The sequence below is a fragment of the Perognathus longimembris genome, chromosome 26 (genome assembly GCF_023159225.1).
Source record: "Perognathus longimembris pacificus isolate PPM17 chromosome 26, ASM2315922v1, whole genome shotgun sequence".
In the NCBI taxonomy this organism is placed as follows: Eukaryota; Metazoa; Chordata; class Mammalia; order Rodentia; family Heteromyidae; genus Perognathus; species Perognathus longimembris.
The window spans coordinates 391,206-533,623 of NC_063186.1; the positions used below are offsets into that span (position 1 = coordinate 391,206).

General features: G+C 44.3%; 6 protein-coding genes and 1 long non-coding RNA gene across 11 annotated transcripts in view; 3 read left to right on the forward strand and 4 right to left on the reverse strand.

Moving 5' to 3' along the window:
- Positions 1-4,172: 4,172 nt before the first annotated feature.
- Positions 4,173-13,162, forward strand: Siah2 (siah E3 ubiquitin protein ligase 2). Its single transcript, XM_048334758.1, has 2 exons — positions 4,173-4,939; positions 12,073-13,162. Exons 1-2 carry the CDS (start codon positions 4,532-4,534, stop codon positions 12,628-12,630), a joined length of 966 nt encoding a protein of 321 aa, XP_048190715.1. The 5' UTR covers positions 4,173-4,531; the 3' UTR covers positions 12,631-13,162.
- A 5,986-nt stretch (positions 13,163-19,148) lies between these two features.
- Positions 19,149-31,105, forward strand: Erich6 (glutamate rich 6). Its single transcript, XM_048334438.1, has 13 exons — positions 19,149-19,590; positions 21,442-21,533; positions 22,459-22,474; positions 23,074-23,239; positions 23,330-23,446; positions 24,240-24,341; positions 25,851-26,008; positions 26,650-26,720; positions 27,741-27,886; positions 28,266-28,351; positions 28,749-28,904; positions 29,691-29,919; positions 30,833-31,105. The coding sequence occupies exons 1-13, from the start codon at positions 19,517-19,519 to the stop codon at positions 31,100-31,102; spliced, it is 1,683 nt and encodes a 560-aa protein (XP_048190395.1). The 5' UTR covers positions 19,149-19,516; the 3' UTR covers positions 31,103-31,105.
- Positions 31,106-39,124: 8,019 nt separating this feature from the next.
- On the reverse strand, positions 39,125-52,816 carry Selenot (selenoprotein T). Its single transcript, XM_048334892.1, has 6 exons — positions 52,629-52,816; positions 45,773-45,883; positions 45,071-45,197; positions 42,327-42,414; positions 40,133-40,286; positions 39,125-39,786 (listed from the first exon to the last, which is right to left on the reverse strand). The coding sequence occupies exons 1-5, from the start codon at positions 52,763-52,765 to the stop codon at positions 40,162-40,164; spliced, it is 588 nt and encodes a 195-aa protein (XP_048190849.1). The 5' UTR covers positions 52,766-52,816; the 3' UTR covers positions 39,125-39,786; positions 40,133-40,161.
- Positions 52,817-55,550: 2,734 nt separating this feature from the next.
- Positions 55,551-77,356, reverse strand: Eif2a (eukaryotic translation initiation factor 2A). Of its 2 annotated transcripts, XM_048334886.1 has the most exons (14): positions 77,226-77,356; positions 72,773-72,842; positions 71,508-71,582; positions 67,831-67,949; positions 65,300-65,399; positions 64,994-65,076; positions 63,353-63,426; positions 63,127-63,271; positions 62,374-62,490; positions 59,902-60,473; positions 58,647-58,760; positions 57,574-57,702; positions 57,073-57,138; positions 55,552-55,887 (listed from the first exon to the last, which is right to left on the reverse strand). In XM_048334886.1, the coding sequence occupies exons 1-14, from the start codon at positions 77,275-77,277 to the stop codon at positions 55,822-55,824; spliced, it is 1,782 nt and encodes a 593-aa protein (XP_048190843.1). In that variant the 5' UTR covers positions 77,278-77,356; the 3' UTR covers positions 55,552-55,821. The 2 variants fall into 2 exon arrangements, with proteins under 2 accessions (XP_048190844.1, XP_048190843.1); XM_048334887.1 differs by lacking the exons at positions 63,127-63,271; positions 63,353-63,426 and having other exon boundaries at positions 55,551-55,887; positions 77,226-77,302.
- Positions 77,357-77,487: 131 nt separating this feature from the next.
- Serp1 (stress associated endoplasmic reticulum protein 1) lies at positions 77,488-81,203 on the forward strand. Its single transcript, XM_048334893.1, has 3 exons — positions 77,488-77,812; positions 78,147-78,222; positions 79,331-81,203. The coding sequence occupies exons 1-3, from the start codon at positions 77,729-77,731 to the stop codon at positions 79,369-79,371; spliced, it is 201 nt and encodes a 66-aa protein (XP_048190850.1). The 5' UTR covers positions 77,488-77,728; the 3' UTR covers positions 79,372-81,203.
- A 9,059-nt stretch (positions 81,204-90,262) lies between these two features.
- On the reverse strand, positions 90,263-121,361 carry Tsc22d2 (TSC22 domain family member 2). 4 transcript variants are annotated; one of them, XM_048334888.1, is made up of 4 exons: positions 119,850-121,258; positions 111,553-111,624; positions 93,273-93,324; positions 90,263-92,793 (listed from the first exon to the last, which is right to left on the reverse strand). In XM_048334888.1, exons 1-4 carry the CDS (start codon positions 121,127-121,129, stop codon positions 92,533-92,535), a joined length of 1,665 nt encoding a protein of 554 aa, XP_048190845.1. In that variant the 5' UTR covers positions 121,130-121,258; the 3' UTR covers positions 90,263-92,532. The 4 variants fall into 4 exon arrangements, 3 of the variants coding, with proteins under 3 accessions (XP_048190845.1, XP_048190846.1, XP_048190848.1); XR_007209245.1 differs by lacking the exon at positions 90,263-92,793 and adding an exon at positions 104,885-105,043 and having other exon boundaries at positions 93,276-93,324; positions 119,850-121,361; XM_048334889.1 differs by lacking the exon at positions 111,553-111,624 and having other exon boundaries at positions 119,850-121,247.
- Positions 121,362-141,072: 19,711 nt separating this feature from the next.
- The window catches only part of LOC125342537, an 18,502-nt gene continuing 17,156 nt past the window's right edge, over positions 141,073-142,418 (reverse strand). The window contains exon 3 of the long non-coding RNA XR_007209241.1: positions 141,073-141,273. This is a non-coding gene — a long non-coding RNA (uncharacterized LOC125342537). The remainder of the gene's footprint in view (positions 141,274-142,418) is intronic.

Consider the following 142,418-nt stretch of genomic DNA (forward strand, 5'->3'; position numbering starts at 1 on the left):
AAGGCTGGCACTCTACCACTAGAGCCACAACTTCCACTATTTTTTTCTTCTGGTGGTTAATTGGAGATAAGAGTCTCCTGGATTTTCCTTCCTGGGATGACATTAAACCTCAATCCTTTGATCTCAGACTCCTGAGTAGCTAGGATGACAGGTGACAGCCACCAGCTGCTGGAACCTTCTAGTAGTTTAAAGCCAGGCCACTGGTGCTCAGCCAGTCTGAGGGATCCCACAGAACTGCAAGATGTGGGACCTGCCTGAAGTGTGGCTGGACACACTGCTGTATCCGTGCCTCCGCTGTGCCACCCACAGGCAGCCCACAGTGGCTGGGTCCATGTTTCCATCAGCAGCAAATGAACAAGGCCCCTCCACACCCTGCTGGGCGTGGTTTGTGTTCTTGAGGACAGTCGTTTGTTCTGACAGGAGTGAGATAGAATTTAAGCATCACTGAGATGAAATCTCAGTGTAATTTAGATTTACAGGGGAGTTGGGAATGTCTCCATGTTTTCATTGGCCTTTCGTATTTCTTCTATGGAGAAGTCTGTTCCACAGTGCAAGCACTATGGAAAACAGTATGGAGTCTCCTTAAGAAAACTAAAAATGGACTTACACTCCAATGCTGTCATACATCCCCTGGGCAGGTATAAGTCAAGACACAGTAGAGACACTGCACGCCTGTGTCTGGGGTCGTACTCGTCATAATGGCCGAGCCGTAGAAACAGTCTAGATGCCCCACGACTGGTACATGGGTTGAAAATTATGATACACACACACACACAAAAAAAAAATGGAGTACTAGTCAGTGATGAAGAGAAATGAGATTATATCATTTACAGGAAAATTGATAGGATTGGAAAGCATCATGTTATGCAAAGTTCACCAAATTCAGGACGAAGGTCACATTTTCTCAGGTGTAGATGCTGCTAGATATAAAAATATACACATATCATATATACATGCAGATATGGGTTGTGATACAGAGAGACAGAACAGGATTGTGATTGTGGGGGTGTTAGGTAACACAGGAGGGAGGAAGGGGAGGCAAAGACAATATTGGAAAGTGAATAATTCTGAAATACATTGGGTCCATGCGCAAAGATGGCATGAGGAAATGCATGGCAGCTGTTGAGTAGCAGGGTAGGAGAGACAGAGAAAGAGCAATAGAGGCTGTTAATCTGACTGAAGTGTAATATATGTAGTGTGAAATACCACAGTGGAACCCTTTGTACAAGTAATATGCACTAAAAATAAACCAGAAATACTTTTAAAAAAAAGATAGCCTGAAGGTTGAAAGAACTGCATAAAGAAGGTTGAAAGAAAATGCGTAAAGTGCTTGGAAAACTTATCTGTACAAGGTGAGGGAGTGTAGCCTAATAATGTGTGGGGGTGAAAATGAAAAACAAACCCTGGCTAGCACAAGCCAGGAGTCCAGCACTGAGGCAGAGACAAGGGGGATCAAGTTTCCTACCAGCCAATCACCAAAAACAAACAATAACAAACACACAGACCTACAAAGTACCAGTCTGTAGTGACTGCTCTAGAAATACCCAAATTGTACTGCTCATAATTATTTAGAACAAGTGGGAGCACATGGATGTACCACAGAAACAGAAGTGATTTTTAAAGCCCTCATAGCTACCAGGGCTAAGCCACCTCCAAAATGCCGTGAGCCCCTTAGCAGAAACTCCTGGCACCAATGTACACCTGAGTCATTATCAAACCTAAACATTTTTTTCCCTGTCCTGGGGATTGAACTCAGGGCCTGGGCACTGTCCCTGAGCCTTAAGCAGAGCCCCACAAACAAGCAAACCTGGGAACCACCCAGTTCAGCACCTGTGGTGAGTGCCTAGTGAGTGGCTGCTCTCCCGACAGAAGGGGCCCAGGCCCTGGGGAGGAGGTGGGGAGACTGGATGGTCCAGCCTGGCAGCCTGGAAGGTCAGCCATGTGACTCTCCTGCCCACTGTGAGCACCCAGAGGCCTATTATAATTTATAATTCAATGCAATTGGGAGTGCAGTGATGTGAGACATGGAACAAGAAAAATGTCGCTCCTGTGAGGGGAAGGCTTGGGGCAGGAGAAGCCTGTGGTGGGGTAAGCAGCGAGCAGAGGCGCTACTTAAAAAAAAAAATAAACTCTTTGCAGGGAGTTGCCCATCCTGTTGTTTCTATGCCACTCTGCCTGACCAAGGCCCAGCTGGCACCTGTGGACAGAGCAAGGCTGAGGACACTTCTTGTGCCTGGAAACAAGGGCAGAGGTATTTGCACTGGGAGGCTAGAGGTAGGGAAAGAAAACACACCACCCACAAATTCGGATGACACTGTGGGCACTCCCTTCTCTCCTGTACCACAAGGAGATGAAAACGGATTGGACCGGGTGTGAGAACTTTTTTCTCCAGACCAGCTAAAGAAGTAGCTTATGTGAAGTCTGCACACAGAATGCATTGCTGACTCTGCTCCTGTGGACCAAACCCAGGGCCCTGCCCTGAACAGGCAGAGCTCCATGCCAGGCCGAGCTCCATGACAGACAGAGCCCCATACCAGACAGAGCTCCACTGCAGGCCGAGCTCCACGAAGCCAGGCAGACCCCCACGTCTCCAGGCAGTGCCCCATGACCCTAGGCAGAGCTCCATGACAGACAGAGCTCCATGACAGACAGAGCTCCACCCCAGGCAGAGTGCCACAAAGCCAGGCAGAGCCCCATGACCCCAAGCAGAGCTCCATGGCAGGCAGAGCTCCACGACCCCAGGCAGAGCCCCATGACAGACAGAGCCCCACAACCCCAGGCAGAGCCCCATGACAGACAGAGCCCCACAACCCCAGGCAGAGCCCCATGACAGACAGAGCCCCACCCCAGTCCTCAGCTTCCTGTTTGAAACAAGGTCTCACCATGTAGCCCTGCTGTGCGGCTCAGGCTGGTCTAGAACTCACTGTCCCGCCTCCACCCCAGTGCTTGGTCACAGTGAGAGTTGCCAGTGGGCCAGTGGTGCTCTGGCAGCACAGGTTTGGGCACAGCTGCAACAGATACAGGTGAGATGAGCGCTGAACACAACTGAACCTGGCCACTAAGGCTAGAGTCCAGAGTAACTCAACCATGTCTCCATTTGCTCAACTGTCAAAGCAAGACCAGGGAACAGCAACCCCTCCTGTCAAAAGGTAGGTCAAGCAATAGTACCTCTCCCATAATGTGGATACAACTGCTCACTCTCTGTGACTGAAGAACAGGCCCTGCTCAAGTTCAGCCACATTACAGCTATTTAAAAACCTCCAATCTTCCCATCTGAGGCGGCCCCTGAACCACCCCTGTGCCTGCCCACCCCTGTGTCTGCCCACTCTGCGCAGGTCCACCCCAGCCAGCCCCCCCCCCCCATCCTCTCGCTCTGCTGCTGGGCATCGGGTGTGTACTAAATGCACAGGAAACGGGTGGATGATCAGGTGCCATCAATAAATACCTACTCGGTTCATCCATACCTACTCAGTTCTTCCCGGCTGGAGTCCACATTCCAGCGTGAACCCCTTCTAGAGCCTTTGGGGGTGAACTTGGGCCTGGCTCCGGCAGTCCAGGCCGCCCCTTCCGCCGTCCTGCAAGGTCCCACTAAACACTGGCCACAGTTGTATGAAACCCGGCTGCGGCGCTGGCCAATCCACCAACCCCACGCAGTCTGCCTAGGGGGCAGCATGGTCCCCTAGCCCCTGCGGGAGGGAAACTGAGGCACAAAGAACGACTCCCCTCCAAGTCCCCATCCTACTCACTGTTCCCACCTCGGTCTGGTCCCAGCGGGGTCACCCCCCTCCCCAACTCCTGTGCCAAATTCGGAGAAGTTTGGGGGCGGGAACTCCGGAAGAGGGCCTAGCTCCCGCGATCCCGCCACACCCACCCCGCGGCTGGCCTGGACTCCCCCAGCCCCTGCCCGCACCCGCCGCGGGGGAGCCCCCGCGTCCCCTCGCCGCATCCCGCCCCGGGGGATGCCCGCGTCCCTCCCCGGCCTTCACCCCGGGGGATCCCCGCGTCCCTCCCGCCCTCCGTCCCCGAGCGGCCGGGGCGGGGCCCGGCGCCGCGCGGCCCCGGAAGGCGGCGCGGGCGGAGCCGGGCGCCGGGTGGCTCCGCCGGTCCCCGCGCGCCGGCCGCCGCACACGTGTCCGGGCGTCACGTCCGCGCGCGCCCGCGGGGCCTGCGTCAGCCGCCGCCGGAGCCCGGGGCCGGGACCGGAGGAAGCCGCGCGGTGCGGGGCCGCCGGAGAGGATCGGGGTCCGCGGGGAGGGCGCGCGGCCCGGCCCGATCGCCCCGAGCCCGGCGCGGGAGCGGAGCGGGAGCGGAGCGGGATCTGGAGCCGGGCCGGCCGCCGCCCGATCGCCCGGAGCCCGAAGGAGAGCGAGCGGAGCCGGGCCGCCCGCCGCCCGATCGCCCGGAGCGCGGAGCGCGGAGCCCGGAGCCCGGCCGGCCGCCGTGGCGGCGCCCGGGACCCCGGCGCCCGCGGTGACCCGGGCGGGCCCGCGGCAGGCCGGCGCCCGCGGGCCCATGGTGGGCTCGGAGCGCGATGAGCCGCCCGTCCTCGGCCGGACCCAGCGCTAGCAAGCCCGGCCCCAAGCCGCCGCCGCCCCCGCTCGCCCCGGCCCCGGCCTCGGCCGCGCCCCCGGCCGCCGCCACCATCTCGGCCGCGGGCCCCGGCCCGGCCGCGCTGCCCGCCGCGGCGGCAGTGATCGCGGGCCCCGGCGGCGGCGGCCCCGCGTCCCCGCAGCACCACGAGCTGACGTCGCTCTTCGAGTGCCCGGTCTGCTTCGACTACGTCCTGCCGCCCATCCTGCAGTGCCAGGCGGGGCACCTGGTGTGCAACCCATGCCGCCAGAAGCTGAGCTGCTGCCCGACCTGCCGGGGCGCGCTGACGCCCAGCATCCGGAACCTGGCGATGGAGAAGGTGGCGTCGGCCGTGCGCTTTCCGTGCAAGGTAAGGAAAGGGCGCCGCGCCCCGAGTGATCCCGCGTCCCGCAGGCTTCCGTGGGGCGAAGGGGAAGACGCGGGCCGCGCGAACGGGCGCCGGGGGCCCCGGACCGCACCTCCGCCCGCGCACCCGCCCACGTGGAGGCGCTCGGGTGCGCGGCCCGCGCGGCGTCCCCCGTGCTCCCCGAGGCCTCCCTGGCCGCCGAGCCCGGGTCCCCGCGCTCTCCCTCCCGGCCTCGCACGCGGCCTCCCCGGAACGCGAGCGGGGCGGAGCCGCCGCGGTCACCAACCCCAGCACGGCGTTTAGTGTTAAAAAAGTTTCCAAAGACCAGACCAGTACCTTGAGCTGCCGGGACACCCGCGCCCGCGCCCGGGCACGGATTCCGACCCCACGGGCGCCGGGCCGTACGGAATGGCCGAGGGCCCGTCGTCCCGCACCTTCGGCAGGTGCTTCGCCCAGCTCCGTGCTGCAGACCCCGTGTGCTGGTAGGTTGGGGCGCCGAAGCAGTGGCGACGATCCCCGCATCACCCTTCCGCGCCTGAAACCTGCGGGGCAGCCGCCTCACGGCCTCCCCAGAGTCGTCCCGCTGGACCTAGAAAGGGAAATAATGTCAGCAGTATTTCTGAGGTGGTTCTTCATCTTGTTAAAATTTTTAATGAAAAAAAATACATTGTTCTGCATAGGTTGTGAGCATTCTCCCCTTGGTCAGTGTTGCCCATTTTATAGGGCAAGAGCTCATTTGTTAAATTAAGACTCATTCGCCAGAGAATTCAGGCTTGAGTCAAGTCAGTTAACATAAGTAACTTAGTTTGGCCTTGGGTTCTGCCACAAGTCAAGTTAAAATGGCATATTCAAATTAGGGTTTGAAATCCTACCAGCTGTGTGGGGAAATAGGATGGGAGGGACTGGGGTTTGAGGCCAGCCAGAACAAAAATGTGAAACCTGTAGCAAAAATAAGCAAAAAAGGGCTGCCGGCAGGACTCGGGTGGTAGAGCACCTGCCTGCCCAGTAGTCCTGAATTCAAACCCAGCACCACCAAACAAGAATAAAGGTTGAATTGGTGTTTGGACAAAGGAGCTTTAGGATAACCTGGCAAACTACAGCTGCTCTTCACAGAATGCCTCCCAAGCCACCTGCTCAGGTGTCATTCCTCATACTTTTCTTAGGACAGGAAAAGAGCAGTGGCCTTGAGACCAGAGAAAACCTGGTGACAGTTGACCTCCCGTGGGTGTTGGATGTGGGGCTACCACTCAGAACTTTGGAGAAGCCATATTCTAAACCTCCATTGGCTAATAGAAGAAATGACAGTTTGTGGTTCCCAGGAGAACACATGCTGTGGAGTCCATGTTTCAGCAGTGTCTTAGGAGAAAGGAAAGAGATGGTGATGTGAGAAGGTCCATTTCCAGGGCCTGTGGGGGCCCTGGGCAGCCTTCCCCTCTCTCCTAGTGCCCAGACAGGCTGGGAAGCTGTTTCTCGTGGAATCACAACAAGCAAGTCTCTGTAGGAACGCAGCTGGGCAAAGCTCACCCTTTACAAGCTGAAACAGAGAACCATCCATTCCTTTACAGACCAGAACAGGATGGATGCCAGTGTGTGTGTGTGTGTGTGTGTGTGTGTGCGCGCGCACTCGTGTGTGCGCACATGTGAGAATGCCTACATGTGCATGTGTGAGTTGTTCTGAGCCAGTGTGTGCTCCCCTCCCCTCTGCTGACCAGTCATCCACACCCCTGACGGGGCTGCTCAGTGTGTCATGTGCTTAGGCCCAGCTTCTAACCAGGGTGTGTTTCCTGGAGGGGATGAGAACCCTGGCAAACTGCAGCTATGAGCGGGTGTGCCCACAGGCAGTAGGCAGCAGGAGGCTCTGGGAGGTCCTATGGGACCCCTCATCATGTCCCCACCTGGTCTCCGGATTTCTATTAGGAGCCAGCTCCTGTGAATTCACCTGCACCAGAAACCAGGCCTCAAGAACTTGGCCCCAGTTTCCCCAGAGAGAACATCTGAGGGCTCTTGACTACCTTGGCTGTATATGGGGATCCAGCTGCTTGACACCAAGAACCCACGGCTCCCCAAGGCTCCTCATGGCTCCCTGCATCTTGTGAATAGAGGGGAAGCCATGTAGACTGTCTGACCACAAGGTGCCATCCGCTTCATGTGGGCAGCTTTTATTAGTTGAACTTTGTCTCAGATGAGGGAACTCAGGCCTGTGGAGTGGTCACCGCCACCACATTCGCAGCAGGCCCATCTGTGAAGGTGCATCCCATGGGTGCATAACTTACGCCATAGCAGTTTTGAACCCCAGCTCATACTTGGGCAGGTTCGTGGTGGGGGGCAGGGACTCTGAGCCAACACGTGGACTTGTCATGCCCCAGTTTGCCAAACGACGATGTAAGTGCTGCCAAAGAGCTACCTTGTGTGGGTGGGGACGGGTCTCCTTTAAGTTCACAGCTCTCTTCCACTTGGATATTTATAGTTCATCTTATGGCCAAGAACTCCCCACATCCAGCCCCGGTGGGGATGGGTAGGAAGGGACAGGAGCACGGTATACAGTGAGGGTGTTTCACCCCCTCCTATGTGTGTTGACATCAGAGAAGCCTGAGATTGGACATGTTTTCCCATTATGCATTAGAAGTCGCATACAGAGGAAGCAGTGTATATACACCTGAGGATATTAAACTCCATGCAGTGTCTTAAGGGCCAGACTTGTGCTTCTGACAGATTTATAGTCCAAGCACTCATGAGGCTTAAGCAGGAAGATTGTTAACTCAAGGCTAGCCAGGGCTATGTTGTGAGATGCTGTCTCAAAACTAACAACAAAGTACCAGTATAAACTAGTCCTGTGCATAAGAAGATAAGACAACCTGAGGCCAGTTCAAGCAAAAACACCCAAAAAGCAAACTAAAAGCTGGGGGTAGGGGTGGGGGCAGTGGCTCATGCCTGTAATCCTAGCTACTCTGGAGACTCAGGTCTGAGGATCCTGATTCAAAACCAGCCTGGGCAGGAAAATCCATGTGACTCTTATCTCCAATTAACCACCAGAAACCAGAAGTGGTGCTGTGGCTCAAAGTGGTAGAGTGCTAGCTTTGAGCAGAAGAGCTCAAGGACAAAACATAGGCCCTGAGTCCAAGCCCCACAACTGACAGAAAAAAAAAAAAAAACTAAAGCAAATAAAAGGGGGTGGGGCATGGCTCCAGTGCTAGAACTCCTGCCAATCAAGCACTGGGCCCCAAGTCAAACTAGAACCACCATCATCCAAAGAAAGGCCTAAGGACTGGCAGGGGGATGAGCACTTGTCTGAAAGCAGGGGGACCCTGGGGAGGAGGGCAGGTGGCCAGCTCTGAGCCTCCAGGTCTCCAGCTCTGCTTTGAAGTGCTTTTGTTTGCTTGCATATCCTCTAAAGAGACCTCACAAAACCAGTTCTCCCAGCCCTTGTGTGCTGGCCTGCCAGCTGACCATGCAGATTGTGGCTCAAATGGTCGAACGCCTCCCAGCAGGCTTGAGTCAACTTAATGTCAAGTCTGTAAGATAAAAGCCAACATCTGGCCCCCACTCTTCTTGAGATTTCCAAGCTGATAATGACCCCAAATCTCCTTAACAATACACCCTCAATGGGTGGCCCCTCTACTTCCTCCTAGGCAAAGAGGATGAATTTTTGAACCCAAGATTTTAGTTAGATTGCTCCCCCAGAAGAGAGTTCACAATGTTCACAGTATTTTCTGTCTCTCCTGGGTTTGAGCAAGTGTTTGACAGCTCCAGAACTGAGTAATGCTGTTTTCTCCTGTTGTCATCTGCCCTGTGCATGGATAATTAACTCTCTGCACCTCCTCCAGGGTGAGTGGGGAATCCACTAGGAAGTTTGGAGAGAGGGTTCTGGGGCGCTCAGAGCACTGGCTGGTGTGAGGCACCAGAAAAGACTACTACTCTGGTGTGCACAGTGCTTGCACTGTTCTTCACAGCCAAGAGAAGACAGGACACAGCTTTACCAACCATGCAGAGGTGACTGGCAGGCTCAAGGTCAGAGAGGGCAGATGACAGGAGCCTTGCTGACAGCTGCCCCATGGGGGGAGAGGAGCTGTAACACAGGTCTGGAAGAACACAGGGCATCAGACCAGCAGCACTCTGCCTAACATTTACAAACACCACCACCACTCCTGCTTCATTATGAGGTGCTTTTATCAAAAACGACAAAAGCAAACATACTGTCTGGAATCAGGAAAAAAAAAGAAACCACGTTGAATTGAAACTCCTTTGTACAACTACTTAAAGATAATAAAAAATAAAATGTTCTCTTACATGATTTCAAGGTCTACTGGATTTTTCTTAACTTCTAGAGTAAGGTTTCTGGTTAAAGTAAAAATTAACATGTGCAGAACATTAGAGCTGCAGATAAACCTAGTATTTACTGATAAGCAGATATTGGGTAGGTAAGAAGCAACAGAACCATATGGCGTCAGGTTTGAGGAACTCTATTCTATGACACGTCTGAGGCCCCTCGCAGTGGGCCTGAGTGGGATCAGCCTCTGGCAAGGGGTATCTGCTCCTGTCCCTGTTTCATAAGCAAGTTGCACAGGCTGTGTCAAGTGGGTAAACTGGAGGCATCCAGTGTTTGGACTGTTCTGATGCACCTCATTATGTGTGTTTGTGTGTGAAAGAGTCTCTGCTGTGCGGGAGCCGCACATCAGGAGGAGAGTGGGGCGGCTGGCTGCTTCCCTCAAGACAGAAATGGGGCCCTGGGCTGTGTGCATGAGACCTTTGAGCTAATGTGCTGGATCCTAAAGACAGTCAGAAATGTGATTTCAGCACTTCCTTCCCTACCCCTTAACACATTCTCCCTCAGCTTGGAGCCTGCCTCCCCCACCACTTTCCTTAAGGTGAATTCCCCAGCCAGGCGAGTGAGCTCATCTTCCCTCTAAGGAGCCCTTAGTTTAGCTGTGGACTGGGTCTCAGCCTCTTGTGGTGCTGCCGAGAACCAGCTTCCGGAAGGACAGGTCTCCCGGCCCGGGTGCAGAGATCTCGCCTTCACATTTAGTGGGGTAGCTCTAGCGAGAGTGTGGGCAAACTTCTGGGTGTTCTAGCCAGATGCTGGGGTATTGCACCTGAGGTGCCTGGTGCTGGGTACTGGTGGGCAGGGGCCTGGCGCCAAGGCACTAAGGCACAAAGTATCTGGTGCCTGGGTACTGATGCTGGGTGCTGGTGGTCAAGGGACCTGGTTGCCTGGGTACTGGTGGACAAGGTGCCTGGTTGCTGGAGTACTGGTGATGAGATTCTGCTGCCCTGTCCTCTAAGGAGTGGCGCTTCCAACGCTGTTCTCTCATAGACCCAAGTCAGACGTTAGCACTTGCCCCACACGCAGTGTGTTTGTGCACTCTGGTGTGGGGTGCACTGGGCTGGGGCAGGAGATGAAGACAGATGGAAATTATTTGCTTCTTTTTACCAAAAGACTGACTATGTGACTCCCACGCTGCTGTGTGCAGTAGTGGAATGGCAGAGTAGTGATGTGGTCCTGAGTGACCACGAGTGACCAGAGCAGGGACACGGGGTGTGGCTCCTCAATGGTCAGGCTTCAGGATCCTCTGGTTTCTAGTCTGGAACAGGCAGAACCGGTCCCTGGTCCACCCTCTGCACTGGCAGTCTGACTCTGACACTCCCATGTAGTCTTGGTAGTAGTGCCTGTTACATGGGCCGCTGCTGGTGTGCCCTCACTTACAATCGACCCCTGACCTGTACACCTTCACATCTAGTTTTTCATTGGCCAAGACAGATCTCACTCACTTCTTGCCTGGCCTGGCTTTGAACCATGATCCACTCAATCTCTACCTCCAGAGCAGATGGGATTATAGGCATGAGCTCCCACACCAGTTTATTTTTAAGGCTTTAAGTGCTTATTTTATTCGTTCTAAACAAACTGTAATGGTAATCTTTTACTTCTTTTCCCAGCATGGGTGAGTTTGTTTTCAGAACCCCTGGGGCTACTTCCATAACAACTAGATTTGAGATTATTTCTTTAAAAACAAAACAAGATCTTGCTGGGCCCTGGTGGTTCAAGCCTATAATCCTAGCTACTCACAAGGCTGAGATCCTGAGATCCAAGAATTGTAGTTCATCAGGCAACAACAAATGCTGGAGGGGGTGAGGGGAAAGAGGAACTCTTCTCCATTGTTGGTGGGAGTGCAAATTAGTACAACCACTTTGGAGAACAGTATGGAGGTTTCTCAAAAAGCTCAATATAGACCTACCCTATGACCCAGACATACCACTCCTAGGCATCTATCCTAAACAGCAAGTCCCAAAATATCAAAAAGACATTTGTACTTCCATGTTTATCGCGGCACAATTCACAATAGCCAAAATATGGAAACAACCCAGATGCCCCTCCACAGATGAATGGATCCAAAAAATATGGTACCTATACACAATGGAATACTACATAGCAATTAGGAATGGTGAAATACTGTTACTCGCAGGGAAATGATCAGAACTCGAACAAATAATGTTGAGCGAGACAAGCCTAGAACATAGAAAACAAAGGGGCATGATCTCCCTGATGTATGACTGTTAAGAAAGGGAGACAGAGAGACAGTAGAGACCAGGTCTGTGAAACCAAAAACTGCTTGTCAAATGGTATTTCCCACAGGATTGGGGCAGCAACCCAACAATATGTAACTAAAACCAAACAACTACTCAACATATAAAGGTCAAAAATCGACCTCTTAGTGGAATACAATAGCTCAAATCTATGTATGTACGTTCATATAAGTCTACTATCGACATATTGTCTAATATCGACATTACATTTAAAGCCCTAGGCGAATTTTCTTGGGTGTGGCCACGTGGCTACTGTATATGTTCTTGATAAATTGTATATTGTATATATGTCTACCTGACCTAGAGAAGAGATAGAAAAACAGGACGTAAGATATCACAAGAAATGTACATACTGCCCTACTATGTAACTGTACCCTTTTTGCACAACACCTTGTCAAAAAAAATTGTGTTCAATTAATAAATTAAATAAAAAAAAAGAATTGCAGTTCAAAGCCAGCCCAGGCAAGAAGGTCTGTGAAACTTATCTCCTATAATTACTTTTCTAAATGTTTCCACGCAGTACTGATGGTCATGTCTGTCTCTGTGTGTCCCCTCAGTATGCCACCACAGGCTGCTCGCTGACGCTGCACCACACGGAGAAGCCGGAGCATGAAGATGTGTGTGAACACCGGCCCTATGCCTGCCCCTGCCCTGGTGCCTCCTGCAAGTGGCAGGGTGCGCTGGAGTCTGTCATGTCACACCTCATGCTGGCCCACAAGAGCATCACCACGCTGCAGGGCGAGGACATCGTCTTCCTGGCCACGGACATCAACCTGCCGGGCGCCGTGGACTGGGTCATGATGCAGTCCTGCTTTGGCCACCACTTCATGCTGGTGCTGGAGAAGCAGGAGAAGTACGAGGGTCACCAGCAGTTCTTTGCCGTCGTCCTGCTCATTGGCACCCGCAAGCAGGCGGAGAACTTTGCCTACCGGCTGGAGCTGAATGGAAACCGGCGGCGGCTGACCTGGGAGGCCACACCACGCTCCATCCACGATGGAGTAGCTGCCGCCATCCTCAACAGCGACTGTCTGGTCTTCGACACAGCCATTGCACACCTGTTTGCGGACAATGGGAACCTGGGCATCAACGTGACCATTTCCACGTGCTGCCCCTGACACACCAGGCGTCCACCACGTACCAGAGGCACTCTCTGTTCAATAAAAGGTTTTATAGAGGTTTACTCGGTATGTCTACACAAGTCCTCGCCCATGCTGGGTGACTGGCATCATACGACGGTTCATAAATGGGGGGATTGGGGCGGCAGGGGAGTGACCCCAAATTCACCCTGTGATTAATTTGATCACTTCCAGAACAACAGACCACCCCACCTGCTCCGTGGACTGTGCTCAGAGCCAGGTGGCTTCCCCCAGCCTGTACCCATCAGGGAAGAGGCCCAGGGGCTGCAGATCTGTCCCGTCTCAGGAGTCGGGTGTCACAGTGCCTCCAAGCCATATCTCTAGACCAGGGGTGACCACACATGGAAACTTCTAGAGTGCTCAACTGAAAATGCAGATTTGGGCTGAGTACCAGTGGCTCACCCCTGTAATCCTAGCCACTCAGGAGGCTGAGATCTGAGGATCTCAATTTGAAGCCAGCCCAGGCAGCAAAGTCCATGAGACTTTTTAATATCCAAGTAACCACAAAAAAAGCCAGAAGTGGAGGTGGTAGCTCAAGGGGTAGAGCACCAGCCTTGAGTGACTAAACTCAGGGGTAGCACCCAGGCTCTGAGCTCAAGCCCCATGACTGTGGGGAGGGAAAAGGAGAGTTGGAGAGTTTGTGAATTTCAGCAAGGTCACCAAGTAAGTCTTTCACACAGCTCAGGGATGACTGGCTTGAATTGTGAGTCCAAACTCAAGGTGTCTTCACGCTGCTCAGTCCCTGCTCCAGTCTCACTGCCCTGCTCAACTCTGCCCACCCTCACCATCACGATGCTGAGTCCACACATGACCGCTCCCAAGACCTGGCTGCCCCTGGAGTCTGGGGTGCATCGTCCAGGAAGGCGGGTTGCACGGCCTGGACATTGTCTCACTATTAGTCCTTGCTTACCCATAGCCAGATGACCCATCTACACCCCTCCACCCCCACCCCCACCTTCCTTGATGGGCAGCTAGAGGCCAGTCTGTAGTGAGATGAGCTTTATCACAGTGTCACACCCTTGCTGTTCAAAGGTACATGTTGGTGGTGGGATTTTTATTTTTTTATTTTTGCCACATTCACTTTAGTTTTTTAATAAATATTTTCCAGAAATAAACAGTGTGCTTTGTTTTCTCTAGCTGAAGAATTGAGATTTTTCTGAGCATTTGCACAGTGCTTTTGGGGATTGGCACTGTGGCTGTGACCTCTGACCAAGGTCACAGCCCTGGTCTGTGTCAGCAGTGGAGTTCACACCTGCATCCCTGAACCCCAGTGGTGTTTGGGGGCTCAGCCTTGTCCCTGGGACTGTGCTCTTTACCCCACAGGAAGAGCTCGGCTTTGCTTCTCAGTGCCTAGAAGAGGCCTGCTGGGCACCAGTGCCTCAAGCCTATAATCCTGGCTACTCAGGAGGCTGAGATCTGAGGACTGTGGTTCAAAGCCAGCCTGGCAGGGGAGTGTGTGAAACAATCATGTTCACTTAACCATCAAAAAGCCAGAAGTAGAGTTGTGGCTCAAGTGGTAGAGCACTGACTAGCTTTGAGCATAAAAGCTCAAGAACAGCACCCAAGCCTTGAGTTTGAGCCCCAGGATCAGCAGGTGCACACACAAAACAGAATGAGAAATTTTTCTCTATTCTGTCCCAGCTCATTTGATGGGATTGTCCCTGTGCTAGCCTCTTTCTGATCTTTGGGACTTGCAAGAGCCAGCAACGTGACCCTGTGACCCTCAGTGTGCAGTCACAATCATGGGACTGGGAAGAGGATGGAGGCTCTGCTCCCCTCGCCACGCCCCACACAGCAGCTGTGTCTCCCAGGGCCACGGGGGCCACAGCCTTTCCTCTCACCTGTGAGGGCCTCCCCAATCCAGCAGCCCCTCCACGCATACTCAGCTCTTGTTCCCACAGCTGGGTGGCCCCCCACACTGCCCTCTTACAGGGTGACCATAACCGGCCCTCTTTGCCACAAGTGTTCTATCTGTCATCTCAGTCACCACACAACCTCAATAAGGGGCACAGGGTCAGCCTGACTGACAAGATGAGGAAACAGAGGCATGAGGTGATCAGTACATGCCAGAGTCCAGGCAGCCGGGTGGTGGGGCCAGAGATGCTGCCTATTTCTGTTCTCTTTACAGAAAACCAGTGGTGGGGGTCAGGACAGTGGTTCAGAGGCAGAGCTCCAGGTTACACTGCAGAATCCCTCAGGTGCAGATGCTCTGGGACTCTAGCCGTGAGAGCCTCTGCTTCATGTGACCTGCCCAGTGCATGACCAGAACAAGAAGCACCATCAGAAAACACAACCAGGGTCACGGCATCCCCTCAAGGCAGAGGCCTGAGATGAGGCTGGAGAGAAGAGCAGGGGAGGAGGGAGAGCCGGCCCGGAGCTGCGCAGGCTAGTGTGGGCCAGCGCCGGGCCGCAAGGCCAGCAAGGCCCACATGGGCCAGCACAGTGTGCACCAGGGCCCAGTTCTGCTCAGGGATTCAGAGTCCCCTGGAGGACTCAGAGCTGCCCACCAACTCATGAAACCTCACCCAATAACACAGTCTGCTCCTTACATGCCACCCAAGTACCAACCACATGCCCATCATGTGCCCCCACCTGACCCAAACGTGCCCTCCACATGCCCACCACATACTCTCCACATGCCCACCAAATGCCCTCCACATGCTCTCCACATGCCCACCACATACTCTCCACATGCCCTCCACATGCCCACCACATGCCCTCCACATGCTCTCCACATGCCCACCACATACTCTCCACATGCCCTCCACATGCCCACCACATACTCTCCACATGCCCACCACATACTCTCCACATACTCTCCACATGCCCTCCACATGCCCACCACATGCCCACCACATGCCCTCCACATGCCCGCCACATACTCTCCACATGCCCTCCACATGCCCACCACATACTCTCCACATGCCCACCACATACTCTCCACATACTCTCCACATGCCCTCCACATACCCACCACATGCCCACCACATACTCTCCACATGCCCTCCACATGCCCACCACATGCCCTCCACATATTCTCCACATGCCCACCACATACTCTCCACATACTCTCCACATGCCCTCCACATGCCCTCCACATACTCTCCACATGCCCTCCACATACCCACCACATACTCTCCATATGCCCTCCACATACTCTCCACATGCCCTCCACATGCCCATCAGTGCCCACCATATGCCCACCACATGCCCACCACATACTCTCCACATGCCCTCCACATACTCTCCACATGCCCTCCACATGCCCATCAGTGCCCACCACGTGTCCACCACATACTCTCTACATGCCCGCCACATGCCCGCCACGTGTCCCCCAAGTGCCTTCCTCGTGCCCCCATGTCCCTCATGTGCTTAGTGTATCTTCCTGAACCATGACTAGCGATTGCTAGATGAGATGAGAGATGACTTATTTTCCTGTGTGATTCATTGCGAGGATCACCAGACACAGAGCTCACCAATGTTTTGAGCGGTGATGACAGTACTGGGGCTCGATCACAGAGTTCTGAGGTGTTTAGCTGGTCCCTACCTCAGGGACTGGGGCCTCAGCAGGGCCTCAGCTTGGGGATTCTGGGGCGAGAACCCTCCCAGGACCCTAGTTGCCACTTGGTGAGGGAGGGTCCGCGGTGCCCCTCCCGCCTCTTCTCACATCCTCCAGAGGGCTGTGTGGAGCAGAGCCTGGGCTGCCTTGGTGCCTGTGGGAGGGGCAGGGACTGGAGCCCCCTCCTCACCCACCAGCCCGGCCCACACTGGGCCTTTTCCGTCTTTCGCATGCCATGTGCTGCCCCCTCGTGGCTCCCTGGGCTATTATACCCTGCGGGAAGAGCTGAGGGGGTGGACGTGGGCTGGCCACCCCACCTCAAGGGCCAAAGAATGAAGTGGGCACAGGACAGAAAATAATAAGCCAAAATAATAAGCCAGGCGCCCATGGCTCACATCTGTAATCCTAGCTGCTCTGGAGGTTGAGATCTGAGGATCACCATTTAAAGCCAGACTCAAATCTCCAGTTAACAGCAAAAAGCCAGCAGTGGAGGTGTGGCCTTACGTGGTAGAGCGCCAGCCTGGAGTGGAAAAAGCTAAGAGACAGTGCCTAGGCCCTGGATTCAGCCCTAGTATCTCCTACTCAGACAAAAACCACACCAATGCAGAACTTGCCTATCACAAGTTCTTGTTATTGTTCTGTCTCTAGCTGAGGACAGCTGCCTGACCCCTTCTGCTTACTGCCATGACACCACCGCTTTGAGAAAGACAGGCCGGCAGCTGTGGGCAGCCAGGTGCCCTGGGCATGGAGAGACTGGGGTGACCCGGGGCCGCAGGGCCACAGGCCCCGCAGAGGACAGCGGCTGTGGGCATCAGGGACACTGGTCACAGGGGGATGGACGGCCTAGGGCTGCATGGCCACAGGTCCCGCACAGGACTGCAGCTGTGGACAGCTGTGGACGGCTGTGGATGGGCATGGATGGCTGTGGGCATCTGTGGGCGGCTGTGGACAGCTCTGGGCAGCTGTGAGCAGCTGTGGACGGGTATGGATGGCTGTGGGCAGCTGTGGGCATCTGTGGACGGCTGTGGGCAGCTGTGAGCAGCTGTAGATGGCTGTAGACCGCTGTTGGATGGGTATGGATGGCTGTGGACATCTGTGGGCGGCTGTGGATGGCTCTGGGCAGCTGTGAGCAGCTGTGGACGGCTGTGGACCGCTGGGGGCAGCAGGGACCCTGGGTCACCAAGACACCAGGATCAAAGCAAGCAGAGTGAGGCCACCACAGAGTTTAAAGTCTGGGGCCATTGTCCAGCACTCCTAAACACGCTATACCCCAAACATCCAAAACACACCCTTAGATCCGCCCCAAGCTGAGGAGCAACTTGGCCCACACACAAAGGAGGGCTCATTGAATGGAAGGGGAAGGTGGGGTCCCTGAGGCTGGGTCCCAATGGAAGTTCCCATAGGCCTCAGACCGCACCCTCCGCAGTGACACCAACCAGCGCCGCTGCCCAGCGGCCCCCTTGGCCCCCTTGGCCCCAGCCACGCCACTTTTGAAGGAAATAAAAAGAATAGAAATAAAGCGTGGGGGGGGCACTCCAGAGAACCTTAGGGCGCGAAGCCTGCGGGGGGCCTCCAGGGGGCTCTCTGGGGGACGCTTGCCCCGCGCACGGCAGAGGGGACGCCCAAGGCGTCCTGCCCCTTTAAATCCGGGAGGCGGGGCGTTCCCCCGGAGACGGGGACGCCGCGGGGGCGGCGTCGCCGGGAGACGGAAGGACGCGGCTCCGCGGGGCGCCGCGCGCGAGTCCCGGAGCGGCAGCCATGGACGTCCTGCGCTCGGATCCGGATCCCAGCTCGGGAGAGTCGGAGGAGGAGCTGGAGGAGGAGGAGCTGGAGGAGCTGGAGGAGCAGGAGGAGTGGGAGGAGGATGAGGAGTTGGAGGAGGACCGAGTGGAGGAGATGGAGGAGGAGGTGGAAGAGGAGGAGGAGGAGGAGGAGGTGGAGGAGGAGGAGGAGCACCGCGCCGAGCACCGCGGGGACCCGGCCCCGGCCCCGGGGGCCGGCGCAGAGGGGGCGGCCTCCCCGTCCCCGTACGAGGAAGAGCTCCTCTCCACCCTGGACCTGGCCCGCGGGGACGACGTTGAGGACTGGGAGCAGTCCCAGCCGCGCCTGGTCAGCGTGGACAGCACCAGCGTCAGCTCCACGCTGCCCAGCCTGCCCAGGAGCTCCACGCCCAGCGCCTCGGCCAGCCCCAGCCTGGCCTCCTCGGCCTCCAGTACGGCTGGGCTGGGGGGCTGGGAGGCAGAGCTGGGGGGCTGAGGGGCCTGGGTGGCAGAGCTGGGGGGCTGAGGGGCAGAGCTGAGGGGCTGGGGGGCGCTGGGAGGCAGAGCTGGGGGGCTGAGGGGCAGAGCTGAGGGGCTGAGGGGCCTGGGAGGCAGAGCTGGGGGGCTGAGGGGCAGAGCTGAGGGGCCGGGGGGGCTGGGAGGCAGAGCTGGGGGGCCTGGGAGGCAGAGCTGGGGGGCTGAGGGGCAGAGCTGAGGGGCTGAGGGGCCTGGGAGGCAGAGCTGGGGGGCTGAGGGGCCTGGGAGGCAGAGCTGGGGGGCTGAGGGGCCTGGGAGGCAGAGCTGGGGGGCTGAGGGGCCTGGGAGGCAGAGCTGGGGGGCTGAGGGGCCTGGGAGGCAGAGCTAGGGAGCTGGGAGGCAGAGCTGGGGGGCTGAGGGGCCTGGGAGGCAGAGATGGGGGGCTGGGTGGGCCACGGGGGCCTGGGCTTAGGGGCTGGGAGGGCCACGGGGGGCTGGGCTGGGGGCCTAGGGTGAGAGGCTTGGGGGGGTCTAGGGTGGCCTGGGGGGCTGGAGGTCCCGGTTGGGGCCCGGGCACGGCCTGCCTTCCCCGAGTCTGGCACCCTGAGTCTGTCTCACTTAGGTTTTCATACGTCCTTTTAATAGACAGCACCCCTAGGCCCTGGGTGGCTCACACGTGTGATCCTAGCTCTGGTTATGCTTAAGAAGTTAGAAGTGGTTTCTCAAGCAGAGTTGGGAGCGGTGTGGAGCCTGGGCCAGCAGGAATCCTGAACCTCCGGATTTCAGTCACCCCCAAGAACTGGGATTATGGGTTGAAGCACCTCTGCTCCACCGTCCTTAAAGAGACAGGCGTGGCAGAGGTGTAGTGGGTGCAGAAGGGGTACTTGGTATTTGGACCCGGTTACTCCCTACCCCAGCACATGGCACAGGCATACATGCATGTGTAAGTGCATGCACATGCACACACACATATACAAACGTGCACATGCACACACACACACTGTGACAAAACGACAACGAATCTTAGACAGCAATGCTGATTTATTAGAGGGAATGTCTAAACTCTGAAATGCTTCACTCAACAGGTTTCCCTAAAATATTTCAAACATTTAGGAAAGACATGTCTGAAGTAGATTTAGACAGGTAAGAAAACATTTCTAACTTTCATATTAGTTTCTGGAAACTGATAATATTACCTCCTCGATAAACATGTTATGAAATGCAGTAAAAATAATCCAGGCATTTACAACTTATTTATACACACACACACACACAAATATTTTTTAAATTGCATTGGAGCTGGTGAGGCAGAAATTGGGGAAAATCGCTGTTTAAGGACAGCACAGACAAGTGAGCAAGACCCATTTCAACAGATAAGTCTGGTGTGATGGCTCCGTTCTGTATGTCATCCTGGCTATACAGGAGAGGCCTAACTAGGAGGAGAGTGGTCTGAAGTCTGCCTGGTAAAACAAGACCCAATCTGACAAACAAGCGAACTCAAAGGAGCCAGGGGCATGAGGCTCTGAGTGCAAACCCCAGTCCTGTTAAAAAAAACAGGAAGCTCTGGAATCCCCATGAGTCCCAGGTTCCTTGCTTGCAGGAAGGTGGTGGTGCTGCCAGCTCCACTTGACTTTTGCAAAGACAGGCAAGGTTCTGTGAGTGGTCACCACCAGGTATTAAGTATTAAGCACTAGATATTAAGTTCTCAGAAGTGTTAATTTTGTAACCATCCTCCATCTGTTCTCCATCTTCACATGGAATCCCAGAAACCATCTTGTGTGTTAGTTTAGAAGGACAAAGATGCGTTCCTTATCATTAACCATTTCATTGGGGTGGGGGAAGGAACCACACAAAATGCTGCCCATAGAATTTTCTAAAACACTGCTGCACTCAGCCCAGAGGTTGGATAAACAGGATGCACTCCTGCTGAGACTTGCTCAGGCATCCACAGAGCTGTCCCTTGCAACTACAGTCATAAACACCACTGGACTGATACAGTGTGCCAGGCAACACACAGCATGAACATGTGGACTGAAGATGGTGAAGAAGGGCCTCCTTGGATCCCAAGCCCCGCGTATGGCTCAGTCGTTTTAGGAAACCCTAAAAACTGCAATGCAGTGATGAAACAACAATCAGGAAAAGCAATATTGTGACAACAATTAACTAGTCAAATTCTCTAATTACTGCCTCCTCCTTATGTCAGGAATGCAACTGAATTATTAAATTAATTGAAGAAAGAATGCAAGTGGCTCAATTACAGTGCATTTAACATCAGCCTTTAAAACAGAGCTGGGGGTGGGGTGGCTGGGAATATGGCCTAGTGGCAGGAGTGCTTGCCTCATATACATGAAGCCCTGGGTTCGATTCCCCAGCACCACATATATAGAAAATGGCCAGAAGTGGCACTGTGGCTCAAGTGGCAGAGTGCTAGCCTTGAGCAAAAAGAAGCCAGGGACAGTGCTCAGGCCCTGAGTCCAAGGCCCAGGACTGACCCCCCCCCAAAAAAAACAAACAAAAAACAGAAAAACAAAGCTGGGGTCATTTTTAAGCATGAATAATTAATGCTAATTTAAATTCAAGGGTTTCCATGTACACCTCACTACCACCAACAGCCACCCCCATATCCACTGATTTAGTAGGGCCTCAAGGGGAAAATGTGGCATTGTTTAGAAAAGAAATTTTTTCCAAAACAAATGTCAGTTGTAGGCATGACTCAAGAACTTGCCTAGTGAGTATAAGGCACTGAATTTAAATCCAGTAACATACACACACACGCACGTGCACATGCACATACTAAGAAGTCATGTGCTCAAGAACAGATTTGCTCCTCACACTATGCCCAACCTAACAGATCGACATGAAGAAAATATTACACAGAAAACAGAACCAAGATCTCCCATGTGCGCTTGCTATGTGATTATTATACTGACTATATTTAGACTTGCTAGGGGCCAAATAAGTATACTTAAAACTAATGCTGTATCTAAATTCCAGGAATATCTACCAGAGTTTGTGTCCATGCATTTCAATGTCAACACAGACCGAGGAAAGTTGGCTTCAGGAAATTTATGGAAAACTGTTTGCAAGTAGGTAGCTTTTATGGGGAGAGGAGCCTGGGTGCTGGAATCCCGGGGTGGAGGAATGTGAGCTGGCATTGAGCTCCTGTGGAAGCAAAATTGCCACTGTGATGGAGGGCAAGGAACATGGCCTCACCAGTCGTGTGTGTGCATGTGCATGCATGTCCTCACAGAGTTGTGTGCATGTGTGCATGCATGACCTCACCAGTCCTGTGTGTGCATGCATGTGTGTGCCAGCCAGGTCACCGGGCAAGGTGAGGCCCCACCCTAGAGTCTGGAGGTCTAGAAGGGAGCATCCTCAGCCAAAGATTGGTGCTGAGCCCTGGCATCTAGAGTTATATACTCTGGTGGGCCTGTTAACCCTTGAGTCTTTCCCGTCCCTCCCCTCTGGAGTGGGGAGTCATTCCTGTCTCTCCTCTCTGGAATGGAGTGTCTTTCCTATCCCTAACCCTTCATTCATGACTTCACAGCTGGAGGACCACCTCACCCTCACCAGACTTAGGTATTATTTACCGGAGTCTGTGGAGTGCTGCAGGCTTTAAAGTGTGTACCAGAACAAGAGGCCTGGGGACTTTGGAAACTAGAGAAGGAAAGAGTGTTTTGTGGTTCTGGGAAGGGTACTGTACTCTGAATGCCCCCTGACCCTGAAACAAGGGTGTGAGGATGATGGTTGTGCAGGAGCACTACCTCGTCCCAGAATATTCACCAGAGCACCCTAGGATGGCAGGGGGGCATGGCCCATGGTGACACATGGGCGTTAAGTGCCTATGTACCTTATTGTTGACACACTGTGATTTGGGAAAAGGCAAAAATGCAAAGATAAAATAAACACGGCAAGGGTACTTATTTTTCCAAGAGACATGTCTTCTTGTATATTTAACTTATTTCTGCATTGGCAAGATTAATGATAAACACGCATGCTTATTTTTTGAAGAAGAAGAAGAGGAAGAGGAGGGGGAGGAGGAGAAAGAGAAGGAAGAGAAAGAAGAAGAGGAGGAGGAGGAGGAGGAGAAGGAGGAGGAGGAGGAAGAGGAAGAGGAGGAGGAGGAGGAAGAAGAAGAAAAAAAAGAAAAGGAAAAAGAAGAGGAAGAAGCAGATCTCATCTCCAGAGAAAGTGAATTTGAAACTCTAACCTCTAACCTGCCAGGTGAGGGGCCACTGGGCCTCAGCTTTGGTTAGCGATGCAAATGTGCCATGCACAGTGCCTGCCTCTTTGAGGAAAGGCTCTAAGAGTGTGTGTAAGAAGGCACTGGAAGGCTGGGAATATGGCCTAGTGGCAAGAGTGCTTGCCTCGTATACATGAAGCCCTGGGTTCGATTCTTCAGCACCACATATATAGAAAAAGGCCAGAAGTGGCGCTGTGGCTCAAGTGGCAGAGCGCTAGCCTTGAGCAAAAAGAAGCCAGGGACAGTGCTCAGGCCGTGAGCCAGGCCCAGGACTGGCAAAAACAACAACAACAACAAAAAAAAAAAATCAAGAAGGCACTGGAAATTAGGGGCTCTGGGGCTGAAATCCTGTGTGTGCATATGTGTGTTTCTGTGCATGTGAGTGTGAAGGACAAGGAGGACTGGGTAGGGAGGAATCTCCAAACTAGAACAACTAGGACACTTGGCATGAACTTTAAGCCTCCCTTCCCCCCCCCCCCCCGCCCGCCCTCAGGAAGATGGGTCGTCAATCCCGAAGAGCTGAGGCTGAGCATTCTGTGCGAGCTGGAGGTAGGCAGGCTCACGGTGGCACTGCCCACAGCTCCCTGAGAAGCCACGGCTCCAGCCCTCCACTGTTTCCTTTCTCTTTGTATAATTCAGTTTAAGGAAGACTTTATTACACTGTTTGAGTCTCCGCTAAGAACACTGCCCAGCATTGGGCTGCCGCCCGTTCTGTCATACAAACACGAGAAAGCCACACTGGACATTAACTACCAGGTGATTCTTTAAGATGTTTTGGGGTTTCGTTTGTTTGTTTGTTTTTTAGGTGTTTGGTTTTTTTTTTTTGTTTGTTTGTTTTTTGGCCAGTCCTGGGGCTTGGACTCAGGGCCTGAGCAGTGTCCCTGGCTTCTTTTTGCTCAAGGCTGCTATAGCACTCTGCCACTTGAGCCACAGCGCCACTTCTGGCCATTTTCTGTATATGTGGTGCTGGGGAATTGAACCCAGGGCCTCATGTATACGAGGCAAGCACTCTTGCCACTAGGCCATATCCCCAGCCCTGTTGTTTTTATTTCTATCCTGAGGATTGAGCCCAGGATGTCGCACTTTGCCACTGAGCTACATCCCAGCCTTTAAGTTGTATTCCTTATTGCTGTAAAAATGATACCAAAGGCCACATGAAGATTTGTAAAGAAGCTTGACAAGGATAAAGGCAAAGGGCTCGCTTGCCAGGTGCTCCCTGTGATGACTGCCCCTGCAGGATTCCAGGTGCTTGCCCACACCAAGTCCAGGGACAAGCACTCAGCCATGGGGCGTTGCCCCTCCAGGGGTCACCCCAGGCCCTGACGGCTTGCTTCTCCTCCCCTGTAAATTCTCCTTTCCTCACAGACGGGATTCAGAGGACCAGGCTGGGCTCCCAGACAACTGAGACTGCCACACTGCCCTCCTCACCTCTGGCAGCCCCGGCCTTCCCAGCCCAGGGCCTTGTCCCTAGTGCCACAGAGCCCCGGGAGTAACAGGAGCCACGGGCCTCACAGGGACAGCTCCTCATTGTCCTCCTCCCTCCCAGAAGGATGAAGAGGAGGAGGAGCACTCACTCAAGTGTGAATTCTGTGGAGCTGACCTTCAGGCATTTTTTAGCTATGCGGATCTTTGCTCCAAACCCACAGGACATGTAAGTTCTAAAAACCAGTGCACTTTATTTTTGTCGCTGTTTTTTTTTTTTTTTTCCCAGAGCTGAGGACCGAACTCAGGGCCTTACATCAAACTTGGGGCCTTACACTTGCCATGCAGGTGCTCTTCTACTGAGCTAAATCCCCAGCTCCTATTTCTTTACACGTAGTATTCTGTCCTTCCCCTTTCCTGACTATCTCAAAGAAACTATACCTGGGCTGTCAGGGAAATGCAAGTCACAGCTAAGAAGGAAAATCACTCCACACCAGGAGAGACACAGAAGGCTAGGTGCCAGTGCTCATGCCTGCAGTCCTAGCTATGCAGAAAGCTGAGTTCTGAGGGTTATGGTAGTTCAAGGTCAGGTAGATAGACCTGAGAGATTCTTATCTCCAATAACCAGCAAAAGCTGGACTTGGAGATGTGCACAAGTGGTAGAACACCAGACTTGAGCAGAAAAAGCTAATAAGCAAGAGCACAGGTAAATCAAGCCCTACTACTGGCACTAAATCAATAGAGATAATAGTAAGTGTTAGGGCCAGCTCAGGCAAAAATTTTGTGAGGGGGCTGGGAATATGGCCTAGTGGCAAGAGTGCTTGCCTCATATACATGAAGCCCTGGGTTTGATTCTTCAGCACCACATATATAGAAAATGGCCAGAAGTGGCTCTGTGGCTCAAGTGGCAGAGTGGTAGCTTTGAGCAAAAAGCAGCCTGGAACAGTGCTCAGGCCCTGAGTTCAAGGCCCAGGACTAGCAATAAATAAATAAATAAATAAATAAATAAATAAATAAATAAATAAATAAATAAAACAATTTTAAAGAAAGAAAAAGCACACAGGAAGAATACACTGAAGGATCCAAGTTCATGTGAGCCCAGGTATAAATGTGAGACCCTACTTGTAAAACAAAAGTAAAATGGCTGGTGGCCTGGCTTATGATGGAGAGCTTGCCCAGAAAGTTTAAGTGCAAGGCCCTAAGTTTAAACTCTAGAACCAAGAAGAAGGAGAAAGGCTGGGAATGTGGCTTAGTGGTAGTGTGCTTGCCTAGCATGCATGAAGCCCTAGGTTCGATTCCTCAGTACCACATACATAGAAAAAGCCAGAAGTGATGCTGTGCTCAAGTGGTAGAGAGCTAGTCATAAACAAAAGCAGCTCAGGAACAGTGCCCATGCCCTGAGTTCAAGCCCCAGGATGGGAAAAAAAAGAGGGATGGGTGGGAATAAGAACAACAGGTGGATCTGGAGAAACAAAGTTAATGAGTGGTTTCCAGAGTAAGAGGAAGTGCTGGTTAATGGGACAGGTTTCCCATCCTAAAATTGCTTATGATTATAGATGCACAAATCCAAACACTAGGAATGCATTGAATTGTCCACTGTAAGTGGCTGAGCTGTAGAGGGATATGAATCTTATCATTATTAATGAAGCTGTGAACATGAAAATGGCTGTGGACACCCCTGGGGTCCCGCTAGTCACCTCACCTCATTGAGGGGTGAGATGACCTCTCTGCCTTTCAGAGTTTCTGCTGTCATCGTTTTCAGAATCTGATTAACTACATCTATGAGGAAAGCCAAAAGATGAAAGGCCCTGCATTTGAGTTAATCAGTATCCAGCCTCATGCAGCCCATGGCAGTGAGCTGGATAGGATTAAGGCGAAAGAGAAAGCCTTGCGGAGGTAAGCTGGGTCTGGGTCCATTCAGGCAGGCCAGCTACTCTGGAGAGCTCTGCTTAGTGCCACCCTTGTTGTTGTTGTTGTTCCAAAATACGTCATCATGACTGTACATTCTCTATAGACAAGCACATCTCCTGAGTAGAGATAGAACTTGGCCATAGCAAGCCACTGGAGGGCTGGAGATGTGGCTCACAGGTGGAGCCAGGCCCAAACCCCAGCCAGGCCCTAGGTTCAGTCTCCAGCCAGGGCAGTGGAGGGGCAGTTCCAGAAACTCAGAAACTCAGATACTCACTGATTCAGAGTGGAACTTACCAACTGTAAATTGTCAAGGCAATTCAGAATTCCTATGTGGAGGAAGCTTGCCCAACGATCTAGAGACCCATTAAATAAACTGGTTAAAAACAGCAATGGAGCCATGTGCTTGCACATGTCATCCTACTCACTCAAGAGGCCGAGATCTGAGGATCATAATACGAAGCCGGTGCTGTGGCTCAAAGTGGGAGAGCCCTAGCCTAGTTCAAGCCCCATGACCCACAAAAAAAGAGAAATGCAATGGATAGCAAAACTAAGCAGGAATTTATAGTATACTGCTTGAAATTACGACCTCCGTTCAAACTTGTACATGGCATCTTTGATTTTTATAGGAAACAGGAGCGACAACTGGCCAGACATTTTGCGATGATAACAAGTGAGCCCAGCAACTTCTCTGAGGAAGGTGAGTGGGGGGAGCCCACATGCCGTGCTCACTGCACAGCCTTGGGGCTCAGCGTGCGACCAGGGAAGATGAAGATGAAGACCATGTCTAAGTAGCATAAAGACAGTTGTCAGATGGCTCAAAAACTGGGGGTCTCAGTCGTCTGACTTTGGGAAGTTTTCATCACATTGTCGTTGTTCACTGAAACGCCCTAGCAGCGCCCACTACAGCCACAGCCCTGGAGAGCTGAGGCCCCGACTCAGGGCGGGGAAGGGCACACTCCATCTTGTTTCCCAGCCTGGGTGGGGAGGATGCGTGACCAGAACACCTCAGGCTTGGGGGCAGCAGCCAAGCGGCCTTCCCATCCCAAGCCCAGTGCTTGCTGCTCTCCACAGAACCCCCCCCCCCCGGCCCTGCCGTCCCTGCCACCCAAGAGCTATTGAAAAGATGTCAAGAGAACACGTACTTTTGTTAACTTAGACTGTGTAACTAAATCCCTAATATTGCTTAAGGTCTCTTGATATTCAGTTGTTTCTTAACTGAAATTAGAACCTAGAAAATTCCACTTAATAAAACTTGTTTTTCTTTTTCGTACTTTTTTCTATTCTTTTTAAACCCAAAGAATGTTTTTAACAAAAGAAACCCCTCACTAATTTGATGAAGGGCCTCATTTTTCTCCCTTTAAAAAATTCTATCCAGGTGCCAATGGCTCACGCCTGTAATCCTAGCTACTCTACTCAGGAGGCTGAGATCTGAGGATCACAGGTTCCAAGCCAGCCTGGGCAGGAAAGTCCATGGGACTCTTTATCTCCAATTCACTGAAAAAAAGCCAGGAGTGGAGCTGTGGCTCCAGTGGTAAAGTACTAGCCTTGAGTAACAAAGCTTAGGGACAGTACCCAGGCCCTGAGTTCCAGCTTGGACCTGGCACAAGTTAAACAAAAATTATCTGACAAATCAATGCATTTATAATGAGTTTGATATTTAATTTTAGAAGGTCTTAGAAAGCTTAAAACATACACATACATGTGCTTTTCTTTCCTGTAGATTCAAAGCACTTAAAAACCATTTCTTACCAACTTTCCATGGATGTACAAGAAAAAAAGCCAACAGAAGACATGTATGACTTTTATATAAGAAACACCAAAATGTCCATCATTTGTTGTGATTCTAGGAAAGCATGTGGCAAGGTAAGTAACTTGGAAATTCTTTTTAATTGCCATTAAAAAAAATCAACTTGGCCACGTGACACATTTAACTATTTGTCAGCAAGAACAGTTTGAGAGCTGGATATGGGCTGTGAGCGGGGGTGTGTGGAACCCTGTAATCTCCAGCACTCGGAAAGCTGAGGCTTTCTGAAGATGGCAAATGGCCAGGTGATGTAGCAAAGATAGTGTTTCAAACAGATAGAAAGATGAAGGGTAGGGAGTTAGATGACAGATAGATAGATAGATTGCCAGACTGACTGACAGAATAGCCATGCCGAGGCCAGCCCGTGTTTGCTGCCATGTTCTAGGCTCTCTCCCCATGACACCTGTAGCTAAGCGTTCTGTTCTCTCCCGGGCACAGGTGGTGAGGAACGAGCTCCTGGAGAAGTATTACAAGCAGGGGAACAAGTTCCTGACTTCATTTCCAGATGGAACCACACAGATATTGTATCCTTTCTTTCTTCAAAAAGAGCAACAATGAAATACAGGGATATCCTACTGCCCAGAGAAAAGCTGGTAAAATTTACAAGATCTTTTTGAAGTTCCCTGCTTCTTCCATGTCCACAGAGCAGACTGGTTTTTATTTCTCATTATTCTGTTCATAGGGTATATGAATTAATTTTCAGGTGTGAAAGTGACCAATATGTATAATTCTTTTTACATGTTGCTAGATTCTCTTTCCTAGTGGTATTTGCATGAGACACTCTATGCCTTGTAGCTACATGTTGATCCACATACAAAGTAAAAAACCTTTTTTTGTTAACACTAACTCCCATTTTCAGAAGGGGGAATTTCAGTGAGCTCTCATAAATTGAACCACTCCCTGGGCCTTATCTGACCTCAGCTACCCATCGGGGAATCTGGCCCTCATCCGAGTGCCCAACAAAACCAGCGGCTTCACCAGCATCGTGCAGGAAGATGCACTCGTGGCTCCTGCCGTCCTGGCTGTGCTTGACTCCTCCGGCAGAGCCTCCTGCTACCACCCCAATGGGAATGTCTGGTAGGTGCCATCCAACTTCTTTCATTCCATCTCATTTTCTTTCTAGTCCTGTTAAAATTTTCCTTTTTAAAGAGTAAGGAGCCAGGCACCAGTGGCTTATGTGTGTCATCCTAGCTACCCAGGAGGCTGAGATCTGAGGATAACGGTTCAAAGCCAGCCCAGGCAGGAAAGTCCATGAGATTCTTATCTCCAGTTAACCACCAGAAAACCAGACGTGGCGCTGTGACTCAGGTGGTAGAGCGCTAGCCTTAAGCAAAACAGCTCCAGAACAGCTCCCAGTTCCTGAGTTCATGCCAAATGACTGACCAAAAAAAAAGTAAGGATGGTTTTAGGAAGATATGTTAAGTTAGTGGTCTTCAGGTGGCACTGTACAGCTCAGAAACATTTTTGGTGTATTCGATTCCACATGTTCTCAGAGGGGAAAAAAAATCTCAGAACATAGGAACGATACAATTGCAATATAGAAGGTCTGGGGTGACTGCAGGGATTTGGGATGTGAGGCTAGAAGTCTCCAGAGCCGTGCCATGATGCCACGCTGCTTCCTCCAGGGACACAGCTTGCCTGCATGTTCTTGCTGTGCTGTGCGGCATTGTGGGAGAGGCGTTCCCACCTGGTAAACCACCTGTGGCCAGCCATTCACACCTGCAGACTCCATAATGAAGTCAGTTCTCGCTCCTGAGACTCATCACTGGCTTCTGCCACTCCTGCAACAACTGGCTCGTAGCAGCATCCCGGCCCCTTGGTTAGCATCTGAGCTTGTAACTGGGGCTTTTCGTCTCCTTCCAGGGTTTACATCAACATCTTGGGAGGCCAATGCTCAGACCAAGCTGGCAACAGAATAAGAGCCTGGAATTGGTCACGGTCCACTGTTTCCTCATCCTTTGTTTCATTTAAGCCAGTCTTCCTTGCTTTGAACAATTATGTTGGAATCCGCATCTTGGGACAAGACAAGATTTCCATTACTTTCCTAGCAATGGGCCAACAAGCAAGAATCAGTGTTGGAACCAAAGTGAAGGTACATTAAAAAAAAAAAAGTAGTTTAAACAGTTCACAATAATAAGAGAAGCTCAGAGTCCAGAAGTGGAAGTAGGTAGGTAAGGGGATCACAGTCCTGACCAGTCTTGGAAAAAAATGGGGCCTTGTCTAAAAAGTTACGAGGGCTGGGAATATGGCCTAGTGGCAGAGTGCTTGCCTCGTATATATCCAGGGCTCAGCTTTTGTTTTCACTCTCAGGTGATCTCATTGAGTCTTGGTCCTTCTAGAACCTCTACCCAAATACCCAAGCCCTGGATTCAATTCCTCAGCACCATATATATAGAAAAAGCCAGAAGTGGTGCTGTGGCTCAAGTGGTAGAGTGCTAGCCTTGAGCAAAAAAAAAAACAAAAACAAAAACAAAAAGAAGCCAAGGACAGTGCTAAGGCCCAGGACTGGCAAAAAAAAAAAAAAAAAAGTAAAAAAAAAGTAAAAAAAAAAAGGTGAATTTTATCTATATGTTGTTTCTAACTGCCTCTCGTGTTTATTCAGAGGTGTTAGGCGCAATTCATTTATAGTAGGACAGGTGAGCCACCACGGGGTCACCCCACTGTGCATCCACCCCTACTCCAGTTGGGGCGGGGACCAGGTTTCCAGTCAGGGGAGACTGAGGCAGTGGGGAGGGCAGGGGCCCAGGGCAGGAGGCCACCCACAGACAGGGACCCCGCAGAGGAGGAAAGGCACCCCAAGGTGCCCCCCAGCAGACAGGCTGCTGGAGGCCTGGTCTCCCTGAGTTCACACAGACCCAGGCCAGCCGGCAGAAGTATCCAGGTTGGCTGTCGGCTCTTCCCTCCTACTACAGATAGCCTGGACACCAAGTGAGGGCCCAGAGTCAGCATCCACCCACCCAGTCCCACTGCTGACTTGTGCCTCCGCCTTGCTTTCTGCTGACCAGTTGCTCCAGCCCTGGCCGTTAGACATCCCCACGAGGCTGTACCTGGGCGAGGACGACCTGATGCTGCTCGCCACGCTGATCAAGATCCGGCGCCTGCTCCACAGGCTGGAAGGATTCACCAGCTTCCCCTCCAGCCAGGTGCGGGAAAAGCTGAAGCAGCCTTCCTACCTTTCTTCACTTTGCCTGAAACTAATTGCACTCTGCCGTAGTTTTGGTATGCCAGAAGATAAGATGGCAACCATTGCAGATATAATAAATGAAAAGCTGTGAGTGAGCACCTTCGTTGGCTGTGCTAAGGTTTTTGTTGTTTCTGGTGTAGATGGGGGCGGGGTGGGGGGGAGAACTTTAAAGAGTGCCTGTGGTTACTATGCCTGTCATCCCAACCACAACCACATAGCAGGCTGAGATCTGAGGATCATGGTTCGAAGGCAGCCCAGGCAGGAAAGTCCCTGAGACTCTTACCTCCAATTAAGCACCAGAAAGTGGAGTGGTGGCTCAAGTGGTAGAGCACCCTCCTCAAGTGAAAAAGCTCAGGGACAGCACTCAGGCCCTGAGTTCAAGCTCTGCGCACGCATGTGCATGCGCACACTCACACACACACACAGAGCATACCAAATGACTAGGAAATACCAAGAAATGTGCTACTTTACACATTAAAAACACACTTTGGGACTGGGAATGTGGCTTAGTGGTAGAGTGCTTCCATAGCATGCATGAAGCCCTGGGTTCGATTCCTCAGCACCACATAAACAGAAAAAGCCAGAAGTGGAGCTGTGGCTCAAGTGGCAGAGTGCTAGCCTTGAGCAAAGAGAAGCCAGGGACAGTGCTCAGGCCCTGAGTCCAGGACTGGCAAACAAAAACAAAAACAAAAACATACTTTTTACATTTAAAAGTAACTCAAGGGGGAACCAGAAAGAATAATAGAGGGGATGAATCTGATCAAATTATGTACATGTACTGAGAAAGCTTTTAATTGATATGTTTATTAAAATTGTTAAGATCTGGAATACCGGTTACATATTTGGAAATAATGATTTATTTTTATAATACTTTTCTGAACATAGAAGTGTACTGTATTTTTGAAAAGTATCTTTTACTTCAACTAATTTTATTCTGGTCATTATTTTATTTTTCTCCAAGACAGTCATGTATGTCCAGAAATGAAATAAGGAAAATATTCAACATATAAAAAGAATTTAAAAATAGGTGATTATAAAGAATTAAGAAAATAATACAAGGTGTAGAGTAAGGTAATTTTCAAAATACATTTCCCAAGGGCTAACATCATTGCTGATGTTGGGATGAGATAATCTCTAACAAAAGACAAATGGTTACAAACACCACAACTCGCACATTTTCCTAGTGCAAATATCACTGTCAGTTCTCACTTTGTAATACAAGGTGAAACCCAGGAATTTGAAATACCCTGGTTTGGCCTGCTGACAGAGAAATCTAGAAGGCAATTGCATTCACCATAGTCTCAAAATAAAACCAAAACAAAACCCAAAACACAATACTAAACAAATTGAAAGCAACCAAAGATGTTAAAACCAATCTGATTAAAACCATATATTTAAAAAAAGAAAAGAAATGGCAGCAATTAGAACCAGGAAAGTGAAAGGGAATACCAAAATTGAGAGACAAAGGATAAAAAGACAAACGACTACAAAAGCAATACTTGCAAAACTGTTTGGTATAAACCAACTGAACAACTCATGGGGGGAGAGGGAAAGGGGGAGGGGGAGGGGGAGTGAGGGGGGAGGTAACAAACAGTACAAGAAATGTACCCAGTGCCTAATATATGAAACTGTAACCTCTCTGTACATCACTTTGACAATAAATAAGAAAAAAAAAGTAAAAAAAAAAAAAAAAAAAGAAATGGCAGCAGATGGAAAGGCATTGCATATTCATGCATTGGCAAACTCAATACTGTTAAAATGACCAAACTGCCAAAAGCAATATGCAAACACAAGACAACCCTCATCAAAATTCCAATGACATTCTCACAGAAACAGACAAGGCAAGCCTGAAACCTGTATGAAAACAGAAGAATGTGAATGGCCAGCACCATCTCCCAGAGTAATGCTGGAGAAGTCACAACATCCACCTCACACTGTAACAAGCACTCCCAGAAACTGCAGAAAAATTCACAGAAACCAAACCTCCTGACAGAGGGCCCAGACCCACCCTCCCATGCCTCCTTCACCTGTGCTGCAGAACACAGGACCTGGACCTCTCTACTGTTTCCTCCTTTAGTACAAAGGTCAACTCAAAATGTACCAAAGTCCTTCCTGTGTTGCTTGAAACCTTCCTGTCAGACACAAATGTGGGGGAGACACTTCAAGATCTATCTGCACAGGGACAAACAGGCTAAAATTATTATTTCATTTTATGTGAATCTGATGCAATCCCACTTGAAGTGCTTGCTGTTTCCGCCCCCCCACCCCCAGTCCCATTCAGAATGTCATTGGCTGTATCTTCAAGTGTCTTCTTGTTGTTCATTTAATTCTAAAATGGATTGCTTGTTTTTGCTCACTATGGCCTGCCTACTGCTGAGCATGCAGTACTGACCTCACTAGGACTCACTGGGGAATGACTGGCTTTCATGGACAGCTGTGTCTTTTTTGAGTGGGGTGGACCATCATTTGCTGCATGTGTGCTCACAGTTGGTTCATCCTAAAACAATGTCCCTTCAATGATATGAAATAACCCTTTGCCTCTTCCCATTTCAGTCTCAAGTCCAGGTGTCTGCAGCCGAGGCCACCTGTGTATCTTATGGAGGTGTCCGCGTCACTGGGCGTCTGGGCTGGGGCTGTAAGCGTGACACCTTTTGCTTGTCTGTGCTTCAGTCCCAGCACCTTCCACAGTCCCCAGTCCCCCATGCTCTGTCTCCAGCATGGCCTCCCAGTTTCCCCAACTCTTCTCAATCAGTCACACTGAGAACGTTTCTATTCCACCTTGCTCCTCTTTTCCTACAGCTTTGACACGGGAAACGAAGATTATGGAGTGACACTCACCCCAGTTCTTCAGATGACACACAAATGTGCTATTTGCAAAACTGTGAGGAAATATTAGCAAAGCAAAAGTACACCTCGGAGTGAGGTGGACAATTCTGTCACCTGTGAATGTGTAACACCATCAACAGGGCAAGGGACAGGATGGAAGCAGTGACACAGCCCAAGATGCATTGTACTTAAAATCCGATTGTTGTACAACTATGTAAAGACAAAAATAAAGATTAAGGGTTTCAAAATGCTTGTAACTATTGGGCAAAGAGAGCCATCAGAAAAGAATCCCGTGACAAGATCAGCCTCCTGCTTTTCTGTTCACATGACAGAATTAGGTTCTCTGAGTGAATACACGAGAAGAAATTGCTACCAGAGACCTGCATGGCTGTGCACCCAAATCCTGGGGGTATTGTGGGCCTGCTCTGTCTAGTCCTTGAGGACAAACTAAAAGCATCCCCAAGCTGAGTGCCTACCTATCTGTTTATAGGAAACCTATTTTTTAATGGAATTGAGCAGTCAGAGAAGGATGGTTGGTGCTCTCCATGTAAACAGAGCATATTAATAAGCCAGATTTTTGGGCTGGGGATATAGCCTAGTGGCAAGAGTGCCTGCCTCGGATACACGAGGCCCTAGGTTCGATTCCCCAGCACCACATATACAGAAAATGGCCAGAAGCGGCGCTGTGACTCAAGTGGCAGAGTGCTAGCCTTGAGCGGGAAGAAGCCAGGGACAGTGCTCAGGCCCTGAGTCCAAGGCCCAGGACTGGCCAAAAAAAAAAAAAAAAAGCCAGATTTTTGTTCCAGGTCTAGAGTTCATGCCATTCATGTTTTTTTTTTCCCCCTTTGTTTTGTTTTTGTCAGTCATGGGACTTGAACTCAGGGCCTGGGCTCTGTCTCTGAGGTCTTTTGCTTAAGGCTAGCAGTCTACCACTTTGAGCTATACCACCTCCAGTTTTCTGGTGGTTAATCAGAGATTGGATCTCAGACATTCTTGCTTGGGCTGGCTTTGAGCCATGATCCTCAGATCTCAGCCTCCTGAGTAGCTAGGATTACAGGCTTGAGCCACCAGCACCCAGAGTGTTCATCTGTTTGATACACATTTATTCAATGCCTATTTTGTACCAATTACTATACTACAAAGATAGAAATCACAGTTCCTTGTCCTTAGGGACCATGACAAAACAACGAGGTAAGAGCTCTGCAACAGAAAGTACAGGAAGGACCAAAAGGGGAGCAATCTGTCCCAGCCCAGGAGCTGGGTGTTGTGGGGAGAGAGGACAGGGTGGAGGAGGCAAGCAAACCACACGACCAATCTCAGCATCAGTGTTGCTTCCCTGGATGGATCAGGCCTGAGTGTTGATGGGACTCAGGTGATCCGAATGGTGGCCACAAGCACAACGCCCAGGCTGTGACTTGTGGAATGCACACACAAGGCCAGACTTGCACAAACCCTCAGATCAGCTGGAAAGGGTTAGAGCCAGCTAGGAGTCACAGGCAGGCCTGGCATCTGTGGAGGGGGCAGCCTAGCTCTGAACCCCCACGAGGCTCAGCTGTGGATAGAAGCGATACATGAGGCACAGGGCGGGGGGTGGCGCTGGAAGAAACCAGCCCCGCTCAGCAGAGGCCCTCCTGGGTACTACCAAGGCCTTCTGCACTCCTCCTAGGCTAGAACTGGTGATTCACAAAATGGGGAGAGCTTCACAAAGTGAAGGAGTGACAGTCCACCTGCCTGTGCACTCATCCACTCCGTCACAAACTCAGCACAGGACAGGTGCGATAGGAGGCCTCCCGCATGAGGGACGGCAAAGCCAATTGTGACTGTGATAAATGCAAAGGAAAAAACAAAGCGAGCATCAGTTATACCTGTGGCTTATATGTATTACGCATTTTAGTACTTTACACATTCTTATCCCAAGATTTTATAGGAACCTGAAGTGATGAAATTAAGGCCAAGGTGTGGTGGCTGATGTCAGTAATGCCAGCGTTGTTGGAGTCAGAAGTGGAGGGACTCACAAAGGGCAGAAGCAAAATGCTACTTGAAAAACAACCTGACGTAAGAAAGGCTGGAGTTTGTCTCAAGCAGTAGAGTGCTTGCCCAGCGAAACAAGCAGAAAGCCAAGGTTCAAGCCCCAGTGTTAACAACACCACAACAAAAAAGCCAGGCACTGGTGGCTCTTACCTGTAATCCCTAGGTACTTGGAAATTGAGATCTAATGACTGAGGTTTGAGGCTGGCCAGAGCAAACACTCCTTAGACTCATCTGTTTAACCAGTAAGATGCCGGAAGTGGGGGTGTGGCTCAAATGTTCCTGAGCCGCACAGCTGAGCAGTGCGCCGTACTCTGAATTTAAGCCCTGTGGCAGCACTCTGCAGTGCTTCTAATACATCTAAGCATTGGGGTGGGACAACCAGCACCATTTCCTGCTCTCCACTTGCAGGTGGTCAACAAAGGACCTACAGTATTTACTTTCAGTAGGAGCTGAAGGAGCCCAGGGGAGGGCGGCAGGCACCCCTGCTTGGCGTCCAGCATCTGGACTTGAAGGGCACAGCTTGTGTCATGTCTGGGTAGCCCTGGCTACCCAGCTGGCTACCCCAGCCCTGTGCCACTCATACCAAGCACGACCATGGCACCAGGACTCCCACCAGTGCAGAGAGCATGGGCACAGATCCTCTTCATGAAGGCATTGGAGCTCCACAAATTCTTTTTCTCCTTGTTACGCATGGTCCTGACTACTAGACTCCCCCCTACCTTCCCCCCACGGGGCCAAAAGGTACCCAAGTATAAGACTGCAAGTGGAAAAGGAGGGGGCATAAATCAGGCATTAAAAGTTTTTCCATCTATATGAGTTTTTAATATAAATAAACTTGTTAAAATGTTCTGGACAATGCCAGTATTTTTTAATAACCAAATTTCTTATAGATGGCCAGTAAATGGTGTTTGTGGCAGTTTTATCATACAGTAGATTCAGTCCATTCTACTTGAGTTGTTAGAAAGCCTTTAAAGTAAAGTAAATGTTACTGGATGACACGCAATGCAAAATTTCCTAGTTACTATATAAGCACTATAAATATAAACATCCTCCACAAAGGGTTTCTTTTACATTAGCACAATTATCTAGTCTCATAATGCAACATAGGTATTTGTAGACTTGGTAATTCCTCATGTTTAAGGGCTTTGTAAAAAGCTTTAGAGTATCAAACCAGGATGACAAATTCTACCACTTGAGCCACAGCATCACGTCCAGTTATTTCTGTGATTGGAGAAAAGTCTCACAGACTTTCCAGTGCTAGGCTGGCTTTGAAGCTCGATCCTCAGATCTCCGCCTCCTGAGTAGGGGGATTATAGGTGTGAGCCACTGGTGCCTGGCTTTTTTCTTCTTTTTTTTAGGTGGGAGACCAGGACTTGAACTTGGTACCTTGATGCTTTGGCCCACTGGCTAGCTCTCTGCCAACAGAGAGACACCTCCAACCCCCGATATTTTAATATAGTAAAACGTCACTGGACAGCATGTTTTAATAGCTGTGGACTGGCCAGATAGCTGCTACCTTCGATACTGAGTGCTGTTCATCATAGAAAGCAGCATTATGTCCTCAGACCTACACACTGAGGTATAAACCATGTTTTACCAACGTCATTTTTTTATTACTTTAGCAACTTGTCTATAAGAGCAATGGTGGCAAACTCCAATCACATTAGCCAAGCTGCCCACACCCTATAGTCTTGTAAGTAAACATTTATAAACTCCACAGCCTCCCAATTTATAAGCAACTCATATACTTGGATATGTTAGACACACTAACTTACTTTCCCCTTTTATTTTATATTCATGTGTCCCATTTATGTTTTTACTAGAACATAAAATTCTAGATTTAAATATGGCTAAGCATAAAAAAACAGGTGAGTGACAAGAAAGTAGCTGAGTGTTATCTGTGTCTAAACCACTGGAGCTATTCTCTGAAGGACAAGTGACTCAATCTAAGGCAAATGTCACCAGTCTGATTTGAATCCTGGGTTCTTCACAGTTTAACTGTGAAGTCCTTGCAAACATGCACACAAGAGCTGTGTGTGCATGGAAGAGGGCCGCGTGCCACATAGGTAACAGTGTCACTTGTTAACCAGAATGTCCATGGGTTGAAGAATGACTTTAATATATTCCACTTCAGAGGGTGCAGGGTTTGGAGTGGGAAACACAATAACAAGCTGTTTATGCCCTAGCAAAAGTAAGTGGAACTGTGCCCCTAAGATACCCATCCACAAGGAACTTCAGATTAAACAGTATTATGTAATCTAGAACCTTCATGAACGTTTTGCAGATGACTTAGAAACCACTGTGTTCCATCTCCAGGCCGCCACAAGCCAGGCCCGGCAGGCATTCAGAAATGGCTCTGGGACACACAGGCACAAGGCCGGCTGCTGTGATATGGTTTCAGAGCGTATCAGTGTGGGCGACAGTGTGGGCAGGGCTGGGTCACCTGGGCTCCCACTGCAGAGCCGGGCTTCCTCCTTGCTGCCCCCTCCTGCTCACTGCCACTACCCAGCCACTTCTCCACATCTGGCCCCCAATTTATCTGCTCACAATTCCTAAGGTCTATCAGAGTGAAATTTTTTGTTGTTGTTGTTATGCCAGTCCTAGGGTTTGAACCCAGGGCCTGAGCACTGTCCCTGGATTCTTTTTGCTCAAGGCTAGTGCTCTACCACCTGAGCCACAGCACCACTTCTGGCCATTTTCTATATATGTGGTGCTGGGGAATCGAACCCAGGGCTTCATGTATACGAGGCAGGCACTCTTGCCACTAGGCCATATTCCCAGCCCCAGGGGTGAAGTTCTTAAAAATCTGATATAGGATGTTAGTTACCAGACAGATAAATGCTGTAGAGCTTCAACTGAACTTTAATGAGTGGTGGGCCTCAGCAATCCTAAAACTGACAAATTAACCTGCTGTGTGTGAATCTGAAGTATCCCTTATGAGAGTATCTATAAGTCAAAAACAGGCAGATAGGGCTGGGGATATAGCCTAGTGGCAAGAGTGCCTGCCTCGGATACACGAGGCCCTAGGTTCGATTCCCCAGCACCATATATACAGAAAACGGCCAGAAGCGGCGCTGTGGCTCAAGTGGCGGAGTGCTAGCCTTGAGCGGGAAGAAGCCAGGGACAGTGCTCAGGCCCGGAGTCCAAGGCCCAGGACTGGCCAAAAAAAAAAAAAAAAAAAAAAAAAGAGGCAGATAACTATTCAATGTAATGCTATAAGTGCACTGAGCAATACAATGAAACCTTTTCACTTTACTGACATCTACTTAGTTTTTTATTTAGTTAAATATAAAGGCCCAGTTAATTTATTAGTCAATGCAAGACACATGAACTACACAACAGGGTTTAAAAATCAGTTTGTTTTGTACTTCTCTGGTAAACACACACACACACACACACACACACACACACACACACTCTGATAGAGCATTCTGGATACTGAATTTCCCCCCATAATCTTGTATAATGCATGTTCACAATCTGGAGTATTTTGAAAACTATGAATTGGACATGACCAAATTAGAGCTATCTGATGAACTCTTACAAAGATTGACTTTAAACTCTGAAAAATGAAAATCATACAAAAGCACAACAAATTTAACACATCTTGAAGAAAATCAAATTGTAACTCAATTTCCTACCTTTTCAAATATGACTAAGAAAAAAATTACAGTAGTAGTGACTACATGTAAAAAACTATTAACTGGGTGAATTTGGGAGGAAAAGCTATACAGTAGTATTATTGCACTCTACGAATGTGCAGAATTCCAAATATGCCAGCACTGAGAAGCCCTCCTGCACCAAGGATTCCCAAGAGGTTCAGCGCGGCCGCAGGCGTCTGGTCTGCACCAACAGCAAGTGTCTTCAGTGCAGGCCTTCATGGTGCCAGCCACGCTGCTCTTGCAAACCCCTTCATGTCTGGGACACATGGAAAAGAAGCATGTGTTATTTCAACAGCACTCTTACAAAGTGGCAGATCACTAACCGTGAGCAAAGAGCTCAGGAACAGCGAACAGTGCCGAGGCTCTGAGTTCAAGCCCCATGACACCCCACCCCCCCACGATGTAATAGTCAAATCATTAAGCCTTCAAGAGAAAATTAATACATTCTTGGCAGGTCCAAACGATCTTGATAAAACTTATAAATATGAATGAAAGACACATCTATCTGTATAACCTTAAGGTAGAAACAAGAAATGCATATATAATGTCTATTATCATTGTCACAAGAATTTAAAAAACAGGTATCTTCTACAATCACTTACAAGAGAGTTTTCAGGGCTGATAGGTGAGGCTATGATCGATGATGTGGTATTGAATCCATATGCACATTGAGCTTCATTTCATTGTCAAGAATTTGAACAAGTTGTTGCATGGATGGAAGATGACCAGATTCCAGTTTAGACCATACAGGTACATCTATAAAAATAAAAGGCACCCCCCCAATTATTAAAAATTATTCTAGAACAGACACTCCACTAAGGGCATTGGCCACATTAAATGCTCTGTCTGATATTTGTCTTGAAAACAATGAGAAGTTACTAAATAAATTTAGATACTCAAGTAGGAAGATGAAATCTGCATATAAAAATAAAAACTCGGCATGGTGGCATACCCTGTAATGCCAGAACACACAACACAGAGGCAGGAAAGAAGAGTTTCAGTGGAGCTAGCAGGCTGTCTTACACATAGCCCTTGCCTCAAAACACCACCACAACACAAAACATCACACTGTTTTTGGAGGAGGCCAATTTTTCTTTGTTTTGTTTTGTTTTTTTGGCCAGTCCTGGGTTTGGACTCAGGGCCTGGAGCACTGTCCCTGGCTTGTTTTTGCTCAAGGCTAGCACTCTGCCACTTGAGCCACAGCACCACTTCTGGCCATTTTCTGTATATGTGGTGCTGGGGAATTGAACCTAGGACCTCCTGTATACGAGGCGAGCACTCTTGCCACTAGGCCATATCCCCAGCCCGGAGGCCAATTTTTCTGTAAGAAGCCAGACATCAGATATTTTAGGCTGTATAGATAGAGCAAGAGACAAAATCAAGGGTATTACTTATGTAACCAGAGGTAACAAATGCCATGAACTGTTTTCCCTGATAAAACTCAAGATAGCTGGGCACCAGTGGCTCATGCCTGCAATCTTACCTACTCAGGAGGCTAAGGTCTGAGGATCGTAACTTGAAGCCAACCAGGGCAGGAAAGTCTGGGGCACTCTTAGCTTCAGTTAACCACCGGCAGGAGTAGAGCACCAGCCTTGAGTTCAAAAGCTTAGTGATAGTGCCCAAACCCTCAATTCAAGCCTCAGGACTGGCACAAAAAAGAAAAAAGGAAACTCAAAAACAAAACCTTATGTTTGAATTATATACAACTTCACACATGCCACAATATTTATTTATTTATTTATTTGCCAGTCCTGTGGCTTTAACTCTGGGACTGGGTGCTGTCCCTAAGCTTCTTTTGCTCAAGGCTAGCACACTACCACTTGAGCCAAAGCACCAATGCTGGCTTTTTCTGTGATTAACTGGAGAGTCTCATGGACTTTCCTGCCCGGGCTGGCTTGGAACTACCATTCCTCACATCTCAGAGATTACAGGTGTGGGCCACCAGCACCCCGCCTTTTGTCTTTGTCCATTTACAAATGTAGAACACTGGGCCCTATTTGTCAACTTCTGGTTTAGAGAACAGATTATGAAGTAGGAGGTTAGAAGGTAATGGTGGTTGGGAATAGGATCAAGAGGCACAGGAGTGGGTTTCTGAGCAAGGGAAGAGCAAGAACCCATTCAATATGGAGAATGAGGGAAAGATGTTTTGTTTGATTTGGGGGCAACTGGATCTGCAAATGATACCATTAAGTGAAGGAAGAAAGGAAGAGGAGCAAATAAGAGGGTACAGGAGTTGTAGACACAGAAATAACAAAGTGTTTGCATTGGAGCAGGCTGTTTAATGATCTTGGGAGAGCGTCCTTTCAGGAATCATCACACCAGCTATCTTAGACACGAGAGTAGATGAGACCATACAGAGCTAGCAAAAGAGGCCTATAGAGAGCAACTCTTCAAGCAAGTCTAAGTCATGCAGAGGTGGCCAAGACAGAGAAACTTAAAATCTTCTACATTGTTTTGTGAATTTTTTTTTTTTTGGGGGGGCCAGTTCTGGGGTTTGAACTCAGGGCTTGAGCACTGTCTCTGGCTTTTTTTGCTCAAGGCTAGCACTCTACCTCTTGAGCCACAGCGCCACTTCTAGCCTTTTCTGTTTATGTGGTACTGAGGAATTGAACCCAGGGCTTCATGCATGCTAGGCAAGCACTCTGCCACTAAGCCATATTCCCAGGCCATTTTGTGAATTTTTAATTTCCATCAAAATACATGAATATTAAGACTATTTCTCTGAAGAATAGGGAAGCCTGATACTCATTATAACTCATTTGACTTTATCACAAAACACAAGTGTTCAGAACATACCATTTAAAGTGATCTCAAACGCCCCTGTTGACATACACTGGTTCTCAATCATGTTGCTCAGGAAGAAAACCATCATGCATGCATAGACCTAAAAGAAAATGTATTAAGTACAAACAAGTAATTTTGAAGTATAACTATATAAACTTTTAAGATACGTTAACCTTGTTAATATGTATTCTCATTTTATTTTTTTCCATCTGAAAGTGGGATTTGAACTTGCTATCTGGCACTTTACACTCCTTGGCAGGTGCCCTACTACCTGAGCCACATCTCCAACCTTTCTCATTCTTTATTTTTTTGTCAGTTGTGGGGCTTGAATTCAGGTCCTGGGAGCTGTCCCCGAGCTTCTTTGTGCTCAAGGCTAGCGTTCTACCACTTGAGCCACAGTGACACTTCCAGATTTTGAGTGGTTAATTGGAGATAAGAGTCTCACAGGGGGCTTTTCTGCCCAGGCTGGCTTCGAATCATGATCCTTAGACCTCAGCCTCCCAAGTAGCTAGGATTACAGGCGTGAACCACCTGGCTCTCATTCTTAAGATAGGAAATGCATTTTTTTCTCTCTCATTCTTTTTTTTCCTTGGTGCTTTTTTTGGGGGCTTGAACTCAGGAGATAAGGGTCTCACAGAGTTTCATTCCTGCTCAGGCAGGCTTTGAACATGATCTTCAGATCTCAGCCTCCTAAGAAGCTAGGATTACAGGCATGAGCCATGGGTACCCAAGATGGTAAATGCTTTTTTGCATCTTTTAATCTTCTCTAAAAGTTTCCAAAGTATTGCTATTATTACACAGGTTCAGACATCATTCACAGATCAAGAAAAATGGATCATTAACTCAGAGCTCCATCCAGGTAGGACTTAGGTGATGTTCATGCTGCACAGAGAATTTCTAAGCAGTTTTATAGTAACCTAAAGTAAAAGAACATCAGCATAGGAAGGGTTCATCTTAACCATTTTATAATGCACGGGTTCATTTATAATGTATGAACACCCAAAGGATGAGTGATGCAAGAATGAGCAATACGGTGCACTCTCACATCCCCCAGAGGTTACAAACAAATCACTTCAAATCACTCTGAGAACAGAAGCATGTTTACTGAGCACCAGCACATCAAAGTGCCTCCGTTCTCCTTTCTAAGGCAAATCTATGCTTGCCCCAAAGAGACTAGAAGCTCTTTGTGCACAGAAACGCTTCTGGACTAAAAGCTGATAGGTAAGAGTGCTAATTCATAGCAAGCTGTTCCAGAAAATAAATGTTACAGACAGTAACTTTCTCACTGGGTTTGAGGCCTGGGTTTGATTTCATGAAAAACATACACAAAATACCTTTTAAAGCCAAGTACTGGGGGCTCATGCTTATAAATAATCCTAGCTACTCAGGAGGCTGAGATCTGAGAATAGTAGTTCAAAGCCAGCCAGGGCAGGAAAGTTCATGTGACTCTTATCTCCAACTAGCCACCGAAAAGCCAGAAGTAGAGCTGTGGTTCGAGTGGTAGAACACTAGCCTTGAGCTTTTATAAAAGCTTAGGAATAGCACTCAGACCCTGAGTTCAAGCCCCAGGACCAGCACAAATACAAAAGAAAAAACATACCAAAAAACACCTGCCATAAAAGTTGTAGATTATTAACTATATCCATTTTCCATAGGCAATCAACAGCAGTGTGTATCAGACTAAATACAATTTATTATACACAAATAAGTAGAGCACTATGAGTACACAATTTTTCATTCTCAACCCTCTGCAAATCAGTATTTTGTTTACAACAGGGTAGTTATATAACACCTGAGGATGGCTATGCCAAGAAGTCTTGTCTGTTACTGGAAATAAGTGGTTCCCTAAGAAAAGTAAGTATAACTCTAAAGGCGTCGACTAAGGGCTGGTTGGCCTAGAACTGAAGGACAAGAGTAGAACTCAGACCTTACAGAGAGCACATCATATGAGAAAGCTCATGCCTCTAATTCCAGCTACTCAGGGGGCTGAGAGCTGAGGATCCTGCTTCCAAACCAGCCTAGGCAGCAAAGTCCATGATACTCTTATCTCCAATTAACCAGCAAAAAGCCAGAAATGGCTCAAGTAGTAGAGCATCCACCTTGAGCAGAATAGCTCAAGGACAGAGCCTGGGTCCTGAGTTCAAGGTCTAGAATGGGGGCTGGGAGGGTATGGAGGAAGCCTTGGAGAAATAAAAATCAGATAGAAAGTGGTAAATAATTTTGGGGAAAAACCTGACTTTAAATAAATGAATCTCTTAATCTCTTTAAATAAATAATCTCTTAAATAAGAGATAAAAATAAGAATGATCTGGAGAGAGCACACGAAGGAAAAAAGGCATGGGATGCCCACGTGTATTTACATTGATTCTGTCCAGCAGTATGCCAAACCAAGCCCCGTGAACAGAGAAGCCAAAAGAAGGATAACGAGAAAGAAAAAAGAACAACCTAATGGGAATGTAATGTTTAAAATGCGAATGAGGCCACTAACAGCACAAAAGCCTATACTAACCTATTCTGCTGGCTATATGTTCTAATTTATATAATCAAAATCAGGCAAATAATTTTGTGACAGTCCTCCTAAATCAATATTACTTACAGCCCCTCAAATACAAGGGAATTAATGAATGTGTTAATCATTCTTTCTCAAATCTAAAGTAAAGGGTAGTTAAGTGACTTGACCAGAAATATGAAATGATGTAAGCTGAAATCTTCAACATTTACAGGTAAATCAGTAACTGGAATTATGAGCTGCATACCTTATTTTCTTGGCCCCACTGCCAGATGCTAGGAGCTTGCATGCCAAAGAAAGCAAAAGGATCTTTGCCAACGATTATTAAGCCTATTAATACTAGTTTGAAGATTGACAGGAAAGATGCTATATGTCTATAAAAAGAAAATAAAGAATTTCATTAGAAACCACAATTTCTCATATACTTTAAATTTTAGTAATTCAAATACATGTGTGAGACATTTTCTAGATACCTAATCCAAAAGTTCTAGAGAAACAAGTATGACAGATTTTGTATGAAGTTTTAGGAATCTGGGAACATAGCTCGATGGCAAAATGCACCTTTAGCATGTGCAGGGTGCTGAAAAGAAGGGGGTGAATTTATTCCCATTTCCACAGTACAGCTGTCCAAGAAGACACCTTTAACAAGGATGCATCCTTAAACAACCCTGTCCTTTCTTACACAAAAAGCCTTCTACATTTAGGTCAAAGAAACCTGCTATTATTTACTGACTGGTTATTTTGACAGTCTTGCTACATATAGCACAGGCTGGTGAACTCATGATTCTCTTGCCTCAGCCTCCTGAGTGCTGCGATTACAGGGGAGTACCTGGCTTACTGTTCTATTCATGAATCTTTACTTTCTGCATATTATAATAACCAACCAACAAATTACGATAACCATAGAAATGCAATTAAAACAATTCACAAATTGAACTGACTGACTTACCTGTAAATGGGTTGAGGGAGGTAATTCTCTCCTTCAATGCGGATGTCTGGATACCGCTGGCTGATAACCCGCATGTACTCCTCAAACACCCGCCGATACCCTCAGGAAACACTGCAGGAAGAAAGTATTTCCATAAGGGCTTTAGAACACACAGAACTTCACTGTCAGAGAAAGCCTCCCAAATATTAAGACGAACATCGTTCCTCTGCCAGCTATTGAACAGATAAATGACATCCATAAAGAAGCACAAAGAGTGTATAATCATGGTTATGCAGGAAACAGAGAGCTGAGAACTGTGGTTCAAAGCCAGCCCAGGCAGGAAAGTCCATGAGACTCTTATTTAAAATATCTACCAAAAAGCTGGAAGTGGATCTATGGCTCAAGTGATGGAGCACCGGCCTTGAGTGAAAACACTAAGGGACAGGGCTGGGAATGTGGCTTAGTGGTGGAGTGCTTGCTTCACATGCATGAAACCTTGCGTTTGATTCCTTAGTACCACATAAACAGATAAAGCTGGAAGGGGTGCTATGGCTCAAGTGGTAGAGAGAGTAGCCTTGAGCAAAAGCAGCTCAGGGACAGTACCCAGGACTGAGTGCAAGCCCCAGGACTGGCATGCGCACGCACGCACACGCACGCACACGCACACGCACACACACACACACAGAACTTAAAAGTGTAGACCCTGTGACATAATAATAGTGTCTTTCTGTGGGTGCAGTTTATGGTGATTGGGTAAATACACAAAGATATGCATCTTAACAAAGTACTTTTATGAGAAATGTAGGCCAACATAAACGTTAACCAATAAGGAATTGTTTAAAGACATTTTCATTTTCTGTCTGTGCACCCGTCCTAGTTTCCAAGTTTGCACTCAGGGCCTTGTGCATTCAGAGGGTGCTCTACCACTTGAGCTATGACTCCAGTCTCTATTTCTGCTGGTTAACTGGTGATGGAGTCTAGGGACTTTCTGCCCTGGCTGGGTGTGAACTGTGATGCTCAGCACCCTGCCTCCTGAGTAGCCAGTGAGCCCTGTACCACTAGAGCGTGTGTGTCTTACAAAACACTGGGCCGAGTGACAAAGATTTGTTCACTGGTGTGGAAACTAAGTGGATGGGGGCACATCTTAAAAAACACACAACTGTGAATTTATTGATGAAAAATGACATTATACAATGTGCATCACCTTGAGCAGACTCTTTATACTATGCTGTATATTGCACAGATTTCTGCAATCTTGATCTTTCCACCTGGTCTCTACCCTCCAAATACTAAACCAGGTCTGCTCCTCCCTGAACTTAACTTATAAAGCCCTTTTCCTGTATCTTCTAGAGTTCCCCATAATCTTAAGATTTCATTTCCTCCTTTGCAAAGCCAACTCCTCTGAATACACAATCCTTCATTTCTCTGTACCATAGCCCTGTTAGGCACAACCACATTTAGAACACTTATTCTGTAAGCAGTGTGTGTTTGTCCTACCAGAAAACTGTTTTTCAAACTCTGCTGTAGGCAAATAACTGGTGTATGGGGGAAGGGGGAGCACACAAGTGGCATAAACCAACTTAGAATTCATTGCCATCCCCAAAAGATCTGATTACCAAAACTTGGTTTATACTAAAAACAAACAAAAATAGCCTGATTGCAGCAGTAGAACCTTACAGGACCTCCCTGTCCCAGGCGTGGTGGGCAGGCGAGGACACACTATCTCCTGCATGGAAAGCAGGGACAGTGGCCGTGAGAGGATTCCCAGTATGTGACTAGTTCAGAAAAGAAGACAAACACCTTCAATCCTCCCCTTCAGGCTTCTGAGAGCATAAAATAGTACCAACACCTTCATATGTAGACCAACAAGCTGAGAGCCAAGGAGATAACAGTTTCCAAACACATTTATACAATAAGAGGAAGACAGAAAGAATCTGGGCCTCCCAAATAGCTAGTCCAGTAAACAGCTTTCCTAGTCAAACCAGCCAAGGATTGAAGGTTAACTTGGTATTTCTAAATGACACATTCATTTAAACTTGATTTTCCACCAGTTACATAATAGCAAATATTGTTTCCATTTTCTATATAAGGACAGAAGATCTTTTTTAAAAAAATGTCTCTAAAAGCTGTGAACTGAGCACTTCCATCTAGTAAGTCTAGCTAAATAATATGTGTTCAGTACTCGACATTGTATTAAAAAAAATCAGTAAGAAATCAAAGTAAGGGCTGGGAATGTGGCCTAGTGGCAAGAGTGCTTGCCTCGTATACATGAAGCCCTGGGTTCGATTCCCAAGCACCACATATACAGAAAACAGCCACAAGTGGCACTGTTGCTCAAGTGGCAGAGTGCTAGCCTTGAGCAAAAAGAAGCCAGGGACAGTGCTCAGGCCCTGAGTCCAAGGCCCAGGACTGGCAAAAAAAAAAAAAAAAAAAGAAATCAAAGTAAAATCGTGAGTAATTTCCATGAAAGTTTTATAGTATTTGAAACATATAAACTACTGATAGGCACAGAGGGTTACAATTTCAAAGTGTTACCTCTAACACTCTACTACCTATCTGCTCTCTGCATCAAATTCTTACTATTTTATTTCATTGATTCCAAGAAACATGTTTTTTACATATTTAGAATCTCTAAAAAGAATCAGGATTTATCTTATGCTGTTATCTCACAGTTTAATTAGTAGCATTTTTTTCTTTCTAAATGGCAAGTATAATAATGGTGCATTCTACAATGCATTGTATCTTCAATTTTTATTTCAGTCATTATTGCTATTTTGGAGTGGTAAACATTTCTTTATTGCTGCTATGTCTTTAGCCTTCAAGATTGGAGATTCCTTCCCTTGCTGAGAAGGTGAGACCCAAACTACAACAATGCACAAAAGTTATCTCCTTTAACTGTTCTCCATCCCAGAGGCCAGGAGAGCATTACTGCAGAACTCAGGAGCTGTTGACAGCCCTGACACCATGCCTCTCTGCTGAACTCCAAATGCCAGTCTGTGGAATCCATGGAGGACTGCCGGGCTGCCAGCACCTCCGCTGCCCGCCCCCCACCCCAATCTGCTGATGTCCAAGTGTCTTCTAGAAAATGGCACAGTATCTGCATACTGTCCACGCACAATTCACATATACTCTAAATGACACATGCCAATTAGCACAATATAAGTGCTATAGACATAGCTGTATTACTGTTTTGATTTTGAAATAACGACAACGAAGTCTATACATGTCCAGTACAGATGCATTTTTCCACTGAACTATTTTTCAATCTTTGGATGGTGGAACCCAGATACAGAACCATCTACAGCTGCTAAATCTACCTTTTAAGTTTCTCAAACTTTAGCTGTACTTCTACCGCTACCTTTCAATTCCAAGCTGTATCAAATCCAAAAGCACTGAAAATGTTCTGTCTATTCTTGGTGCTCTGGAAAACCCTTCCACAAGAAAGCTAGCTGGTCTTTCTACATCACCTGACAGACTTCTGGAGACTGTCTCTGCCTCCTGCTCGTGGTCACTCACTAAGTAACCTCGGCTCTTTCACCTACTACAAAGCCCCACTGCCAGGTAATCTCTTAGTTCAAAGTTTACCTCCTCAGGCTAGGAATATGGCTTAGCGGTAGAGTGCTTGCCTTGCATACATGAAGCCCTTGGTTCAATTCCTCAGCACCACATATATAGAAAAAGCCAGAAGTGGCGCTATGGCTCAAGTGGCAGAGTGCTAGCCTTGAGCAAAAAGAAGCCAGGGTGTGCTCAGGCAAAGTCCAAGCCCCAGGACTGGCAAAAAACCAAAAAGCAAAGTTTACCTCCTCAAGGAAGCTTTCTGATCACCGGAGGAGGGTGACAGTCTTCCTTTGCAGCACTTGACAGAGTAGTCATTTTATGTGCTGGTGGTCTGTGGATGCAGTGATCTTGCCTGTGCAGTCCCCAAGAGCACAAAACTGGATTCCTCCAGAGCTTCTGCTCCCACATTAGTTGGAGACAGAAATACCAAATCTCTAGTAACTCACAAGACTTCTTCTCTGGAACTTGTGGTTTCTCCAGTTCCCCATTTTGATAACTTTGGTCAGTACCAAATACAAATCAGTTCTAGTCCGTTTTCTTGCTAGTGAGCTATGAAAGCAAAGACTGAAATAGTGTATGTTCAAATTAAGCTGTTTTTGTCATAGTTGCTTCATTTACTTCTGGAGTTAGAAGTTGGTGATCCTAAATTTACATAGTGGATAATAAACAAAAAGTTGAAAATTCTGCCATATTCTGTTGTTTTTAAATCTTCAATAAGTCTATTTTCAACAGTAACTCCATTGTTAAATGTCTAATAAACTTGCAAATGTTTACTTCAATTGGAAGGAAGGTTAAAAAAAATCCCTTTTCAATTTTGTACTGAGATTTCAAGTGGAATTTTAAAATTTCCCCATGTTTATCCACAGTCGTATATACCATTCCAAAGCAAATTTACAACTGAAGAGATTCTACAAAACCAAAACCCTCCATTTCCTTCTTTTGGTAGTACTAGAGATGGAACTCTGGGCCTCACTTGCTTCTGCTCTCCCATCTGAGCAGACTCTAGTCTTCTCCTTACAACAAACAGCTTAATCTCTAGAGGGAGAGCAAAGTACAATAAACTAATCTTTATCTGGTGGGGAATACTAATAACACTGTTTTCTACATACACCTAGAAAAAATTAGAGCATTTTTCTTATTTAACACCTTTAGTGACAATGGAAACTCTATTAAAAATTTTTGGGGGTCTGGGGGGCTGTCCAGGGCTTGAGCCAGAGCTCTACTTCTGGCTTCTTTTTTTTTGGGGGGGGGGGGTAGTTAACTGGAGATGAGTCTCAAGGACTTTCATGCCCAGGCTGGCTTCAAACCTCAATTCTCAGATCTGTCTACTGAGTAGCTGGGATTACTGCTGTGGATGCCAGATGTTAAAACTTGAAACAAATCTGTACTTAAACCCAAACAAAGACAAGCTATCAAAAGTACAACTGAGGGCTGGGGATATAGCCTAGTGGCAAGAGTGCCTGCCTCGGATACACGAGGCCCTAGGTTCGATTCTCCAGCACCACATATACAGAAAACGGCCAGAAGCGGCGCTGTGGCTCAAGTGGCAGAGTGCTAACCTTGAGCGGGAAGAAGCCAGGGATGGTGCTCGGGCCCTGAGTCCAAGGCCCAGGACTGGCCAAAAAAAAAAAAAAAAAAAAAGTACAACTGAAGTACTTGGGACTATTGTAAAGGTCTGAGAACCATTCCCTATGCCTACATATTAAAAAAAAAAAAACCCTTGTTTTAAATATCCTGAGTGGAAGATACACCTGGTAAATTATGACAATTTCAGTGCAAGCAAATGTAAGGAGTATCTTGGAAAAGCAAATAGGCAAAAAAGATAGGACAAGCATAAGATACAAAAAAAATTATGTAACTTGAAAGCTGCAGTCATTTTTAAGGAAAAAAAAAACAAACTACCCAAATCCAAAGTATCACACTTAACCATTCATTAGTGGTCTTTAGAAATCGGTAAATGTTTTGGTTCTTCCCCTTGGTTGTGGGGCTTGAACTCAGGGCCTGGGTGCTGTCCCTGAGCTTTTTTGTTCAAAGCTAACTTACTGCTCTCTACCACTTAGAGCCACACTGCCATTTCTGGTTTTCAGGTGGTTGACTGGAGATAACAATCTCATGACCTTTCCTGCCTAGGTTGGCTTTGAATCGAGGTCTCCAGATCTCAGCCTCATGAGTAGCTAGGATTATAGGCATGAGCCACCAGTGCCTGGTGTAAATGTATGTGTGTGTGTGTTTTGAGACAGAGGCTGTTCACATAACCCAGGCTGGCCTGAACTCTAGGTCCTTGGATTTCTGTGTGCTGGGATTACCACACCTGGCTGATTATCACTTTCTAATAAGAAAAAAATAAGGAAGGGTTGGGATGTAGTTAGAGGTAGAGCGCATGCTTAGGATGGGAGACCGTAGGTTCAATCTTCAGACAAAAAAACATTTTTTTAAAGGAGAAAACATGCAGCAAGATCTATTCCAAATACACTTGTAGGGAGTTGTTCTGCTTCTAACCAGAAAGAAATTGCATAAAGTTTCATTCTGAAAATGAAATCATGTTGCCATCTTGACTTTCTGACTCTGGCTTCAGTGTCACAAACCAATTTTAGTCTTCAATGATTAAGCAAAAAGCCAGAAGAGGCGGGAGCGTGGACTTCGGTGGACTTAGTAATAATGCAGGCACTAAGGGCTGGTTAAATGTTTCCGAGAGCCCGAGCCGGGAGCTCCGGGGGGAGAACATCCAGCCCCGGTCGCAGAGGCCGGGTCCTGCAGTTTCCGAGCACTGCGGTGCGAGTCTGAGCCAGTGTCCTGCTGGTAACCTGCTACGACTGGGTGCCGAGGAAACCGCACGGCGGGGCCGGGACGCGGTCTCCTCGCCCTTCCCACCACGTCTGAGCTCGGGGGCTGGGGCGTCGGGGCCGGCGGGCGGGCGGGCGGGCGGGCGGGCGAGGCTGTTTCCGGAGGTCGTCGGCCCGCCGGGCGCGCACGGTGCCCGCCTGTACCCCCGGCTTCCCTGGATGCCCCGTTAACCTTGGTGCCCTGGCGCCGGCCCAGCACCCCCGGACGGGGATCCACGACGGGGCCGGGGCCCGACGACGAGGGTTCGGGGACGGGGCCGGGCCGGGAATGAACGGGTCCTCGCGTCCTTCCCGCGCCCTCCCACCTGTCCGCCGGCGGGGAAAACGAGAGACGGCCTGTGGGGAGAGGACAGCGGCCCGCGGAACCGTCGGTCGGTGGAGCCGGGGACGCCGCGGCCGGCTAGGCCGCAAAGCCGGGGCCTTGCGTGGGGAGCGCCGCCGGGCGGCGGGCTGGAGGGGCCCTCGAGCTTGCTCACCAAATCTGGAACTTGAGCAGCGGCCCCGTGGCGTACGGCATCTTCAGCCTCTTGCTGGGCGCGCCGCCCAGGTTGGCCGAGGCCTCGCTCCGGGCCACCGCCGACGCCGCCACCAGCAGCAGCAGCAGAAACCGCATCTTCGCCTCCACGGCCGCTCGACTCGCTTCTCCAAGGCTGCACCGCCCCGCCCCGGCCGCGAGCGGCTGGCCACCGCGCAGGCGCAGCGCCGCCCCTCGCTGCTGCCGCCCGGGTGTGCGCCTGCGCGAGAGGACGCGCCGGCGCGGGCCGCGCGCCGGGAAAAACACACCTCCGCCTGGGCGTGCGCAGGCGCGGCCTCGGCGCGCTGGGCGGGGCGGGCGCAGCCTGAGCCGAGCCTGACTGCGGGAGCTCCGGTCTCACGGCCTTCTCCGCACGGCCTCTCCCGCCTTCCCGTGTAGCGCTCTGCTGCAGAAATAATGAAAACGAGACTTAGGAAAGCCAGGGAAAGGTCAGCTTGGCACCGCGCGTTGACAGCAGCCCTAACCATGTCTTCCCTCCCAGGATACCTGGAGGTAAACCTCAGACACCCTCCTCACCTATGATTCAGCCACACAACCCCTAAACATAAATGAAGAAAACCACTCTTGCCGCGCGCCCGTAATCCCACCGACGACTCGGGAGGCTGAGATCCCAGGATGGCAGTTCGAAGCCAGCCGGGGCAGCAAAGTCCTTGAGAACGACAAGGAAAAGGCCGGAAGTGGCGCTGTGGCTCAAGTGGTAGAGCTCTAGCCTCCAGCCCGGAGAGGCACAGGGACAGCGTCCGGGCCCTGAGTTCAAGCCCCAGGACTGGCAAAAACAATCCCCCTCCCCTAACACCTGTTCTTTGAAAGACACTGTCCCATCTTCCCATCTTTTTTGGCCAGTCCTGGGCTTGGACCCAGGGCCTGAGCACTGTCCCTGGCTTCTTTTTGCTCAAGGCTAGCACTCTGCCACTTGAGCCACCGCGCCACCTCTGGCCGTTTTCTATATATGTGGTGCTGGGGAATCGAACCCAGGGCTTCATGTATACAGGTGAGCACTCTTGCCAGTAGGCCATATTCCCAGCCCTTGTCCCATCTTTTAAAAGTAGTGCTTCATGTCCAGTGTTGTAATTCCTTGTCTTCCTTTTCAAAACCCACGGTAGCTGGGAGGGCAGGTGAGCGCGTGGCCAAGGCCAGCACAGCTTTCTCCATCTACCTTTTCCACTTCTTTGGAAACCCTAATTAAAACACCAGGCTGCTTTGCAGAAGCATCAAATGAATGATGTACATCTGATTGGATGTTATTATTGAGGTCCTGAGCTTCAGTTGTCATGGCCAGTGCATAGCAGGACACCACTAAATCACTGAACTCTCCACAAAAGTACCTTGGTAGAAGACAGGGCAGTGAGAAATGTGGAACCTCTTGGTACATAGCCTTTCTAGCTGCCTTTGCTGTGTGTCTTTTGCTGTAAATTCTACTCATGAGGACTGCTTACAATTCCACCTTATTAGGCACTGAACTTGGGGAGGTTGTGGAATCTTTGAAACAGGGCCTGGATGAATTCTGAGTGGAATGAACTAAGATCTGGTGATGCTGGGCACCAGTGGCTCAGGCCTGTAAATCCTAGCTACTAAGGAGGCTGAGATCTGAGGATCATGATTTGAAGCCAGCTGAGGCAGAAAAGTTTGTGAGAATCTCCAATTAACACCTCACAAAAGAAGTGGCACTGTGGCTCAAAGTGGCACAACACTAACCTTGAGAGAAAGAGCTCAGGGACAGTACGTAGGCCCTGAGTTCAAGTCCCAGGACCAGCCAAAAACAAAAAAAAAAACAACAAAAAAAACTAGTGACACTTGGACCTTAGAAGAATCTGGCAAAAGACTGAAGATATTCATTACAATAAGTTAATCATTGTACTAATTGTTGGGAACCATGGGCATTCTATTTAACAAGCTGTTGGAAATTAAGTAGTTTTTAAAAAGTACAACCACAGACTTAAAATGCACATCAACTTTAAGTCAACAGTTTGTGTGTGTGCTAGTACGAGCTCGCCTCGTATACATGAAGCCCTGGGTTCGATTCTCCAGCACCACATATATAGAAAATGGCCGGAAGTGGCGCTGTGGCTCAAGTGGCAGAGTGCTAGCCTTGAGCAAAAAGAAGCCAGGGACAGTGCTCAGGCCCTGAGTCCAAGCCCCAGGACTGGCCAAAAAAACAAAGGCGGGGGGGGGGGGACAGTTACATAATAAGGCAGTGAGTACATTTCTTGTGATATCTTAAACCCTTGTTTTTCTTTTCCTTCCCTAGATCAGGTAGGCATATATACAATACCCAGTATGCCAAAATTATATACAGTAACCACGTAGCGTACTCCAAAGGAAATTCACCTAGAACTTTAAATGTAACATCAACAATAGAATCCTCGTGTCCTTCTCTTGGAGTTGTTTTTGCTTATACATAATTTAAGGTTGCTGACCCCAAACTGGAAATACCATTTGAAAAGAAGTTTTTGCTTCGCAGACCTGGTCTCTACTGTCCGCCCCCCCCCCCAGTCATATATCAAGGAGATCATGCCCCTTTGTTCTCGCTCAACATTATTTGTTCAAGTTCTGAACATTTCCCTGCAAATACTAATATTTTATAATTTCTAATCGCTATGTAGTTTTCCATTGTTTATAGGTACCACATTTTTTGTATCCATTCATCTGTAGTGGGGCATCTGGGTTGTTTCCATATTTTGGCTATTGTGAATTGTGCAGCGATAAACATGGATGTGCAGATGTCTTTATGATATCCTGAGACCTGCTGTTCAGGATAGATGCCTAGGAGTAGTATGGCTGGGTCATAGGGTATGTCTATGCTGTCCTGCTCCATTCTTATATGAACATCAACAAACTCATAGGAAAAGAACAATTAAATGTAAAATCTCTTTATTCATTTATATAGTAAACACTGTTCTTAAAAAAAAAACAGTATCTTTCAATGTATCAACCTTAGCTAAAAATTTGTGTATATCTTTCTGTCACGTGACATGATTTAGGATGTAATGTCAATTTAATGAAATCATGAAATAGCCCTACATATGCAGAATCTCAGATGAATGGTTAAAAAGCAGCACTATCGAGGCACATGGGTATTCCATGAAGATGTGTTTACACTGATTTCTGGTAACCAACTTGCTTTCAGTGAATCTTCAAACACCCAATTCCAAATCTTCCAGCTCCTGGAGAAGGGCTGTCTCTTTTTGAATTTTTTCCAACTAGAAAAGTTTAAAACAATGAAGTTATTGAACAGAAAATAATGATTGGATCTGGAACTAAAATAGTACAGGAATAAAGAATAGAGAAGTAACATGCCTTACACATCCATTGGTAAATACAGATTAAAAATTTGAAACAAAGCCTAACTTGATGTCTGGTATGAATCAAAGGCATGAAGGATAGAAGCTGTAATCTTTTTATTCCAGTAGGATTTCCAGTCTACACCAGGCATGATAGTGTGGAGGGAAAAGGAGGGAAATAGCAAGCAGACCTAGCCTAATTGACAAGAAGAGACCCCCCAATGTCTAGTAGAAATGATCCACTAGCACCCTAGGAAGAATTCACAGTTGCCATAACATCCTCTATCTTCCTCTGCAGAAGAGTGTGACTGTGCAAAAATGTCCAAGGGTTGGGCACCAGTGGCTCCCGCCTGTCATCCCAGCCACTCAGGAGGCTGAGGTCTGAGGATCATGGTTCCAATCAAGGCTTTTATTTCCAAAAAACTACTCAGAAAAAGATGGAAGTGGCACTGTGACTCAGAATGGTAGAGTGCTAGAGTACAGAGAGGCTCAGGATAACACGCAGGCCCAGATTTCAAGCCCCAGAACTAGCCCCCCCCCAAAAAAAAAAAAAAAGAATTTCTGTAACTAAAAATTTTGGCACACAGAATGTAGTCTCTCAAATAGCTGGAAATACACATATAAACTAACAGCAACTTTGAAATTAAACCAAAGCTAAGATCTTTTTGTCCATGCAATGTGAAAAGTTAAACATTCAGGCTGAGAATAGGAATTCTTTAAATATGTACTTTTTCTGGGGCTGTGAATGTGACTTAGTGGTAGAGTGCTTGCCTAGCATGCACAAAGCCCTAGGTTCAATTCCTCAACACCACATATATAGAAAAAGCCAGAAGAGGCACTGTGGCTCAAGAGGTAGAGTGCTAGCCTTGAGCAAAAAAAAAAAAAAAAAAAGAAGCTCAGGGACAGTGCCCAGGTCCTGAGTTCAAGATCCAGCACTGGCCAAAAAATAAATAAATAAAATAAGTTAAAAAGATTTATTGTATACAGTGTGCAAACCACAGCTTTAAAATCTACAAGTTCTTTTTCCCTATTAAAAAATCACATATCTATAATAAACAGGAGAAGAAAGTAATGAAGACAGCCCCAGTGAAAACAAAAAAATACCTGATTTTTCTCTAACTGCTTTCCAGTGGCAGCTTGCTCCTTCAGTTGCTCTATCGCTTTCAGTTTCTGTAACCATCAAATATCAGTGAAGAGGGAGGAAGGGAGCCACTTTCTAATGCAAATTTTATCAATAATTCAATCATATCAATGTGAAACCTCAGTACCGAGAATTAATTATCTTACATTTCCATCAACCAAGAATGGTATGCTAGATGTTAGGGTATACTATTTTTTTTTAACTTTCTTTTTGTACCCGTTTCTTCATCTTTAGAGCTGGAATGTATGTAATAAAATCCTAAGTATGAAAATGTTCAGCATTTTCTATACAAATGTACTTCATTTCCTATTTTTCTGAAACAGGTACCGTCCCTCAATTGCAGGACTAGAAACACCAACAATGGTGACTATCTTCTCAGATCCCTGGCTTTAGGGAATTAAGCTTCCTTCTTTGCCCTAGCATCCTCACTGTGAACCCATCTGATTTTCATCTGAGGCTCTCACCTTCTTCAGGTTCTTAATCTTTCTGTCTATTTCAGGGTCGCCAGAAGCTGACTGGGAGATGGTGTTTCGGGGTGTGCTCTGTGGAGCTGAAGCAGGTGCCAAATCTGGACTCTTGTCATGTCTTGCTTCCTATGGGGAATATTTTTAAAATAAAAACATTAAAAGTCCCACTAATGCAGGGTTGGCTAAACATGATTTTGTCTGCATTTGGCATGAGGTCTCCTAGAGTACAATACAGACCCCTAACAGAAAGTGGCTGAGGAAGTGTCTGTGTCACTCAGCCAGTATTCCTCCAGTTTGTGTTTTTGTGAAGGGGACCCCATTCGGACATTTGAATCTGTGAGAAGGCTTTTCAGATGCCAACTGAAAACTGAACTCAGGTGATGTCTTCCTAAACCGCAGCCTCAGAGCAGCAGGTAAAAGAAGTCAGTGGGTCAGGCCACAAGACAGAGTCCTGTATTCTTGCATCACGGCACTGATTCTTCTCTACCTTGAGGCCATGGGGGCCTCTTACCCTGAAAGGGATGTGACCCTGCCCCCAGAGGGTCACAATTGATTATCTTCCTCACCGCAGGACCACGGACTTTCCTGTTCTGAGGCACTGGCAACTTGGCTTATCTTTTCTTTTCTTTTCTTTTCTTTTGTTGTGCTGGTCCTGGGGCTTGAACTCAGCCTGCACATTGTCTCCAAGATTCTTTCTTAAGTCTAGCACTCTACCACTTGAGCCACAGTGCCACTTTAGGCTTTTTCTGAGTAGTTTGTTGGTGATAGGAGTCTCATGGACTTTCTTGCCTGAGCTGAACTGCGGATCTCAGCCTCTTGAGCAGCTAGGATGACAGGTATGAGCCACTGGAACTTGGCTACCCAGGCATTCTTGAGAGCAGTTCTTCCTTCCTTCCTTTCTTTTGGTAGAACTGGGACTTGAACTTGGGGCGTCATGTTTGTTAGACAGGCACTCTAACATTTGAGCCATATTTCTAGTTCTCAACTTCATTTTATTGGAACACAGTTTGCTGAAGTTCAAGGCTTAAGGCTACACTCATTTTTTATTTATTTATTTTTGTTTTCAATACCTGCTTTGCAGCTTTCTTGGCCTCGTGCTTCCTCTGGTTTTTCAGGGCTGTCTTTGACAATGGTTTATCACCTCCTGGGTGTGGTTTCATGTTCTGGGGTGGTTCCTCTTCATGCTATGGAAAATTTGAAAAATAAGCACTTTTGAAATGAAAGCAATGAATCTTTGACAAAGCAACTATTTCACTAAGTATCTAGCAACTAAGTAACTTACACAGTTACTAGTAGACAGCTATTGTAATAACATCAATAATACTGCTGCCCATTTTTGAGCATTTATATTATTAATACCATTATAGAAACAGATGGCATTCATCAGTCCTCTGCCATGAACTCTGAAATGTTACTTCCGTTTTGTTGAGACAGGGTCTTATGTCCCCAGCTGGCCTTGATCTTGAGATCCTCCTGCCTCCAATGCCCAAGTGCTGGGATTACAGGTGTTTACCATCACACCTAGCTGAAATGCTAACTTTTTTGAGGTATAACAGCATCTAACCAATACTTTGGTCATAACTTTAAAGTGAAGGTGGGGTACTAATGGCAAATGTCTTGTTTGACCAACATTGCTTTAAAAATTGAGAAATTTTGTAGATCCATTATGTCTTGGAAAAAAATCAGGCATGTTGGAAAACTGCACTTAAACTTTCCATGGAAAGAACCAGCCATTGCTGCACAGCCCGTCTGATGTCACAGGGGTACAAACTTTCTCTTCTGTCTCTCCCATCCACTACTGCCTCATGGCATCCGCCTGTCTAATAGGCATGTGGATTAGAGTCCTTGCTTATCTGCAAAGCTTATGTGACATATTCAGTTATCTGTCCCAGAATTTTTTTTTTGTTTTTTTCCTTTGGCCAGTCCTGGGCCTTGGACTCAGGGCCTGAGCACTGTCCCTGGCTTCTTTTTGCTCAAGGCTAGCACTCTGCCACTTGAGCCACAGTGCCACTTCTGGTCGTTTTCTGTATATGTGGTGCTGGGGAATGGAACCCAGGGCTTCATGTATAGGAGGCAAGCACTCTTGCCACTAGGCCATATTACTGGCCCTGCCCCAGAAGTTTAAAACGTGGATCCTTTAAATTCACCTCTTTATCAGCTTGGCAACGTGAGTACTCACCACTTACCATCTTCAGTAGTAGATCTGTAATAATTTCTACAGTTCATACTCTAAACACATATGAAATAACACAGAGCATAAAGCAAAGGCCTAGAAAGCTCCACACAGAAAGCACTTTCCTACCGAGGTTGTAAAACGTGACTTACTAGTTTGGAGTTGGTGGCCGGTTTGTTTCGCAAGGCTGGGGGTCTATAAGCGGTTGCAACCTTAGGTTCTTCACTGGGAACCTCACTTGGAACAGCTTGGTAAGTTATTGCTTTTGCTGGAAATACTCCATCCAAAAATGGCTGCCAAGAAACCTGCCATAACTCTCCATTTGATGGCACATCATGCTTGTATAGGACGGAGCCAGTATAATGCCAAATCTTATACCCATTATTAACACGTAGCCTCGGAGCACATGTGGCTGTTAAAATATGCTCACCATCTGGACACCAAGCAAAATACGTAGAATCAGAAGCCACTGGCTTAGCGATCAGTTTGTAGTTTTTCACGTCCCACACTTCCATCTGTCCCCGCAGATTCCCGAACCCAGCCAGTACCAGTATGTGTCCGTGAGGGCTATAGTAGGCTGCATTGCGAGGACCAGTTCCAAAGTCAAACACAGGGTCACACTTCAAGTTGAAAACCGTAGCTTTGGCAGGCATGAAACCATACACAGCACAAAACTCAGTAGAACTAGAATTCCAAACAACATCATAAATGGGGCCATTTTTTGCTAAAAAAAGAATACATCCAAATTAGTGATAATTATATGAATATACTATTTATCAGCACAAGTTATAAATAAATCTGTCAAAAAAATGTCAGATGGTGGGGAAACTCCAAAAATTCCCAGGCATATCAGAATTATTCTTATGTGATAATGTATGGAGATTGATGCAATATCATCAATTTATTTAAGAGTCTCTACTGAATCTTAATTTACCTTAATGCTGTGAATGCAGGCAAAGTGGAAGCCAGCATCAGCTGTGGTAATATTTTATTACTATTAATAAACAATAAAAAGACGTCCAGATCAGGATCACAGGAAGTTGCTTTGGCTGGTTCTGCACTCCTGAGGTCCCTCAATCCTATCAGGCCTGAATGTCAGAATAGGACTGTGCACCTAGTACCCATTTTCTTCTGGAATAGGCATTATACATTCATGGTAATAAATGAAAGCAAAGCATATTCAAAGGCAGGCTACAGAACAAAGTCCTTCTGTATGAAGGCAATCCTGGTACAATTCTGATGAACCCTTCAGGAACAATTCAGCTGAAATAAAGCATTCTGTCTCTTGAATATGCATACAAATGACAAAGTTCTAGACCTGTGTTATTTCTATGCAGTACATAGCATGGAGAGACTTAAGCAGAAACACATGAAGATCTGCCTCAGTCTTTTTACCCTGTATTCCCCTGACGTATATTTTTATATATTATGTATCTGTAGGAGCAAAATTGGGGTGGAGGGGGCAAAGGGCATGATAATACATAGTAATAAACACTGATGTATTAATAATGTCTTGGTAATGCATCACCTAAAAGCCCTTAAAGATATTATACCAACCTACATGCCTCTTCACAATTTCCAATAGTGCAGGGCTCCTCCCATACTGTATACTTTCATATTTTTATCTTTGACAGCCAACATGTCCTCCATCTGGGCATGGTGGTACACATCTATAATCTAAGCTTTTCATCAGTCATACTAAGTAGGTATTTCAGCAACACTTTTTTTGTTTCTGATGTCAATTGGAATACTGTGTTTTATAGAAATATTTTCCTACTTATCCATGTTAAATTCAAAATGGAGAAACTATAACACTATTGAAGTTAGTTTAGCTTATCACAAGAGAAGGGGGCTGAGAATGTGGCCTAGTGGTAGAGTCCTTGCCTAGCATGCATGAAGCCCTGGGTTCAATTCCTCAGCACCACATACACAGAATAAGCCGGAAGTGGCATTATGGCTCAAGTGGTCAAGTGCTAGCCTTGAGCAAAAAGAAGCCAGGGACAGTGCTCAGACCCTGAGTTCAAGCCCGAGGACTGGGAGAGAGAGAGAGATGAAGCAAGGCACCGGTGGCTCATGCTTATCATCCTAGCTACTCAGGAGGCTGAGGTTTGAGGATCTCAGCTTGAAGCCAGCTGGGCAGGAAAGTCCCTGTGAGACTCATCTCCAATTGACCACTCAAAAACTAGAAGTGGTGCTGTAGTTTAAGTGCTAGAGTGCTAGCCTAGAGCACAAAGAGGCTCAGGGACAGCACAGGCTCTAAGTTCAAGTCCCACAACCAACAACAAAATAAAAACCCAAGAGATGAAGTGGGTAGATACTATTCACAACTCTAAAGACAATACTATTCTCAGGAAAGCAACTCACCACCACAAGAAAGTCACAGAAGAACAACTATAATGGGATTCCTTCACTCAGGAAGCTCCACTAATACAGTGCTAGCTTAATTCAAAGTCACTAACTGGATCCTGTCAGAATAGGGTATGCTTGAAGATAATTGAGTTTCTCATTGACATTTCACATTGACAGCTAGGAAGGTATTTGGGCTCCACTGCTTGTCTCATCTCTCTGGCATTTTGCTTTTCTGTTTCTGTTTTTACTGGAAGGAGTGTGGCGGGAGTACTCACGTAGCTGCACAACAGCACTCTCTCCATTTGTGGCTATGTAGTGCAGCGTCTGCTCTCCATAGTATGAAGCGCCCGTCTTGTCCACCTCTGTGCTAGCTATCACCAACACAGCAGTAGCTGCAATAGTAAGAACCTTCATTAGATTTAAAACAATGCAGCCACAGATACTGCTCATGCGTGTGTCCACAAGCACACATGTAAGCCTCTGTCTTGGGCTTGAACTCAGGACCTGGACTTAGGGCTATCTCTAAGCTTTTTTTGCTCAAGGCCTGCACTCTACCACTTGAGCCACTGCTCCATTTCTGGCTCTTTGGTGGTTAATTAGAGATTAAGAATCTCATGGAATTCCCATCCTGGACTGGCTTCGAACCACGATCCTCAGATCTCAGGTACCTGAGTAGCTGGGAACACAGGTGTGAGCCACCAATGCCTGGTTGAATCTTTCATTTTTTGGTCAGTCTTGGGGCTTGAACCCTGGGGCTTGACACTGTCCCTGAGCCCTTCAGTTCAAGGCTAGTGCTCTTCCACTTTGAGCCACAGCACCGCTTCTGGTTTTCCTGGTGGTTAACTGGAGATAATAGTCTCATGGACTTTCCTGCCCAGGCTGGCTTTGAACCATGATCCTCAGATATCAGCCTTCTGAGTAGCTAAGATTACATGCATGAGCCATCGACACCCGGCTGAATCTGCGTTTTTATAACTCTGAATTCACACTTGATGAACCAAACAAGGAACAAAATATATTTATCATACCTTTTTTATTCCACAGCATTGTAACCTTATCAGCTTTAAAGAAACTTTTATTGGCAAGTGCTGCATGGGGCCCAGTAAAGTTGGGGTATTGATACAATCTCACAAACGAAGGCGCTCCTTTACTTCCCGGCACACAGACAGCTACCTGTGAAACACAGACAAATCAGTCCTTAACCTTTTGGAAGCACATATTAAGATGGATATAGGAAAAGGCTGTAGCAATTACCTTGTAGGGCTGGGGTCCAGGTGACAAAACAAAATCATTAACTTTTTGCAAATGCAATTTGTTTACAATTGTGTCTAAAGAGAGAGAGAGAGAAAGCAAATGGTTAGACTAAGAAACTAGTAAGAACCTAATGAACTAAATGCACTGTAAGAGGTCACTACAACTACACTGGTACTGCCTGCTGAGAGGATGGAGGTTGGGTGAAGACGTGCAGTGGGTAAGGCCAGGGCCAGACCCATACTCAATCACCTAGTGCTGTGAGAGCCACTGGTTGCTAGTGACTCATAGTGAATGATGTAGTGCTCACTGTAACCAGTGACAGATGGATACATTCTAAATGTTAGGGAAGGTGATATTTACCCTAGGGATTCAGAACCTGAGTTATGAACAGTAACATGGCTCTAGTAAATTGGATAGAGTGCTTCATTCCATTTCAGAGGTCAAATAGGTAGGTGTTCAAAAGTATCACCAGAAGCTGCACAACTAGTGACTCTGTCCTGTGGCACACCAGCGAACAGAAGATACCAGAAGTGGCTGGGAATATGGCCTAGTGGCAAGAGTGCTTGCCTCCTATACATGAAGCCCTAGGTTCGATTCCTCAGCACCATATATATAGGCCAGAAGTGGTGCTGTGGCTCAAATTGGCAGAGTGGTAACCTTGAGCAAAAAGAAGCCAGGGATAGTGCTCAGGACCTGAGTCCTTTCCCCAGGACTGGCAAAAAAAAAAAAAAAAAAAATCCTAAGATTAAAAGAAACTTAAGGGCTGGGTACTGGGGGCTCACACCTATTACCCTAGGAGATAACCCACTGATATATTTCCTGGTAAAAAAAAATATGTCTGCTATTTGAGCATAGCAAGAATACATAGACGTGGGGCTGGGGATATGGCCTAGTGGCGAGTGTGCTTGCCTTGAATATATAAAGCCCTGGGTTCAATTCCCCAGCACCACATATACAGAAAATGGCCAGAAGTGGCGCTGTGGCTCAAGTGGCAGAGTGCTATCCTTGAGCAAAAAGAAGCCAGGGACAGTGCTCAGGCCCTGAGTCCAAGGCCCAGGACTGGCAAAAAAAAAAAAGAAAAAAGAATACAAAGATGTGGATAACAGCAGACTGGCTATGGCTAATAGTTATTGATGTACACTTTTTTTTTTTGCCAGTCCTGGGTCTTGGACTCAGGGCCTGAGCACTGTCCCTGACTTCTTTTTGCTCAAGGCTAGCACTCTACCACTTGAGCCACAGTGCCACTTCTGGCCATTTTCTGTATATGTGGTGCTGGGGTGAACCCAGGGCTTCATGTATAGGAAGCAAGCACTCTTGCCACTAGGCCATATTCCCAGCCCCCTGGTGTACACTTTTGTATGTGAGAAAAGATGGGAAAAAAATTTGTTCCAAAGTATCAATGGCAATTAAGCTCAGGGGGAATGTCTTAATATAACAGCAATTACCTAGTAAAGTTATTGTAAAATAAAGTTTTTCTGTTATAGAAATTTCACTGGCATTTAAACTTACAAAGCTTTATGCAAAAAAAGTTAAAACTAATCACTGTACATAAATTCACAATATTAAAGTAACCTCATGATGCATATAAATTAAAGCTATACACATTTAAAGTAAATAATTATTCAATAAATGTTTCCATACTAAAATTGTTGTTTTCAAAGAAGTGGACTTCATTGTTAACATTTCGTGCACAAATAATTTCATCATCTGACCACGATGGACACCTATATCAAAAAGAAAAAGAGTTAACAGTATTTAATAGAAATATACTGTTCCTTTTTCAAAAACAAAGCAAATGAAAGATCATTTTAACACTAGATTCCTACATGCAAAAATCTTTAATCATCTAGATTTTGGTCTAGTTTCAAAATCAAACCCAGAGAAACAATTATACTATAATGACATAAAACTTGTTTATATACTTAGTACTTTGAAGCATATATTTACCAATTTTGCATTTTTTTCTGTATGAAAGATTTCAAACACGCCCCAGTTTTCACATCATAAAGTTGTAGGTTGGGTATTCCAGCTGTGCCATCTTTAGAAGCTGCAAAGAAACAATTGGGGTGGTGGTGGTGGTAACTGTCTCCTAACACTTGCAAGAAGATTCCAGTCTTAGAAAAATGTGAACAAAATTATGAAAGCCAAGTAAAAGGGTTGCATTAAATCAACTTTTTTTCTAGTTCTAGTTACAGAACTCATTCTTAAAACCATGACATCTCAGAAATGTCTAATTACTACAGGTTTGAAGAATATGTAAGATATTTTCTATTTTAAATAACATGGATTAATGACAAATGGATTAAATCATAAAAAATAAATATATAAAACCATGCATGACTGCCAGTTTCCCTTTGTACAAGTAAATCTCATTAAAGTTCATGCCTCTTAAAACACTGCAAGTCTCCAGAGTTTCATGCCTAGCAGTGAAATATTATCATTTACTTATTCAACAAAGTCAACATTAGAAAATGCTTCTAAAAACGAATCTCTATGCCAGTTTCAATATTTTATTATCTAGTGGGTAAAACACTGCATGAAATATTCATCTAGAATCTTTAGATAGCTTTAAATGTGCCAGAAAATGGCACTACTTCCAACTTTCTTTGAAGACAGGGTCTCACTGTTGCTCAAGCTCACATCCAATTGGCCGTCCTGCCTCAGCCTGAGAACTGGGAGACTAGACACATCACCACACTCAGCTTGTTTCCTTCCTTTGCTATACCATGCACATCTCTTAGATGCTGTAGGTTTATCATATTTTTTTACTTACAATAATTACTTAAATATCATTGTTATTCTACAGTACTGGGGTCTGGTTATTTGTGTGTGTGAGTGTGTGCCAGTATTGGTCTGTGCCAGAACTCAGGGCTTTGTGCTCTCGCTTGGCTTTTTCACTTGATGATGGTGCTCTACTACCACTTGTGTCACATCTCCACTTCCAACTTTCCGCTGGTTAACTGGAGCTAAGAGTCTCAGACTTTTCTGCCCAGGCTGGCTTCAAACTGCCACTTTCAGATCTTTGGGTAGCTATATCCGTGATTGGTGGTACTGGGTTTAAACCCAGGGCCTTACACTAGCTTGGCAGATACTCTACCACTGAGCCATACCACAGCTCTGTTTTACACTCATTTTCCCCCCTGGGATGTAAGCTGTCTACTTTTATGCTTCCCATAAGTACCTAGGATAATAAGCATGTGTGACAATACCTAGCTTCTTTCACTGAGGCGGGATACCTTGAAAACGTTCCTAATACTCCCAATCTCAGCCTCCCGTGTAGTTAGGATGACAGGTACACACCACTGTGCTCACTTTTGGTCCAGAAGAACTCTCATGTGTATGCCTGGACTGGCCTCGAACCACAGGACACCACACACCCCCTCCCCCCAAGCTCAGCCTTCCACGTAGCTAGCATTACAGGCATGTGCCAGGGGAACTGCAAAGTCATTACTATCGTTAATCTTCACAGACATTCTCTAACCAGTAGCTATTTGGTACCTTTTTTTTCTTATCTTCTACCTCACAATAGATCTTATCAGTAACTTACTGTGTACAATAGCCTTACCTGTGGTTTCACCTTCTGAGCAATCAGTTATATGCAGTCAACCATAGCCCAAAAGAACTACATGGAAAACTCCAGAAATGAACAATTCATACTTTTATATTGCTTGGCACCCTGAGTTGAGCGATGGTCTCCTGCCATGCCAGGTTGTCTCACTTGGACATGAACAGTCATTCTGTTGGCACGTCCATGATAGACCTATGTCATACCCACCTACCATTAGTCACTCTGTAGCCACCTTGGCTATGCTCCAGTGACCTTTATTCAAGCTAATCACGGCTCTAAACTCTAACTTGGATATGCCAAAGAGAAGCCAAAAATGCTTCCTTCAAATGAAAAGGTGAAAATTTTTAACTATGTAAGAAAGGATAAGCCGGGCATCAATGGCAAATCTGAAGATTGTGGTTCAAAGCCAACCTGGGCAGGGAAAGTCCATGAGACTTTTACCTCCAAAAAACTACTCAGAAAAAGCTATAAGCAGCACTGTGGCTCAAGTGGTAGAGTGCTAGCCTTGAACCCAACGAGGCTCAAGGACAGCACCCAGGCCTTGAGTTCAAGCCCCAGGACTGGCAAAAAAAAAAAAAAAAAAAGAATAGACTGAGGTTGCTAAGATTGCAAATAAGAATAAATCCTCTATCCATGAAATTGTGGAAAAATTGTTATCCCACCACAAACAGTAAGAAACAGCCAGAGTGTGTAGTGCTTGGCTGAGACAAGAAAGGCATACAAAGAACATATTCTCTGAGGGTAAGGGGAGTAGTAATTGCACCTTACTTTGAGTACACTGCACTTGGAGAATACAATCTGAACTGTTGGTCATAAATAGTCACAGTCACTGCCTACTATCCTACAAGACCACACACCTGCTTTTCTCATTGGTCTTGGTGGAATCTTTTCACAGTGGGAAAGTACTTACTAGTGTAAGGCTGCCATGTTGCCAGGACAGTGCTTTTTGGTGAGAATTCAAGGCAAACCACCTTTGGGAGGTCGAAGGAGTGCAGTAGTCCGTTGTTAGTGACATTAATAATATTGACTCTGGTTTCAAAAGAAATTACTTTAGCATTGAAATTCCATTTCACAATAACCAGCACAAACAAAAATATCCATACCTCTTCTTAAAATACTCTCTTTTCATAAAAATCAGTTTCAGCTAATACTAGAAAATTTCCAGAACACCTTCCCTAAAACCTCTATATAAGAACAATGCTGGGAAATAATACAGAATTAGCAGAAAGATCCAAGAGTAACTGACTTGTAGCTGAAACCACAGGTCTTTCAATGAACACAGAACTGGGCTGAGCAAAGTCAAGGTTTGCCAAAGGAAAGCAAAGGCAAGGGTGTAGACAGGGCAGCACAAGTGAGAAGATGCAAATTGTGCCACTTCAGTAAGAAGACTTCTGAAGTTGATGGGAGTCTCTAGCCAGGTGCTGTGGCTCATGTCTATAATATTAACTACTCAGGAGGCTGTGATATGAAGATTATGGCTCAAAGCAATCCCAGGCAGGAAAGTCCATGAAACTCTTATTTCTAATAAACAACAACAACAACAACAGAAAGCTGGAAATGGAGTTGTGGCTCAAGTGGTAGGGCACTAGTCTTAAGCAGAAAAAGCTAAAGGGTAGTGACCAGGTCCTGAGTTCAAGTCCCAATACTGGCACAAAGAAAACATAAACCCTAAAGAAGTCTCAAAAGATAAGAATATAAGAATTACCCTGGAACAAATGCAACAGTGATATTGGACACTATGTTGAAAATAAACTATACAACTTAAAGGTGAAGAAGGGAGGGAGGAAATTATTCCAACCATTTGCCGATGCAATCAAACTATTTATTAAAGAGCCCGTCCGTCCAGCTAGAGAGAGCGAGGAAAGAGGTGATGTTAAAAAGAAATGTAGGGGCTGGGAATGTGGCTTAGTGGTAGAGTGCTTGCCTAGCATGCATGAAGCCCTGGGTTCGATTCCTCAGTACCACATAAACAGAAAAAGCTGGAAGTGGCACTGTGGCTCAAGTGGTAGAGTGCTAGCTTTGGGCAAAAAGAAGCCGGGGGGGCTGGGGATATGGCCTAGTGGCAAGAGAGCTTGCCTCCTCCTATACATGAGGCCCTGGGTTCAATTCCCCAGCACCACATATACAGAAAACGGCCAGAGGTGGCGCTGTGGTTCAAGTGGCAGAGTGCTAGCCTTGAGCAAAAGGAAACCAGGGACAGTGCCCAGGCCCTAGTCCAAGGCCCAGGACTGGCAAAAAAAAAAAAAAAAAAAAAGGAAGCCAGGGACAGTGCTCAGGCCCTCAGTTCAAGCCCCAGGACTGGCCAAAAAAAAAAAAAAAGAAATGTACTCTTTACCTGACTTATATAGTGACCTCTCTATACATCACCTTTAGAATAACAATTAAGTGGCTGGGGATATGGCCTAGTGGCAAGAGAGCTTGCCTCGTATACATGTGGCCCTGGGTTCGATTCCCCAGCACCACATATACAGAAAACGGCCAGAAGTGGCACTGTGGCTCAAGTGGCAGAGTGCTAGCCTTGAGCAAAAGGAAGCCAGGGACAGTGCTCAGGCCCTGAGTCCAATCCAAGGCCCAGGACTGGCCAAAAAAAAAAAAAAAAAAAAAAAAAGAATAACAATTAAAAATGTTTTAAATGAAAAATAACCGGAAGATACATTATCTTACAAGAAAAATTCCCCTTACTAAAAAATATTAAAAGTATTATGGTATAACAATGACAACAACTATTATAAAAGCAGCTTCACTGTATGCATTTATGCATGTATGTATGCATGTATGTGTAAGTAAGTGTTATGTAGTGGTCTGACCACTTTGTCTGAGTCTTTTCAGTCATCCCCACAATAGTCTTATAGGTGTTATCGTCTCTATTCCATCTTATTCCAGAAACTGCTGAAAGAAACCTCATTCTACTCAGGCTTAAAGAGGATAAGCACTAATACTGAGAATGAAATGGCATCTTAAGCTATTACCTGTTTTCTTTTAAGTATTTTTATTCTATTTTAGCTTATTGAGTAAGACTGTTATCTGTGTATTTCATTCATATTAGCCTTCTATTGAATTCAATTCTGAATCTTTTTAGTATGTCCATGTGCCTTTGTAAATATCATGTCTACCATTTTAATAGGTATTTTTGGTATTATTTCCCTTAATGTGCTGGATCACCATGGTGCGTATTGTTGCGGGGCAAGAAAATTAGATATAGTATAGTGTATGTGGTCATGGCCTGGTTTATATTTAAATTAATCAGAAACTGAAGCGTTTTCTCAGAACTTTGGAAAACATCATTTATTAAACTAGGAGCAATTATTAAAAGTTACCAACAGGGGCTGGGGATATAGCCTAGTGGCAAGAGTGCCTGCCTCGGATACACGAGGCCCTAGGTTCGATTCCCCAGCACCACATATACAGAAAACGGCCAGAAGTGGCGCTGTGGCTCAAGAGGCAGAGTGCTAGCCTTGAGCGGGAAGAAGCCAGGGACAGTGCTCAGGCCCTGAGTCCAAGGCCCAGGACTGGCAAAAAAAAAAAAAAAAGTTACCAACAACAAATAATGAGAAAGGCTCATGTGATTTTTAAATGTGCCACATACTGTATTTACAAAGATGTGTGTATATAGGTTTTTAAACAAGATGCCACATCTTTTATTATTGTAATTGCTGTTGCTGTTATCATCATCATCATAATCATCATCATTGTGTGTGTGTGAGAAAGAGAGACAGAGCTAGTCCTGGGGCTTGAATTTAGGGCTTGGGTGCTATCCTGGAGCTTATTTTTGCTCAAGGCTAGTACTCACTCTATCATTTGAGCCACAGTGCCAGTTCTGTCTTTTTGGTGGTTAATTAAAAGTAAGTTATAGACTTTCCTGCCTGGGTTGGCTTTGAACTGTGACCTTCAGATTGCAGCCTCTTGAGTAGCTAGGATTACAGGTGTGAGCCATTGGCATTCAGCAGGAATTCATTTTTAAAATCATGTGTTTAATTCAAGTTAACCTGACAGTTGGAAAACTTCAAAATACATTTCCAACCACAAAGAACAAATAAAATACTTTTCAGTACTAAATGGTTAAAAGCAAAAATAGTTTTAAACCAAGCAACAGGTACTTGGACATTTTTTCTGATGGATGAAGTAAAATGTTAGGAATTTTTAGAAAATTATAAAGGACTAATTTTCTCAAAAATTTTTTTATCAAGACCAATTCTGTAAAACAGATTTACACAGTAGCTTATACTAAGCATTCTTTTCAATAATTTATATACTTTTCTTTCTATCTATACAAGACCATAGCAATACTAACAACAATATTATCAATTTAATAGCAAACATTAAAAAGTATCTCAATATAAGCAAAGAAACCCTACCAATAACTTTTAAAGTATTATTTAGCATTATTTCTCAAATTCCTCAATATGAAAATAATCACATTTCTTATATGTTAATTTTAAATTCTAAGATAGTAGATAAGTAAGACATGGCAATATAGCACCTTCGAAAAATGTTCAAAGCTGTCTCATTACATATGACACTAAAAGTACGCCAGTCACATTTATACTAATGAGACACATAAAATATGCTATTTAAATGATCACTAACTTTTCTCCATTGCCCCAGGCAAACAAGGTCCCATCTTTACTAAAGGTATAGACTTTGCAATTTTTTCCAGGTTCTCTGAAAATGAGAAAAAAAGGTGAATAGACATCAGTATTTGTTAATCTGATAATAAAGTCAATAATCCATTAATTTAATGACTAAAAACTTACACAAATTTTATAAAATAATTCCAAAATGCTTTGGTCTGCCAAAATACTCTCTCTCTGAAAACAGGATTAAAATAAGCTGAAAGCTTACTTTCTGCCAAGAGATAAATCTATGAAATAGTTCATTCTTGGGTATATAACTAATTTGTGTGGAAACTCCCAATATGTAAATGAATGTGAAAGTTGATTTAAACATCCCAGACCACCTGCATAACAAAATAATGGTGACAGAATATCCTGGCAGCCAAAGAATGCCCCTGGATTGAAGAATAAAGACCTTCCATTGATTTCTCACATGTACAAAGATAATGTGCCATAGTAATGAGAAGATCTTCACATTAATAAATGCTGATGCATTCTTCTTCTTCTTTTTTTTTTTTTTTGCCCAGTCCTGGGCCTTGGACTCAGGGCCTGAGCACTGTCCCTGGCTTCTTTTTGCTCAAGGCTAGCACTCTGCCACTTGAGCCGCAGCGCCACTTCTGGCCATTTTCTGTATATGTGGTGCTGGGGAATCGAACCAAGGGCTTCATGTATACGAGGCAAGCGCTCTTGCCACTAGGCCATATCCCCAGCCCGCTGATGCATTATTCTTTACAGTATCTGTGAACACCTACTTGGCAAAATTCTATTAAGTAATCAAAATTCCAAGTACGTCATCTCCCTACTGGACATGGCCACTTTCCTAGTGGTAAGGAAGGCCCAAATTGACTTGTGTCTGTAGGTACATGTAGATATCTGTCACCAGTCACAACATCAGAGATGAGAACTCCATGGCTGATACATAATTTGAATTGCTAAATAACAAATGCACCAAGGACTAATATCCTTCTTCAGCTATCAATTTAACTGAAGATGGCATTCTTGCTTTTTTGCAATCACTCCATAATTGTGGCTTATACTCAGTTTGAAGTTAACAAAGCCCCAGGACTGGAAAAAAATAAAATAAAATATATTCTTCCCAGCTTCTTTATTATATAAAATCTTGCAAGGAGCTAACTTATAACTGTGTGTTTTATTTTCTTTCTTGTTTGAATTATGCTAACAAGAACAATTTAGAACTGTGTATTACTGTATATTACTTTTCAATAAAATATGCCATACCTTGGAAACACTGTACTTTCTGTAAAGTGCGGTGGTCCATTCACCATGTACAGACCTTCAGATCCTCGGACTAAAGAAATACAATTCAAAGAGCCAGTGTTACTTTACTAATAAAAATCAAGTTCAATTTAAATTTTTATTTCTTTTTTTGCTGTTACAGGGATTTGAACTCAGGATCTGGGCACCATCTCTTAGCATTTTCCATTCAAGGCTAGCAGTCTACACTTGAACTACAGCTCTGGCTTTTTTTGGCAATGAACTTATCACCGACTTTGCTGCCCCAGCTGGCTTTGAAACGTAATCCTAGATCTCAGATTCCAGAGTAGTCAGGATTACAGATGTGAGTCACTGGTGTCTAGCTCTTTTTGAATATTTTTAAATGTAAAAAATTTTAAAAATGTTTCACTGAACTATAAAATGTGAACACTGATAAAAGGTTATACTACTTTCAGCTGGGCACCAGTGATTCACAGCTAGAATCCTAGCTAGGATCTCGGTTCAAAGTCAGCCTGGGCAGGAAAGCCCATGAATTGGAGACTCTTATCTCCAATTAACCACTGAAAAAAGCCAGGCGTAGAACTGTGGCTCAAGTGGTAGAGTGCCAGGCTTGAGCAAAAACAAAGCTCAGGGACAAAGCCCATGCCCTGAGTTCAAACCTGAACCCTAGGACTGGCCAAAGAAAGAGAGACTTTCTTACCCTATTTTGTAAAACCACATCCCATAGCCGCTAAAAAATAAATATATATCTTCTATCAGTACTTTGAATCATTAACTCTCATCAGCAAAACAAAAGCAGTTGTGGTATAGCAGAAAGGGCATGAACTCAAGAGTACTTCAAGACTGGTAATAGCCATAGAATAGCAGATTCAACACTGAGTCTCTGCCCTAATCTATGAAATAAAAAATATTGGGGGGCTGGGGATATAGCCTAGCGGCAAGAGTGCCTGCCTCGGATACACGAGGCCCTAGGTTCGATTCCCCAGCACCACATATACAGAAAATGGCCAGAAGCGGCGCTGTGGCTCAAGTGGCAGAGTGCTAGCCTTGAGTGGGAAGAAGCCAGGGACAGTGCTCAGGCCCTGAGTCCAAGGCCCACGACTGGCAAAAAAAAAAAAAAAAAAATATATATATATATATATATATATATATTGAAACACAGGAGAGCATCATACTTTACAAAAGTGACAGGAAGGGGCTGGGAATGTGGCTTCGTGGTAGAGTGCTTGTCTAGCATGCGTGGAGCCCTGGGTTCAACAACTCAGCACCACATAAACAGAAAAAGCCAGAAGTGGTGCTGTGGCTCAAGTGGCAGAGTGCTAGCCTTGAGCAAAAAGAAGCCAGGAACAGTGCTCAGGCCCTGAGTCCAAGCCCCAGGACTGGAAAAAAAAAAAAAAGAAAAAAAAAAGTGACAGAAAACAGATGAGACACATTCCTTTACTCAGCCCACAATGAAGTAGAAACCAAGTTTGGGATTTAATAACAAAATATTTGGAGCATTCATTACATGTATTTTTAATAGCTGAATTGGATGTATTTGAAGCTGACCATAAAAATGATTTTTATTTTAAAATGCTACTAAAAATAGGGGCTGGGAATGTGGCTTAGTGGTAGAGTGCTTGCCTAGCATGCATGAAGCCCTGGGTTTGACTCCCTCAGCACCACATAAGCAGAAAAAGTCGGATGTGGCGCTGTGGCTCAAGTGATAGAGTGCTAGCCTTGAGCAAAAGGAAGCCAGGGACAGTGCTCAGGCCCTGACAGGGTTCAAGCCCCAGGACTGGCAAAAAAAAAAAAGCTACTAAAAATAGAAAAGAAAAAAAAAAAAGCTACCTCCTAGGTTCTGTGTTGAGCACTGGAGAAACAACAGAGAAAAATATCAGTGTTTTGTCTGACCTCATTGAACTTCACATATAATAATCAAATAACCAACAAATTAAATTGTGTAATTGCATTTGGTAGCACAAAGATATGTGGTGCATAAATGGTTGGGAGTTCTAATCTACAACTAGGAAGTTAGGAAAACTGTCCTTGAGTGACTTGCATGTAAGTCTAAAAGGATGAACATACTTCAAGAGAATAATAAATTCAAAAGTGCCACAGGAAAAGAAAAGGAAAGAACATCAGAAGAATGGCTGGAAGACAAAGCCATGAAAGAAAGCAGGGCTCAGATGGAGAATATTAAGGCCTAAATTAAGCAACATTGGGAAACCTCAAGTGTTTTAGGCAGCCTGTTAAAACCAGATCTGCATTTTAAAAAGGTCAATCTGATACAGTATAAAAGTCAAACTGGGAGGGATGAAGCATGGATGAGAAGGGACTGGAAGTCCTTGTGCAGTAGTCATACTGAAGGTGATGGGGATTTGCCAGGGTGGGGCAGCAGAGATGAAAGACAGGGAATGAGTACACAATAGTCACTCATGTAGACTAGTAACCCAACACATTTCAATGGCCAGTGGGAAAATGCCTTCGTGTTTTTTTTTTTCCTTTCCTCCTTTTCTTTTGACTGAAGCAACAAAGTCTCACGTGGTCTCCAATTCTCAGTTTTAGTACGTTTTTGGAAAAGCAAAATCTTGAATCAAATTCATCAACTGCTTTCCAGCATGCAAACACATATTTTAAAGAAAACTTTAAAGACAAAATCCGGAATACATTTTCTATCATCCCATTTATGTGTTTATGCTTTTTTTTCGGTGTGTGTGTGGGGGAATACTGGTCTTGGGGCTAGAACTCAGGGCCTGGGCACTGTCTATGAGCTTTATTTTAAAGGCTAATGCTCTACCACTAGAACAAAGCTCCGCTTCTTCTTGATGGCTAATTGGAAATAAAGATTCTCACAGACTTTTTTTTTTTTAATCCCTAACCATCATATCTCTGCCTCCAGAGTACAATTTCAGGTGTGAACATCTGGCTATAAACTGCTTTGTTAAAAAAAAAAAATCACATAGCATTTGGTCATACTTTGTTCACAGATAGCAGGTAATCAATCAACTGAAATTTTAAGTTTTTAATTCTTTTTTTCTTGGTGCCTGCACTGGGACTGAGACTGAGATCCAAGTGCTTTTCGCTCAAGGCAGGTACTTTTAGCACACCTCTACTTCCAGCTTTTTGATGGTTAATTGGAGGCAAGAGTCTCAGGGATTTTTCTCACTGGGCTTGTTTTGAACAATGATCTTCAGTAGCTACACAGGCACTAAGCCAGCAATGCCTGGCTTTTTTTTGGGGGGGGGGAGCGGGGGGAGTCCTAGTGCTTGAACTCAGGGCCTGGGTGCTGTCCCCGAACTTCTTGTTGCTCGAGGCTAGTGCTCAGCCACTTGAGCCACAGTTCGACTTCTGGCCTAATTTTTCCCTCTGGTAGTTTAATGGAGATAAGAGTCTCATGAACTTCCTGCCTGGGCTGGCTTTGAATCGGGATCCTCAGATCTTAGCCTCCTGAGTAGCTAGGATGACAGTCATGAGTCACCGGCGCCTGGTGGGGTTTCCCCCCCACCTCACACCCAGTCTGGGGCTTGAACTCAGGGCCTGGGCACTATCCCTGTTCTTCTTTTGCTCAATGCTAACGCTTGACTACTTGAGCCACAGCACCACTTCTGGCCTTTTCTGTGTATGTGGTACTGAGGTATCAAACCCAGGGTTTCATGCATGCTAGGCAAGCACTCTACCACTATGCCACATTCCCAGCCCTAGATGGTTTTTTTGTATCTTTTTGTTGAGATTTGAACTCAGGGCCTTGCACTGCGGTTTTCTACCAATTGAGCCACGGTCTCCAGCCCTTCACATTTTTTAATGCACTACATTTTTATTCTAGTTCAGTTAGTCGTTTTGTATCCAAGAGTTGCAAATAGGTTATCTCTACGAAGCTAGACCAAAGAAATCATGTAATCACGTAACGACACGAGGCGGCATATTTTGTAGCAGGCCATAGTCAGCATTTGCTAAGTGTGCAGTGAACGAACTGTGGTGGTCCACGCGCGCAGGGGCGGCGGATTTTAGGGTGTCGACCTTCGAGTGTCGGGGGCCATCGTCTCCCTCGCCACACGGGGTCTTGGCCAGCCCTCGGCCACAATCGTCCCCCGCACTGTCCCTCACTACCAGCGGTCTCGGTCCCAGGCGTCTCAGGAGTCCCATGTGCCGCCATCGCCCCCCGCCCCGCGGTCACCGGGACCACCGCAGACCCGCACTCAAGCCCGCGCGCTTCCTGCGCAGGGCCGCACCAGAGTCCGCGACCACCGCCGCCACGAGGGCTCGGGTCCAGGCAGGCAGGGCCCCGTTCCCGGTCCTCTGGACCCCATTCCTGAGCGGAGGGGACGGCGGGGACCTGCCCGGCACCTGTCTGCCGAGAACCCGAGGCCCGGCCGGCTCCCCCCGACAACGGGGGACAAAGGTCAAGCCCGGCCCCAAGCCCAGGCGGGCAGCGCCCCAGAGGAGGCCGGGCAGGGCTTCCGCCTGGCGGACCCACCTGTCAGCAGCGGCGCGGAGGGCGCCATGTCGTTCCGGAAGAAGAACCCCATACGCCGGGCCAGGGGTCAGCGCGGGCCGAACCCGGCCCCTACACGTCTCCTCCCGCGTGGAGGCTGACGGAGAGCGCTTCCGGGTCGCCGACGTCCGGGCCCGGCCGCTTCCGGCTCTGGCTCGCGCGTGCGCAACTGCAGGCGGGCGCGGGGGCGCGCGGGGCGGGGGCGCGCACGGCCTCCGTCTCTGTGGGGCGGCGCCGCCCTGTGCTGACGTGGGCCGCGGAGCCCGAGCCGTTCGAGGCTGCGCGCGGCGACGCGCGGTTGTTGCGTGTCTTTACCTCGCGTTCACGCTCGCTCGCGGCGGCGGCCCCGCTCTCCTTCCGCGCCCGCGCCCGCGCCCGCGCCCGCGCCCGTACCCGGCCGGCTTCTCGGAGCGCCCAGCCCGGGAGCCTCGTCGCCCCGGCGGCCCGGGGAGGCCGCGAGCGCACGGCAGGCGGTGCCCGCGAAGATGGTCGCCAAGCAGCGGATCCGGATGGCCAACGAGAAGCACAGCAAGAACATCACCCAGCGCGGCAACGTCGCCAAGACCTCGGTGCGGGGCCGGGCCCGGGGCCGGGGGCGATCCCGAACCCGGGGGCCTGGGGCTGGGGCTGGGGGAGATGTAGGACCCCGGGAAGGGCAGGGGCCGGGGGTCGAACCGAGACCTGAGGACCCGGGGAAGGGCCGGGGCCGGGGGCGATCCGGGACCCAGGCTGGGCCTAGGACTGATCCGTGTCTGGAGCCGGGGGCGATTCGGGGACCGGGGAGGAGCAGGGGGCCTAGGGCAGCTCCGGGGCCTGGCCGGGTGCGGGCGCAGGGTGCGGGCCGGGAGCCCGGGCCGCGCAGCCCCGGCCGTCTGAACGGCGTCCCCTCCCTCCTTCCCGCAGAGGAACGCCCCCGAAGAGAAGGCCTCGGTGGGCCCTTGGCTGTTGGCGCTCTTCATTTTCGTCGTCTGCGGCTCGGGTGAGTGCGGGCCCCGCGGCGGGCTCGGGTGACGTGGTGGCCGGCGAGTGGCCGCCGGGCCGCGCGGGGTTGGCGGCCCACCTGCCGCGAGCCGGCCCGCGGGGCCGGAGTAACTGCCCCAGCGGAACGAGGCTCCGAGCCTAGCCTGCTCCACGCTCGCAGGCCAGGGAAGACGGCCGGTCCGAGGACATTTGAGATCAAACTAGAACATACGGAATGAGAACTTAGAATGCTTTCCCAGCCCATTAGCAGTGTCCGTGCAGAAAGAAAAACACGGAAGAGCATCGTGCCCTTACGAGCATGAGAGCTCGATTTCAGAATCTAATGTCTTTGTATCAATAACTGGATATATTTTGTGAACTACAGCTACTCCAAGGATCCGACTCCCTTTGGAGAAGGAAATGCACCTGTTAGGTACGAGACAAAGTATTTTTAGCTCAGTAAAGAAAAAACATTTGACATGGTAAGAAAAATGATCAAGTCAACCAAGTAAGACACTTGCCTTCGCAAATGTTGAGCAGAACGGAAGTGTTTTGCCTTTCTCTTCTCATTGCCTTAATGGAAGATGGTTATTTTCCACATTCTAAAGTTGCTGAGATTTCTGTTGAGCATTTCACTTTATCTTGCTCCTAAACCTACCAATTGGGAAATTTCCAGAGAATGGCCAGACGCCAACCAGTTTATGTAACCCAAGGATTATTGAATTTCAGCTTTGTGAGAAGGAGGAAACATGCTGTGTTACAGGCCAGACCCTAGAAAGATGTTTAATTATTTAGAATAAACAAAATGGCCCTGGAGTTGAAAAACCTGTTTCCTTTTGTGCTTTTAAGCTCTTTCTAAAGCTTATCTGTAATCTTTTTTTGTACTTCTGTGCATAAAATTCAGGGAAGGTGGAATTTTAAAAAACTAAAGGTCTTGTCTACCATATCTGGGTTCAATCCTCCCCACCACAAGATAATAATGTATATGCATCTAATGAATACTGAAGATAAGCCTGTCATTATAATGAAGAGCACCCTGGATTCTTCACCACCTTAACAGATATTTTTCAAGCCTCAGGTTTATTTTATTAAAGCCTTGTTTTAATATTTTCTCTTTCTCTTTACAGCCATTTTCCAGATTATTCAGAGTATCAGGATGGGCATGTGAAGTGACAGTCTAAGATGTTTCCATTCTCCTGTGAATTTTAGCCTGAACTCATTCCTGACGTTTGATGCCTCGGTTAAGAACCATTCAGTAAAGCATCCTGCCTCAGAGTGGCTTTCCTATCCTCCTTCCTGTGTCATTCCAGGGTTCCTCACGAGTCATTCCAGGGTTCCTAGTCCATACCACAGTGCCTTGCAAAAGCACATGAATAAAGCAATAAAATTTGATTATTAAGCTCCAATAGTGGACCCTACTTATTCAGTCAGTGAAGAACAATTTTTACGTGGTTATTAAAATAGCATACTGTATGGTTGATTGGATTGAGCCTGTGTAAAAGGGTCTAGATTTTAACTCTCATGTGTAAATGCAATTACCTTAATTAAAAATTTGGAATCTTAGGTCTTTATGTAGCTAGGCACTTTATTACTCCCTTAAATTGAAAGCACACTCCGTTATAGGGTCATGTGACTGTCCTGTAATAAGGTGCTTATAAGTGGAGCAACTATAGTGAGCCTAGTGTTACCATAACTGTTATCACCAGAGATTCTTTTAAAGCCTGTAAATGTATAATATGTGCAGAGATGCCTAGGGCCCCTCCTGATGATACAGTTTCTGTTGCACTGCCTGGATTTTGCATGAGTGAGCATAGTAACCTAAGATCTCATTTAAAATCAAGCAAACACGCATTTTGTGACTTTACCAGTATGGCAGTTTCACAAAAAGCTGTGATGGTGGAGTGAAGTCAGGAAAGGCTTATGTCCCATTGCTTTCACCAGAATTGCATGAATAATCCGAAAGATTCACTATGCTAGACAAGAGCACAGGGAAAGGGACTGCAAAAGGGGTACCCTGGCAGGACTTCATGAAGTCCAGTGTGCCACAGACATCTTAGCACTTTTAATACAAAAAAAAAAAAAAGGCACATCAGCTGAGAAGTTAAACTTGGTGTTTAGAAGTGTTTACTGGATTTATGATTGAAATGCCCTTAGGGTACTAGATACAACAGACTAGGATTAAATGCCTTTACTGATAAGGATTGGGTCTTTGGTCTTCCTTTGTATGATTGTGGAGGTTATGATTTATCAAATTTTACTAATAATAAAGGTGCAGGTGGTAGGCGGATTTGAGGTTTTCTAGTAACACTGACCCTTTGCGGCGTGTGGTGCAACGCCTGGTCAGTGTCTGTGTCAGCGGATCTGAAGACTGCTGACTGCGCTTCGCTAATTGCCTCAGGATCCACTAAATAAGCTGTCTGAAGAGGAAGAGAAGGGAATTGCTACCTAGTCTACACACATTGCAACCTCACAGGGACTTCCTGGACCCTTGGCTACAGAGGAGTAAGAACAGCAGTGGTTAGGGATGTGGAGAGCTCAGCTGTTCCAACTCCCAACACCCAGCTGGCCCAAGGCCCACAGGTTCTAAGTGAAGTGAGGTTTCTGCCCTCTCCCCCCCCCCCCCCCGCATCAGCCCTGTACTTGTTTTCTCTTTGAAACAAGTCTTTAATTCTGTTTTACTGTAACTTTAAAAAATGGAAGTTGTTGCTCTAAATTCAGGTGCCTTACCATTTGCTTTGAATCAAATCATTCCATGTCAGAATTTCCCTTGATTTACTATAGATGGTTGGCTTTTTTAAAATGTAAAATGTTTTGATTAATTTGTTAAGCTGATACAGCCAGCAATCATGTTCACATGTGTAACATTTCACACTCTGTATTCCATGTGTAATTTGCCAATTGGGTGCATTTTATATTCAAGTTGGATTATGCATACTTGGGCAAATGAAAGCTGTATCTGTTTGATTGATGGTTTAAAAATAATAAAGTTCCTTGAATATGCTTTTCTTGTAACAAAGTGATTTTACAGTTATTATCTGAGTATTTTTAGTTCATTATTTTAAAGAGTATTCTCTTACTTTAGTTAAAAGAAATAGCATCCAGTAGCACAGGTGCAAGGGTTGTAACAAGAAATTGGTAACAAAAAAATACATATAGGGAGTCCAATAAATACTTCTCCATTTAGGGTGTATGCCCCATTACTGTCAAAAGTTGACTCAAGAAAAAGCAGTTGTGTCTTCCTGGCCTCTGTGTGCCTATTAGCTCTGGTTTCATGGAACCTGGTGGGTCACCTGGAACATAAGCCAAGGTCTCCATTGTGAGGGGTCAGGACTAGTGCTCTTCTGGGGTATTAGAATTCTCTGCTAACTTCATCTGAACAACAGAACATTTGAACACCGGCTCTTCATTTAAAGTAGTGTTTCCCTCTGTATACCTTTGTAATTATTATGTCCCTTGCCAGCTATAACTTCCAGAGGTAGGGTTGTCTTAGCTGAAAACTACCTCATTCCCACAGAGCTTTTCCTGTCCTGCCCCTCCTGCTGCCCCCCACCCCCCACTCTGCCTTAACTCATCGGATGTCCTTTCTCAGTGCCAATAAACAATAGCAGGCTAAAAATTAAGGCATTTAGCAGCGTTCACCATTCAAGTCAAGTTCAATGTGTATATGTCACGGGCACCAAGTAGAAAGCACATGGGAGATTTACAGACATGTTTGTTCAGTGAGTAATGCCAACCAAACTGGGATGAACTCAGGTTCAAAGTGACTTACAGTCAGTCTGTGGTAGGAGCAGATAACTGCAAGCATGGCCCCAATTGCGATAAGAACTTCAAAGTGGGCTAGATGATCTTTGCCATTTCAGAATTGTTGGGGGCCAGGGAGGCAAAACTAGAAGTGAGGGGTTTTTTTTTTTTTGGCTCACTGTGCTCCATAGAAATCAGAATTGATTTCAAAACTTTAAAAACACTTGTCTTTATGAGCATTTTGCTTCTGCTTTTAGAAAAGAACTTTTTTTTTTGCCAGTCCTAGGCTTTGGACTCAGGGCCTGAGCACTGTCCTTGGCTTCTCTTTGCTCAAGCTTCTCTTTGCCACTTGAGCCACAGCGCCGCCACTTCTGGCCATTTTCTATATATGTGATACTGGGGAATCAAACCCAGGGCTTCATGTATACGAGTCAAGCACTGGCCACTAGGCCATATTCCCAGCCCAGAAAAGAACTTTTAAGTTGTCAATTTACAGGAGAAAAAAAATCTTGTAGATGCAATTTTTTTAAAGGGAATTGAAGTGACAAGTGCTGCTGTGGCTCAACTGGTAGAGTGCTAGCCTTGAACATAAAGTGCTAGCCAGGCCCTGAGTTCAAGCCCCAGGATTGGAAAAAAAAAAAGGGGGGGAGAGGGGGTATAAAATTGATGGAATAAAATAAGTAAATCTGGACCAAGGGCATATGGCTCTATTTTTTTTTTTTGCTTTGTTTTTGTTTTGTTTTTTTTGCCAGTCCCAGGCCATGGACTCAGGGCTTGAGCACTGTCCCTGGCTCCTTTTTGCTCAAGGCTAGCACTCTGCCACTTGAGCCACAGCATCACTTCTGGCCATTTTCTATATATGTGGTGCTGGGGAATCAAATCCAGGGCTTCATGTATATGAGGCAAGCACTCTTGCCACTAGGCCATATTTCCAGCCTGGCTCTATTTTTATAACTATGAAGTTACTTTAAAAGTTCTAAAGCTCCATAAATTTAAAGGATAATCTATGTAATTTTCCATTCACATTCAAAACAAAAAGTTTTTTTTTATGACAATTGGATGCCACCTAGTGTTCAATTTCTGCAACTGCTAGTCTTACAAATTCCATCTTTTTATTAAGATACTGTGTATCTGGAAAGGCCTTTTTGCCAATTTCTTTTTGTTGACAACCTAAAGCTATGACAGAATATGTATCAAAATTACCTAAAAGTAGCTACACACTTGGAACTGGTGCTAGAGCAACAGCAGTGTGAGCAAAAGCTAGAGTTCAAATCCCAGTACCAGTGCAAGCACAAAAGCACACAAACACACACACATGAACAAACACACAAGCCCCCTACCACTCAAATATGCAGACCCACGCATTGATGCATTGAAATAGCATATGTGTTCCTACGTTAATGTTATCAAAATCCTGTTCTTGAGCTCATTTTGCTCCACGCTAGCTCTCTTCTACTTACTTAAGCCACAGATCCACTTCCAGCTTTTTCTGTGATCAGAGATTAGAGCCTCATGGACTTTCCTGCTCAGACTGGCTTCCAACCGTAATCCTCAGATCTCAGCTTCCTGAGTAGCTAAGATTACAGGTGTGAGCCATTGGTGCCTGGCCTATTCTTTTTTAACCAGTACTATCTTTCTTTATGCTCTTCAATTAGTTGCACAAGTAGTTTGATGTAGCATGTTCCTTTGTGTGTACGCCATCTTATTCTCCCCTTTCACTTCCCCAGTCAGCCTTAGCAAGTTTCCTCCTTCCATTTTCACACACCTGCAGGATGTATTTTGACTAGAAGAGTCTGATCTCCAATATGCCAGGAGAGGAACTCTGTCTTTTCTGTTCAGAAACTATGGTTTCATTTCCAACCATCAGGTAGAGACCAAACGAAACTGACACATTCCCCATAGGTTGTGGTTTATAAGGAAATTTTAGCAATTCCTGAATTGGGGGTAGCCCATCTTTGGCTGTTCTAATGCCAAAATAAGGACAGTTCATCTTTCTGACCTATTTAAGTGTGGCCACCCTAGAACGTTAATGTTAGGTTAAACGCTAAAGCCACAAGCTTTAACTTCTTAGCTAGACTCTGAACTTCTCATAAGGATATTTTGTTACTTGTGTCATTGTTGAATCTGTATTATTACAGAGAATCTCCCCCCCCCCCCCGTGCCCTCCCGGTACTTGAACTCAGGGCCTGAGCACTGTCCCTGGCTTCTTTTTGCTTAAGGCTAGCACTCTGCCACTTGAGCGACAGCACCACTTCTGGCTTTTTCTGTTTATGTGTTGCTGTGTCGTCGAACCCAGGGCTTCACATGAGGCAAGCACTCTACCACTAGGCCATATTCCCAGCCCTGTAGGGAATCATTTTGCTTATGTTACATTTCAGAAGATTCTGATGAGGGCTAAAGTTTGGAGCTATATTTCTATGTTTTTTTTTTTTTTTTCCTTTCTTCCTCTGACCTTTAACCCATTCAAGCACAATGGGGAGAGAGGTGAGGCAGATGGACTCCTTCCGGTGCCCTGGAATCTAGCTGCACTGCTGGCCAGATCTGAGTCCTTGGGCTGTTCACAATGCAGGTATTGGAACTTGTTTCCATACCTGTCCACGGAGCATGTGCTTCCTTCCGGAGTCTGAAGAGATAAGGGAGGAGGAGATAGACTTGGTTAGAAGCCTTTGTGGAATTGGGTGTGTTATTACTTGGAGAAGGTACTTAGGTAAGGTGTGTTACTTGTAGTTGCCATTTCTGGGGTCTAAAAATCGCCTAGTCTTTCAACATCTGTTTAAACTGATAAGGAGAGAAACACCGAGTGGTGGGGAAGGGACTCATGGAGGGCTCCCTGGGGGTCCAGCGGCGCCCCAGGAGAGGAGCCTGGGGTGTGGGTCCTCCTTCAGGCCTCATGGGCTGAGGGTGCTTCAGACCAGACAGGAGCCTGTCCTCACAGGCCTGGTCACAACCTGACCTGTTTTCCCCGTGGAGGCTGCTGGTGAACCAGCCTCAGCCCAGCTCCAGCCCAGTTCTGTCCATCTCAGTCCCTGCTCTGCCCAGATTTGGGCTGCCCACTTCTCCCAAAGGTGCTCCTGACCGAAGACTCACCCAAATGAATCTAAGCTGCTCAGGAGGCTGTAATCTGAGGATCAAGGTTCAAAGCTGGCCCAGACAGGAAAGTCTGTGAGACTCTTATCTTGAATTAACCAGTAAAAAGCCAGAAGTAGAGCTGTGGCTCAACTGGTAGCGCTCCAGTACTAGGGGACAGCATCAGGCCCTGAGTTCAAGCCCTAACACACACACATACAGGGGAGGGAGGGAGGGAGGGAGGGAGGGAGGGAGGGAGGGAGGGAGGGAGGGAGGGAGGGAGAGGGAGAGAGGGAGGGAGGGAGAGGGGGAAGGAGGGAGGGAGAGGGGGAAGGAGGGAGGGAGAGGGGGAAGGAGGGAGGGAGAGGGGGAAGGAGGGAGGGAGAGGGGGAAGGAGGGAGGGAGAGAGGGAAGGAGGGAGGGAGGGAGGGAAGGAGGGAGAGAGAGAGAGGGAGAGAGAGAGAGAGAGAGAGAGAGAGAGAGAGAGAGAGAGAGAGAGAGAGAGAGAGAGAGAGGCAGAATTGCTACAAGGCAATCTGGTGGCTTTGACAAGAACTACCAGGCACCACAAGAGTAAGGGAGGAAAGGGAAGGAGAGAAGGGAACTCTACTAATTTGTCTTTCATTTGTGTGTTGAGTCCATGGTCAAAAGCAGAGAGAGGGGCTGGGAATATGGCCTAGTAGCATAGAAAAGGTCAGAAGTGGCGCTGTGGCTCAAGTTGGCAGGGTGCTAGCCTTGAACAAAAAGAAGGCAGGGACAGTGCTCAGGCCCTGAGTTCAGCCCCAGGACTGGCCAAAAAAAAAAAAAAAAAAAAAGCAGAGGGAAGTAGAGGAAACAGGACAGGAGAAGGCTGAAAATGACAGCCTGCACTCCCAGGGAGATATGAGAACACAGGAAAACTTGTTTTATTTCTAATTTATTAATTTTCCATTACACAAACAATACATGAATGCATATCCAGAAACATCAGACATTACAAGTAAAGCTAATGCATACCACCAAACTACAGCTAACTGCGAGGCGGCTGCCCTCTGGACATCTATGTTCATACGCCACACGAATCATTCAGGACCCAGGGCAGTAGCTCCCATGTGGCATTTTTTAATGTCAACAGTATTGTACGATTATTTCCCTTCAGTTTCCCCCCAAATTTTAACAAACTTAGCATTGTATCAGAGGATGCTCTTTATTTTCATCGATAGCCCAACATTTTATAACATGTATGATACTCCATTGTTCGGATGGTTTGGTGTTTCTAATTACATGGTTACAAGGAAAGGTTTTGTACAAGCTACTTGATGAACACATTTCTTCAGGGTAAATATTAAAAGCTCAAATTTTAGGGTCATGATATGTGCATGAATTTTACGTTCAAAAGGCTGTACCACTCAGTTGCCTTAAAAAAAAAATTAGCTGAGCCACCACACTCTTATCAGCTGTGAATCTGCTTTAGTACCTGCCAACAGGGTCCAAGATAGCGTCTTGTGTTTTCCTGTGCCTTTTTCTTATTTGCTGAGGTTAGTGTCCCTTTGTAACTGGTTTGTAAAACTTTTTGCCTACATGGATCTTCAAAGCTTTCCATTTCAGTTTCAGGAAGACACTGCTAGTCTAGCTGGAAAGAATTTCCTGTTAGAAATCTAAACTTATTTCTCTCCCAAGTGGATATACAGTCAACATCATTGGCTGACTAATCCATGCTTTTCCTAATGATTTAATATGTCATTTATACCATTTACTCAGCACATTTTGTGTTTAGAGTCTGTTATACCAGAGATTTTTGGCTTTAGGTACCTGAGTTATTCTTGACTTTCTGGTTTATGGAATATAGGTGATTTTTGACAGCCAAAAAAACCAAAATGAGCATGTTGCTTAGAAGACAAAAGATTATATAATTCATGATACATAAATCTTACTCTAGGTAAGTTTAAATCAGTTGCATTTTCTAAAAACTTGAGTATTAAAAACATGTAAACTTTATCTGATTAGTTCCTATGGGAGACTCAGGCTCAGAGTGGAAGTGGGAGGCTTTTCATGTTCCCTTCTTTCCACAAATGTTACTTGCTATTAAAGCTCTTTGTTTAGTTATCTTACGCAATAGCAAAAGATTTCACACGACATGACAATGATTCTGCTGACCTCTAAGAATGTATCTGAAAGTTTGTTTAAACAAATGACACTTACTATGAGTACAGGATAGAGGTCTCCAGCTTTGTCCCATTCATCTTTCTGTCCTCAAAAGTCCAGTACCGGGCAGCACCTAAAGCAAAATAGCACTCAACTGCATCACAGCAGTGTTTCTACAAAATAAAAAATAATTCAAATTTCTCCAAAACTTTGGTGGAGAGCACTTAAGAGTTGATCATATATTTTTTTCCGTCAATGCAAGTCTGCCACCAGATCTAGTGACTCTTTAGAGTAAGAAAATGACAACTAGACACTGCCAGATTTAATGTCATATCCAAGTGTGGAAAATACTCTTTTGCTATCTGTGGAGTTCCTGGGGTCTGGGGTCTGACCTCTCTGTAGATGTACCGCTTGCCTGAAAAATGACCTGGAACAGCATTTTGGGGTTCCGTGGCAAGTACTTCTAGTTGCTATCTGGAAATTCTTAGGTATGCAACAACAAAAAAATTTTTTTTAAAGAAAAAGGTAACTTTTCATGGGAAAGTTCAAATGTGCATGTGCCTTGTTTTACATCTCAAGTTATTTTTCTAAGTTGGAACATTCTTTTCCTTCACCAAAGGGTACTCTAGGCAATGTCTGTAGACTCAGAAACCCTGGAGCCATGACTTTAGGCTGTGGGCAATCCCCCCAAACTACCTCAGTATGTTGCACAATTCACTGACAAAGCAAGAGTGAGTGCAAACTAATGTCTCGCCTGGGGCTCGTGGTTCATGCCTGTGATCCTAGCTACTCAAGAGGCTGAGATATGAGAATCACAGGGCAGAAAAATCCTTGAGATTCATGCCCAGTGAACCACTGGAAAATTCAAAGTAGTGCACTAGCTTAGGAGCTTAGGGACAGCATCCAGACCCCAAGTTCAAGCTCCAGGACCAACAACAAAAACAGCATCTTATTTTGTTATCTAACCCTGAAAAGGTGTTATTTTCATTTGATGATTCTATTTTTTTTTTTTTTTTTTGGCCAGTCCTGGGCCTTGGACTCAGGGCCTGAGCACTGTCCCTGGCTTCTTCCCGCTCAAGGCTAGCACTCTGCCACTTGAGCCACAGCGCCGCTTCTGGCCGTTTTCTGTATATGTGGTGCTGGGGAATCGAACCTAGGGCCTCGTGTATCCGAGGCAGGCACTCTTGCCACTAGGCTATATCCCCAGTCCGATGATTCTATTTTTTAAAGTATGTGTGTGTAAACTTCAACTTGCTCTGTAGAGTCCCTCAATTGTTCAGTCACCCCAGGTGTGTGTGTGTGTGTGTGTGTGTGATTAAGTGCTCCACTAAGGAAAGTTACTCACACACAGGAATAGCAACCTTCCCCTCTAAAGGGAACACAAACATTTAAAGAGCAGAAGTAGGTACAGAAATTGAGAGCTGGTATAGAAGTACATGAGGCAGCAATGTATTTTGGAATGTCAAAAACAGAAACAGATGCAAATATAAACCACAAAATAAATTATTAGAATTAGTAGAAAGTAGAAAGAGGGTAGTAGGCTTGAGGCAGAAGGTAACAGAGAAAAAGTCCAGGTTTGCATGAGCAGGGACAAACAGGTAGAATAAAGGTGTAATCTTGCTGACTTTTGATGTGCATGTCAGTACCCACAGTGGGGCCAGGCTGAGAGAAGGCTGAGGAATCATGTTAATCCAAGTCATCCTGAGAGGCACAAAGTGACCACCAAACTCTTCTAGTTCCCTTTTATTAAATTCTTGACATTCCTTGGACAAGAAAACAAGATATTGACTTCATAGTTAGATGCAGAACATAAAAATAAATTCAAACTTTCAAGTATGTATTGAGGCTCTTTAAGAGCAAGGAAAGACAGTAGTGTTGGAAATGGAATACCCACTGAGAACAGAAGACCCAAGGCAAACTGTGAGCATCACACACCACCACATGTAACAACCGCCGTTCACTTCTTCCCTTAAATAACCTTTTCAGCCTCTGGTCTAAGCCCCCAATAGACCTGTGGCCTGCCAGTCATTCAACTGAGCTCTATATCCTGCATTGACATTGCTCTTGCTTTCTTAACAGATGCTAAACCACCAAGGGCAGGGATTGGGGTGGGGGTGGGGGTGAGGCAGACTTCAGTTCTCTGCACAGAATTCCGGGGCTACCTTTCAGGAGCCCTGTTTATGCTTTAAGATCCTAGAACACTCTGTACTTCAAATGCCCTTCCCTTCTGTGAGCTTCACCATGCAGATGCCACCTTTTAAGAAATTTAATCTTGACAAAGCCACCCCACGCTGTACATCAGGTATTTCTTGTTGCATTTATCAGCTGGCTTGTCTTTGCCATCAGTCAAGCTGTGGTTCTTGAAGGTTGGGCCTGGTTCTTTTAACAAGACTGTTACTGAAGAGAACTGAATTGGGTAATGAGGGCCTGCAACTGAGCTATATATATGGCTTCACTTAATTTTAGTACAAGTAAAGAAGTACTTAATCCCAACTCCCTACATTGTTTTGTAGCAAGCTGTGAGATTACATTGTAACTACCTAAAATTTTCTTTGGGAAGTAAGAGTTCAAACTTGACTTGCATTACCCTTTCAGAAAAACTGTTTTCTTGATTGACTAAATTAAACCAACGGAAAGTTAACATAGCACCTTGGTCTCTACACATTGCACAGAGATTAGATAGATGACATTCTTGTAAAACTATGGTCCTGAATTGGGATTTCAACTAGTTAAAACTCTAGTCTGAGTAAGACCCTAAGTCTCCAACTACTTAAGATTCTCTTATTTCCAAATGCAAGCAAAGTAGCTTTGCCAACTTTAGGTTTGTCCTGGCTCTGGAGTGTGGGGAAGGAAGGAGCAGATGAATGGTGGCCAGGCACAATAATTTGCATCATGAACGTTGCACCTTGAGTTAAGTATCATGTCATTAAACTCAAGTGTATTAATATTTAAGGCTCCTGATACATATTGCCAAATTACCAAGTTCATAGGAAAACCTGTTAGAGGCATAATTTGTTAAAATATAACTTGCATTTCTTAGGTTACTAGATGTACCTTTACCTTTAGAAAGTCGTTCTTACTGGATGAAACAGTTGTTTTATCTTATTTTCTTATTTATCTTATTTTTAAAATATATTGCAAGCAACGAAGGTCACTTTAAAGCCTGACATAGTCATCATCTCCTTGATGACCACTACCATACTTTATGAAGTTCTATCCCCAGAATCAATTTAGCTCTTATTTTCACTAACAATTTTTGTTGCTTTTTTCTCCAGTGACAAGGTTGAACCTAAGGCCTTGTGCAGGCTAGGGACACAGTGGTCCAGGCTGAGACTCCGTTTACTCCCAGCCCTTTCCAGTATGGTTTTTTTTTTTTTTTAAATCAGGGTTTACCACACAGTTTAGAACTGGGGGGTCAGCTTCCTAATGGCAAAGCTTCACTTGTTAGCTCACTTGCCTGCCCACCTATGTGGCTCTGGGTAGGACTACAGTCCTATCTTTAACCTCCCTCACTCAGCTTGCATGTACTTACTTGCCTGAGATATTTCTAATGTTCTCAACACTAAGCTCTTCTTCACTGTCAAATATATCCTGCAGCACACGAACATAGAAACACTTGGCAAACCATGCACTCCTCAATTTTATGCCTTCTGTCGGTGGTTAATCTGTTTCAAATAGACAAAGAATGAACTAACTACTGTTTCTCATTAACTCCCAATGAGCTAGTGGGCTACTGATAGCGCATGTCAATTTTTACAGGCACCTTTCTGAATTCAAGTAAAAGTTTGGTAGACAAGGATTTCCTACTTCTATCAGAACTAACATAATATGGATATTGGTACAAATATTGCTCATCATTCTTGCATTCTTTAAATTATTTTACTTTGAAAATGTAAGAACTATCATTAATAACCCAGGTTTTCATTTAAGGAATATTTTGAACTGTGAAAATACAAATCTAGTCATTTTGAACATATATAGAGCCAAATATTTCAACAAAACTGCAGTTTAATTTCAGAAAATGTGTTAAAATATATATTTATACATCAACTTCTGACATATACTTAATGTGTTAGTATACACAAAATGATGCTTTCTCTTGAAAATGTACTTATGAAATGTACATTTTAATTTAAATACTCAGTATACACTGCACTTAATCTGCATGTTGCATTTATTAAATACATTAAAATCTGCAATGTAACAAAACGTTTTCTGCATATGAAATTCAAAACACCATTTTTAAATGAACAAAAGCTGGCTCACTTCATTTCTGTTTTTGTACAACTAGTGTACTGAACACTAGCTCAGCCCCACCACCCACCTGCTTGCTCTCTTTTATTGACATTTTTCACAGACTAGTTACATACTACAATAAGAGTGCTGGGTAAAAACATGAGGTACGAAAGTGGTTCAAAGGTTGCAGGCCATGCAGAGCATGCTAGACAGCAGAGGAAACTGTGACCGAGAAAACACTAAATAAAATACATAAAGAATGTGCATTATATATAGATATATATTAAAAAAAAAAAACTCCATTACACAGCTTTGCTTCTTTGGTTACAAAGTAGGTTGAACAATTCACAGCTTTTTATTCCCACCCGAAAAAAAGTCATACGAAATGTTGAAAAGCAGAGGAATCATGGCAATTTCTCTATTAGAAAGTAGAAAGAAATGAACAAAGTTTTCTTCATCAAAATAGCCCAATTATTTATTATCTCACAATAACTGGTGACTGCCTGTACAGATGCACTATGTTCTTCATACTTACACTATACAAAATTTACATTCAAGCTGGGTCTTTACTACGGAAAATAAATACCAAAGGTAAATTGCCATTAGTGTTAGAATGCCAGGATTCTTTTGTTCAATTATTGCCTAAACATTTTATCTATTAAATGCAATCCTGTCTTTCAATTCCTTTACAGATACTTATAATTACTCAAAAAAATTAAAAAATTTCTGTGACATTGTTCATGTACATTATGAAAATAGCAGCCCTGTAATAAATAAAACACAAAAAATGAAAACTTATGTAGGCAAACGTTTCTGATACTGAAAGGAAAAGTGGCTCTTTAGAAGAATGGTTATTTATAATGTGATAGAAGGCTCAAGGTAAGTCCACTGGCAATAAAGACCCACCCATGTGCACCAGGGCAGATGCAGACTTTGCTCTAACAAACCCATCTATCGTTCTCCTTGTGACTGATGACAGGGGACACCAATAGCCGCATGACGCCGATGAGGAAAAGCTCTTGCAGGATGATTGTCTAATACTGAAAAGGCCAAACACACAACCAAAGCATGGCTACTTGCTTTCGTGTAAAAGTGGGAAGAACAGCGGTGGCACACGGGAAAGACGGCTTTCCATTTTTTTCTGAAGGAAGCTTGGGAAAGCTTACGCTGAGGAGACATTCGGCTGCTGTGGAGGCTGCGCTGGCTGAGGAGGCTGCGCTGTCACTGCTGGCTGCTGAGAAGTGCTACCAGGGTTGGCCTGTTGGGCAGGGAGCTGGGATAACTGATCATTGTTTGAAAGAGATTTTAACAGTGCATTTTCTCGTTCAAGTAAGGAGTTTCTCTCTACTAATTCTTTTATCTGTTCTTTTAGAACTTCCACCTCTTCTCTCACTGCATACATCAAATGGCTTTTCACCAGATCCTGTGAAAAACAAAATGAGGAATGTCAAAAAGAATTAAGAGGAAAGTGGAGCTGCTTAAACAAAACGAGGAATGTCAAGAAGAGGAGAAAGTGAGCTGCTTGGTCCTCGCCTGCCTTGGACCTTAGGAACCACCAGTTTTCCCAGTTAGCATTTAGGATTTCCGCCCTATCCTGACTGGCCTATGGGAAACAAAGCAGGAAAGAAAATCCAGTTCGCAGCTAGCGCAGCAAGCTCCTCCTGCCCCCACCTCCCACAATTTGGAATGATTTCCAAAAAGACTCCCTCAATTGTCAATGATAAGCTTAGAATTTAAACTCTCCAGATGTTACTGAAGTACAAGACATTCAAATGAAGAAATAATTAGTATTTCTAGACTAGGAAAAGATCATTTTGCCATGTTGGTCTTATCAAGACTTGCTAAAAATGAAGTGGGCCATATATTCCTAGTGTTCTATGAGAAGTTCAAACGTTTACTCACCATTGCTTGTTCTATTTTGTTGTCAATGGCTACAACACCTCCCCCAGATGCACTGGAAAAAATTATAATATTAAATTATTCTTCACAATTTAATCTCCCTGCCCACTCTTAAAATAATGTGAAAGACAAATGCTTTTACTTAAAAACAAACGATACATGGCCTTAAAGGAGCAAAACCCTCTCCCTCCCTCAAACTCCAGTTTCGTGAGCAACAATTGGAATACATAGTTGATTAATAAATACATCAAAACTCAAGAACTTTCCTTATATATACTTTATAACTAGGTTTTCTTTCAATTTGTAGAAATGGTTTCTAAACACCATTCAGAGTGCTTTTGGAAGGACTGATGAAGTGGAACCCCACATTCTACTCTACCAACCTGGTTTGGTTTATAGGTCACTTGCTGGCAAAAATAAAGGCATGTGGTTTATATCAGTTTGTTCTGAAAATAATTCAAAGTAGTACATAGCCAGTAAGTATATCTAAAACTCAAACATCACCTTAGCATTTGTATGATACAGAAGGTTAAACAATTGTCATCTCTGTCGTTTACACTCATCCCTATTGCCTTCCCAACTTTTCTTCCTTGCTTGTGTGTGTGTGTGTGAGTGCATGTGCTAGTCCTGGGGATTGAATTCAGGGCCTGGGCCTTTGTGCTTAAGACTGCACCACTGAGCTATATAGCTCCACTTATGGCTTTTTAATGGTTAACTGAAGAGGAGTCTCATGGACATTCCTGCCCAGGCTGACTTGGAACTGTGATCTTAGATCTCCTGAGCAGCTAGGATTACAGACATGAGCCACTGACACTTAGCCTTCCCTTAAAAAAAAAAAAATCATTTGCAAAAGAATTTCTACTTCACAAATTAGGTAAATTTGACAAAGGTAATCTAACTTGGTTTCATAGTTTTAAGAATTCTTGACAAATCAGCCTTTTATTTGTTAATTAACAGGGGCAGGGAGTAACAATTCCTGACTGCTCATTCTATGGCAGACGCATATTGTCTTAGTGGTTCTATATAAAGCCCACGCAAAATCCTTTCAAAAATGAAGACACCACATCCAAGTTCCCACAACATAATGCTAGAACAGGATTCAGAATACAATAAAATGATAGAAACAGACCTAATGCTGACATCCACACCTTCTTTCCATAATGTAAGATGAAAAATAATATAACGACTTAAAACAAATCTTGAGTTATATATATTATGAAAACTGTTTTAAGTCAAATGTTAGTTGTGAAACCATAAGTATGGATTTAGAGATTACACCTCACTCCTACAGAGTTATTTATCTTATCCAGCATACTACCCAAAGAAGTTCCAATTGAGAATAAGGGAGGAGATTTCTTAGAAAAGGAAGCTGCTCAGTGATCTTTGGACAGTTGGTATAGCATGCTATTCGCTAAGAACTAGAATATTCTACTTTATTAGAAATCTGATTATACCTTAAAATTATTTGTACATAAAAGGCTAAAAATATATTTCATCAGCTATCTTTCTATGTAGAATCAATCATACCTATAATTATCTTAAGGGGTAAAATACCCAACATCAAGGAGGGGGTGAACAAGAGGGAGGAAGAGAGATAAGGTGAAATAAAATAAGGTGAAAAATTCAGATAATCACTCAAAATTTCTCATATTCTGTTGACTGTAAATTTTACCAATGTAAAACAATTCATTTAATTTTATGATTAAAAAATGCCACAAAACCTCACATAAACACCCCATGGTGATTTTACTAGTTACACAAAATAAATTATTTTCAAAGCTGTTATTTGAGCAAGGAGATAAATGGCTACTTATAAGACTGTTTTCTCAAGTACCCAGTAGCAATGGTATAATCAAAGTGTCTACAAGATACTGTTAAAAAAAGTCAAGTCAACTATTTATGTAGTGACTGACATTGTTACCATCTTCTATAAAGACATTATTGACCAATTTATATCAAATTCCTGGACAGAAAAAAAAGGTCTTGGTTTGTTTGTTTTCTGTTCGGGGAGGGAGAGGGTGGTTGTGGTCCTAGAGCTTAAATTCAGGGGCTGGATGCTGTTTCCTTAGGTTTTTCACTCAAGGCTTCACTTCCGGCTTTTTTGGTGGTTAATTGGAGCCAGCCCAGGCTGGCTTCAAACCCTGATCCTCAGACCTCAGTTTCCTGGGTAGCCAGGATTACAAGTGTGAGCCATGTGCTCCTGGCTTCAGGAGGGAAAATGTTTATGAAGAGGAAAAAGGATGTAAGTTGTAGATTATACCAATGTAACCTCCTGTCTTTAATACTGCACTTCAGTCATGATAAACCATGATCACTGAGGAAGACATGATTGTACACAATGTGGGTCATGACCTGGACAAAGAGCAGACAGGAGCAGTAACAGGAGAAGGAAGGGAGATATGTCAATTCTACTTTCTTTAGGAACAGTTTCACACTACAAGATAAGGTATTATATTCAACACAGGAAACAACACTTAATGTGTTCTGTGCTTTGTAAAGTTAATGTCCTTGGTTTAGGTGAGTTGTAACTACCTAAGAGTACAACTACCTAACGTGTGTGTGTACGTGTTGTGTGTGTGTATTAGGCTAACTACCTAACACACACACACACATATTCTTCTGTAAATTATAGATTTTTTTAATAGGGCTACTCATCTGCCAGAGGCATATTTTAAGCAGCAGAGTGCTTGTCTCAAGCTAGAAGCCGGCCTCAAATTTTTGATCCTTCTGCCTCAGCCTCCTGAGGGCTGGAATTAAAGTCATTCAACACCACACTCATCCAGCTCAGTAGTTCTTCCTTATTAAGACTGACATTAGGCAGGATTTGGTAGGAAGACAAGATCACACTGAAGGGTGTGAGAAAGAAGTCGGAGAAGAAGAGTGGCATTCTCCTGAATACTGATGCTTAGACTCAGAGAAGGTTTTCACTATACTATAAACACAGAAACTGCAATTAGTTCCTTCCTTCTATTGTTTGGATCAACTTGGCACTTGAGGGCAAGAATGTGATAGAATACAATGTGAACATATAAAAAATGTGAACATATAAAGACATACCAGAGAAATCCCCACCTGCATAATATAAACTTTAAAAGAAAAAAACCCTACCAGGTTTTGCAGCTGGTTTACCCTGAAGAATTAAAGCAATCCTAGTTATGATCTCATGAATTTAAGTCAAAAGATTTAATCCAGTGGGGCTGAGGATATGGCCTAGTGGCAAGAGAGCTTGCCTCGTATACATGAAGCCCTCCCTGGGTTTCATTCCCCAGCACCACATATACAGAAAACGGCCAGAAGTGGCGCTGTGGCTCAAGTGGCAGAGTGCTAGCCTTGAGCAAAAAGAAGCCAGGGATAGTGCTCAGGCCCCTAATCCAAGCCCCAGGACTGGCAAACAAACAAACAAAAAGGTTTAATCCAGTTCCAAAACATGTTAATGAAGTCTTATTTGAGATTTAAATTTATAAGACTTTAAGCACAGAACTCCTATGGACTAAAATTTAATAAAGTTCTTATTGATCCCCTATAGATTCTCAAAGTTTCATTGTTTAGGGCAAAGTACATCTTTCTTTTTCTCTTTGGTGTTAGTGGGGGGATTGAATTCAAGGTTTCCTGCTTACTAGGCAGGTACTCTATAACCACAGACTTCAGTCCTAAAAAATATTCTTAATGGACTGTAGGAAAATCTGCCAAAGCCCAATGAAATATAGCCAAAAATAATTTAATCCATCTCTTGTATTCTAGTCAACCACTGCTACTTTTAGCATAACTCAATTCAAAAGGGGACTGTGACATAGGAAAAACAAAATTGAGAAATAGCAAACCACAAAATCTAAAATCGGATTATAAGGTGTTTTTTTTTCCACAAAAGTAGAATTGTAGCTAACTCAGGTATATTGTCAGCAACAAAAAGATTTTAACTGCCAATAAGTTTTTCCTTATCAACCTAGATCAATTTCTTTGAATGTTTCTAGGCAATAATCATCATATAATTTAGACTAGTGAATGACCAAACATTTTACATAAATGTTCACAAAACAACTTTTTTTAATATATACTTTTATTATCAAACTGAATTACAGAGCACAAAACAACTTTTATGATCAATTCTAAACTGACGCCATATAACTCACTGAGACTCTACGGATAAGACTCATCTAATATGGTGTACTTCACATTCTCTCTAAGCCTCTTCCTTTCTTGCCAATAGATTCACCTCTCTGAATTCTTCCATAAATAATTTTCATTGTCTTTATCAAATGTTCTTGAGTTACCTTATAAAGGCAAGAACTAACCATCTCAAAGATATACTTATTGCAATACTCTGCATATAACTGATTAAACTACCCAAAAAAGAGGAATGTAATGTGTATTATTTAGGAATTACACTTTCAAAGTTCAGTATGGACTGGACTTAGTATGCCTTGGACAAAGATCTTTAAAAAAAATCAACTACCTACTTAAAAGTATCAGAAACTACTAGAAGGGGTTATCACTAGAACACAGTCTATGGGCAGATCTCAAAAGCTTTCTTCCTGATAAAGATAAGTAAAAAAAAATTACCACCCCCTGACATATCCTGCCTCTACTCCAGTGTTTTATTCACTGAGAAATTATAGCAATTCTTTTGTTATGATACAAGCAACGGAAATAGAAAATGGTGCCAAAAAAACTTAGTAGTCCCATACAATGGTCTATATGATGGGTTATTTTCTATGGTAACAAACATCTCAGAATATAACCTTGACAAAAACTTGTCACATTGAAATCATGGATTTAGGGAAGAAATGAAAGAAACCAAAAGCTATCCTTAAGGGTCAGACAAGGTCAAAGGCTTATGGGTTTGGTCAGATTAGATAATGTTTGAAGGGAATTCATGCTGCCATGCCTTTAAGCATTCCTTATGAATGAGTGGATATTCTCAGATAAATTCACTCAATTACATCAGTGGACTAGGACCCATAAAGGCACTGCTAGTCCTTGAGTCACCACTAGAATCAACAATAAAAAGTGGAGAAGGCATCCTATGATCTCTACAATAGGCAGTATTCTCCTTGTCCATTTTCAAAAAGAGTCTTGGAACTGTAATTTGTTAATATGGATTACTTATCTGGCTTGAAATGGAATCCCTATTACTGAATAGGGCAGCTATAAACACAGAAGTACCTATAGAATGTACATCTTGTTTCCACAGAATTGTAGTATTGCCAATACTCTGAAAGGATTTAAGTGGCTGCTTTCTGTTGCACAGGAAGGGTTTTTATTGCATTCAGGTTTTCCTGACTCCTATGAATCAGTTTAATCACAAGTCTACCTACTGAATGTTCTACAGCTACCATCTCTCTCATCTCTTCTCAGAAAACAGATGGCTGTTTACTTTCCCAAGTTGAAACACAACTTTTTAACTGGTCGTTATTACTTGAATATATAAAGATACAAAGAGGGAAATAAAAACAAGATGGCAAGGTAAACATCACCAAAGCGTTCAAATGCTAGACAATGAAATTGGAAGGTATACTGGAGAAACATCAGGACAAATTGGACTTACCATTTTAGGATTCAGTGAGAGAATATAGTGTCTGGCACCCGGTAAACATTTCACATACTACCAATATATTTACAGTGGCCAAAATCTAATTATCACAACACTCTAGGAACACTAAATCAGGTGTAGTTTTGATTCTTGTCTCTAGTTGTACATAATAATTTGACCCAATTATGTAATACTACTATATTCCAGAGGGGTTTTAATATACTTAAAACAGTTACCAGAGGTTGATGATACAATGTCAAGTAAATACCCCAGAGTTAATGAGTTTACAGTTTAGGACAAGAAATACACAAGTTTCAGACATGCAAGTGCTTAAATAGTGTGGGATTTTACAGGGTATTTTGTGGGGCAAATATTATCTACAGTCAGGGGAAAAGGTGAAGGAAGTCCCACATCTGAATGAAGAATACCCATACAGCCACACTAGAAAACTCAAACAATAGCAATTTGAAGGGATGGCACTGATCAAGATGCATTGTACTTATAATCTGACTTATGGAACTGTAACCTCTTTGTACAACTACATAATAATAATAATAATAATAACAATAATGACCAGTTAGAAGGTTGACGTATCATCTCTACATGAGAGAGAATAGTGACCAAGTAGAGATGCAGACTGCAGAAGCACTCAGTAGCTAGGTGAACCACATTGTGACTGAGCTGGCAGTAGAGGAAAGGGAAACCTGACCTCAGGAAGAGAGACCTAGATTGAGATAACAGACTGGAGAGCATACTATGGCTGTGTAACGCACAGACACACGCACTGTTTTCAGTACAATGAAGAATGTAAGAGCTGCTGGACTGAGTCTGGGACTCCAAAAACAGGCCCATCAAGTGGTCTAGAAAACACAATCTGTGAGGTAACGGGTAAAAGATGGAAAGGAACGTGTGTCACAGATATCAAAATAGCAGACATCAGTCCAAAACCCCAAACCTGTACTGGGGGGGGGGGGGAGGGAGATCCCCAGTTGTGGATACCACACTACTGAAGGGCAAGTGGATCATGAAGGCACTAATTTCATGAATGGGTTGGGCTAGGGTTTAGACACTGATGAGTTCATGTTTGAATGGGCTGTTAGGAGGAGTCTAGCTGAATCAGCTCACTGAGGCATGCCTCAGCTTGCACAGCACAGCTTGTACTCAAGACTCCTCTTTATCAACCCTTGTCCTCTCATTCTACTTCTACCCCAAGGCCCTGCCTCACCTTGGGCCAGAACCCAAGGTCCAAGCGACCATGACCAGAAACCTCTATGAGTCAAAAAAAACCCTTCCTTTCTTAAACTCTTTTCTCAGGTATTTTGCCAGGGATGAGACATGGCACAGGAAACTAAGACCATGTGTCTCAAAAGCCTTAGCCTGGCTTTCTAGAGGAATCTGGGGAGAGCTGCAGCATGTTGTCACGTGGGACTGCAGAAGAGGATGCTGGTCAGAGCAGCAAGGTGAACAGTAAAAACTGCTCATGAGGATTCATCTGAACTTTTCTAGAAACTCCACTTGTGTGTTACACTCTGGCAAAGAACTTTTGTACACTTTGTCCTTACCCTCAGACCCTGTGTAATAAGGCATCACAGCACAGGTATTGTTGGCTGCTTTTTGCCAGTTTTACAGGAAGAATCTAGAGTGAAAATCAGGATATTTTAAACTGTAATTTAGCCAGAAAAGGAGTGTGGTTAATGAAGGCGTGGTTGACGAAGACACTAATGGCAATGATACTAAAAGAAGCCATGTGCTCTCTGCCCAGGACACACAAACAAGACCCCTTGAGGAACCCTAACCATTGCAGGCTCCAGGGCTTGGGGAAGAGCTTTGAGGGACTCTCCTTGCACAGGGCCCACTTAGGCCCGCTGCAGCTTTGGTACATGGGGACTTGGTTACAGCTTAAGTTGGCAGCAGACCATGGTGTTGTCCACAATGCCAATTTTTTAAGAATACAGAATTTAACAGTTGTGGCACTAGTGTAACTTCTACCAAGATTTCAAAGGAAGACCAGGCAATGTATGGTGCCAAAACTGGAATGTCTGCCAGCAGTCAGACAGGGGATATGACAGAAGACTGGGGCAGCTGCCAAGCAAAGCCTGCCCAAAAGAACACGTTACTACTGCTGAGAAGATGAGGGAGTTGGGGCTGCCCACATTTTTGGAGTGCAAACCATGCCACCACACAGATGCCAGGCATGGAGCTATAGGATTGTAAGGTTTGCTCAACAGGGTCTTGTTCTTGCTTTGGTCCAGTTCCTCCTGTTTATGACCCTGTGCTCTCCCTTTAGAATAGGATGTTTGCCCTGTGCTACTGTTACGTTCACAACTTGTTTATTTTTACAGAGGCTCATAAATAAGTTTGCTTTGCGTTTCAGCAGAGACTTTCACCTTAGTTTCAGAATAATGTGATTGCTAAGACTATGGAGATTCTTGGAGATGGACTAGCATACTATGCATTATAAGATGGACATGAGCTCTCAGGAGCTAGGAGAGGTTTGGATATGAAATGCCTCCTAAAAAGGATCATGTAGTGAACTCACTAGTGAGTTCATAGCAAATGGGTTTAGGAGGTGGGCCTAATCAGAGGAAGTAGGCTGCTAGGGGTCATGCCTTTGATGGATATGACCTTATCTCTAGATTCTTCTGGTCCCTTCCTCTCCAGTGCTTTCATCCTACATAAGGGGCCACAAGGTGAGATTTCGTCCAGCATGCTCTTCTGTCATGACATGCTGTCTCATTACAGCCTAGAAATAAGGACCCAAATGTCCATGAACTTCATGAAGCCTCTGATACTGCAAGCCAAAATAAATCCTTCCTCTCAAGCTGTTTTCTCAGACTTTTGGCACAGTGACGTGACACATTAGCATTTGCTCTTTAATTTTAATAGTTCAAAATTACTGAAAGGCTACCATAACTACAACTATTAACACACATACATGTATGTGTATAATATATATATCCATATATATGTGTGTGTGCATAATAGAAGGAAATATGTAAACATATCTCTTTACGAAGCTGCACATTTTAATCACAGTGTAAAGGAATAAAATTTACACTTGATCTGCAGACATTATCAATTTAACTGGAGTAAACAAATTCTTAAGGATTTAACTCATGGCAGATTATTGTTCATTTTAACACCGTAGGTATTTGATCAGAGTCTTGTGCATGTAGGCAAGCATCCTACCACTGAACCACATACTCATTATTTGGGTTTTTTTTGGGACAAGATCTTGCCATATAGCTTGTCTGGCCTTGAATACACTTATAGAACCCAGGGTGGCTTTGAACCTACAGTCCTCCTGCCTCTACCTCCCAAATGCTGTGCAACTGTGCACCACCACACTCACTATAAGAAGCCATACTTAAAATCAGGAACTTTATTGTAAATATGTAAAAACAGGAAAAAAAAAATCAAAACTTTTGGAACTCAACTAAAGAATGAAACAACCAAAAAGGATATTAAAGTAAGTAATGCCCAGAAAAGAATCATATACCTAAAAGGATAAAAATTTTGCTTGATGCTTTAGAAAGCAAGTATAAAATAGGTTTCTCAATGGTTCAGAGAAAAGGACAAATGGGAAATTCCTACAAAGCAATCAAGACAGAGTTTTTTTTTTTTTTTTTTTTTTTTTTTTGCCAGTCCTGGGCTTTTGACTCAGGGCCTGAGCACTGTCCCTGGCTTCTTCTTTGCTCAAGGCTAGCACTCTGCCACTTGAGTCACAGCGCCACCTCTGGCCATTTTCTGTGTATGTGGTGCTGGGGAATCGAACCCAGGGCTTCAAGTATACAAGGCAAGCGCTCTTGCCACTAGGCCATATCCCCAGCCCCAAGACAGAGTTTTTAACAAGTAGTATTTCCCATTAAGGCAAGAAACACTTGCAGCTCAAAGGGGCTTTTAAAATGCCTTCTAGTGTTTGCTATTTCAGATTTTAAATATTTCTTAAAAAAGGAGTTCCTTAAAGCTTACTTTTAATGTAATACTATCTTAATGGTATTACATTTCCTTATACTAAACGTCTTCAAATTCACATTTGCTTATATGTAGCCATAAGCAGTAAACGTGCATAGTATTATCTAAGGCAATAATTAAACTTAGTAAGCAACTCATAATATTTTTTTGGGGGGGGGCAAATGCTTTAAAAGATGATTTTGTAATAGAGGATGACTCAATGGTAAGTTCAATGTAAATTGGATTTATGTATTCACATCTTTACATAGTATAAAAATGAGCTTTATCTTATCCTTCAAGCTTTTCTGGGCTGCTTTGTATACCAGCAGTCAGAAATCTAAATTGGACTCCGAGCTCTGCCATTCAATGGCTATGACTTGAGCAAGTTACTAAATCTCTGCTCAATCTCTCTTAAATTCAATTTCTTCCTCTGTAAACTGAGGATATTGGTTTTATGTATAGAATTATGACTTAATAAAAATTGACTATGTGTCAAAAATATTTAGCATACTGACATAGAGTACTCAGTAGCAGAAGTATTAACTACTTTGTAGAGAAACCCAATTGACAATGGTACACAAATTGATAGTTATGAAACTTCTAAACAAAACCCAGCTAGGTTCTGATTTGTTCTACTTATTAAGATAGTATGGGTCAGTGGGATCAATGCTCTTGACAAAAATTTGTAAGTCACACACTTGGGTGTCTAATAAGACTTATTCTTTTTTTTTTTTTTGGCCAGTCCTGGGCCTTGGACTCAGGGCCTGAGCACTGTCCTTGGCTTCTTCCTGCTCAAGGCTAGCACTCTGCCACCTGAAGCCACAGCGCCCCTTCTGACCGTTTTCCATATATGTGGTGCTGGGGAATCGAACCTAGAGCTTCATGTGTAGGAGGCAAGCGCTCTTGCCACTAGGCCATATTCCCAGCCCGACTTATTCTTTTTGACACAAATATTTCCTAGCAACTCTAACATTTTTGAAAATATTACAAATGTTCTGAACCTTTTGCATAAAGCTGAACAGACAAAACAATTCTTACTCAAGGTCCACGAGGCTCAGAGCCCAGAGTAGCCTAACTTCTAATGATGGACATTTTATATTAAGAAAAACTAATATTTTTGTGATTATCAAAGTTATATAGATTTGTTGGTAGAAAATGAAAACAGGAAAGTATACAGGATAAGAATCAACTAATTAACTGTATTCCTTCCAGACTTCAACAGGTCACAATTATTAATGAACACAAAGTCACAAAATGCTATCCTAGAAAAAAATTAGAATCCTATTCAAAAGACAAGAGTGTGAATGTGCCAGGACAAATATGCCATGAACAAATCTCTGGTTAAGGGTAAAACTGAAGATACACATGGCCAGCTTAGTTGACCTGAAACTTTTGGGTTTTTCATAAAAGAATTTCAAGGAAGTCTTGATAGATTTGTATACCACATCTTAGTAAGAATATTAATTCTACAATTGTACGACTTTATAAAGATGACTTAGCCCTGATGTTTCTCCATTTGCAAATGAAATTATTTTTTCCTGAGCTAAACTATCCTAAGTCAGCTCATTCAATATATATTTTATAAAAACAAAGCTAAAATAAAATGCAAAAAAATTTTTTTTTCTAAGCAGAGTGCAATTCTGAGAAGAATTTCCAGGACAAGAAAAAATTATACTGACTTCTACTATATCGTTTTCATGTGATACTATGAAATTGAGAAGTTTTAGCTTTATTTTAGAAACACCTGGAAGATATCTTTTATCAAGAAAGAAAAATCCCCCAAAGCAGTAAGTTAAAGAAAAGATTTCAAATATCTCCTGAAATAAAAATGGGCCTGTGTTAACTATGTTGTGAGCATCTACAGCAGATGTGACAGCAATATTTAAATATTCTACTGTAATAGAAAATTTCACTTTCACTTTTAAACTGATGTATTTACTAAACACCACTGCAGAAACAGGGCCTTGAGCCTTGTGAGCCTGAAAAGATTACATAATCCAAGTATTTAAAATTCCAAGTTTTAACTTATATTTTGTACTCTTAAACAACGTGCTCATTTTGTTCATAAAAAAGTCATCTCAATACAATAACATCAGGTATAATACATAAAATCTAATCCATTAAGTCTTACCAATTTATGACCTGATGAGACACTCTTGTGGACAACATTCAGTCCTTAGAAGCTAGAATAACCCTCCAACCATTTGAGGGCATCACAACTTTTAAACTTTCCGCTTTCGATCATTATTATGTCACATTCCTCCTCCGATGCTGAATTCTAAAAAAAATTCTAGCAAAGAGTTTAAGTAAATAAGTGTTTTAATCAAGTAAGTCTTTAAAAATCTTTTATAGCAAAATTTTGTTTTACCATGATTACACAACTGATAGTTTATACTTTATTTAATGTAAAATAATTTCATATTTGTCTGGATACTTCAAGCTTTAAATTTCAACATGGACTTTCATTTCAAGCCATCAGGAATACTTATCCGTGAAGAGTCAAGTAGAAATGGAACCAATTACAGGTTTAAGATTATGATCCAGAAATGATTACTTAACACCATATAACCTGGTATAGACAGTTTTATAGTCCTATAAAATGGCATTTCAGATCTATTGTTTGGTCCACATCCACATGAGTTTCTAGACTCTAGCACAGATGGCTGGATCTATATGAATCATTTAAATGCTTAAGACAGCATTCAACTTTTATTCCTACTTTATCAATAAGTCAGTACTACCCAATTATTAATGTTGACGGTAAAAAATTTATGTGCTTTATGTTATGTAAAAGATATCCTATTCAGCAGTCGCCCTACTGCTCATAAACATGGGAAATGAAGGAAACTGGCAGGAGGAAGGTTTAGTAGTGGCAAAAATAACAAGATTATCTTAAATTTATTGAAGAAAGCTTTCAATTGTGCATCTATTTTAATTCCTGAAGAATAACATCATTTTTTTGTCTTAAATAAGAATGTACACCAGTTGCCAGTAAGCCACAGAAAAGGCAACCCATGTTTGGGTATAGTTTTACCTAAATAAAATGATATAATGGGTAAAAAGAAGGGGAAAGAAAGAAGCCATCACTGAGAAATGTAAATATGTACAAAGCTATAGAAAATTAAAAGACACAGCATTATAAGTGTATGAGCTGGATATATTACAGATTTTTAGCTTTTAGTGGAATTTTTCTATGGTGATTTATACATCTTTCCAAATGTAATCTCACAACACATTTAACTTCAATAAAAATCATGCTCCTTATAAAAAATCACCCGGTGAAGGCAAAAATCCATATGGTGAAAAAAATGTTTAAAAGTTGTGGTTCTTTCATTAACACATTACCACCAAAGGTGGTAACATGTGGTAAACAGCATGTGTTTGGGTACTAGAGGATACATTCATATACTAAGTAAAGTAAATGCTTCCTGAAATATTCAGCAGTAATACTGGTAATCCATTTGTCTGCAAGGATTTAATCAACTGGTTCCTGAAAGGGCAAATTGCTTGATCCTCTGTTAAAGTGCTTGCCAACAAATCACACTGTTATGGTAAATGACTGGAAAGCCTTCAGGAAACAGATTTAAGCCAGCCAAATAAAGCACTTTCTATGATGTATTAAAAAACAAAAAATCTTTAAAGATGTGTACATTATACAAATGTATGGTAAGTCTGTCAATTCTTATTAAAAGGCTAAAATACAACAAATTTATGATGATTTACAATTCCAAGTAATTACTTGAGAAGTGGCATGCTATTTTAATAATCCTGTGCTCTTCCTTTTTATTTTTTAAAGGTACTGGGGATTGGACACAGCAGGGCCTCATACCTGCTAGGCAAGTGTTTTACCACTAAGCTACATTCCTAGCCTGGTACTTACTATTAATAGCTTAGTTTGACACAAAATTTCACTTTCAAGTACAAACCTTTCTTCCTTCATTTCCTTTTCTAAAAAAAAAAAAAAAATAGGTCCTTGAACTTAGTACCTGATGCTCACTGGCTAGTACTCTACCAACTAAACCATGCCTCCAACTCCATTTCCTCCTGAAAAAAAAAAAAAAATCAATAAAACCCTAAAAATTCTGTAAGACTATCCACTAATAATATTTAGCTCTATTTTGACCATGGTGTTAAAAATGTTTATTATACTATTCGGAGAAATTCTATAATAAAAAATGCTATTGAAGGGTAAAAACAATGTTTTTAAATGAACAAAGTAAGAACAACCCTACATGCCCCCAATGATTTATACACTGTTGCTCTACATATTATGATAGTCAAGATAAAAAAAATCAGTCCAAATGTACCCAGTAGAATAACACTAGAAAGACAGTATATTCCAAGTAAGAATTTATATTCCAAGAATGAATTTAAATCATTAGTCTTTCTGGAGGTTTTTCCATAGTAAGGTCCTGATCACTGAAAGCTATTGAATTTTACTAATTTCCATTTCTTTTAGTACTTACAGGAGCTGACACACCTTTGGGAATTCAGTGCTTCCTTGCTCTTGGCTGGCACTTTATCACAGAAGTCACACTCTCAGCCTGGCACTTCACTGGTTAAGTGGAGATAGAATCTCATGAACTTTTCTTTCTGGGCTGGCTTTGAACCTAGATCATCTGATCTCAGCCTCCTGAGTGGCTATGATTACAGTCATGAGCCACCAGGACCCCTCAACATCAGCTGAGTCAAGTATCTAATTTTTGTGATTCTTATTTAAATTTATTCTGGACTACCACACAAAAGTAAAAATTTTTGGTCTTACCTCTCAGGACCACTTAAAATAGGGAAACCCTTTTAAATCAAATGTCTATAGTTTAGGAGTGTATTTCCAAAGGCTACAGTCATCCCTTAATGTCCACCGGGAACTGATTTCCAGGGGCTTCCTGGGGTACGAAAATCCACAGATGTTCAAGCTGTTTAAGTAAATAGTACTGTATACCTCAAATAATCTCTAGATTACTAACACTTAATGTGATGTAAGTACTTGCTATACTGCATTGTTTAGGTAATAATGACAAAAAAAAGTCTCTACATATTCAGTACAGATGCAACCTTCCTTTTTTTCTCTCTACCCCCTCCCATGGTGAGGAAGGAACACAAGGCCCTACACATGCTAAGCAAGCACAATGCCACAGAGACATATCCCTAATGTCAGATGTAACTTCAAAGGAGAAAGTATTTTGGGTGCTGGTGGCTCACACCTATAATCCTAGCTACTCAGAAGGCTAAGATCTAAGGATAAAGTATGAAGCCAGCCTGGCAGATAATTGCAAGAAACTCAAAACTAGAGGTAATGCTCAAGTGTATCAAGTGTCAGTTTTGAGTGGGGGGGAAAAAGCATTTTTCCACTGAGGCTGTCAGAATCCAAGGATGTGAAACCTGCGGATTGAAGGGTTGACTATAATTTATAACACAGTCAAACATCAAAATACTTTAGTGAAATCCCCAGGTAGCTTTATAGAACTCTGCAGGTATGGATCTCCAAGAGTTTTATGTGGCCTTTCACTAAAATCTAACAACCTATATTCACTCACTACATTGGAGAACAATTTCATAACCATACATTATAGCTTTTAGAGATCTGAGTTCAGCTGTCCATGCCTATAATCTGGCTATCCTAAGGCTAAAATCTGAGAATCATGGTGTGAAGTCAGCCAGGACAGTGGAATCTGAAAAAACTATTATCTCTTAACTAGTAAAAAGTGCAAAGGGGAGATATGGCTCAAGTGGTAGAGTGCCAGCCAGGAGTTTGAAAAAGCCAAATGAGAGCAAAAGTTAAAGGCCCAGTAGCCCCCTCCCTCCTCCGCCAATGGAATTCAGATCAACTACTATGCAGAACCATACAGATATTTTCACACACAATACCAAGTGGAAGAAATAAATGGTAAAACTACTTATATAATATACTTAAAAAGTTAGGGCAGGGAAAGGAGACTGGTCATGAAGAAGGTTTATAGTACCCCACACTGTTTGCACAGGTGTTTTCAGTTTAAGATGTATATTTATGAAGGGTGTATGTTTCTGATACTAGCTACATTTCATTTTGTTTCACCACTCAAAAGTTGGATTAACTACATTATGGAACATGCCTTACAATTCAATTTACCAAGTATTGGTTAATGATGGACCTACACTTTCTTAAAGGATGACCAAAGCAAATTAGTTCATATTAGTCATGGTACTTTAAGAGCTTACTTTTTGACTTCTCCCCTTTAAACAATGAAATCTTTTGAGAGTGAGAGAGACTGATTGGAATACATTGCATGCATGCATGGAAATGTCCTAATGAAACTCCTCCTTTGTACAACTAATGCATACTAATAAAAAAATCTCAGTGATCAATAATAGCAAATACTGGGCTGGGGATATGGCCTAGTGGCAAGAGTGCTTGCCTCATATACATGAGGCCCTGGGTTCGATTCCCCAGCACCACATATACAGAAAATGGCCAGAAATGGCGCTGTGGCTCAAGTGGCAGAGTGCTAGCCTTGAGCAAAAAGAAGCCAGGGACAGTGCTCAGGCCCTGAGTCCAAGCCCCAGGACTGGCAAAAAAAAAAATAAATAAATAAATAATAGGAAATACTGTTTTTTCTAACAAAATACTTTAGGTTATTTAAGAATGTTTTTAATCCAATAATTTTCATATATATGTATATAACTAGCTTGTATCACAGTAATTTTCAAACTAGAGGTAATCAGATCTAAGTAAATACTGTGAATTTTTTTAACAGAAAGCACTTAGCAAAAGATTCAGCATAAACTAACACATTTATTTCAATAACCCATGTCTACTATTTTATTATTGTTTAAATAGTGGTGCTCCCATAAAGAACTAGTATTCAAGAGGATGGTGTACAGTCATGCAATTTCTTCATAAAGACAAAAACACTGTAGTGCTTTAATAAGGTACGTTCTTATAGGCTATCTGACTCCTGCCTTTACTCAACAAAAGATTGTCTCAAGTACCTTACTGACCTGTTATTTAGGAGAGGGTAAAATTGATAAAATGAAAAACTCCTAATGCGACCCTGACTAAGATAGGTTTCTTGGGAAGGTGGGAGAAAAATGGAGGAGGTGGTAACAAGTTTGACAAGAAATGTACTCACTACCTTACTTATGCTTTAAAGCCTCTGGTACATCACCTTGACAAGATTAAATTAAAAAAAAAAAAAGATAGGTTTCTTAACTAATCCTATATAGATTTAGTGAAGCGACAAAGCCAAGAATTAGGGCTGGGAATGTGGCTTAATGGTAGAGTGCATGAACACATTACAGGTAAGTACTCAGTAACTTCTCTGGTTTTATACCACAGGCTCTGAGAAACTATTTTAAGTTGCCTCATGTTTGATATCTTGCAACTCGTGAAAGTAAGCTGTCAAAAATAAAATATATTGAAAATTACTTTCACAGTGTTATTTTTCCCTGTCCTACAAGAATAAGGCATACTCCACCTCCAGCATAGTTATTTGGTTAACTATCTGAATGATTAAACTTTCATGTTTGTTTCATGCCATAGTTTAATGTAACAATTTACATTGCTTTAGCCAAATTATTTAAAAGCTGATTTTATAAAAAGTACTATAAACTTTAAAACTTTGCATTCTAAAAGTTGACTGTTTTAAAACATTGTTTTGTTAACTAAGGAACACACCACCTAAAAGATACTTTGAAAAGTATCTTTAGATAGCACACACAAGCAAATCAAGCCTAAAAATGAGAAGTTTTACCATTTCTAGGCAATGTAGAGCATGTCTTAATATGACAATGTGCATGCACTTTGCAACACTCTTTTTTTCTGACAGAAGAGATGAGGTTGAGTCCATGGGTATTATCCAAAACTATGCCAGAAGATACAAATGCGTTGCCAGGCAGTTGAATCTAACAACAAGCTTTGTGTGAATCATAAAAATAATTAGTTAGAGCTTAACTGCTACTACTCAAACACAGAATGGAGTGCTAATATTCAGCAAAATAATTGGAGAGCATACACTACTTAAAATGTGTGTTAAGCAGAAAGATAAACCAAAGTATCTTTTGCCAAAAATTCAAGATTTCATTCTAATTGTGTGTGTGTGCGTGTGTGTGTGTGTGTGTGTGTGTGTGTGCATGCCAGTATTGGGGTTTGAATGAAAGGCCTCACACTCGTTGGGCTTTTTTGCCCAAGGCTGGTGTTCTACCATTTGAACCACAGCCCCACTTCTGGCTTTACACTGGTTAAATGGAGATAAAAGTCTCGGGGACTTTTCGGTCCAGGCTGGTTTGGAACTGCAATCCTTAGATCTCAGCCTCTTAAGAGTAGCTAGGATTAGGATTACAGGCATAAGCCACCAGTGCTTGGCCTTTATTCTATATTTTTAAAAGTAAAAAACAGGATCTGTACAATATCTCTGTGAGAAAGAAAACTTTTAGCAATGTAAATCTAGTCAATTCTAGCAAACACACTGGGTGATAAAAAATCTCATAAAAATAATGACTTTTCATCTTTCAACTTTTAATTTTTAGATATTTTTCCTTTATACAGAAATCATATAAACAAGAAAAAAATTAAAGTGAATGTGGTCAATTTTGTACTTTTGCATTAAAATATACTAGGTAAACTGTTATTTCATATTGATAGAATATGTAAGTACTCTTAAAGAAACATACTTAAGATTGTCCTTTTGGTTTATTTTGCTGCTTTTCCCATGCTAGGTATCATGTGATCTTTTCCCCCTTAAAATAACAAAGCTCAGTCTTATGCAAAGCGATTCATGCATACACTTTTGCATGTATGCATTCCAGATTAAGTATTCATACCTATCCCAGAGGCTCTTTGATTCCTGAAACGTGTTCAAATGGAACGCTTGGTAGAAAGCAGTTGAAGGATTCCTGTGAGATCCAAGAATCAAATGGAAATGAGATTGAGAATGTACAGTAAAAATCACTATTTTTAAAAAAGGAAGTTTATATCTTAATACAGTATAACTGCTTTAATAAAAAAGGTGAGACTTTGTAAGAGTGCTTAAAACAACACTTTGAAGGAAACTAAAAACACACAACATTCAATAGACACCAATAATTGAAAACTAAAGTTCTAAAAGAGTATCAGATAAAAGCCTAGCATCAATTGTGTGTACACACAAACAGCTTATCAATACTACATTGGATGAAAACACTTCTAAAAATATCTAGTAGTTTAACAAAGCTGTTGTAAAAAACTACAATATCTATCAAGGAAGCTGTGCTAAAAGTGAGAAGAGTTTTATAATGAACAATGAAGAGTTCTTTCTAGTTTCTTTCATTAGTACAATGTACCTCTATTCACCATACGGATCATCCATTTCTTTTTTTTTTTTTTGCCAGTCCTGGGGCTTGAACTCTGAGTCTGCGTGCTGTCCCTAAGCTTTTGTGCTCAAGGCTAGCACTCTTATCACTTGAGTCACAGATCTACTTCTAGCTTTTTGTGGTTAACTGGAGATGAGTCTTATGGACATTCCTGCCCAGGTTGGCTTCCAACCATGATCCTCAGATCTCAACTTCCTGAGTAGCTAGGATTACAGGCACGAGCCACTCCCGTGCCCAGCGGATCACCCATTCCTAAGAACCCTAGAAACAACTGCCAAAAGCTAACACACGGAATCTTAATTGCAAATCTGGGCAAGCTCTCAATATACAACTCAGGAGTAGTTTCTCCAGGAACAAAACACAAAACACAACAACAAAAAACCCAAAGGGGAGAGAGGGAAAGAGGTGACAAAATGTACTTATTACCTGAGTTACTTAAATGTAACTCCCCTCTTTATCTCCTTTATGATAATAAAAGAAAAACAAACCCAAACCTCAGGGTCTCACATTTACTAGGCAGGAACCAGGCTGCACTGCAACCTTTTGTGCTGGTTAAGATTCCCAGAGCCTGGGATCCTAATTAATATTTCCCACTGTAGCTGGGATGACAGGCACATTCCACCACTCAGTGTCTTCTGTTCAGTCTTGGAACTTTGTCTCTTCCTCCTCCACTGGTCTTAAACCTCAATCCTGCTAAGTAGGTGTAAGATTACAGATGAGAGCCATTGGGGCTCAAAAAGCCCAGTTCAAGGAACAAAAACTTTTGACCTGCTTGCTTCCTAATAGTTTGCTCTCCTTGCTTCAGCCTAGATCTATAGCCTCCTTCACCACCAACCTCAACTTCTGGGAAGCAGACAAATACTTTCATATCAGTTTTAATAATCTTTGACCCATGCTTTAGCCAAATAGCAGTAGCTAAGAATACATGCTCATTCATTTTGTCTGGTAGGATAGTGAACAATTGAGAGTATGTCTAGGAGAGTCAATGCTCAATACCTATTTTATACACAAAATGAAATTTACATACAACTGCCATTTTGAAGTCCTAATAAATGCCTTCAGCTTACAGAAGTATCAGTACAAATAAAAGTATTTACAAAGTTTACTGAAATAAAGTATCAATGATTATCATGACAAAAACTTGCAAAAAATCCCAATTTTGAAACTTACACTGAGACAATTTTTTAAAGTTCAGTTTCTAACAACTAACTTATTTTTAAGAGGCATTTTTAATTCCAATCAGTAGATACCTCTTAGGTATTCCAGAAAAGGCTCAGAACCAGAGTATCACCAAAGTAGCTCTTTGGTAAGTGTTCTTTAATAATGTCTACTCATTTTCCCTCTGTAATTCCTTTCTATTCTTTTAACTCTTTCTTAAAACTTTTCTCTTAAATTAGGTCTAAGGAATCAAAAATACGTATTAGCATCTGCTAATCTGTAGAGTAACTTTTTTTCAAGCAACTTTTTTCACTGCACACAGAAATGGTCTGCAAAAATCAAATGAAAATCAAATAAACCAACTGGCTTTTTATTTAAACCAGGCCTAAGACAGACACGTGGCTCAAATGGTAGAACACCTGCCTAGCAAGACCAATTGATGAGTTCAATTCCGCAGTATGGAAGAAAAAAAAAAGTCTCGTCCAGGACCATATAGTAACTTGTTTGATAGCTTTCAAGTTCAAATGGAATAAGTCAAAGAGAATGGTAGAAAATAGAAAATAGTGGAGAAAACTTGGAAGTTATTCTCTGTCTGGAATTAAGACTTCACTGAGGAGTAATCAAAACTAAGTATATTTAGAAGGACTACATTTTTTTAAAAGAGCTCAAGATTTCTTAACTTTGGAAATGTAAATATATAATGTGAAGTGAATTCATCAACCAAATAAATTGGCTTCAAATGAAGTCATGACTTGCAATGAAATTCCAGGTTTTGGGTTTCTGTGTTTTGTTTTTTTTAGTGTAAATCTGTTTCTTATAAATCAAATGTAAAGTGAAAAAAAAGAAGATATATGTAGTTAACAGTAAACCTAGGGAAGTAAAAAAGAAAACACAAGAAATGAATTTAATAGTCTTTAAATATGTGAGAATACATTGATATTACAAAGCTGACAAATAAACCACTTCTTCGCACATATTCTCCAAATGAAGAAAGCATTGAGAGTTAAACAATCTGAAGATTATGGAAATTTTAATGTCTACATTCTAAGGATAAAAAATTTAGTTTTATGAGCAGTTTGGAGCAGTGGATTTAGCCTAATAGAAAAGCACCTGACTAACACTAACAGTGTTAAGACCCTGGGTTTGATACCCAGCAGAATAAAGGAAAAATAAGGAGTTTTATTCATTTCTAGAATATTTCAACTGGATGTAATCTACAAATTAGAAGGGTTGTACAGCAAATATCACCAATGATTAGTTTGAAAATATCCAAAAGGAGTCAAGTCTGCACAAATTAGCTAATTAAGAACTTCAAGGGAGTGTAGGAAAAGAGCCATTTGCGTTTGTGAACATTACTTGAGTTTTAGAAAGGCATAAAAATTTAGAGAATTAGAGACCTAGGAAAAACTCTGTTAATAGGATAATATCAGTTACATTCTATGATACCTGAAAACACTAATAACTGACTTTTCTGTATGAGCTGGTACTGAGGCTTGAACTCAGGGTCTCATTCTCTTGCTTGGCTTTTTCACTCAAGGCTGGTGCTAACACTGGGGGTTAATTGGAGAAGAGTCTCTTGGGACTTTTCTGCCCAAGCTGGCTTCAAACTGAGATTCTCAGATCCCAACCTTCTTAGTAGCTATGGTGACAGGTGTGAGCCACCAGTGGTCTGTCATGAAATGCAATTTTGAAACAAATTTGCAAACAGCTTAAATATTCATATAAGCTACCATTTTAAGTAATGAGCCAGTGAAGCAATTCTTAGAATTCTATTTTATTTCAGCCACCTAAATGAAAATGCTATTTTCTTATTTGAGGACATATAAATTTCCTAGAAAATGAAAGTAGTACATCAGAAAGTGACAAAAAGCATATGCTATGTCTACTTGCTTTGAAAAGATCTTCAGGTAACTTTAGTAGGCAAGAGGGAGAGAAAAGCCCCAAATACACACACACACACACACACCCTACACTTCAAAACTAAATGAATAAAGAGAAAGGTATGTGAGTCCTAAACTCAACGAATACCTCTTTCATTATATCAAAACTGAACTTTTAGAAATCAGGGAAACACAATAAGAGAATCAGAAAAGGCCATCCCCAATATTATTTGGGATTAGAAAGGATTAGAATATTCTTGTTTGTATTTTTGTTGTTTTTTTAAACTGTATTCCTTTTGTCTTTCTTTTTTGGTACTGGGGATCAAACCCAGGACATGTTGCACTTGCTAGGCAAGTACTTTGCCACTGAGCTACACACTCCAGCCCTAAAAGTATTCTTTAGATAGAGAGACATGATATAATACACTAGTGGCTACAGTGACTTCCTTCCCCCATCACTGTCTACCAAGCACTAATGCAAAACCTCTTAAACTCTGGGAACATAAGAACAAAAAGAAAAAGCACTACTGGCTTTGGGGTGGGACTTGAATGCTCAGAGCCTCAGTTTCCTTAATCCACTAGAAAATAAAGAAGAAAACACTTCCTTACAGGTTGTTGAAAAGATCATATAAAGGGCTGATATAAGTTTGGTTTGTGTTTAATGTAGGGTTATAGCTTCAAGTTGTGCTGTATGCTTAAGTTTACATCTCAGTGTACCAAACTATTTAGTGCATTCCATGGAATGAGAATTTTGATTTGGAGACTCTGCTCTCCCTAATGTATTCCCTCAACAACTTTATCACAAGATTTTAAATTAAAACAATTATCACTGAAGGGAGTACTGATATGACTGTAAGATAGCTAACACCTTAAAATAAAAGCTTCAATAAAGACCCTTAATGGCAACCATACACTTACTAAGAAAATCTAGATACACCATACTTAAGCCCTTCACTAATTTTTGCAAATTAATCAAATCATTGTTCAAATATAACACATTCATACTCTTTTATATCACTACTCAAGCTGCTTTTCTCTCAGCTTGCAAAGTATGTTACCAGTGATCCTTTTAAGATTCAGTTTGAGTTAGCTTCAGAAATGATGAGCAAATTCTGAGAGCAGAAACTGGGTGGTTGGAGAACACAGGTGGCAAAGAAGCTTCCAATTTATTCTGCTTTATATATCTTGATTTTTCTTTTGTGATACGATAGGTACCAGTAAATCCAGTATCATACCATTTCCAAATCAGTGCCATCAGAAGTCTTGAAGAATAAACAGACTGGTGGTAACATCTATTCTCAGGTTGTAGAGTACATATATTCCCTCATCCCCAATCTTTTTTATAAAATGACTTCTTATAAAAATGGCTTAGCTCAAAGATTTGTGATTTTATATATTCTTTCCCCCTAAGGGGCAAACACCAAGTTACTAATTACTTGGATCCTGGAGACATAGTTTAGATGGTAGAGTTGCTGGCCTAATCACTCTGGGCATTCAATCCCCAGTACCAAAATATATAAATAGTTACTTGGAATATGTACTATCCACATATAGACCCCTTTTCAAAAAATAAATTCATAAGCTGTTCTTTAGCCTACACTCACTAATCCACAAAATTTCGACAGTATGTAAGCTTCTGAGGGGACACTTCAAGTAAGAACTTTCATTTAGGGAAAAATAAATGTGTATTTACTACATGCAGTTAAGACTTTCATGTAACATAGCTCTAAAAAAGTAACTCTTACAGTAGTAGAGATAGCTCTGCCTCCTGATGTACCTTTACACAATCCTTTCATTTAAATGTCAAGTAAAAAATAGAACTCCACAGATGTGTGAGTCCATGCATGCATAAGTGCACAAATTATGCATCATTTATATTTGTGTAATTTGTATTATGTGTAATTTATACACATATTTATATTTACAGCACATACCAAGACACACCACTTAAAGAGTCATCAGTAATCATGAGGAAACTACACTAATAAAGGCCTTAACAAGTTATATGCCACTGAGGGATCCTTTCAGTAAGGTTTCAGCAGTCAGTTGGGCAGCAGTTGACAGTTGACAATTGTAGCCATTCATAGGAGTTCCTGGAATGTGCCTACAGAGGTCACACTGGTCAGATATCTATAGAAAGCAATCTGAACTGTGCTCCTTTCAGGGCCAGGAACATTTTCTACCTCCTCCAATCGATATACAGTAATAGCTGTTAAATGTGAAAGTAGACTGAACAAATCTTGTAATGTTCACTATTTGTAGTGAATTACTTTACAAACCATCATTATATATTTTCAACCATCGTATCCATCTGTTTACAGAAAATCAATTTCTAACCACAGACTTTTCTAGTGAAAATGGCTATAAGAATCTTGTATCAACTTCATGGTAATTAATATCCAAGAGTCAAGGCAATGACAACTGAATATGAAACTACCAGCACTTCTGAAGGTATAATATTAAGATAATATAAAATCTCCATGTTCCTTCTTTTTCTCAAAAACTAAGGTTGTTTACTGAAGCCCCTCCATTGGAAAAAAAAAAAACACTTTATTTGTAAATATTTCTGTAGCAGCTGAATTTGACAACCTATTTACAAAATTTAAAAGTCATAGTTTAGTCACGACCTCTCCAAACTTTTGTTTTAGGATTTGAATGACTAAAGAAAGAAAACCTGTCACATTAAAACTGAGGTTTCTAGTTTAGTACTATTTTCCCAAAAATACTTGTGTTGGTAATTTAAATATAGGCCTGGAAGTTATTGAATGCAAGTGTAAAACCTTAGAATAAGCCTTCTCTTTTACAAAGGCTTTCCATTTAAAAAAGCAAGTCACACTATTTCTACTTAATGGATTCATTCCTTCACCAGGTATGTTGGTCCAGTGATTAAAACTGTCAAATGTGTAAGATTACATCTTGGAAACTAATGTAAAAAGGCAAAGAAAGACTAACAAAAACTAGAAATGCAAATTTGGTAAGGACTGCAGATTTTAAAAGACGGGTGAGCACGAGAAGGGCCACATTTAAAATGAGAATACATATACACTAAAACTCTTGCACTGGATTAACTGCTGCAACTGATAAGAACAACGATACAGTAGTATCTGTACTTCAACCATTCGTGTATGGAAAAGAGATTTTTGACATTACCAACTTTAAATACTGTAAGAGAAACTAGGGCATCTTTGAGATGATGCCCTAATGAATATGCTTCAGGGTTTCCATCTGTCAACAGATGTCTCTACTTTATGCCACACTGTATTAAAGTGGTGAGGACTATAATCACATATGCTGTGTAAACTAAAGTAGGTGCGATAAGGGGAAAATGTGTTCATTTATAGGAGTTCATGTATTAGGTAAAGAGGGGAGGCTGAGAAACCAGTGATTTCTTGACTTGAAGAGATCAGGATTAGAAAGGTAAGCAAAAGGTTAATTACCAACTTAAAAACAATTGGCTTCTGGCAGCTAGCAGGGAAGATGACTGTTCACTATGATCAAAGGTGAAAAAATAAACTCAATCTTCATTTCATGGGTGTCCCCATTGTGAAAATGGGACACCTATAAAGGCAGAGGGATTTTTTCTGAGTGGCTTGTGCAATCAGTTTTTTTTATGTGGTAGTCCCATCAATATTAAAATTTCTCTGTGACTAGCTAACCTCACTTATGGAAAGGTAGTGTGTATTCTAAAAACTCCGCACAAGCAATTCACCCACAGAAAAAGATGAACTCTGAATTACAAAAAGTGGAGATGAGTTTCAGTGAGGTATAACTGAAATACAAGGCCAATTAGAAATGAAAAGAATGTGAAGGGTCTAAGAAACATAGTTAGAAAAAGTTTCAACATCTCATTGTACATACCAATTCTAGAAACCCATACATATTCTTGGTATTTTAACTTACCTAAAATTCACCTCTCCAAAGCCCCAGCAAACAGATGTCTAATAATAAAAGTATCTGAAATCTTCTCTGTAATTTTTAAATGTAGTTTTACAACGCTGTAATGTCATTTTTTTTTTACAAAAATCTATCCTATTTGTATTTGTCAAACCTCCATGTGGTATTTCCTTAAATACCACTAAAGTCCTAACCAAACATAAGCTGTTGTAGGAAAAAAAATGGTGCAGCAATACATTAATTTTCGCTGAAGCCATTAAAGGAAGCATTCTAATTTCAAAGACTACCCTTTTTACTCTGTTAAACAACTTCACGCCTCCCTTTCCTGGTGGAGGATAAGAACATCTTTCCAATAAGTATTTTGCTTAAACCACCACCACCCTGAAAACCAGCCCTTGGGAAGCCTCTATGACCAGGCTGAACTAAACCTGGTCTTTAAGGCCAGATTTGAAGGAGATCTTACATGAGTTTTCTTCCTTTTTATAAACTAGTAGGAGGGCCTTTGGGTTTTCTGGACTAGTTTCAGTCTCAGCCTCCTTCCAAAATCAATCTGACAAAACTCTACCATCCCTGTGCTCAAGCCTGGCAGATATCTAAGAAGCAGTCGCTCTTAGAGCAGCAACCACTTTCCACCTCTAAGTTCTGAACCCTGATCTGGGACCCACAGCTCTGAATCGCGTCTCGCAGCGCTTCCCAATCCAATCCCGTGCTTTAGGAAAGCTGCGCCAAGGCCGAGTCAACACTCTGCCCAGAGACCTGAAGTCGACGCCTCGGACCCCGCCGCCCCCCAGCGCCAGGCCCGGTCAGCACTGCGCAGCAGAGACAGGGCTTGCGTACCTGTCCTCATCGCCGTCCACCGGAATAGCGATGCCGAACACCGAGCCGGCCAGGCTGTTCACGGGTGTCAGCTGCATGGTCTGGGCCGGGGAATCGGCCGCGGGCGCGTTTTCAGCCAGGAGAGAGAGCGGTGGTTGAGGTAGGGGTTCGGACTTTCTTCGAGCGTCGTCCGCGGGCCCGGCCAGGGGCTGAGTCTGGAACTGGCTAAGGTCGGCCTGCGGTAGACTGGTGGGCGCGCTGTGAGTGCCCGGCGCCTGGGCGAGGCTGGCGCCGCGGCCGGCTGGCGCGAGGCCGCCGGGCTGTGAAGGCCGGCCCGGGGGCGCGGGGGCATTTGGCATGGTGACGGAGGCGGTGGGCACGCCGGGCACGCTCGGGGCGGGTCCGGCTGCAGGCACGGTGCTGGGCAGTCCGGGCGCCGCAGCGGGCAGCCCCCCGGACGGCAGGAACCCCCCGCCCCCCGCCGCCCCGGCCTCCCCGGGCAGGGAAGACGCGGCGGCGGCGGCGGGCGGCGCGGGGCCGGGCGACGGCCGGCCCGCCACGTGCTGCGGCGGCGGCCGGTAGTCACTCGGGCCGGAGGAGGGCGGCGCAGCCGGCGGGTAGGCGGCCGGCGGCAGGGGTAGGCTCCCGGGGGCCGGGGCCGCGCCCGCGGATTCCAGCGGGGCGACGTCCGCGCCCGAGTCGGGCCCGCGCGCGCCGGGCCCCGCGGCCAGCACCACCACCACCGAGCCCCCGGTGGCGCCCAGGCCGCTGTCGCGCTCGGCGGCCGGCTCGATGGCGCCGGCGTGGCGGATGCAGTCGGCGGAGCGGGCCAGCACGCTGCCGTCGGCGTCCCGCTCGTAGTACTCCACGCACGTCCAGCGGCCGCGCCGGTAGGGCTCCCCGCTGCCGTGGTCCAGCTTGATCACGCGGAAGCGCGAGCTGCAGGCGGCGGCGGCGGCGGCGGGCGGCGGCGGGGCCGCAGCAGGGGCGGGGGCCGGGGCTGGCGCCGCGCCGCGCCCCGCGGGCCCGTCGGGCGGCAGGTTCGGGGACACGGCGCCCGGCGTCTCCGCCTCGCCCACGTTGTTGAGCGTCTCCTCCGACGAGCTGCGCTCGCACGCCTCCTCGGGGCCGAAGTCGGTGGCGCGGGACACGTCGAAGATCTCGGAGGACACGTCCTCGGTGCGAGACTCGTCCGGGTCGTCCAGGCTCTCGGTGTCCTCGGCCAGGCTGGAGGCCGCCTGCGCCGTGGTGACGCTGGTGATCTGGAAGCAGCTCTTCTTCTTGGCCGGCATCTTGGACATGGTGCGCGGGGCCGGGGCGGCGGCCCGCGGGGCCGGGTGCGGGGCGGGCCGCGCTCACGGGCGGCGGCGGGCGCGGGCCGTGGGCTGACACATCCTCCGCCGCGGCCGGCGGCCTGGGCGGCTCGGTCCGCCCCGCCCCGCCCCGCTCGGGGACGGAGAGCGGCTCCGCGCCGGGGCCCCCGCGCGGGGAGCGGGGCCGCGGCCTCCCGGCCCGGCTCTATCCGGAGTGCGGCCGCGGGGCCATGCCGGCCGCGCCGGAGGAAGCCCGGCCCGCGCCGGGGGCGGGCGGGAGGCCCGGGCCCCTCACGGAGCCGCCCGGCGGCAGCGGGCCCCCTGGCGGCTCGCGGCGAGCGAGGGGCGGCGGGCGGACGCGGGCGGGCGAGCCGGGGCGCCCGGGCTGCGAGAGCGAGCGGTGGCGGCGGCCTGGGCTCCTCCTCCGGGCGCCGGCTCGCTGGGCCTGGAGAAACTGAAATTCAAACTGCTGAGGCGGCGGCCGCAGCGCCCTCCCCTCCGCCAAGATGGGGCCGCACGGGCCGCGCCAGGGATGCTGGGAGGAGCGGCCGCAGCCCCGCAGCCGCCGCCGCCGCTGACTAAAATGCCGCCGCTGCCGCAGCGGCCGCCCGCGCCGCCGCCGCCACCGCCGCCGCTCCGTGACGCGCCGGCGTCGTGACGTCACCGCCCCGCCCTCCGGCCCCGCGCGGAGCGTGCGCGCGGGGGTGTGGCGGGGGCGGGGCCGCGGAGGCGCGTGTCGGGCTTTCGATCGAATTGTTTGAATTTGAATCCCACGCCGAGGGTTCGCGGCGGGCTGTGGGCCGGGCCACGCCGCGAAGGTCTCCTCCGCCCCGGTGCGTGCACCCACCGCGGAGACGCGGCGCCCCGAGGCCTCGCCGCCGCCGCGGGCTGAGGGACGCCGCCCTCCCGGGGCCCGCGCGCACTCAGCGCAGCCTCGGCCTAGGCAAAATCCTCAGGAAGCGTCGGCGAAAATTAAGATCTGAGGCCCGCCGCCGCTTCGGAAACCAGCCCGGAGCGTTCCGCTCAGCCCTCTCCTCTCCGTGGACCAGAGACACTTGTGACCCGAGAGGAGCCGCGGGGATTAAAACTCGCGCGGCGGTGTGGGCCTGCCGGCGTACTTGAGAGCGAGCGAGCGGCTCTGCCCGCGCGGTAGGAAGTTGGGTCCCGCGAGCCCCGGCCGCCGAGCGCGGGCCGGACGTGAAATCACAGCCCCGACCTTCCGGGGACGCCAAGGGACGCCTTCGGCCTCGGCCGGGGCGGAGACCGCTAGCGGAATGCCTCCTTGCTGAGTCTGTAATCTCAGTAAGTTTTCCCGCAGAAAATTGGGCCAGCTGCGTACATCTGATGTAGATGTGTGACCGTTTAATTTTAAATCGGCTTACCGCCCGGTAACACTGGTTATCAGTCGGCGGTGGTGACTGGGTGAAGCGCTGGTGGGATGCCCGATTGTTGCTTTGCATTGTGTTATTCCGTAAACCATAAACGTTCTTATGTATTCATTTATTTATTCTAGGTCCTGGGGCTTGAACTCAGGGCGAGTAGTTTATTGTAAGAGTCTCACAGACTTTCTTGCCTGGCTGGCTTTGAACCGTGATCTTGGGATCTCAGCCCCCAGAGTAGCTAGGTTTACAGGCCTGAGACATTAGTGCCTGGTTTTTTTGTTTTGTTTTGTTTTGTTTGTTTTTGGCTAGCCCTGAGGCTTGCACTCGGTGCATTTTTTGTTTTGGTCAAGGCTGGTGCTCTGCCACTTGAACTGCAGCTCCATTTCTGGCTTTTTGGATGCTTAATAAGAGTCTCACCAACTTTCCTGCCCAGTTTGTCAATCCTCAGCTCTCAGCCTCCTGAGTTGCCCTTGTTACTGTTGTTGTTTTTTTTTTTGTAGTACTGGGGTTTGAATGAAGGACCCTGCTAGGCAGGGTTTCTACTATGCAAGCCATGTCACCAGCTCATTTTCTCTTGTTAGTTTTGAGGGTTTTTTTATTAGCATACATTAGTTGTATGAAGGGAGTTGCATTGTGTCATTGCCACACAATCCCAATCAACCTCAACCCCTCAAATGCACGTTACATTTAAGATAACAGTGGTACATTAAACAGTCCAAGATAGAGATTATGCAATTGTACTTTCAGATAAAAATTAAGCAGCTTATTAACCTAACAGAAGGAACATGTTAGCATTAATGCTGCAGTCAGACAGTGACATTTATTGTACTTTTGTACATTCCTTTGTGTGTGTGGTTGGGATTGGACAGCCTGTATCCCAGCCCTCAAGTTTTTCTGCGGTTTAGAAATAGCTTGTGTTTATTTTCTGTCTTTATTACTAAATTTCTTATAAAAACACAAAATGGAGGCACTGTTTTCAGGTTCTAAAAAGCATTTGCTAGAAATAAATATCGGTTGTCTAAACAAGCAGTCTGTGATTTATTACTATGACTTTTCCTGGGGTTCCATTTCTGGAACAAGAATTATATTAATAAACTTTTGCACTGAGACCATCATATGATAGTATCCCAAAAGGAAAGTAAATGCAATAAAAAGAGGACTCAGCTAGTGAAAGTCCTTAAATACTTTTATAAAAGAAAACATAATTCTTTACTTGAGAATAAGCTGTTTGAGAATTTTCATATCCAAGAAAACTTACATTTGACACACTTAGAATTCAATGTACTATGGAACAAGATGTCTTCCAGTCCTTTTTCTGTAATGGTGAAGATTTCTTTGTGTCTCAAAGACCTTTGAGGTTCATGCAGAATAGGGTACTTTCAAAGAAAGAGATGTACTTTGAATAAGTATAATGTCCTATTACAGCCTTGCTTTATTCTGCCATTTAACTTGTAAGTATTGGTTGTGTGGCTCTGTCATCTCTGTTAAAGGCCATGGTGTGGGGCAACATGAGTAGAAAAAAATCTGTTCCTGACAATATTACCTTCTCTGTTATAGAGGCCATTGGGGATAAAACGAAAACAACCTACACTGCCTCATTGGAGACAGCAGGAGTAAGCTCTAGTTTTGTTAAACTTGTTTTGTCATTGCTGATAAACTCCCTTGATCCCTCAGTTTCCCCATTCCTAACAAGAAACAAACATTGCACAATGGGAAAAGGTGTTATGCTGCCCTAAACACTGAAAGAGTATAGGAAAAGAACAGAACTGATGCTGGGCACTGGTGGGTCACACCTGTAATCATGGCTGCTCAAGAGGTTGAGATCTGAGGATCGCAGTTCAAAGCTAGCCAGGCAAGAAAGCCAGTGAGGCTCTTACCTCCAATTAACTAACAGAAAGTTAAAAGTGGAGGTGTGGCTCAAGTGACAGAGTCCAAGCCTTGAGCAAAAAAAGTAACGGATAGCACCTAGGCCCTGAATTCAAGCCCCAGTACCACTGCAAAAAGAAAAGAAAAAAGTGGCATTTTGACATTTTTGATAGTAAAGGAAGTAACTCAGTGTGATACTATTGGCAACACTGTTTTCAATAGCATTTGTTAATTTATTTTAAAAAGTTTCTAGATATATGTGAGTGTAGTAGGGAGGGTGTGCGTGTGTACCAATCCTGAGACGTGAACTCAGGGCCTAGGCACTGGTCCCTGAGCTTTTTTGCTCAAGGCTTGTATTCTACCACTTGAGCCACAGCTCCACTTCTGGCTTTCTTGCTGGCTAAATGGAGCTAAGAATCTCATGGACTTTGCTGCCTGGGCTGTCTTTGAACTGTGATCCTCAGATCTCAGCCTCTTGAGTAGCTAGGAATACACAGGCATGAACAACCAGATATAAACAGCTATATATATATATATGATTTTATATGGAAGTCATAGTCTTGTCATGGATGAACTGGTTACTTGCAGATACTCAATGACATTCTTTTATGGAATGAGTCATCACTATCTTGTCTTTCTTGTATATATGAATTAGGTGTATACACAGGTATGATTATGTATAGCTTCAAGTAGTAATACACCTGTAAATTTAACTTGTAATTTACCACTTAAAAAAGAACACTGAAAGACATGGCTAATTTCTAAACTTCTGGGCTAACATTCCTTCTGCATGTTTCCATTATCAGTTTACAAAGCTTTTAGAAACTGATGTAACTGGATTTAGGAGTGAAGGATGGTTCAGGTATTCTTTGCTGATAATCTGAAGGTCACTGTAAACTGGCTGATAGAAGGGCTTTCTATCCATAGGAGCCGTAGGTTGAAAGGCACAGAGAGGACCTTGACTGGTTATTCCCAGCTCTTTTTCATTCCAAAACTACTAGCACTTTAGTTTCTGGACACTAGGAATCCTGAAAGTGTTTCTACTCAGTAAAAGCTCAGCCCATAACCTATGTTTGCATAAAGATTTGAGTGTTACTGAGAATGCTCCATATAATGAGCCTAATTCTTGGTAAATTATGTTCATTCCTCTCCTTCATTCTTGGAATCTTTCGAAGAGAAGGAAGCCACACTGGAGGAAAATCCAAAATCCAGATGAAAATGCCCTGGATTATAATCATGTCAATTTTAACCATCAGATCCCCAGTAATATTAACAGTATTTTTGACACACATTTGTGACACTTATTTGTAATGATTTGCTGGATATATATTTTTATCTTCAGATGCTTAGAATTTTTTAGCTTTCAACCCATGGTTTTTTTCTGACTTTGGCTTTGTAGTCTTTGTACACCTCAACTTTACTCAACAACTAATCTAGATATTTTTGTTTATAAGCATATCACTTTTGCCTGCTTATTGGCACTCCATCAATAGAATGTTTCTACTATCAAAGAAGAAAAAATAACCCTTACCACCAAAATGCATATTTTTAAGAATTATAAATTATGTGGTGATAAGTTGCTTATTCAAGCCTTTACCACTGAATTTCTTCAAGCTAAACTAACTACTATATTCCAAATTATTTTACATATTAATGCTTTATTTGAAGTATTTATTTTGGGATAAAAATGGTCATAGCAGCATCAAGCTTATGTTTGAATAACCACCTCCAAATAAATAAATAAATAAATACCAGCTCTGCTTGTTCATTCATTCAGCATATGTCTAGAAGTCTACAGCATGCTGGCACCTTTGTTGGATTTGGGGAAAAAACAGTTGGGAACTAGTCAAGAAAAAGGAATTCTTTGTTCCAATAGTTCTACATATACAGATATATATATGACTTACATGTGTGCTATTGTATGCATGTATCTATGCCGTGTCACAGGTAAGTAGGCCAGGCCTCCAGCCCTATGTCTGATATTTTAATAAAGCAAATGGAGACCAAGGAAATATAAGAACTCACATAGTCACAAGTATGAAGAAGAAAGAAGAAAAGAATGGCAAGTGGAGGGCAGTGTCCATTGGGTGGGCATCCCACAGTAGGAAGGCTTGGGGAGAAGCTGTGAGCTAAGGAGCATTCAAAGGAAGACAGCCAAGTACATTGACCCTGGGCTGCTTCTAGGCCAAGTGAAAGAGTGTGTGTTCTTGTTTTAAATGAAAAAGTAAACCACGGGAGGATTATTCACAGAGGATTAACTGATTTGTTTGTACTTTAAAGAAAACTTTGTCTTTTCCACTCAATGGCTTAAAATGTGTGTGTGTGTGTGTGTGTGTGTGTGTGAAAAATCTAGAGAAAACACCCTTATATCATCACAGGTATTGGGTTTTTGCTTGCTTGCTTGTTTGTTTGAGACAGGGTCTTGACTATCTTGTCCAGGCTGGCCTGGGACTCTCTATGTAGATCAGTCTGGCCTCAAACTAGTAATCCTCAGGGCAGAGATTAAAGGTGGACACCACAATTCCAAGCAGTAAGTTTCTTTTTATAGAGCTATAATATTTTTATGTCATACCAAAATAGTAGAAAAATTTGGTCATCCAGGATAATAGCTTTTTTGTAAAACAACTAGGTAAGTACCTGTAGGACAAACCTTTTTCTCAACAAAACTGTAACTCTAAGGGCAGAGATTTTGATTACTCTAGATAAAATTGAAATGACCTACTTAAACAGTGTAAAGGAAGCAACTTTGTTTAAATAATTATTAGATAAGTGTGATGGAACCACCTGACAAAGCACTTCCAACAAACAATTTATTTTAGCAAGGCTTAAGGCTGAGATTCACTTTTTTAAAAATGAGATAAAAATACACAAGAAAAAAATCTAAGGACACTGAAAAGTTCAAGGATACATATTTTGGTACTGGTGGGTTTTCTTTTAGAAATGATTCCTTTTTTCTTTGTAAGACACAATTGAGCACTGGGTGATTTCTGGTCTATTTCAAGGGCTATTTCTTTATCATCAAAGGGTATACTCTTTGGCTCTTATGGAGGAAAGCAGTAGTGCAAACACACTAAAAGGGATTGCATCTTTGTCAAATATCATCCTAAGTCTTTTAGTTTATTCTACAGCTTAATTGGGAAGCTTAGAAAAACCAATCCTATTATGATATAGCAACATCTAGTTATGGGTAGAAACATACTGCCCAGAAGTTGTAGTCCACCTCATTAATGAAGTTTCCTTGTAGTTGAGTTCTCTTTTCTAAAATCAAAACCAGCTGCTATGGTGCTGCTTGCCTGTATCCCAGCACTTAGGAAGCTGAAGTCAGAGGCTCAAAAGTTCAAGGCCACCTTGGACTACATAGTGAGAGACCTTGTCTCAAAACAATAAAGAAAAACAAAAATCAGAACCCATTTTGAAGATTGAACATTTTGGAGCATTTTATGAAACTTTTTGAAGTAGAGTATCAAGTAAAAATAAAATTGTTCTGTATCTTCAAAGAAAAATTATGTGTATGCATAGGAAAAGAATTTGGGGAGCAATGTGGGAGAATTTTAATAATGACTAACCCTGAGCCAAATGTTTTTCTTTTAGTTTAAAAACATTTTCCTATTTTTCTGTTATTTTTCACTTAAATGTATTAGTTTTATATATTTAAAATATATCCAGAGATTATAGTCTAAGTCAAAGTAACTTGTAAAGATATAAGAACAGTAAGAATACTTTTGATATATGACAAGTTAAGTTAGTATAGTTACTGAAATATGACAGATAACTTATATATGACATCCAAGCATAAATTGCTCCTGGAGAGTATTATATATTTAAGAGCCATCATAGACAATGTCATGACTCTGTGGGTGCATCAAACTAATTCTAATACAGAGAAACTTAAGAGTTGATTTACTAATAAAGGAATAGAGGAATTAGAAGGATAGAAAAATAATTAAAACAAGAACTGAAAGAAAATGAGATGGAAATATGTATAAATGAGCAATTTTTATAACATCTTACCATGTTTCAGCATCATGGAAGTGGACAAATGTGAATAAAGTCATGGAACACAGAATTCTCTGCAAAGGCAGATGCTTGCTTAAATATGTGTCTTGGAGAGAAAAAAAAGAATTATTAGGTCAAGGTAGTTTCTCGACCTCTTTTTTTCCTTTTCTTTTTTTTCTTAACCTCTTAATTGAGGTCTTTGATTCTTTCAAAAAATGTCATAAAGGGGCTGGGGATATGGCCTAGTGGCAAGAGTGCTTGCCTCCTATACATGAGGCCCTGGGTTCGATTCCCCAGCACCACATATACAGAAAACGGCCAGAAGTGGCACTGTGGCTCAAGTGGCAGAGTGCTAGCCTTGAGCAAGAAGAAGCCAGGGACAGTGCTCAGGCCCTGAGTCCAAGGCCCAGAACTGGCCAAAAAAAAAAAAAAAAAGTCATAAAATATGCAAGCTGTATGTTAGATTAAAAGCCTGAGACCACAGCATCTTTAGTGTTTTGTAGAAAATACAGCACTGAACTCATGATCAAGAATATATACATATTTATTTTTATATGTGTGTATATGTTACTTTGACGCTAGGCATTTTAAATCATATTTGTCTTAAGGAACATTGAATTACTTAAAATAATTAGAAACATAGGTAATTTAACATTTCCTCTACATAGAAAAAATAATAGAGCTGCTCTTAGGGGCAAAAAGTTCTTAGTTTAAAAATGTATACATATATATATGTATAGTAACAAACTACTAGGAAAAAAAGGCTATTTTAAAGTTAGATCTAAATACTACAGACCGATGAATACCTAGGTTCTACTTTTGAGATGTCTTTTATAGACTGTGGGTTTTGTGTCCATTTGTTGGGTTTGGCTGCCCTCATAAACATACTTGTTCTCATTAGAGTTTGGATTTCAGTGTGGGCCTGTTCTGCCATGGAACAAATGTCTTGCAGTATGGTACTAACTTTCCACTACATTCTGAGGCATTTGCAGCCCCAGACACAAAGAATTTATGGTTGGTGCATGAGATGGAACCACCACACATAGGAGGCCACATTTGAAAACACTTTTTTCCATAGTGCTAACACGTTTTTCAGTGCAATAGAACTCAGAAGAATCAAGTAATGAACAGAAATGAATCACTATTAAAACTTTTTTTTGGCGTAAAATGCCTACTGTTTCTAGTTGGTTGATAATTTTCATAGCAACTGTGGTATTTGGCACGTCCTAAACACCTTTGATTAAAAGCCTTCAGACCCTTTTGAAACAGCTCATTATACTCTGAAACATTTCAGAGAATCAGGGAGAATAATACACAAGTTTTGCTGATATTCTGTAGTTGTACAGGGCAACGGGTAGTCCTGTGGCAAATATTTAAAAAGCACTTACAAGATTTGTCAGTAATTCTTCAAAGTAGAAAGTTGAGTGGAAGGGGTAAGATTCAGAAGTATGGAAAGCCAATCCCCAAGTGAATTTTGTTAGAATCCCAAAAATGTTTTGTTCTCTTTTTTTGGGGGGGGCGGGGGGAGGTATAGGGATGAATGCTGGAGGGACAGTCTTGTCATGTAACCCCAAGCTGGCCTCACACTTACCTTGTGTCTCAGGCTTGAACCTGACTTCTTAATCCTGCCTCACCCAGCTTCATGCTGAAATTACAGGTATGTGCCTCCACACTGGATAATTACTTATATTTCTTGAAAAGTAAATAAATAAATGTTTTACAAGCTACTTCAATTGCATGTCACTTAATATTCATAAAAATATATGGTACCTTATTTCCAAGAGTTCTCTATATTTCTCAACTTTAATTTTTTTTTTGGCTGGTACTGGAGTTTGAACTCAGGGTGTTGTACTTGCTCAGTGGAGCTCTACCATTTGAGCCACATCTCCACCCTAACTTTTTGTTGATTATCCTGGAGATAAAGTCTTGCAAACTGGCCTCAAGCCTTAACCCTCTCTACCTCAGCCTCTTGAGTAGCTAGACATGAGCCACCAGTACCCAACTCTTCCCAACGTCTCCTTACATGTCATCATGTTTTATGAGAGTTTTTGTTGGCATGTATATTTTACTTATGGCCAGAAGGTCAGAGGAACACAGAATTAATAATAGCAGTTAATAACTATAAACACCACAGATCCACACACCTGTAGCACTTTATGGTTGTCAAACTTTGCTATGCGTCTTATCTTTGGAACCTTATGACCTTTCATCTGTGTCACTTTTAGTAACTCAGCCTGTAGCTTCAGCTCCTGGGAATTAAGCTGTATTTGACAGGTGCTCTCTGATAAATCCATGAGAATGCTTCAGAATTAATAACAGAGTAGTACAATGTGCTATGAGCTCATGAAAAGAAAGAAAAGAACTCTTGGAAAACTAAAATTCAGTGAGTTGAAGTTTTAAGTATTTAACCACATTGGTCTCAAGAAAGAACACCATGGATACATACCATACATATACAGAGTATTGCATAAGCAGTAGTGAAGGTGATAGATAGATCTTAGCACTATCATTATTTAATGTAAGCCACAGAATAAAACTTCCTTAAGAACACTGCACATTCTGTAAAGTGCCTAAGAATAAAATTAGGTATCCAAGTCTCTGAATTTTTGTGGTTTATTCAAAATAATGTTACATAAAACCATGAGATGAAAATTATATGTGCTGACTAAACATTATTTAAATAAGAAAATGGCATTTTAAAGTTATTTAAAATTTTTATGATAGAAGATGCCTATATATAATGTTTTAATATATAATATTTTGTATACACACATAATATATGTGTGTATACATATACATATATATATATATATATATATATATCTCCTAGAGGACAATTGTGTAACGGGTGACAAGTCTTAGGAGATGGAGAGCAGTCCGCACCGAGGGAGATGGGAGGGAATGGGTGTCCAACAGGAGCTGGCAGTGTGGTAGATCACTGTACCTCCCTTACATGATCAGTGCTGCATCTGTGAGTACTGTTGTCACCTCCAGCTGAGAGATACTTCAGAGAGTGAGGACTGATGAGAGCTGGGAACCAGGCCAGCGGTGCCCTGCAGCAAGGGTGCCCAGACCCAGGTCCTCTCTGTGGCTCCAGCCCCTGACTTGAGACCATGAGATGAGATGTGTGAAGAGGAACTCCTTTCTCCATGTTTGTGCTTCTTTGAGCCCTCATCTGGTGGAAGCAGGGTGAGAGGAGAGTGGAGCCAGACAGAGAAGACCCTGAGAAGACAGGGTGGCAGGAGCAAGGTGGGCTGCAGGCAGCTCTTGTGCTGTGACAGAGAGAAACAATGGATGAAGGAAGCTTTGGTGTGGACCAGCCAACTAGGCAGCCATGTCAGGAGCTACTGCTGTGGTCGAGAAGGCCAGGGGCCTTCCGTCCAGTGGATCTATGTTACACTGTGGGGACAGATTTTTTTTTCAAGAAGAGGAAAGTGACAGAAACAAACTCCCAGGAAACACAAGTTTGAGCCACAAGGAAAAGAAGAATTATAGTATATATGAACACACTTCCTATGAATAATATTTCCATGCTTACAATAATCTAAGTACTAAATCTTAACCACCTGGAATCATGCTATATGATCTTAAATTCTGGAGAGAGGGGAAAGTTGTATGTGAAGTGTTAGAAGGGAGAGGGTGGTTAAAACACATGGGCCTTTTTATTCCACAGTGAGAAGTCGGGGGGAGGGGAACCTATGCTAGAAAAATCCCATCAGCTAGAAAAATCTAATCAGCACCACAAATATTAGCATAAAGAGTTATGGACATAACTGAACAATACCAACCAACCAAATGAATGAACCAAACGAAGCTTCCCAAGGGCCAGCGGCTCAGGCTGGCAACTGTACCTATTTGGGAGGCTGAGGATGGGAGGACAGGGATTTGATGGAGATTTGGTTAGCACAATCCATAGTGGTATGCATCTCATCCCAGCAGCAACAACTACCTCCTAAAATAGGTGGATCGAAGTCCAGGCGTGGGCCTACACAGGAAGCAAGACCCTATATGAAAAATAACAGAAAGCACTGAGGTGTGGCTCAGTAGAACACCTCCCTGGCAAGTGTGAGGCCCTGAGCTAAAACCTCAGGACCCCCAAACAACAAAAAAGCCTATGTGCTAAGTGCATATGCAATTCTGGTACAAATGAACAAATTGTTTAGTCACACAAAAACATAGTTAAGGGGTAATGCGCTAATCATATCCAAATATAGAGAGACCTGTCTCAGGGTGAGGATGACTGCTGCTTGTGCTGTGGAGCTCTGACTCAGTGCTGTGCTCTGGGAAAAACTGTTCTAGAAGAGTTCCTAAGCAGTCAGGTCAGGACACATGTGGGAAGGCGATGCCCACTCAGCTTGGCATGGTTGACATGCAGTTATGGGTAAGGATTGCTTGCGATACTCTGGCTGGGCTACCCTCCTCAGAGTCACCAGGAGCCTCTGGCAGAGGTGTGGTATAAAGGACGAAACGCTGGAGCTGTAGACGGACAGGCCTAAAGTCAAACGCCACTGTATGTTATTCCTACAGTCACAGGACCTCAAAGGAGTCACCTAACTTCTCTTAGTTCTGTCATCTGTAAAATGGGGCCAAGTGATACCTGCCTTATAGCAGTGCTGAGTGAGATTTCTTGGAATTATGCTTGTAAACCACATGGCCAGTGCTCAAAATATCAGTTCCTTTCTCTCTAGGTGGTAGACAGGTTCAGAGCAAGATTTTTGGGATCTTTTGGTGAGGATGTCTATTCTACACAAGACATAATCATGCAAAGAATTAGAAAGCACATGGAAGTATCTGCCTGCTTCCCTCTTTTGCATGCCACATGACACTCATTTCTCTTATCCAGTAATGGCTGTGCTGAACAGACAGCTGTGTTGCCCGGTCTAGCTATTTTGACATCCTGTAAATGCGGCTTGACTTGCATTGCATGTGACCTGGAGCTGTGAGAGGAACTTCAGAAATGCTCAGGCCTGCAGAGGTGATGGAAGCGTCAAAACATTCCATCTAACCAGTCCCCCAGATTGCCACAGAACCCCTCGAGACCCAGTGAATCATGGTGGATAAACAACTATTCATAGACACAGGCATTTCCCCTGGGGCATTTATGTGAAGCTACTCAGAGCAACTTTATTTTCTTATAAATTGCTTTGCCAAGTATTAACTCTAGCACCTAGCTCAAAAAGCCAGAGGAAGGAGCAGAGAGAATCTGCTGGGGTAGGAAAGCTATAGAGGCCTCTTGTAGAAAGAAGATGACAAAGAAAAGTCAGCTGTGAAAAAAAAAGCCCTTTCTAAGGACCATGTGGGCCTGTGGATGTCAGCAACCACCTGCCAATACTTGGTGCCAAGAGCACGAGATCTTTAGCTGGAGAGCAGCCCGCTACAGCCCAGCTTCCTAATGACTGACTGAAAGGATTTGCTGAGGATCTCAGAGAACCATCTTGAGGCTGCTGCCTCTCAAACCTCCTTCAGATAGCAGCTTAGTGTTGTAACAGGGAGTCCCTATTTTCACGTTGAAACAAACATTTCTAATCTTCCATAACCACTCACAGTAAGGTGAACTGCTGCTTATCTGACTTCTTGGTAGGAGCATACCAAATTCCTACTTAGTATTGTGTTCTCTTCCTCAAACAGGAAAAAAATGCTTTAAATAATTCACCATCTGCATTCATCATTTTCTTCTAGACTCTGGGCACATCAGTTGATGACTGTGCCAGGGTAACCCTCAAAGAAGAGCTCGTCTTCTCCTTGGAAGTGAAGGTACGAAGGAGTGCTCAAGAGCGCGGGTCAGTAAAGAGGCAATCATTGCAAGAATGACGCTAAATGTAGCAAGAAGGTTGAGCCAGGCCAGTCCTGGGTGGCTTCCTAAAGAGCTGCTGCACAAGAGGTTGTTTTGCCTTCGTCAGACTATGTCCTGGTGAGAATTTCCAGGTTAGGCAAAGGAGACATTGAAGATGTCTATGGAGGACAGAAAGCACAAGGAATTGAGAACTTAACTGTGCATGGGGACTGGCAGGGTACTCTGTGGCTGAGGGAAGGAGTGAGGACAGGGGGGTGAGAAACAGACGTGAGGTTGGACACCCCATGATGAGTCACCGCACAGCTCAGAAGGAAAGCCCCAAGGCACAGCGTGGAGGACTCCGCAGGTAGGGAGGTGGGGCTGCAGGGAAGGCACAACTAGATGGAGTTATCAGAAGAGATAAGGAGGGCGGGGATTGTGGAACTCAGGCATGATAAGTCATTGTGAATTACTTACACATATAAAAAGATATGACCTGTCCTAAGTGGAGGAGGGTGGGGCACACCCCTTCCTAGCCTACTAAACACTTCCCTAGGCCCTGTCAATTGCATCCACCTTCCTCTCTGACTCCCAAGGATTTATGATAGGGCCATTTATAGAACAGGCTCTGGCTCATTTTTCTCCTCAGTATCCTGCAAAAGCCAATTAACTTTCCTTCTGGTACAAGATAGGAAGTCCACCAGTGTTTGTAGAGTAGGCAAATGATGGGATCTAAGGATGTGGCCTCAGATGTCTGTGATTTGAGAGGTCTTCCCTCAGCTGTCACCAGTGGCTTCAGAGGTTTTTCCCCTCAGGTGAATGAGCTGATGACTGGGCCACAGCATTCATTCCCAGTCTTCCCACCCTTTGGATCAAATGGAGCCCACATCCAGTTTCTTCTAACTTTCTTTTTTTTGGGAATTTGTGGACAGAGATGTAAATATTTATAAATATGTAATTTAGATTTGAAAATGATTTAATATTTTGGCCAAATCCCTGTATAACTTCATCAATTAGACAGCTGAGGAAGTCATTTCTGCTAGAAAGTTTACTGTCCTGAAAGTGTTTCTCAGGCCAGAAGCCACAGGAAACAAAGTATTGTGGTACATATTTTCCTGCAGGACTTAGTGTGTTGTTCATTGTGTAAAATTTTGCTTTCCAGCTGCTTGTAGCTCACATTTTTTTTTTTTTTTGCCAGTCCTGGGCCTTGGACTCAGGGCCTGAGCACTGTCCCTGGCTTCTTTCTGCTCAAGGATAGCACTCTGCCACTTGAACCACAGCGCCACTTCTGGCCGTTTTCTGTATATGTGGTGCTGGGGAATCGAACCCAGGGCTTCATATATACGAGGCAAGCACTCTTGCCAGTAGGCCATATCCCCAGCCCTGTAGCTCACATTTTTTAAATACAATTTTATTGTTTATATTAAGGTGTTGTACAGAGGGATTACCATTTCATAAGTCAAGTAAAAAGTACATTTCTCTTTTTGGACAATTTCACCCTTTCCTATGCTTACTCCATTTATAAACTTCTCAATTCTTCTTCCTCTATCTTCTCCTCCTCCTTCTCCTTCTTTCTTTTTGTGCCAGTCCTGAAGCCTGAACTCAGGACTTTAGTGCTGTCCCTGTGTAGCTCACATTTTTGTACTTGCTTTTCCTTCCAGGATAATTTGATGAAGTCAGTTCCTCAGAATTTTCTTTCTAAGTCAGTTTTCTCCCACTTGAGAGATAAACTTGACTAAAAAAAAATCAAAGCAGAATTATTTTTTATTTTTTTATTTTTGGCCAGTCCTGGGGCTTGGACTCAGGGCCTGAGCACTGTCCCTGGCTTCTTCCCGCTCAAGGCTAGCACTCTGCCACTTGAGCCACAGCGCCGCTTCTGGCCGTTTTCTGTATATGTGGTGCTGGGGAATCGAACCTAGGGCCTCATGTATATGAGGCAGGCACTCTTGCCACTAGGCTATATCCCCAGCCCAAAGCAGAATTATTTTGATCTATGAAATAATGATGTTTGCAATATGAAATAATCATTAGATTTTTTTTTTTTTGCCAGTCCTGGGGCTTGAACTCAGGGCCTGAGCACTGTCCCTGGCTTCTTTTTGTTCAAGGCTAGCACTCTGCCACATGAGCCACAGCACCATTTTTGGCCGTTTTCTACATATGTGGTGCTGAGGAATTAAACCCAGGGCTTCTTGTATACGAGGCAAGCACTCATGCCACTAGGCCATATTCCCAGCCCCAGTCATTAGATAATTTTAATAGTTTTATAGGATAAATGTGTTGGTGCGTTGGTTGAATAAAATGAGGTCTGTCAAGAGTTTAGCCGTGAAGAGGAAGTAAGTCATAACCTGGAATGTGGAAATGGAAATCACTGTTTTCTGAGAGACCCTTACTTTTATTAGATATAATGTTTACTTTAAGGTTTCTCTGCCTGACTTTCCCCCCCACGCACACTTCTCTACATTCTTTCTTAGTAGACAGTGAAATTTTTTTATCTATTTGTCAGAGAATATGCTCTTTTGCATCAGAGCTAATATTCTCGCATTAAGTCATTTTTCATGAACACCCATGCCAGTGGTTTTTCAACTCTGCCTAGGTTTTATGATCATCTGGGAGACTAACAGAATGCCAGTACATAGGCTTCACCCTCATAACTGCTGATTTGATGGTACAGGATGGGCCCTGAGCTCTCGAGTTCCATAAGCCTCCCAGGCTGACTATTCCACAGCAATCGGGAGGCTGCTGACCCTTCTGTCTTTTGTAAACATCTCCCTAGGTTTTTCAACCTACCTGGCTAGACTTACAAATAGCCCACCTACAGATCACGCAGGGTAATTGCCAATTGAGCATTGTGGTCCCCAAAGGGAGGGACCTTCCATCACAATTAGGGCATGGGGAAAATACCAGTGGGTCCTTCTCTTTTCTTCACTTGGTGCTGGGAATCAGACCCAGGATCTCCGTGCTGATCACGCAATCTACTGGTGAGTTGCACTGCTGCTCTTCTACATCTCTAATCGTAAGTATCATTATTTAATAAGATCTGCTTTTAAAGCTTATTACAGCACATACAGCTGGGTGTTGGTGGCCCAAGCCTGTGATCCTAGCTACTTGGGAGGCAGATGTGAGGAGGCTTCAGTTTGAGGCTAGCTGGAGCATAAAAGGTCATAGGGCTTTATCTCAACCAAGGACTGGGCTGGTAGCTCATGCTTGCCTGTTCCTGCCATAAAGAGAAGCACAAATGAAAGGCTCACAGCCTAAGCTGGACCCAGCATAGAGAAAAACTCTACCTCCAAAATCACCAACACAAAATACCCTGGAGGTGGCAAAGCCCCTGCCCAGTAAGCATGAGACCCTGAGTTCAAACCTCACTACCCCTACCCCAATATAAAGACCGATATGATATATTATTAGTGCCATTATTATGTTATTAGTGGGGGGAATGACAGCTCCTCTCATTCTCTGCTTTCAGTGAGAGCAGGTCACATGTTGGCTTTCTGATACATACTGATTGGTACAAACTTATCTAGAGCCAAATGTGAAGTCTGTGGAGAGAGAGCCTGTCCTCCACCACACAACTAGGCCTGTGGTTAACCACAGAATATACTCTGGCTGGGTCTGTGCCCTTCCCAGGGCTACGGAGACTATGATGTCTCCTGGTGCCCTTTCTTAGTAAAAATTCTCCTATAAATACACCAGCACTTTTGAGTAGAGTAACACAAGAAAAATCTTTCATGTGGAGATGACTTGAAATTGTCCTTGGATATTTGAAAGCAATAAGTTACTAGTACTGTGGAATCTTTATCTTTCACAGATGCATGTCATATTTATGGGTGGAATGGTACAGGGTATGGGCTGGGCTCTGAGCAAGCTTGAGTATACTTTAGCCACAACTGCAAGAATTTTAACAGAATGCAAAGGAGCAATTGGATGGATGGTGCAGGACTTGACTGCTGGATCAGAGTTCTGGGTGCAGGAAGGTCATTGTGACATCCTGATTTTTTCCTTGTATGTTTGCTTTTGTTTTCATACTAAAGACTTCAAAACAATTCTTTGGATGAATTGTGCTTTGGTTATTTAAAAAGAAAACACCCAAGCCAAGAGAGCAGAGCCATCCCAAATCACAAGTCTTGAGCTGGACAGGAGGGCTCCTCTCTTGGAAGGGGCCTGGGATCAGATGGATTCTTCTTCCAAGGCTGATTCCCAACATCCTCTCTCTTTTTATATCCTCTCAGTTCCTGTCTCTCACCTCTGAACCATGTTGCTACAGCCAGCATCCCCTCTCCTGTGTTTTCTTTTTCATCCACCTTCCTGGTTTTCTTAAGTCACATTGTTCTTTGTCTTACTCCAAGTCCCACTCTGCAGATTGCTGCTCATCTCCCTCAGGCCTTCTCACCCACTGCCTATCCTGCAGGTCACAACAGCCCTGCTTGGCACTCGTTATTTCTCTCTCTCTCTCTCTCTCTCTCTCTCTCTCTCTCTCTCTCTGTGTCTGTCTGTTTCTCTATGTCTGTCTCTGTGTCTCTGACTGTGTCTGTGTCTCTGTGTGATGGGGGAGGAGCTGGGGCTGGTTTGCCAGCAGGGCTGGGATCCAGAGTCCTGTGCCTGTGTGAGGCGAACGTGATAACCACTACACTACGGAAACCCCCAGTCCTGTACCTGTGCCACTCTGGGCAGTCCCACAGCCTCTGTCCCACTCCTCTGAGAGTGGGTTTCAGACACGTGGGTTAGAAGGAGGTGACCTTTGTGCTGTCCCTCAGACCCTGCCCCTCACCTGCCTCATCCTGTGAAATCAAGAGTGTCAGAGTTTCTGTTGGAATTTCTAGGATGTCTCTTCATTTTCGAGTTTTATACTTTTTCTGAATGTCCAAGTAACTCTGAAAATCCCTCATGTTGAACATTGTTATTGTGTGGTTTCTAGATGACTCAGTGGTATGCTGTCTCATCTGTACAATTCTTGATTACTTTGTAATGTGCACACTACCTGGCTTGCACTTTATGTAGGTAGGAAAGGCCGCCCTGACAGAGGCCCTCCAAGTGTCTGTTCCCTCCAAAGGGTTTCTGGTCCTGGTTCATAGCAGGGCTGTGGTATTATGTCACCCCTTCCCTTTCCCCTACTGCTCTGTGACCTACCACGTGAATGGACAACGCAGTGGTCATCATGGACAGTGAGCTTCCTTGTGACCTGTAATCGGGCTGGGCTGGAGAGCTGACCTGGAGGAACACAGTCTAGAGCAGGAAAAGAGTTTAAGTGTTCACATTACCTTCTCCTTTTCAGTTGCAGTCTCAGAGTGACATGGGGAGAATCTGTCACCTCTGCAGGGGTGGTCTCCACTTCAGCTTGAAGGTCAAAGATAGCAGGAGAAGGGAGTTGAAGACTTTGTAGACCCATTGGCCCCCTAGGGCTGAGATCACCCAGAGCAGTCCAGGAGGCTCTGCAGGAGGAAGGAAGTGAGAGACAACATGGAGAAAGCACCCTCAAAGCTGGGACTGAAGCCATTCACTTAATGTATTTCTTGTGTTAGAAGAAAACTGGATCATCTCTGATGTATGTCATTACAGAAATACAGAAAAAATTGGAAGTAGCACTGTGGCCAGCCTTGAGCACAAAGAGGTGCAGGGATAGCACCCAGGCCCTGAGTTCAAGCCCCAGGACCAGCAAAACCAAAACGGTGATTTTTGACTGGATGGTTGCATAAATAAATATTTGGGGGTGGCCAAGGTTCAATTTTAACGGTGATTTGATCTTATTAGATACGTATTTGTTTTCTGAAGATCAATTTAGAGAAACAAATTATTTGCTATTTACCAGAGGAACCAGTGTGAGAACATGTTACACTATTAACATGGAATGTTACTGCTGTGATAGTAGTCATTCTCTCAGCAACATATTTTCAGGTGACCTTATATGATATGACATAATTTTAAAGGTACTAAGAAAAATGGAAATTTATCAGGCTAGGATTGTGGCTGAAGTGGTAGGTAGGGTCCCTGCCTAACCACCACCAGGCCCTGAGTTCAAGCTCCACCCCCCAAAAATCAAATCAAAACAAAACAAAAATGTAGTGAGGAAGTGAGTTCTGTGTGTTCTTACAATATGCATATGTGAAGATTTGATTGACATTTAACACTATGTGATTAGAATGATTTGTATGTTTAGGGTTTTTTTTTTCTAATAAAAGGAACATAAAGTTAATTTCCCAGGTGGACTGCAAGCATATTAATTATAGCCTGAAACTGGAGGAACTTGGTGTTAGTCTTATTTTTAGCTACTAGTAAAGTGTCAGTGGTACTAATTACCCTCCAATTTGGATTTTTGTTCCCTATTAAATTTCTTGATTGTAATGATCTAATGCATTTGATTTTTAAAAATTAATCTTCAGTGCCTTATGGTTTTGCCATTAAAAATGGTGACAATGAAAAATGTCAGGGGCTGGGAATATGGCCTAGTGGCAAGAGTGCTTGCCTCGTATACATGAGGCCCTGGGTTCGATTCCTCAGCACCACATATACAGAAAATGGCCAGAAGCGGCGCTGTGGCTCAAGTGGCAGAGTGCTAGCCTTGAGCAAAAACGAAGCCAGGGACAGTGCTCAGGCCCTGAGCTCAAGGCCGAGGACTGGCCAAAAAAAAAAAGAAAGAAAGAAAGAAAAATGTCAGATGAGGTTTGTTGAGGAGTAAATTTAATTTCTTTTTGCACTTGGTAGTGCAGAAATTATTAATTTTATTTTAATTGACTACTCTGCAGTACATAAAATACATTTGAATTGGATTTTAATTTTACCATTTAGATTTCTTTTGCACAGAATTTGTATTAGTACATATTTACACACATACCTTTACATTTTTAGCCATTTTCAGTTCTGTTCAAGTTATTTTAAGGTGAATAAATATAGTGAAATCAGCTACATGAACACTCCCACATCTTTTACTTTTACACATGCAAAGCAAACATTTTGTCTTCTCAGAAATCATACCACCTTATTTGTCTCACCTTTTCACTGAACAAAATAGAACTGAAAGCCAGAAATTACCACAGCAAGCCTGGTGGGTTGTGCAGGGTGCTGTAAATCAGAGCTTCCCAAGAGGTGTCTCACAAAACACTGGGTTAAGGCAGTATTGTCTGCAAACAAAATAAAACAGAACAAAACAGAAGGCATAGTCCAGTGAGATTAACTTGTGGAAATGAAAGTCGGCCAAGTTTTCTCCGCGTTGAGCTATTCCGAGCTTTTGCTGTGCTGAGGTGTGTTCTGAGTGGCTGTTTGCCCGTGAAGAGAGTCCTGTGGACTGCAGGACAGTGTTTTCCAAAGTGAGGGTTCAGGGTGGTGTTTCTGGGGTGTTTGTTCTTTGATAATTTTTTGCTCATGGAAACATGTTTTGCTGTAAGGCCACTAGGTCAGCCTAGCCTCTCCCCAGCTCTCCCCAGGCTCCAAGCAGAAACCTGTGTGATAACTTTGGTAGTTTTCTCTGCCTTATAACTGAGAAGTGACTGCACTCCCCTGTCCATGTGGGAGGAGTTTATATCCTTGAACTAGGTCCCAGCCAATCACTTCTTTCAGCAACTGTTTATGAGCTCTTCCTTTGCCCTCAATCTTGCCTCAGTACTCCCAGGCATGGCTGCCGTGGTCAGACCACTTTCTTTCATGCGGCCCTTCTCCTTGCTCACTGTTCTTTCACCCACTGCACCATTTAATTTTCTTCATCTGAAAATGTTTACTTAGAAATACGTCCATTTGTTAATCATCTGACTTACTCTTACTCTTTATTTCATAGGTCCTAAATCTATGTTCAGCATGTAGTAGGTCCTTTAAAGGCCCAGCCTCTGTGTCAGGGAGTTTTCACTGGAGAGTGAGAGAGGCTTATAATGCCTGGAAGCCTGTGGGTGGCCACTGTGTTTCAGGGAGACCACAGGCTCCCCTGAGAGGACCTCAGAGCAGGAACTCCAGGAGCGGAAGTGGGGATGGGCAGAGGAACATCCATGAGGACTTGTTGCCGGTAGCCTTCACACCAGATCTGGAAGCTGCTTGGGACATGGTTTTGGCCATGGAAACAGCCCATTTAAAGGGCTGCAGGAAAGTCAAGTGTTGAAGACAAGTGCAAGTGGCTCAGGGAAGGCAGATGGCTGCTCCAGGGGACTGACTAAGGCTGCCAAGGTAGCCAGGGAGAGATGGTACCGGCCCTGGCACTGGGCTTCGCTCTGCATGTGATGAGGAGCAGTAAAACGGGAGACTGCCAGTGTATTCAGGTCAGTATTTTACTTCTCATGGC

Coding starts and splice junctions, on each gene's coding strand:
- Tsc22d2 (XM_048334888.1), bottom strand. CDS start 121,129: ATGTCCAAGATGCCGGCCAAGAAGAAGAGCTGCTTCCAGATCACCAGC. Junction 93,325..111,552: donor TCAAAGAGCCTCTGGGATAG/GTATGAATACTT, acceptor AATTTTTTCCAG/TGCATCTGGGGGAGGTGTTG. Junction 92,794..93,272: donor ACAAAATAGAACAAGCAATG/GTGAGTAAACGT, acceptor TGTTTTTCACAG/GATCTGGTGAAAAGCCATTT.
- Eif2a (XM_048334886.1), bottom strand. CDS start 77,277: ATGGGGTTCTTCTTCCGGAACGACATGGCGCCCTCCGCGCCGCTGCTG. Junction 65,400..67,830: donor AACATGGCAGCCTTACACTA/GTAAGTACTTTC, acceptor GTTTCTTTGCAG/CTTCTAAAGATGGCACAGCT. Junction 62,491..63,126: donor AATGCTGTGGAATAAAAAAG/GTATGATAAATA, acceptor TTACTATTGCAG/CTACTGCTGTGTTGGTGATA.
- Siah2 (XM_048334758.1), top strand. CDS start 4,532: ATGAGCCGCCCGTCCTCGGCCGGACCCAGCGCTAGCAAGCCCGGCCCC. Junction 4,940..12,072: donor CCGTGCGCTTTCCGTGCAAG/GTAAGGAAAGGG, acceptor GTGTCCCCTCAG/TATGCCACCACAGGCTGCTC.
- Erich6 (XM_048334438.1), top strand. CDS start 19,517: ATGCTTCACTCAACAGGTTTCCCTAAAATATTTCAAACATTTAGGAAA. Junction 24,342..25,850: donor GCTCCAAACCCACAGGACAT/GTAAGTTCTAAA, acceptor TCTGCCTTTCAG/AGTTTCTGCTGTCATCGTTT. Junction 26,009..26,649: donor AAAGAGAAAGCCTTGCGGAG/GTAAGCTGGGTC, acceptor TGATTTTTATAG/GAAACAGGAGCGACAACTGG.
- Serp1 (XM_048334893.1), top strand. CDS start 77,729: ATGGTCGCCAAGCAGCGGATCCGGATGGCCAACGAGAAGCACAGCAAG. Junction 77,813..78,146: donor GCAACGTCGCCAAGACCTCG/GTGCGGGGCCGG, acceptor TCCTTCCCGCAG/AGGAACGCCCCCGAAGAGAA. Junction 78,223..79,330: donor TTTCGTCGTCTGCGGCTCGG/GTGAGTGCGGGC, acceptor TTCTCTTTACAG/CCATTTTCCAGATTATTCAG.